Source organism: Solanum verrucosum, unplaced genomic scaffold (assembly GCF_900185275.1).
Source record: "Solanum verrucosum unplaced genomic scaffold, falcon-dt-bn FXZP01000255.1, whole genome shotgun sequence".
Classification (NCBI taxonomy): Eukaryota; Viridiplantae; Streptophyta; class Magnoliopsida; order Solanales; family Solanaceae; genus Solanum; species Solanum verrucosum.
In genome coordinates this window covers 348,403-462,013 of record NW_026020006.1, presented here as the reverse complement: position 1 = coordinate 462,013, position 113,611 = coordinate 348,403, and the positions used below count along the sequence as shown (strand labels likewise).

The window sequence follows — 113,611 nt, the reverse complement described above, 5'->3', positions numbered from 1 at the left end:
ATCATCAAATATTTATGTATTTCAGATTTTTAGTCTTTTAAACAATTTTTTTCGATTTTCTTGTGGTTTTGATTTAGGGCTCGGGTGGTTTCCCTATCGGGTTCCAGATCTCCGCCGCCGCCGCTCTATGGATGATTCCGAAAAGACTCTTCTTGAATCCATGAAACTTGATGAATCAATTGCCGGATAGAAGTTCTTAATTGTCCATTCATTCTCAATTCTAAATAACCAAAATACAGTTTATTTATGTATTCATCCTAATTGCATATGTAAAACAAAGTTTTTATCTTATTTTGCTTATTTTGTATTTACAATATCACTTTGTATACCAAATAGTTTGTATTTAGATTTTATTTTGTATTCGTCCTAATGGTATACCATCAAGTTTTGTATTTATATTTGATTTCGTATTCATTCTCAATTCTAAATAATCAAAATACAGTTTATTTATTTTATATAGGTATTCATCCTTGCATCAATAAAACATATTTTGTATTTTTAATATCACTTTGTATACTAGATAATATTTATTTAGATTTGATTTTGTATTCATTTTCAATTCTAAATAACCAAAATACAGTTTATTTACGTATTCATTATATACGCATTCGTACTATTATTAGTAAATAGATTTGTATTTTATTTGGCTCATTTTGTATTTTCAATATCACTCGCAATTTATATTTCAATTACATTTTAAAATAATCACACACAAAATCATATTTAAAGAAGTCCATCCGAATACATTTCAGATAAAATCATATTTAAAAAAGTTCAAACAAGTAAGGATAAAAAACTAAGGGAAATATTTTTACCTTTTTTGAAATATTTTTTCTCCCATGATTCTCTCCATTATGTTATTAAATATTAAAAAATTGTATTCTTTCAAATTAAATAAATACAGTCATTATTATAACAAACCAAAATATTGACATTTTCAATAAATATGGAAAGTGTTGACATCCTATTAGATGCTAAAATATTGTTGTTTTGAAAAATTTCCCTTTTTTGTATATATTTAGTAGATGTCGAGCCCCCTTCAATTAGTTCGTGGTTTACTTCTTCAGATTTTGAACCCCCTTATTAAAAATCCTAGCTCCGCCACTGAGTATAAGGATCAAATTATCTTATTTTGCTAAATATTGGAATATAGAATTTTTTTAAAAAAGAAATAAATTATAAATGTTAAAAATTACTAAGACACAATTATTAAAAATGCATAATATTAAAAAAAATCTATAAAAAGAATTATCGTCAAAGAAAAAATCGCATCACAAAGATTGAATGAGAAGGAGTATGCCACATTAACAATCTATTTTTATCCTCTAATTTCATTACAAATAAAAATCACATAAATATGAAGTATAATATTTAGTATAGTTTAAAACAGAATTAACTTAGTATTTGATTTATTCTTTTACACAATTCTACATACTTAATGTCAAAAACAAACTATTCAGAACATTATATTATTCAAAGTATTATATTATATTATTATATATGAAATAGAGTGCTCTTTTACTCGACTTCCTCTTTGCTCAAGAGAAAGGACAAGTTGGCAAACAATTAATGGAGTAGAAAATAGAAATATTGAAGAAAAAAAAGTAGAAGGAAAGTAGGAATTATTTGACTTTACGATATATCAATACATTGCATAAGAGTGATGTATTCAAAAATAGGAGAGGAGTAAGAATAATAGATTTTTTAAAATAATTTTTTTAAATGATAAGAAATTTTAATGAATATGATAAAATAAGTTAAGTGTTTTGCTAATTTTTTCTAAATATATCAATAATATGTAAATTTAGAGCATCGATAGAAAAAATGTCCATAAAGTGGACATCATTAGAAATAGATATATTTTATTATAATCACCATATACTACTATATATTTCCCCACCCCTACCCACAACTAGAGATGGACATGGTACGGTTATCATATCAGAATTAGAAATTTTAATACTGTGATTTGAATATTATGATATTTGGTATGTATTTTTAAAAAATTTAATAAAGCGTATGTTGACCTTATTAGTTATTAGTACTTCTTTGGTATAGAAAATTTGCTTTTGAAAAGCCCCCATTGAGGGGAGAAAATTTGTTTTTGAAAAGACCCCGTCGAGGGCAACTATTGTTTCTATATAATCCCTTAAGGGTCGTTTACTAGCTAGATAAGATTCAAGTTATTCATATATTATTTTTTATATGCTTTATACGGTATTTTGTAGGTAAATAGAAAATAAATTATTCATGTATAAAATTAATTAAATATTTTGAACTTGCATAACTAATACATGTATAAGTTATGAGTGAATTTATGTATTATTTTATGGAGGACACTACATCAAAAATGATCTTTAGTGGTAATTAATTAACGACAATAGCTTAATTGCCACTAAATATGTACTTGTAACGGCAATTAACACTCTTTATATATGTCCCTAAAGCCTTTAGCGTAATTGGATCTAATGACAATTAATTAATGTCGATAAAGGCTTTAACGCTCTTTGTTAATGTGTATATTTATTGCTGCTAAAAAGTGTTTTTGTTGTAGATAGAAGGTGAAATAACTAATGTCGGCATAAACTAATACATAGATTCACTCATAACTAATCTTTATATTACTAATACCCGCATAACTCTAACTAGCTACTAAACGACCCCTTATTGTTCTCTCTATATATATGGAGAGAGAAAGAAAGAGAGAGAGAGATTAACAGTCAAATATTTTTTTGCTTAGAATTGATTTTTGGGCAGATATACAAGTAATTACCTGATTATTTTCAATATAAATCATGGTTGAAACATGTTCATTATTTGAACTTAAAGAGTTTTATAATTTCTTTTATACAATGACATATTCAGAATTTTTATTAAGAAAATAAAAAATATATGAACAAGTTAAAATTCAACACCTAAAACATATACCATATAATTTATTGAGAAACTATTCCTCAAAAGGTACTTTTCATAAAAGGAGACACATAAATTTATGTAATTAATTATAAATGATGACTGCATATTTACTAGGTTTTTATTATTAATAAAATTCTATTTTAAGATTCAAAATTGACAATCAATAAAGAGAGGTGAAGTTGGATTGTACTTTGGTGTGACATGTGGGCCAACTAAATGGGCTTTATTGGACCCACAAATAACAGGCTTTAATTGGTCTGTCAGCTTGGAACGCGGGCTGCGGGCCCAATGAATGAGGCCCAGAATTGATTAGTTGGACCTCTAACTTAAGTAGCAACAATAAAGTAAGGGAGTTACACATTTGACCGTTCGATCAAAAATATTTACATCTTATTTGGATGGTTGTCATCCGTTGTATTGTATTATTAGTTTAAATGTAATGTTTGTTTTGACTATTAGTTAAATATTTTGTATCATATCATTTAAATTCATTGTCAAAGGACAATAATTAGACTCATTTTGTGTAACGACCGATTTGATGTGATTGTATCGTTACCTTAATATTTCCTTCTCATTTTGTCTTTCCTTATTATTAATAATTCCATTTTATTACTTACCCTACCTTTTCATTCATCAAATTATGAATGTGTGAAGTTATACAACGACATAAATCAATAAATCTATCCAAACATTGTATTAATTAGAAAACAATACAGTATAATACAATACACTTCGAAAAAGGATAGTCTTGTATGTAAGCACAATAATGAAACAAGGCAAACCCTCAAATGACCTATCTTAGATTAGAGGGATCCTTACTAGTGGTGACCTTTTCACTCTTCCACCGACTGATACATATACCATGTGCTTGTCAACTCACGCCTAATGTACATATATTTATATTATCTATTGTTGTCTATCTTTAAGTGAACGACTATTTATGTTAGTTTCTCAATAAAAAAAACGTGTTAACACAAAAAGTCACATTTTTAGAGTGTCGGGTGTGACATAGGATTTTTATCACTAAATTTGTTATACAATTAAAATTATGTGTTCATATATAATAATTTTGAAGTTATTGCAACTTTTCACATAAAAACATATACTACACATTGAAAGTATTAATAAAAAAATCAAAATTTTCCAATATTCCTATAATGTATTTATATCGTAAACATGTTCAAATGCAAACATGCCCTAGCTTGTGAAAAAAAAGTGTCGGCTCAATAGATATGTGTCCTATCTTTGTGTAAACTCTACCAAACATGAGACATGACATGTTTGTGTAGGAGTAGTATGGGTGTCAGAAATTTTTATTAAAGATAATAAAATATAAAAAAAGTAAATATATAAAGGATTTAAAAAAAAATCAACATCTGTTATATATATATATATATATATCTAAAAAATAATTTAATCATTTATAAACGACAAAATTTTCTATATGAACCTCTTAGCTCTACCTTGCTCTGTCCCTGACTAGAATAGCCAAGTAATTTAGTGACGTGATTATACTTATATGATAATTTTATACATGCAATTTTTTTTTATAGTCAGTTGTAATTTAAAAATTGTTTTGAAGAAAGAATATTTGTTGAATTGTGGTCACAACTTCTATAAAAGCTTAAATTATTAGACAAATATGTCAATATATTATATATGTTTAACGTGCCCTTCACGTAGTTAACACACTTTGGTTTCGGATTCGGAAAAACCCACTAAACAAATTTTAAAGAAATAGATTTTCGAACTCATAAACATCAAATTATATATCCGCTTTTAACCTCATATGCGTGCTTGATTATGTTTTATGAGCCAAATATATATGTGGGGATTCATTTTTATTTGTTTCAATTTTATTCATTAAAAGAAATAAAATTCTACTATAATAATTATTAGTTGAATCATCGAATTAAATTAGATTATATCTTTAGAGAAAAGAGGCTACATAGAAACTCAATTCCTATTTCACTTCTCAAATTTTGTAGTGCTTCGTTCAACATTGGACTATTAATAACAACAAACAAAACTCATATTAATAAGTAGGTCCATTCCCATATTGGACAATGACATTGCAAAGCAACATATATTAAAATAATTTTGAAAAATAATTCAACAGTCAAATTTTGTATATTCCTTTTTATTAGCCTGAGTTGGACTTAAATTTTAATTTCTTTCTTTTGGTTAAAAAAAACCCGCATTTAAATTTCTTTTCAATAGTGTCTCGTTCAACTTGCACATACAACTAATTTATTTGATATTGATTATCTTTCATCAATATACATATACTAAGTAATTTTGATTATCAAAAGACATAAACATATGGAATTAATTCTTTTCTGAATAGATGTGAAGAAATACCTATTTTTATTCTTGTTTCTAGCTTTCTGCTGAAATTTGAACTTCGATTTTCATTTTTTTACCTTCTTCTAACCACTAAAGAATATATTTTTTTTTCCAAAAAGACGAAAGGAAATCACCTACCAACTCGATTAATACTTTAGGCTCCAAAATAAGACTTGAAAAATTAAACAAATACAATTCAATGCCGCCCATGTGTTTTATTCAACATAGAATTCTAAATTCCAAATAGAAAATTGAACATTTTTTTTAAAAAAATTTCAACCTATATATGTGCCAATTCTTTTTTAGCCAATTAACCATAATTACATACAATATCAGCATAAATCATTAGTTTCTAATTTTAGCCACTAATTAAACTTTTAGTTTTAATAGACCAATATTTGATTATTCATAATCATTATGGGTGTTACAACTTTTACTGAAGAAATTACTTCCCCTGTAACACCAATTCGTTTATTTAAGGCTTTAATTGTGGATTCAAAATCCTTAATACCAAAATTATTGCCTCAATTTGTTGAAAATGTTGTTTTATTACAAGGAGATGGTGGAGCTGGAAGTATTGAACAAGTAAACTTCACAAAAGGTCAGTGAATATCATCTTTTATTTTTATTTTTTGGTTTTCCTACGAGTATCGTATCTATATTGAGACTCAATTAATTTGGATTTACGTTGTATAAGGTCTATTGAAGAGAGAGCCGCTTTCTATCATGATTCTTTTTCATATCCTGAATTCAAATCAATATTAATTTTTTTGATATATTTTAATTTCTTCAATAACTTCACTAGGAACTTTGGTTCAAGATTTTTGGGCATATATATGTCAATTTTTTTTGGCAGTCAAACACCTCATGAAAAATATTTTCTTGAAAAATGAATTCCGTTTATAAGTATGGGAAGTTATTTTCTTCCTTAGATGAACATTATTAATTAATGTTTTTCTTGAAAAACAATGTCAGGCAATCAACACCGAAAAATGACTTTCTCATGAGAATTTTTTCTTTAAAAAAATGACTTTTGTCGTACCAAACAGGTAAACAACCCCTCAAATGAACCTCAAGGAAAAGTAATTATACCACACTTTCCCCATAATCTCTTATCAAATGGTTATATATATTAATTTCCATAATGATTTATTTTGGTTTAATTTTCCTAATTTTACAACGATAGAGGTAAAACTGCATACACACTATCCCCTCCAGACATGAAATTTCACAAGTATATTGTTGTTGACCTTTTTTTGGTTTAATTTGCAGGTAATCCTTTTGAGTTTGTGAAACATAGAATAGATGAACTAGATAAAGAAAATATGGTGTGCAAATACACAATGATTGAAGGGGATCCATTGGGACAAAATCTTGATTTTATTTCTCATGAAATAAAAATTGAAGAATCCAAAATTAATATTGGAGGATGCATTTGCAAAATGACAACAAATTATCATGGAATTGGTGATTTTTTTGCCAAAGAAGAAGATATTAAAGATGGAAAAGATAGTGCTATGGGAATTTATAAAACTGTTGAAGCCTACCTAATTCAAAATCCAAATCTTTATGCTTAGTTTATTAATTAACTAATTAAAATTGTTTCATGTTAATTAAAATGAAGCCTATATGGTTTGGTTCTTTTTTTTAATAAATATTTTTGTTGTTGTTGTTGAAGATGTATAGCATTTCAACCATGCTATAAAAAATTGTATTCAATTGATGTAAGTTAAATGTTTATGTTGCACTAATTTAGTTCCATACACTTTTTAATAAAGGACAATATTGTCTGATTTGAGCCAAACTCGCATGATTTTTTCTTAAAGGATTTTCTACACTTGATATGTAGTTTTCTTTTTAATTATTAATATGAGATTTTATTCGAATATTATATTCAATAATCTTTCCGTTCAAACTAAATTCCACAAAGTTCATCGCCAAGATTCATAGGTTAATATAGATATTCGTTATTTATCATCCATATAATGTTCAGGTATTTATGGGCTTCGAAGTCCATATACAAGCTTCTCTGACGTGTGCGTCTCTAAACTTTAGGTAAAAGCAAATATGCAGTAAATTGGGCCTCACACATCATCATCGTCATGCTCATACTCATCTCGTTTGAATCATCCCTTCTAATATTGATTGTTGAGCTAAAATCAACTGAAAATGCATTCTTAACATGTTAAGACTTAAGATAATGTCTCCTTTAAACTAAATGAACAAGATTTTCCTCACACTATTAAAAATATATATATTAATTCCTACAATTCATATGTTGTTTTTTTAATCTAACATTATTTTTCTATTAAAAAAAAGCAAAAATCAAAAGATTCACCATTTTGTATGTTGCTGTGAATTAGATTCCTTCTTAGCTTCATATATGTTAAGTTAATATTCCTTCAATCCGAACTTAATATAAATTAATTCATCATTAGAGAGGAATTAAGCATATGATTAACTAGCTAATTAATTAAGTACGTTCCTCTTAAAAGTATATATGATCTTTCCAATCTCCTTTTTATATACTTTATAAATATAAATATAAATATAAATATAAATTAAAAAAGAAAAGGAAAAAAAGTAATTAATTAGTATCAACCCCTTTGGAATCTAATCATGGAGCTATGTGGATATAATTATTACTAATTGTTTTCTAGGGAATGTTATGTTTTTCGATATCCTAGGATTATTTATCATCATGATTAACATACATTTTGAATACTTAATCAAAATAAAAGAAAGTTTAAACTGATTTTATTTCGACAGGATTACTTATCTAGAAAACTAAAAATCGATATTTTCTTTAACTTATTTCATTTGAAAATCAAGTGATAATTTAGCACGTTATACATATTTTCTTATTATTGTTACTTTAGTTATTTTCAATCCACTTCCCAATATTAGATGACTTATAATAATAATAAGACAAGTAAATATGAATGGGGGAGTATTTTCTAACGCCTTACAAAAAGGCTTATCTTGATTGAAAGTTGAGTTACTTATCTTGAGGAACAAAGACCAATTTTCGCTTAATGTATTATTTTTTCCTTTTATTAATAAAGTCTGGTTATATTTTAAAAATTCTAAATTCACGCAAATATAAACACTGATAGAGTAATCAATGACTAAAAATAAGGGGGAAAAACGAAGAGGGAACATAGTTTAGCATTTAAAATTGAAATATATAACATCACCATACATGTACAAGTTCTAACTTCATCGACCATACATGCCAAAGGTGTTGACAAACTAAAAAACAACAAAAAAACATACTAATTCTGAATTCAGAGACGGATCTAGAGCAGGTTCTGCGGATCGAGTTGAGCCCATTACATATCGATACAATAAAACCACACACATATTTCTGAATTCATTGACTCTGATTCCTAAACTCGCTTATGCTTAGTAATAAGTCATAGCTTTTGGTTTTCTCTTGGAATAATCACAAATAAGAACTCCTCCATGTACCTTCACAGCTTCATAACTATTCATAACTCTTTCTTCACTTGGTTTGAATTGAACAACATTAGATTTTTGTGGTTGATACTGGTTATAATAAAAGTAATTTTGGTTTGTTGTTTTAACAACAACAGAGGAGGGAGGAGGAGGAGGAGGAGCTCGAGACCTATTGTTTCCTTTTGGTGCATAGTGTTGTTGTTCATCAAGAAGACCAAAAGCTTCTTGGCCTATATTTGATATGTTTTTCTTGTTTGGTGCCATTGTATTTGAGATTTGGATGCAAATTTTTGTTGTGTGTAAAGAGTTTGGTATTTTGCTTATTATTAGTAGAAAGGAGAGACTTGTTGGTTGTGTTTATTGTGAGGGCTAATGGATATGACTCCTATTTATAGGCATCAAAATGGAGGGGGGGGGGGGGGTAAAGGAAGTGTTATCTTAAATGGTGTTTGCCTATCATTTTAATTTTAAGATTTTACTCGGGTTTAATATTTGTATTGGGGTCTAATAAATTTGAATTCGAGCCGAAAAGTACTATTTTGAAGCGTAAAGCACTTGCAATTATATTCTCAGAACTCGAATATGAGATGTTTGATTAAAGATATTGAAAGAGTACTTAGTGCTTACTATTCCATGACAAACGTATAGTGGTTGTATGGTATTGCCGTACCAAATTCAAAATCATCTCTCGTAATTTTTTAACAAATTTATATGTTTTTTCTGTTTCAATTTACGTGATATTGTTTGACTAGTGATAGAGTTGATTAAGAAAGAAAATAAAACTTTTGAAACTTGTTATTTAAAATAAGTCTTAAACATTAAAGGTAAAATAAAAATTTTAAAATTAAATTATTTTTAAATATAAAGATGTGACATTCTCATGAGACAGTCGGAATAAAAATGTGCCACTTATATACGTGAATAATATATGCATATTGATTTATGGTTGATTTGTACTATACAATTCAAAAATTAATTTAAAATAATGACATAGTAGGTGATTCTCATTTACAAATGTTTTAAAAATAATCTTTTTATTTCATATAACATAGAGATAAAATCTACGTATATCTATTTATTTAAACTTTAATTGTGAGATGACACTCGTATATTGTTATTGTTGTTTGAATTACGTACTCCATGTATACTTTCGGTGTAAATTAAATATTCCATGAATCTTTGTTTAATTTAATTTGACCAAAGTACAGTAATATTGACTAGCTATATAGCAACTAATTAAACCTATATAATTCCTTTATTCTTGTCACACTTGTTGATGTTAAAATTAAGAATAATCATGTGGAAGTTGCATGGTAACAATTAATATTAAAAATAAGATGTTACCTAACATTATCTTTTCTCAATAAATAAAAAATGAAAAGAGCAAAAGATATGATGTATGTTGGTCTGAATTAGATTCCTTCTAAGCTTCATCTAATTTGTTAGTTAATATTCCTTTAATCCAAACTAATAAAAAAGATATTAATTCATCATTAGAGGAATTAAGCATCTGATTAACTGACTAATTAAGTCCCTCCTGAAAGTATATGTATGATCTTTCCAATCTCTCTTTTATGTACTTTAAATAAAAAGAGAAAAATAATTGAATGCTAATCCATATGGCATCTAATATCATGGAGTCATACGAATGTATTTTCCCCCCCTAATTTATCCTTAGTAGTAATTATTCTTTAAGACTATAAACACTTTAATCATGACACGTGAATAGAGTAAATATTAATGAAAAAAAACTATACCTTAATTAATATTTTTTTAAAAGTGTGTAAATAAACAACAGAAGTGTTATAAGCTTTAAAAGGTTGGTCTTAGAGCTCTCAAAAAGGGTCGGCCCAGCTCCATCCGGTCCAAGCCTCGCGGGCCAAAGAATTTGAAGGGCTAGGGCAGGCCGACCCTTCATTTGGAAGGGCCTAAAAATGCTCAACCCAACCCAACCCTAGAAGAGCCGAGGGCTGGGGCGGGCTAGCCCTTTTTTTCTTTTCAAACTTATAATTCTATAACATAAAGAAAAAGAGAAGATTTCAAATCAAATATGGCAAACAATGATGTTATTTCAATAACACTAGCAAAAAATCTAGTGTAATTAGCATGTATCTCGCATACCAGATACGCAAGCGAGATAAGAGACTGAAAGCAAGATGGGAGGGAGGCGAGGGCGCGAGATTTGTCTATGTATCCTAGATACATGCAAATCTACTTGGATAGAGTGTATCTAGAGCAAATAACCTCATTTTGAGTCCATATATTCCGAGATATATGTATCTAGACATACCAAAATATGGTATAATTTATAATATTACAACATAGCGTGTATTTAAGTACTTAGATTATATACTAGTGAGATTATTGTAAGTTACCCTTAAATAAAAAGTTTTGGCCCATGGGCCGACCCTGACCTGACCCCGATCAAGCCTCAAGGGCCAATGACTTATATGAGCCGGACTTATAAGCCCTAGTTTTAAATGAGCTTGAAAAATCTTATCCCAACCCTTCCCCAATAAGGGGTTGGATTGGGCCGACCCCGTGGGTTAAGCCCGTTTTAACGGCTCTAGACTTGGTCTAATGACAAATCCATCAAATTTTAATTCTAATTGCGGCCTCTCCGATATAATCTAGTACTAACTATATGTTACAAATTAGAGGTAAATAAATGATTGATATATTAGAATATGTCATTAGGTATCTGGATTATTTATTTTGAACACGTGCAAATTGGATTATATAATTGGAGAAGGGAATACTTTGGATACCCTAATATTTTATATGGACTAGGTTTGCCTAGTTTTTTCGAAAAAAGGTTCCTCACTATTAAAGTCATCACTAAACAACACTTTCTGTTTTCTTTTTAGTTATTATGTGAATTTTGTTCGCACACTCAATGATTAATTCACAAATGACTCATCACCTTATAAGGTAATCTGGAGATTAACTGTGTATCATTCACATCATTCAAGTATTTATGATTGACACTAGAAGTAAAAAAGGAGAGCACAATTTGTCATTTAAAAGTAGAATATTATTCATCGACCATATATACAAATGCAAATTAAAGGTGTACGTACATGTTACAAACAAAAACACACACACTTAAGACGCTCATTAACACATGCGGACTAGAGTGGGTTCTACAGATTCAGTTGAGTCCATTACATATGTTTACATATCGGTATAATAAGACCACACACATAATTCTGAACTTACTAATTGACTCTGGTTCCTAACTTGCTTATGCTTAGTAATAAGTCATAGCTTTTGGTTTTCTCTTGGAATAATCACAAATAAGAACTCCTCCATGTACCTTCACAGCTTCATAACTATTCATAACTCTTTCTTCACTTGGTTTGAATTGAACAACATTAGATTTTTGTGGTTGATATTGGTTATAATAAAAGTAATTTTGATTTGTTGTTTTAACTGCAACAACAGAAGAAGAAGAAGAAGGAGGAGGAGGAGGAGCTTGAGACCTATTTTTTCCCTTTGTTGCATAGAGTTGTTGTTCATCAAGAAGACCAAAGGCTTCTTGGCCTATATTTGATATGTTTTTCTTGTTTGGTGCCATTGTATTTGAGATTTGGATGCAAATTTTTGGTTGTGTAAAGAGTTTGATATTTTGCTTACTAGTAGTAAAGGAGAGACTTTGTTGGTTTTGTTTATTGTGAGGGCTACTGGATGGGACTTCTATTTATAGGCATCAATTGGGTGCATGCTTGCCTATACCATTTGTTTTTACTAATATCCGTTATATGTTTTGGAGTCTGACTAACTTGAATTTGAGCTAGAAAGTCCTACTTTAGAGTGTAAAGTGCTCGGGACTCTATTTTCTCAAAATTCAAACCTAAGATATTTGATTAAAGATGAAAGAATACTTAATACTTACTATTCTGCCACAACCTTATACAATGGTCGTATTACCCTACCAAATTCAGAATCACCTCTCATAATTTTTTACAAATTTAAATATTTCTTTTGTTTTAATCTATGCGGCACAATTTGACAAGTGATAGTGTTGATTAAGAAAGAAAATAAGACTTTTGAAATTTATTGTCTGAAACAAGTCTTAAATATTTGTGCGGCCATAAATCATTTCATTATTGATACAATAAGTTTTTTGAAAATTAAACATTTTAAAATATAAAAAAATTGACATTCTTTAATTTGAAATAATCTAAAAAAAATGTGCCACATAAATAGATAAATAATAGATGCATATTGATTTATTGTTTTGTACTATACAATTCAAAAATTGAGTTAAAACAATGACATAGAGGTGATTCTCATTTTCAAACATGTTCTCGAAAATAATTTTTTTATTTCATATAAAATAAAAATAAAATCTACGTATTTCTATTATTTTTTTTAGATTTCACTTTGTATGTTGTTATTGTTGTTTGAATTACGTACTCCATGTATACTTTCGGTGTAAATTAAATATTCCATGAGTCTTTGTTTAATTTAATTTGACCAAAATACAGTAATATTGACTAGCTATATAGCAACCAAACCTATAATTCCTTTATTCTTTGTCACACTTGTTGATGATTAATTAAAATTAAGGATAATCATGTGGAAGATGCATGGTAACAATTAATATTAAAATTAAGATTTTACCTAACATTATTTTTTCTCAATAAATAAAAAATGAAAAGAGCAAAAAAAAAAGAAAAGAAGATACACTGTATATTGGTGGGACTTAGATTCCTTCTAAGCTTCATTAAATTTGTTAGTTAATATTCCTTTAATCCAAATAAATTAATTCATCATTAGAGGAACTAAGCATCTGATTAACTGACTAATTAAGTCCCTCTATATGATCTTTCCAATCTCTTTTTATGTACTTTAAGAAAAATAATTAAATGCTAATCCATATGGCATCTAATCATGGAGTTATATGGATCTTATTAATTTTTTGACAAGGGAATATTATGTTTTTAATATCTTAGGATTAATTATCATAATGACTACATGACTGATAACGGATTATACCAATAATTCCACTACTTAATTACTTTTAATTAATCTGGACAAACACCACAAGTGTATATATATGCTCGATTGATACTATATACATACAGTATAAATACTTGTGAAGTTTAAGATAAAATTTATTTATTTATTCTAATTTACCCTTAGTATAGTAATTGTTCACCGAAATATGACTCCGTATCCAAGGGAACTCGCACCCGAGGTCTAATGGTTAAGAATGAAAAAATATTTATCACTCCACCACAACCCTTGTTGGTAGGTGTATAAATGATTTTATATATATATATTAGGTATTTTGATTATTTAATTTGAACATATGCAAATTGGATTATATTATCGGAAAAGGGAATACTTTGGATACTCCAATATTTGTTATGGGTCAAGTTCGTATGGTTTTTTTTCCTCAAAAGGTATCACGGTATTAAAAATATCACTAAATAGCATCTTTTCTTTTTAGCTATTCACTGTGAATTTTGTTCACACACCCCAACAATACTCCCTCTTGAATTGAGTCTCACATGACTTATCACCTTATGAAGTAAATTGGAGATTAACTATGTGTCACCCGTCGCCCACATTATGAGTATTTATGACCACCAAATTAAAACACATAAGCTTCTTATTGTGTGTATGTATCTTCAAGCTACGACTAAAGATAGTAAACCGACTTATAGACGATTATAAGCTGACGAATATTTATCATTATATTGTGGCATGGGACAACATGTAAGTGCAATAAGTTTACACTTCTTGGTATGCCTAAACCATCCATATTATTGATATATTTGGAATATAAAATTATATATGAGGAGTGAATGAGTGATAAGCAGGTGTGGAGTTAGGGGCGGGAGGAAGTTCATTCGAACCCTCTTTGTCAAAAAATAATAATATTATATATAAGGGTTAAACGTGATTTTTGAATATATTTATTATATTTTGAACCCCCTTCATATATAATTGATAAGGCTAAGATGAAAAGAAAATTAAAAAGAAAAAATTGCTAGAGTGCAGATTAATTAAATCATGATAGAAGTAAAAAAGGAGCATAATATAGCATTTAAAAGTGAAATATATATATATAATAACATCACTAAGATATATAGCTTCATCGACCATACATATAGAAATGCAAAAGGAGTACATGTTGAGAAACTTAAAAAAACAAAAAAAAAAAAAAAACACTTAAAAACACTCATAACGAATCTAGAACAGGTTCTGCAGATTCAGTTGAACCCATTACATATTATGTGTATGTATATCAATACAATAAGATCGATCACACACATACATAATTTTGAACTCACTGATTCTAGATCCTGAATTAGTTTATGCTTAATAACAAGTCATAACTTTTGGTTTTCTCTTGGAATAATCACAAACAAGAACCCCTCCATAGAACTTCACAGCTTCATAACTATTCATAACTCTCTCTTCAGCTGGTTTGAATTGAACAATATGAGATTTTTGGGGTTGATATTGGTTATAATAAAAGTAATTTTTATTGGTTGTTTTCACACTAGGCCTTGTATTTTTTTCATGGAATTCATCAAGAAGAGTAAAGGCTTCTTGGCCTATCTTAGATATATCTTTCTTGTTTGGTGCCATTTACTTTGAGATTTGGTTGCTAATTTTTGTGTGTGTGTAAAGAGTTTGGTATTTAATTTTCTTACTAGTATATTATATAATATTATACTAGTAGAAAGGAGAGAATTATTGGTTGTGTTTATTGTGAGGGCTAATGGATATAGAACTCATATTTATAGGCATAAATTAAACCAATGAAAAAAAGGAAACTTTTAAAAAGAAAATATTATCTCAAATGGTCCTTGCCTACCATTTTTTTTTTGTAAATTTTTTCAACCGGTGTTCTGTATATATTTATTTTGAGTCCGACTAATCATAATTCGGGCCAAAAAAATTCACTTGTCGAGGGGTAAAATATTTGTGAATTCAGTCTACGGGATCGATTTTGAGGTTTTTAATTAAAGATGGAGGAGTAGTTATCATCTCATTATGATTTTGTTGATTGCTGTCCTACTTGCAGCTTCGTGATCATATCTATGAGTTTTTACAAAATTTAAAAACTTCCTTCATTTCAATTTATGTGACTTATATAATTTGACTCGGTATGATTTTTATACATTTATGTTATGAATTAAGAGCTTTAAAGTTAATTTACTTTTTAAGTATATAATGTGGCATTTTTTTGGAGACAAATTAAAGAAGATATAGTCCACTTAAACTAGGACATATGGAGTACCTTTTACGTAAATAACATTTGCATACTATTAATTTATTTTGATGTGCATTATACATCATACAATTATTCTCTTTTGGGAATGGGAAATACGTACTGCATATTTGTATACTTTCGGTGCAAATTAATATAGAAAGATAATTAAGATCAATTATAAATATTCCATGAATCTTGATTTAATAATTTAACCAAAATTTTACACTAAGACTAATTAATTAACTAGCCAGACACAAAATATAACTCTATTATTTATGTGTTAATAACGTTAAGAATAATCATGTGGATGTGGTGACAATAATTAATTACTACTAAGAAGAATAGAGCAAACGATTCATTCATAATAGTTGATTATTAGATATGATTAGAGCATCTCATAGATATGTATTTGAATATAATATATGCAAAATTGGAGTATATAATTGGAAAAGAGGTCACTTTGAATACTTTAATCTGAATATATTTTAAAAAAATTGAGAGAAAGGAATAATATGAATTTTTCAAAGACTTCATTTTATGATGCTTTGATTGGAAAACAATGCAGCAAATAAATATTACTAACATGAATTGAGGGTATATAATATTTCATATATTCATAATGGATGCACTTATGGAATATATTATGTTGTTTTTGTATAATGGATGCTCTTATTTTCATTATGAGATTTTGCTTTGCTTTACTGGAATTATAGCCATATACAAAGGTGTCAAATGAACTGATTGGATTGAATTTAGACGAATCAAAATAGGATGAGTTAATGAATAGACGGACTAAATTATTTAGATTAAAATGAATTAAATACGTATCATAAAAAGCTAATCAGGGATTTTTAAGAATTTTTTTGCGATGATTTGTCTCGCCGTAATATACCAACTATAAGAAATTTCTTTTATGTTTTTCATTTAAATTTAAATAAATTAATCAGATTATATTTTCATGAACTAATTATCGCCACTAGCACTTAAGTATCCTACTTGTATATAATGTAATAATAATCATGCCATGTTTTAGTCACTTTTGAGGAAATTAATTAGCCACGTGAATAGATTGAAAGATTCTGAAATTATTAGGATAAAAAAAGGAAATTAAAGATCAACTTCTTTAATATTAAATTATAAACAAATAAATAAAACAGAATAAATATCATTGTGAATCTTTGCAAAAGGCCAGTAGAATCAAGGCTTATTATTGGAAAACTTTGCATCTTGAGGAACCATGCAAAATTGAATATATCTAAAAGATTAGTATATTAGTAAGATTGTTATTATTTCTCAATTTTAATTAATGATGGACAATTGACATATAATAATCGCGCAATCACTTTCATTTTTAATTTTTTAATTTAATTTTTTTCAGAATATCACTCCTAACACTCTTTCGATCTAGTTGGTCACGACCGACACCCCTTTTGAGTTCGAGTCACAAGTCCCAATAATCTATGAGGTCACTATTTTTGAGTTGCCGTGTCGTCTCAAGTGTTGACTGATCTATTATGATATAAAGTGTTGTAAATCGAATAAGAAATTTCAACTTAAAAAACTGACCTATTAAGCGTGAGAGTTCACGATTCACTGTTTTACTTTTTAATATATTCTCTCTCTATATATATCATTTCATGGGAAGAGAGAAATCTATAACATCCGCTTGGGTGTGGGTTCATGAGAACCCAATAATTTTTGTGCAGGTTCATCATTAATATTGAGAAATCTATTATATATGAGAGAAATGTGTTGAAAATTCAGTAACAAAGTAGGCTCCTTGTTCTAGTAGCAGAAATGGAGCTCACTTAAGCTTTTGTTGCGCTTTTGGACGAAGATTCGATTCCCCTCAAGTATTTTTTTTTAAAAAATAAAACTGAAATCATTGAAAATTTATAAACTTTAAATTTTGAATTTGTTTATGCTCAGTGTGACGGTAGGAGTATTGATGGTAATCACTTGTAATTATTGTTGTTGATAGTTAGTCAAATCCTCTATGACATAAAGTTAATTTGATTTCTATATTTCTTAGTTGAATTATAACTGATATTATTATATTATTTAACTCTTTGAAACTTTTTATATACGTAAATTTAATAAAGTTATTTATTGTAAAAAAAGAATAATCTAAAGATTACTCCTCAAATAGTTACTTTTTCACTTTTCACTTAATTTATTTTGGGAAGAAGTTGAAATTTTATCATAACACGTGTATTTAATTATTTGAAGTTTGAATAATAATTGAGAAAACGTACAAAATATTTCTTTGACAAAAAAAAAAGGTACAATATTTCAGTTTATGCACATTATTCATCAATCATTGATTGATCCTGTTAAGTACACCTATATATGATATGATATGATTTCATCGATGATAAATTATGGTGGAATGATTGAATTTTTTTTTATTGTTAATCGGAAAGTTTTTAATTCAAGTCAGCAAAATTAGAAAAATATTATTAAAAATACCATCTTCAAACATAGATCCTGTAATATATTAAATCAAATGTTGGAAAACTAAAAAAAAATTAAATTGTTTCTATTAACATGTTGTTTGAATGATTGTTATCTGTTGTATTTATATTGTATTATCAATTTAAATATAATATTTATTTTAATTATTATTTAAATTCAATTATATCATATCCTTTAAATAATTTATTAGTATTATTAATGATGAAAAGACTCATTTTATGTAAATATCATTTGATACGACTACGTTATTTTTCCTGTGTGAAGTGTTAACATTATCCGCGCATCGGACGGGCAATGGCACGTACACATCGCCCTCGATTATCCCAAAATTGATATTACAAAGTCACTTTCGCAGAATACGTAAGCTTTTGTATCTTCTCTTTTGAGTTTATCTGTGATTTGAGATGGCCAATCGGACTTCGGATCTTGCCGGACGGGTCGACCCGGCTCAGAGTTTCGACATTGAAGCTCTTCTTCGCTATGCATCTGCTAATGTTCATGGATTCCCTTCAAATATCTCTAATTTCACTCTTTCTCAGGTATGAAATCGAAAATTTTAGTTTTTTTTTATATTTTAAATTTAATTTATTTGAGCTTCTTAACTATAGTTAAATTGAGATTAATATATGTTTATAATAAATTTTTTTGCTAGCAAATTGACTTTTTTGTTGTTGTTGTTGTGTGTTTTTGACTGCTCATATATGATGAAAATTGAAAAAACATGATTTTTTTGTGAGTTTTCTATCTTAACAATTTAGGTGCTTGATAGATTAGAATATGCTGGCTGTTAGGATCAAACGCTTATCATCATGCCAAAAAGCTATAGCTTATACCAAAAGCACAACTTTATTACTTAACTAAGTCCACCAAGCAAGCGTCATGTTCGATCATGACTCCGACCCGGGCCACCCAGCCACTCGTGGGCCTTTCCATAGGCAGGATGTTGACATTACTCAACACTGACCAAGGAAGATAAGTGGCAAATAGAAGACCAATTTATCCTTATGGGTAAGGGGTGTCAAATGGACGGGTTGAGGTATACTTGTGGCAGATCAAAATGGATTGAGTTAAGGCAAAGGTTACTTAGGCTCAAAATAGCTAAACAATGGTTCATAAGACGAGCATCTGGCTCTATTCAAGTTTTTTTTTTTTTTGGTTTCTGATAGTTTGTTTAGTTACCTAATGACTTTTTTTTTTTAAAAAAGTTTATGGCTTTATATAACATGTCAAATAAATAGAAAGTTCTTTTAAAAGTATTTTGACAAGGTTTCTCATGGATCAATTTGGGTTACATATCAGCTGACCTAGCGCAACTTTTAGATGTGTTGAATTGAGCGGTGCAAAATAGGTTGAATTGGTAAATGGGTGGGCTATTTTGCATCCCATTGTTATAGGCAATGTATTGTTGCAGGCCAGCAACAATATTAACATACGAAGAGTGACTGGCATTAACTGAAATATGGTGTCCTCATTTGGTCTAGAGATGCAATTATCTAAACGAGATTTGATTAGTTTTAACTTTTAATGCATTACTAGTGACTATCAATTCAATTTTGTTTGTATAATGTCTGTGTCTGTATCAACTTGCACGCACGTCAAATATTCCAACGGATACATATTACCTCCCACCAACACATGTACTAGGTAAGTGTTTTTGTCTCTGTTGGGATTTATACTCCGATCAACCATGGTTTTCAGGCTCTTCATTGATTAGTAGGCCATACTCTCGGGTGTCTGGTAATAACCGATTCCATTTGCTTATTTCCTGAGAGAATCTCACTATTTAAGTATTTATGTTGCTCATTTAAACCCATCTTAGTCCAATATTTAAACAAAATAAGTTCTCTAGCACTTTAAGTTCACTACATTTCCTACTGGCACCGCATATAAATCTCTAACAAAACCAAAGGACTCTTTGCCAACATGACTAAAATTTAATCCTAACTAATTGGTATCATCTTTTTGAGTCTTCTGTTGTGTCCTATAAAAGAAAACTACAAAAAGATGACAAAAAATTGTGGAACACTATACCAGTGGCTATATAATGGACTATATGGAAGGAAAGAAATCAGAGTTCCGTTGAGGGCTAAACGAGATAGTTGTAACTTAAAGTCTAGACGTTTATCTCTTTTAGCCTTTCAGTGTAAAAATGTAGAGGAAGTAGATAGGATAATTAGTTTCCTTAGTTCTTTTTACATGTAGCTATTGTACTAAGATGCATATTCCAAATGGTTGTACTACTCACCATTGCACTCTTTGGGTATGATTATTTAATAAAATTTTCTCTACAATTTCAAATATACATATGTTCCGGTTATGCACTTCTCCATGTCTAACACAGTTGTAGTTGCAAGGTTCTTCATATTAAAAATGTTGTCTCCCTTGTGAATCAGTTTGGGCATGGCCAATCAAATCCTACTTTTCTCATTGAGGCTCGTTCAGGAACTTCTGCTAAGAAATATGTGTTGAGGAAGAAACCGCATGGAAAGTTGCTGGCATCTGCTCATGCTGTTGAGAGAGAGTATGAGGTTGTAAATTCTGTTTCTCTGATGGATTTATTTATAATTACTTACAGTCAATCAGTCATGTAGTTTTGTTTTCCTTGGAGGTGGGCATGGGTCGGACCTTCACATAGTTCTGAATCTTATGATACTTTTTTGTATTACATCGTGTTGTTGCCAAATTCAGCTCCTCAGAGGACTTGATTTATTTTATTCCGATAGTTAATATTTGGTTGTGTTTATCTTTGACATTTTGATTTTTGATATTTCAGGTTCTACATGCACTAGGTACTCATACTCAGGTTCCAGTCCCCAAAGTATTTTGTTTGTGTACAGATTCAAGTGTGATTGGGACTCCATTTTACATTATGGAGTATTTGGAAGGACGTATATTTATTGACCCAAACCTACCTGTATGAATACTGTATTCAACCTTATACTCCAAGATTACTTAAGTTGTGAATTCGATAAATTATATGTTTTCTGTAGCTTGCTTCTTTTTGGTTCAATGATTAACCAGATAAAAAGTGCTGTCCATCTATTCTAGGATGTATCGCCTAAGAGAAGGAGGGATATATGTCGTGCGGTTTCTCAAGCCTTGGCCTCCGTTCACTCTGCCAATGTTGATGCAATCGGTTTAGGTAACTACGGGAAGCGGAAAGACTACTGTAAGAGACAGGTGCTCAAACTTATAATTCTTGGGAAAAGTAGATTTGGATGTAGTTTTTCGTTGCATTGGTTTTAAATCTTGAGATTTGTCATGCTAGGCAAGTAATACAGTGTGCCTCCCTGTTACTCCAAATCAAGAAACAAAAAATGTTACAGCATTTATACCCTGCATCATTCAATTACCCTTTCTGTGCAATATGATTTAAGCTCCTTTGTCCTTTGAGGATAGTTTTCAGTGTCATGCTTATGAGTTCTTCTGTTGTGTGAATAAATTCTCTGACCTACTTCAGGTAGAGAGGTGGGCCAAACAATATCTTCTATCTACTGGAGAGGGCAAGTCCAGGAGAAACCCTAAAATGTTAGAGCTGGTTGATTGGTTGCGACAACATATTCCCCTTGAAGATTCCTTAGGGGAAACAGCTGGTTTAGTACATGGTGACTTTCGGATTGACAATGTTGTGTTTCATCCCACAGAGGTGCAGTCATTGACAGTGTTTGATAAATCTTTTCGTTCTTTCTTGTAGTCTCTGTAATTAATAGTCCTTTCCAATATGTGTCAACTGTCAAATTCCCCCTTCCTTGACCCCACCCCACCCTGCCCCCCAAAAGAAGGTGCACCTGACTTTGTAGTTGATCTTGTAGGACAGAGTCATAGGAATTCTTGATTGGGAGCTGTCGACTTTGGGTAATCAGATGTCTGATGTTGCTTACAGCTGCTTGGTACTGCCACCCTTTTTCAACTTGTAATTCTTTTCTTATAATATTTTTTATAACTAGATGAACCACTGTTAATCTTAATTATCTTGTCAGGATTTTAAGTTTCACAGGACTATTTATGGAGCTGAGTAAGAAAAGTTCTAAATTTCTTATTTCTTCCTGTTTTTCTATCAGAGCTACTTTGTGAATATTTCATTAGAAGATCTAGACGGGAGTGATGGCTTTGAGCGCAGCAGCTTCCCTGAAGGAATACCTTCTCTTCCAGAATACCTTGCAGATTACTGCTCAGCTGCTGTAAGGCACACTTTTCTTTGTCTTTGTTAAAATGTTATTCATGGGAAGAGGAATTTCTTCTATGGTGTTTTCAACTGACTAGTTCAATTAATTTCATCGGTCAGCACTAAAGAATTTGTTCTCATTGTTCAGTTTCAAAAAAGAATTTGTTCTTGTTGTTTTGCAATGAGAAAAATATTGGATAAGAGAGCATAGATTGTGATATGTTTTGGGAATGCCTACCTGTGGTATCTTTCCCATTATCTGAATAATTGAATGCATGGAGCACAATTGTCATCTTAAATTTCATGGCCTTTTTTGTTAGTCTCTAGAAAAGAATCAGTGAAGAGACTTAACTATTCGTTTCCAATTTCTTGATATTCACTATTACATTATCAGCCTCAGCCCCAACACCCTACTCAAAAGAGAAATTGACCCTAGAAAGGCAATAATACAGGAAAGTTAAGCTGCCGTTACATGTTTTGTGAACTCCATTTACTAATTTAATTGTGTAGAAGGTTAATTTACTGTATGTCAGGATTCCAACTGCATTTCTTTGGCTTTCATATTGGAAATCAGGGAAGACCTTGGCCGGTTGATCAATGGAAGTTCTACATTGCCTTTTCTTTGTTTCGTGCGGCTTCAATATTTGCTGGTATACACAGCAGATGGATCATGGTATTGCCTTTTTGACGTGTAATGTGGATGATATCAATTTTTTTTGGTCCATGAACTTTTGTTAAGAAGGATTAATAATTCACTTTATAGGGTAATGCTTCTGGAGGTGAACGTGCCCGGTTTGCCGGGGAAAAGGCTGACTCCTTCATCAAAACTGCATGGTTATTTATTCAAAGAAAATCTGTTCTCCCCCTTCACCCACCATCTGGTAAATATTGCTTTTTTATGACTATTCTGGATAAGCTTAGAAAATCCTTCCCTCTAATTTTGTTTCTCTTGCTGACCTTTTAGTTATTCCTAAATCTTTTATGTGTGTATATCGAGAAATCCTCAAAGGTGGCGCAAAATCTTGTATTATTCTCAAATCACAACCTTGACTGCTCATTATTCATGACTTGAATGTTATTTTACTTTCATAGATTCCTTTAACTGGAATTTTGCACCCACTATCCTTTGAAACATAATGTAACATTTGCAGGTCGACCCATAGTTATCTTGTGTTAACTTTTCTCTGTTTGGTGAATTTGTAAATGGTTATTGAAAAACCAACACTTGCCTTGCTTGCCTGCGGAACAACCAAGAAAATTTTCCTACATTTTACAGTTTACCTGATTTCTCAGCCCAGAATTTGTTGTGATTTTCTCTTACAGAAACAACTAGAGAGGATAATATCAGGATTTTTGGAAGTGAAAGCCAAATTCAAGTAACCCCTACAAGTGGGAAATTTGTGCCTAGTGAGAAGGTTCAAGATCTGAGAGACAAATTGATAAAGTTCATGGAGGTTCACATATATCCAAAAGAAAGTGACTTTTACAAGCTTGCACAGTCTACCATGCGCTGGACAATTCACCCAGACGAGGAGAAGTTAAAGGATCTGGCAAAAAGAGAAGGCCTTTGGAACCTGTGGATACCGGTGAGTTTGCAAGGCTTTTTTCTGGCAAAACAGATACTCACTCCATAAGATTTATTTTCTAAGATATATATCTAATATTGTTCACACAAACATGCAGTTTGATAGTGCTGCACGGGCAAGAGAAGTGATCTTTGGCAGCAGAAATGATTCCCTAGTTGAAAACAAATTCAATCGTTTATTAGGTGCTGGCCTTTCGAACCTCGAGTATGGATATCTTTGTGAAATTATGGGTCGTTCTATTTGTGCGCCGCAGATTTTCAACTGTGGGGCGCCTGATACAGGAAATATGGAGGTAAAAGAACTGTATTTTTACATTTACAGATAATGAGTGCCAACTATTACTGTGATCTTCATTGAACTAAAAGTTGGAGATTTCCACTGCGACTATTGGACAAACAACTTAAAGGATGATAGACTATTTTCTTCAATAAGTAGATGATGGTTTGTTGTCACTTGCACAATTTCTAGAGGATATTGTCGCCAGTGAAAACTAAACCAGATTCCTAGAGGACATTTGCTTGTTTTCTGCCCTGTTCAGTTCAAGACTTGTTATCTTCTAACTCTCTGGGACGCCTTTGTTCTTTCAGGTATTACTTCGGTATGGGAATGAGGAACAGATAAAGGAATGGCTTGTCCCCTTGCTTGAGGGAAAGACACGGTCTGGCTTTGCAATGACAGAGCCACAAGTTGCTTCCTCAGATGCCACTAATATAGAATGTTCCATCAAAAGGTACAAGCTGCATCTTTGAGGAGTAAAAAAGAAAGAAAATTTACCCCTTTCCGTTTATTACTCTTGGGAAATTTGTTATCTTACTATGGTGGTATACTTGAGCATAAGATGCTTCAGCACCTCCATAAGGACCAGTGGGTATATATTGGGACTGCAAAAGCGTAGACTTAAATTCATGTATTAATCAGTTGCAGTTTCTACATTCCGCAACAACCCCCCCCCTTTCTTGGGGAGGCTTGGAGTCCTGAAGGGGTTGAGATGGGGTGCGAAGTGATAAAAACAAGGGATAATGAGAACTTGTTAATGGTTTTTCTTTATTCTTTTAATCCTTGTCTCATGATCAGTTTCCTCTTATTAAGATGCTCCTCGAATTGTGTTACTCTCTAATATTCCTCGGTTCTAATATTCTTTTCCTCCTTGTCTGGATAGGTAGTACTCAATCAAACTTGTTGTTTACATGGTTCGATTGGGCATCTAAATGAGGAGCTAGTCATGTACGCCTTATTATTTTAATGGTGAAGAAACAATTAAATAATCCATCAAATCAGTATCCTAATATTTTCTACAAGTCACCTCATAATTTTTATTCATATATAGCGAAGCTGGATTTCTCAAAACTTGAATGGGAACACTTATATCATGTGTAGTGTGTTGAAATGTAAAAGAAGTTTGTAATGCATGTTGGGATTCAAGTATCTTGCTATCTTGTAAAGTAAGAACCTTTTTCATGAATCTAGAGGGATTGGATTCAGCCTGATTGTTCTGTGTTTTCACATTCACTCAAGCTTTTATCGATATTTTGATCATATTACACTCAAATGCTGGAGTTGTTGAGTTTAATAAACTTAATTATGCGAAAAAAATGCTTTGTATAGACATGGAGACTCTTATATCATCAATGGGAAGAAGTGGTGGACCAGTGGAGCCATGGATCCGAGGTGCAAACTACTCATTGTGATGGTTAGTTTTGTTTTTCAAATGAGAAATGATTGACTTCTGTTCTGTAATTAATTCTTGAATATATCTAGTTTGAATCAATGACAGGGAAAAACTGACTTAACTGCTCCTAAGCATAAACAACAATCCATGATCTTGGTAGACATTAATACTCCAGGTATTACGATAAAGAGACCTCTGACAGTATTTGGCTTTGACGATGCACCTCATGGGCATGCGGAAATATTCTTTGAGAATGTATCCGTCCCTGCGAACAATATTCTACTTGGTGAGGGGCGTGGCTTTGAGATTGCCCAGGTAAAGGTGTTAGCTTTTTGAGGAATCATACGTTTAGAATTTGAGTCTCTTTCTAGCACTATCATGATAAATAGTACATAAATAAATTTCATTTAAACAAACATGATTTCTTTTTTGCACGTTCGTTTGAGTTGCCCCGACCTGGAACAGTACGTTAATGAGGTTTTGTTGTATCACTGATGAAGAAACCACTTTCTTTTTTCTTGATAAGATAAGGAAAATCAAAGGGTCGGGGAGGAGAGAACAAAGAAATATAGAGAAGCCCGCCTTCTCCTTGACTAGGAGTTAGCTAGGACATCTTTATAAGGAAACATTATTAAAATGACAAAAATTGTTAAAAGCCCTTAGAAATTCCTACCAGCAGATTTCCCTGTACACAAAGCGAATTGTCTAAGTTCCCTCCTTTGTCTCATCATTTATCTCATAATCATTCAATTCCGCCCCTGATAACTGCATGTTTTGGGTTCTTTAAGAGAAAATCTATGCAGCATATGGAATGGTCATCTGAAACTTGTTATTGCTTTGATTTTATTCTTGCAGGGTAGGCTAGGCCCTGGAAGGTTGCATCATTGCATGAGACTAATAGGTGCAGCTGAACGCGGCATGCAGATGATGGTTCAACGGGCTCTTGAAAGACGAGCTTTCGGAAAATTAATTGCCGAACACGGTGCATTCCTTTCGGATGTTGCCAAAGTTAGTTTTCCTCCAACTTCAAGCTTGCACAATATTTGCAGGAAACAAAAGCTCATTTTTCTCTTTCTTTCGTTCAATTCTATAGTAATGGTTACATGAATGGCATTTACCTCTGATGTTTGCAGTGTCGAATTGAACTAGAGAAAACCAGATTACTGGTTCTGGAAGCTGCTGATCAGCTTGACCGCCTCGGAAACAAAAAGGCTCGTGCTACAATCGCGATGGCAAAGGTTAGCTAGACCATCATGACTAATGTTTACACGATAAACATCACCGTTCCAATTTTGAATCCTTTACCACGAGTCATTTGATTTACAGGTTGCTGCACCAAACATGGCATTGATGGTGCTCGATACTGCAATGCAAGTGCACGGTGCTGCTGGTGTATCGGGCGATACTGTTCTTGCTCATCTCTGGGCTACTGCTAGGACATTGAGAATTGCAGATGGTCCTGATGAAGTACACTTGGGGACAATCGCGAAAACTGAGTTAAGGAAATCCAGGCTTTGAAAACCTTATATATTACTCGTATATGTATCGCGAAATACAATATAAAATAAAATCGAAAGGGTGCTGCATGAAAAAATAAAAGGTTGTATACCATAGTCTTGTAAACTATAGAAATCTACATACTGATGGTGAAAATTGATTCAGCAAGTTTACAACTTAAATATTTTTAGAAACTTAATAAAGTCAATAAATATTTCTTGGGTGTTTTTTTTTTTTTTTTAATTTTGTGTGTGTGTGTGTGTGTGTAATAGGCCACAAAATCAATTGATCCCTTTTCTCCACTCCCCTACTAAAAATAAAAATAATAAAACATAAAATTAAATTTGTGGTAGACAAAGAAACCAGTTGAACAAATCAAGAAAATCCCATGTAATAACATTCCTACATTAAACCTTAATTTTAGCATAAACCAAAGAAAACTAGGAAACTCTCTTCCCCTCGTTAGGATAAAAAATTCACATCCTCAAACAAAAAAATACCAATAATGTCATTCATAATTCACTATAAAAGTTGTTTTCATTTTTTTTGCAAAATTTCAAGCCAAGGGGGGAGCAACTTGCCTCTTACATAATTATTAACCCCATATTTTTATTTTTATTTTAATAATTATGGGGGTTAAGAAGGTTGCAATTGGTAGCATTGCTTCACTTCTTCTAGTGGCTTGTGTGGTTGCAGCAACCATCTCAATTACCAGCAAAAGGAATGAAGATAATTCATCCAATAATAATAATGATTCTAAAATTTCAACTTCTACAAAGTCTGTTCATGCTATTTGTCAACAAACTGATTATAAACAAACATGTATAAACAGTCTTGCTAAGGCTAACAACACTCATGATCCAAAAGACCTACTTAAGGTTGCGTTTAGCGCCGCGATTAACGATCTCTCTGACGTGATCAAGAGTTCCGCCTCGTTGATTGACGAGACCTCGAAATATCCCCGGACGAAAGACGCGTTGAAGACGTGCGAGGGCCTCCTCGACGTAGCGATCGACGACGTGAGGAGGTCATTCGACGAAATCAGCGTGGTCGACGCCAATAAGCTCAAGGATTACGCGGACGACCTCAAGACCTGGCTCAGCGCGTCCATCACTTATCAGGAAACGTGTCTGGACGCTTTTGAGAACACGACTGGTGAGACCGGTGAGAAAATGAAGAAACTATTGAAAAATGCAGGGGAGCTTACGAGTAATGGTTTAGCTATGGTCTCCAGCTTCGATCAGGTCCTTACGGACCTGAACTTGAAGGTCTCCGGTGTAAACCGGAGGTTATTAAATGCTCATGAAAGGATGCTCCATGAAGTTAATTCTAATGGGCTAAAGCCCAATGTTATTGTTGCTATTGATGGTAGTGGACAATATAAGTCTATTAATGAAGCCCTTAGAGTTGTGCCCAAAAAAAATACACAAAAATTTGTCATTTTCATCAAGGCTGGTATTTACAAAGAGTATATTGATATCCCAAGAAAAATGAACCATATTGTATTTATTGGTGAAGGCCCAACAAAGACCAAAATTATTGGTAGCAAGAACTTTGCTGATGGCATTGGCACTTTTAAAACTGCCACAGTCGGTAAGTACTTCTTTCGTCTCAATTTATTTGACACTCTTTTCTTTTCATAACGTTCTAAAAGGTCCTGACGTCGTTATGTTTCTACACAACTTTCAAGAATTCAAATTCATTAAACCATTTAAAGTTCGAAAGTAAAGTCTTCTCGACCTTATGACTGATCTTTAACATGTCATGAGATTTTTGTAGCTATAAAAAGTTAAAATTGTAACTTTTCATTAGACTACAAGTCAATGTTAATGTATTAAATTCGTCTCTCCAGTCAAACACCATCACATAAAAATGAAACGTTCATTCTTTAACATCTACCATTTCATAATGAAGCTATCAATGGAGATAATTTCATGGCAAAGGACATTGGAATCGAGAACACAGCAGGAGGAATAAAGCATCAAGCAGTTGCTCTTCGTGTCTCAGGAGACATGGCCATTTTCCACAACTGTCAATTCGATGGTTATCAAGACACCCTATATGTCCACACTTATCGCCAATTCTACCGTGATTGCACCATAACAGGAACCATAGACTTCATCTTCGGAGACGCCTCATCCGTGTTCCAAAACTGCAAGATGATCGTCAGGAAACCGATGGCAAATCAAGCGTGTATGGTAACAGCACAGGGGAGGAAAGATAGGCGCGGAGTTGGTGCTATTGTTATGCAAAACTGCGAAATTAGAGCTGAGAATGAATTTATATCAGCTCAACCAGCAATCAACGCGTACTTGGGACGACCATGGAAGGAGTTTTCGAGAACGATAATAATGCAATCATTGATTGATGGATTTATTGATCCACAAGGATGGTCAGTATGGGCAGGAGATTTTGCACTGAATACTCTGTTTTATGCAGAGTATGAAAACAGGGGAATTGGGGCAAATAGTAATAATCGGGTAAATTGGAGGGGTTATAAGAAAAATATTGGACAAGAAGTTGCTGCTGGATTTGCCCCTGGAGTTTTTATATTGGCAGATGAGTGGGTTAGATTGAGTGGTGTTCCATATGAATCTGGTTTGATGAAGGTTTGAATACTTTGTAATGTTTAGAATGAATCATTCTCCAATAAAACATTTCATTTTATTGGACTTTTGGATTGCTTTTTCATAGGCATAATGTGTCGTTTAACTTGACCTCAATTGATATTTATGACTTTCAATTTTGGATGTGCACAAGTAGAGATCTGAAATGGTATAAAGTTGAACAAGTATACATACGCGTCTCACGTGACAATTCGCGTGAGCTACAATTGAACTTGATTTGTATATCCCGCGAAGGATTCGTGTATCTATATGTTTAACTTTATACAAATTTAAATGTCTATTTGTGCACGACCAAAGTTGGAGAACATAAATACTAGCTGAGGCCAAGTTAAATGACACGTTTATGTATTATGTCTTTTTACATAAGAGTTTAGCTTTTATATTCTGACGAGCTAATTTAAAAAGTATATACTTATAAAAGGCATCATACATACATGTGGTCTTTAACTTGGTTTCATTTCACATTTATTTTCTTCAACTTTGACTGTGCATAAATAGACAATTAAACTTGTATAAAGTTGAACAAATAAACACACGAGTCTTACATAGCATAATACACATAGGACGCCACATATGACTTAAATTGCCACGTAGGATATGTGTCTATTTATTCAATTTTATACAAGTTTAATTATCTACTTGTGCACACATAAAATTGGAGGGTATAAATATAAGCTGAGCTCAAATTAAAGAACATATTTGTGTATTATACCCTTGTAAAATATATCAAGGTAAATAATCTATAAAAAAATATATGGTATCAAATTAATAGTGTCATAATTATTAATTCATATATTATTATCTCATCACTATTAATTCGAAATAATTTGTTCCCCTGCCAAACGTTCCATAATAGACTAACTAGGCAAGATTATTAAATAGGAGTTGCAAATACAAACGGCTAGCCCGCTCCTCATTTAAATTCCCTTTTCCTCTTCCTCTCTTGTCCTCATTCTCATCCTTTATCGCCGCATTTCTCCCCTTTTCCATTTGAAATATTTCTACTTTTGAACCTTAAAAGAGGAAAATTATAAGAAAATAATGTCAAACAAGTCCCCTGTTTTCTCCATTGCAGAATCTCAACATTTCAATGACGACAACTATGGCTTCGACCCTCAAATTGATTATTTCCAGGTAAATCCCCTCTTCTTTTTTTACCTTCCTGTAAGCTCGAAAGTATATTTAATTGTCTCCATATTCTGTCACCTCTATGTAATATAGACGGATCTAGGATTTCTACAACATCGGAGAATTGATCCTTGTTTCTATAGGTAAATAAGTCACTATTCAATTAAGTATCCTTTGCAATTCCTGGAACTTCTCCCTCACCTCCCTCATTTCATAGGAAACCTCAAAGTGCCTCCATTTCATTATATTCCATCGTTTGATATGAAGATCTTGTCTTGGCTCTTATTCATAAAAACAACCCCATTTTCCTAAGATTTTTAGAAGAATGGGAAAATTTTCATGCTTCAACTATTTGTTTATATAGTGTGTGAAGTTTAACTAATGGAAAGAAAAAGGCCAAGTTATTGCAAAACTACGAAATTTCATTCTATAACGTTAGAAGCTCAACCTAGAGTTGATCGACAGGTTAACCTCAAAATGAGTTGATCGACAGATTAACCTATACCATTTCGCCTTTTGGAAGTATAAGTGTCAATTCTACTAAATACGTACATTAAATATCTAGATTATCAGAAAAACCATGAGTTCACATACACCGTAAAATAAGCAACTCCGCCCCTACGAGTTTGATAGAACTAGTAACTTTGTTTCAAACTCTTTATTGTGTTAAGAAGTTCACTTAACATAAATCATCTGTCTCAAATCTACTTGTCCTGACGTAAAATTCACAACTCATAAACTTAAAATTCTGAATCCGTTTGTAATGCTCATCTAACTAATATATGTAGTTTTATACATATCTCTAATGTTCAAATTTTGGTCAATTTGAATCATTTTATTTTTATATTCAATAATTTAGGATTCTAATTACTGTTTAAACGGCAGATTTTGAAAGAAGCAAGGAAGATTAAAAAACACAGCCACCGGCAAAAATGGTGGAAAAATGCTCTATTCTTCATAAAGTGGAAAAACACTAACGCCGGTGATCTCAACTCCGGCAGCTTCCGCCGCCGGCGTTCTGTTTCCGGCGGAACAACTTATGGGCCAGTGTATGTTACTGAGAGTAGAACTGGGTCGAGCTCTCCTTGCTGGAAAACTCGCCGGCGGTCTTCGGGCCGACTCGCCGGAATTATGATTCCGAGCAAGAAAAGTGATTTGAAGATACCATATATTAATCTTAAGGAGTTCAACGTGGATCGGCAGGATCGAATTTCGAGAATTTCACCTGCTCCCATTTACTTGGTCACATGAAGGACTAATTGGGATTCCTATCGAAAAATTTTATTCTCCATTATACTAAAAATAATACTTGCTCAATTTAGAAAATATATTATTTATTATTTTTAAGTCGTGTGCCAAATCAATAATATACAGTTATTGTTGGACAGAAAATATTTTGCAAAATGCCTTTTAATAAAAGTGATTTCATATTTGAAATTCAAATTCCCGTCATTTAATTCAACGATGTCATGTGACTCACACAACTCCAGACTACGTGGTGAATCCAAAGCTCCAATACACACTCAAATAGTGGATAATAATTTGAGGAGTAATGAGGTAATTAGTAGGAGATAACATAAACACTATGTCATTAAGAGATCGTTTGATAGTTTTATAAGAAATAAATTATTTATATATTAATTTTTATATAATTTATATGATCTTTGGTTAGGTAGATAAGAGATAACTTATGTATTCATGTATAAAATTAATGCGACTTTCATGTATTATTTTATGCAGAATATAATATATGTATAACTAAAATATAAATAATAAATCCTACATAACTAATACATGTATAAAATAATACATAAATTCACTCCTAATTAAATCCTACATAATTAATACTTGCATAACTTTAATCAACTACTAAATGACCAATATTATATGAGTTACAAAATATATTGACTACTTTATGCCCACATATAATATAGGCTTAAGTCATCGACGGCTCCTTAAAGTTGTTTACATAATTCATTTGAACATCTTAACTAAGACTAGTATATATTGGACACTTTAACTATTTAAAACTTGTTCAAATTAAACAATTTTTGATAATCAACAAAAATATATATAAAGAATCTGTGATACACATGCGCTGACATACAAATGACTAATTAAAATTTAACACATGACATTGGGCCTCAAATTTATAAAAAAAAAAAAATTTGTTTGAAATTATTTCAAACACATTTTATATCTATATTTTTTTATAGAAAGAAATAAAAAATGTCAACATTTGTCTTTTTTCTTCATACATTTAATTAGTTGATTCATATTTGAAAGACATAAAAAAAAAATTTAAAACGAAAAAAGCTTTGGAAACTAAATTAAGATGAAGAAATGACTGGTGGGGTTAGGGTGCTTTTCTTTTTTGAAAAATGTGTCAATGAAAGAAGAAACAATATTTTAAGTTTATTATAGTACCCAGTGTCAATAAAAGAAGAAAAAACGTGTTTTTTTTTAAATCACTATTTAGAATTTCTTCACGCGTTTTAAAGAAGTGCAAAATACGATTTTTGCCACATAAGCATTTTTAGGTTTAATAGGTATATGTTTTGAAGAATTTAAGTGTTCAATAAATATAAGGCTTAGTTGAGGTGTCAATATGAATTATGTAAATAACTTTAAGGAGTTGTCGATGACTTAAACCTATAATATATATATTTCATATACTTGAATATTAAAACTTCTAACTCCAGCATATTACATGAAACCTTAAACCAAACAACCTTTTAGTGAGATATTTGATATACGCATAAATTGATTCGAACATTATTAATTACAAACCTGATTAATTTTACAACTTATTGAGAGTAAAGACTAATCTATATAGTTAAAGAAGCTGATATATTTTAACTGGTTAGTTTATTCATGTAATAAAAGTTAAGAATACATACAGAAATATTCTCAAAATTTGAGTAAAAAACGTTTAATATGAAAACTTTATCATATATTCAAATGTTCAACCAAAACAATCATTTTATCACATAGTGAAATTGACAAAATCAACCACAAAATGTCTAAATCACAGGCTAGAAATAATTGTCCTGATTTTGAACTGTCTAAGTTAATTAATGACAAAATCAACCACAAAATGTCTAAATCACAGGCTAGAAATAATTGTCCTGATTTTGAACTGTCTAAGTTAATTAATGAAATAAAATATATCACGTCTTTTAATTATACACAATTACACATCACCTTAATAGTAACAAGCCTTTTAGATTTACAATTCTGTTTATTGAGGCCAGTATATATATATATATAGTTAAAAAGGTTGTCATATTTTAAGTAATTAACTTATTTACGTAATAAATATTAAAAATACATATAAAAAATTTTAAAATTTAAATAAACACTTTATCACGTATTCAGATACTCAATCAAAACAATCATTTTATCACATAGTGAAATTGATGATGATTACAACAACTAAATGTTTAATCACATGCCAAAAATTATTGGGCATACAATGACAACAACAACAACTAATTGTCTAATTACAGGCCAAAAATTATTGGGCGTGATCTAAGTGCATAAGTTAATTAATCACACAAAATATGTCACATCCTTTTATTATACACATTGGTCTCAATAATAACAAACCTACGTAGTTTTTACAATTTATTGAGATTAGCTAACATATATTTTAAGTGATTAATTTATTTATATAATAAACGTTAAGAATACACACAAAACTTTTTTTAAAATTTAAATTAGAAATATTTGATATAAACACTTTATCACATATTCAAATGCTCAATCGGAACGAAGTAAAATTCACATTGACACGTATTGCCTACATTTGCCAACCACACCAAGGCTAATAAAAGCACACACATAGAAAACACAAAACACAAGAGTAAGGAAAAAACAAACAAAATGGAGAAGATAGAGCACAAGATGGTAGCCGTAAATGGCCTAAATATGCATATAGCAGAATTAGGCCAAGGCTCAACAATCCTCTTCCTCCATGGCTTCCCTGAGCTCTGGTACTAACATATTTATCATTAGTGAACTTGATATTGTGTTTTGCTGATCTTGTGAGTGCCTTTCTGTGGAACTTTGATTGGTGAATATTGAGCTTGTTGTTGAGGATATGTAATTGTTAGAGTGTTGTTGTTGAGCTGTGTGCTATGTGAATTATGAACTGTTAAGTTGGACTAATTTTAAGCAGGTTGTAGTTGTGGAGATTGTAATTGATGAATATTGAGCTTGTTGTTGAGGATATGTAATTGTTAGAGTGTTGTTGTTGAGCTGTGTGCTATGTGAATTATGAACTGTTAAGTTGGACTAATTTTAAGCAGGTTGTAGTTGTGGAGATTGTAATTGATGAATATTGAGCTTGTTGTTGAAAATATGTGATTGTTAGAATGTTGTTGTTGAGATATGCGCTTGTAAATTGTGAACTGTTAGGTTGAGCTGATTTTATGCAGGTTGTAGTTGAGGAGGTTTGGTTGGGGTGTAAGGAGTACCCGTATTCTATCCCCTTAGCTTGTGTTTAGAGGTTTACTTCTTGTAGGATTATGAACTACTTGAGATTTGTATAGCAAGATTGTAATTGGGGATTATTTGAATTGTACAACATTTCTCATTCATAGTGGTAAACTCTTGCCGCATTTTGTCTCGAGGACGAGGCTTGGTTTGGTTCTATGATATCTTCCTTGTCTTTATTTGCTTTGGCTCTATGATAGTTAACCCCCAATCTTCCGCAACAGGTACTCATGGCGCCACCAAATGGTCTACTTAGCTGAATGTGGGTACCGTGCTGTGGCACCTGACTTACGGGGTTATGGAGATACTACAGGTGCACCCCTTAACGACCCTTCGAAGTTCAGTATCCTTCACCTCGTGGGTGATGTTGTAGCACTGCTTGAAGCCATTGCTCCTAATGAAGAAAAGGTGTTTGTCGTTGCGCATGACTGGGGTGCCTTAATTGCTTGGCATTTATGTCTCTTTAGGCCAGATAAAGTTAAAGCCTTGGTGAATTTGAGTGTCCATTTTCTCCCAAGGAACCCAAAGATGAATACTGTTGAGTGGCTAAAGGCAATATATGGGGAAGATCATTATATCTCGAGATTTCAGGTTCTCTCTGTTTTCATCTCTGTATCCGTTTCAGGGGATTTTTATATGTTTTCTGGGGTATATTTAATAACAACATATGCAGTGTAGTAACATAAATCGAAGGACTAGTAACTACAAGAGTAATATTACGACTAATAGTATTGACGGAACAAGACAACGCTCTCCTTCTCCTTTGTGGCTTGTTTTATATTTTGCACAAAATGTTTCTCACTAACTAGTAACTTCAGCAGCAGAAAGTTCAGTATGATTTTACCTTGTAGGTACCGGGCGAAATTGAAGCTGAATTTGCTCCAATTGGTGCTAAGTCTATTCTTAAGAAAATATTGACATACCGCAATCCTGCACCATTTTATTTTCCTAAAGGCAAAGGTCTTGAAGCTCTTCCTGATGCTCCAGTCGCCCTTTCATCGTGGCTTTCTGAGGAAGAGTTGGATTACTATGCCAACAAGTTTGAGCAGACTGGTTTCACTGGTGGAGTTAACTATTATCGCGCTTTACCCATGTAAGTGTTCCCCACTTTTGTGATATCAAAAATTTGATTCTATTGTTCGACACATCAGTTGAATGCTTATATAGTTCACATTTGTGTTGTCAAGAGATTTTTAGCTTTAGTTTGAGACATGTTTTCTAGGAAGTCAAGAAAATTGTGAAGTTCATGAACACTATCATATTCTATGTTGCTCAGACTCTCCAAAACACACTCAGAAGCATTTCTAAAGAGTCAGAACAACATAGACGCTATTAGTTGCTTTTAGACTCTCATGATCAACTTCTTCGTACATGCATCCTAACGTTCTCGTCCTATGAAATGTAGAAGCTGGGAACTCACAGCACCATGGACAGGAGCTCAAGTTAAAGTTCCGACCAAGTTTATCGTCGGGGAATTCGACTTGGTTTATCATATACCAGGTGCTAAAGATTACATACACAATGGTGGATTTAAGAAAGATGTTCCATTGTTGGAGGAAGTTGTGGTTTTAGAAGGTGCAGCTCACTTTGTCAACCAAGAAAGGCCACATGAGATTAGCAAACACATCTATGACTTCATTCAAAAGTTCTAAACTTTCTCTAGCGTACGCAGTATTTTGTGTAAGCAGTGTTCGTTACTTGTCATATTTGTGATAGTATTTTTATAATAATAGTTAAGTTAATATATGTGATAATAACTAGATTCACAGTTGATGAATATTTTATTACATATACAAAATTTCAATAAAAGCTACTGAATTTCTATATCATAACTCATTGGAATAGTGTTTTTATTTACTTATCAAACATTCAAAAAAAAATTAAAAATATTTTTTTTCTAGTCTACCATCCATTTATTTTTAAAAAAACGTGGACTATTTATTAATGCTCCACCGTATATGCCAAACACCATGTGAAGCTTCAAGACAAAATGGACAGTTTTTGGACTTTTTCTAATCTAGAAGATATGCATCATTTTTAATCCACCGAATAATAAATTTATTTAGACACTCAAATTATAGTATATTTCAAATTTAGCATCTAAACAAGTATAGTGCATGGTCTCAACGTCTAGTTCACCATATAAAATATTTCATATCCTTTTATTATGCACAACAATCTCAATTTATTTTTTTTCTATTTATTTTGATTGTGTGCTAATTAACTCACTGTGCTAGTTAATTCAGGATCTTTCGAAACAGATGCTCATGACGTATAAACTTAAAATTCATAACTTATAAACTTAAAATTTAGAATCCGCTCGTTCTTAATACTCATCTACTAATAATGAGTACAGTTATAATATACATTCCTCTAATGTTCAATTTTGGTCAATTTGAATCAATTTTATTTCAATATTCAATAATTTGGGATTCTAATTACTATTTAATCAGCAGATTTTGAAAGAAGCAAGGAAGATTAAAAAACATAGCCACCGGAAACGCCGGTGATCTCAACTCCGGCAGCTTGCGCAGCCGGAGTTGTGTTTCCGGCGGAACAACTTATGGGCCTGTGTATATTACTGAGAGTAGAGCTGGGTCGAGCTCTCCTTGCCGGAAAACTATTATTTTCGATAAATAAATATTATTTTATTTTAAAAGATTGAATTTCACCGACCTAAAAATAGTATTCTTGATTTGTTTTTTATATTATATAACACTCCAACAACGTCGTGTGACTCAACAATTTTGGATTACCCGATGAATTCAACACCATGTCAGGTGCAATGAGGTAACTAATAGGAGATAACATAAACACTATGTCATTAAATTTTCTGATAGCTGAATAAGAAATAAATTATCCATATATTAATTTTTGGATAACTTATACAATGTTTGATGACTATATATAAGAAGTAAGTTATTATGCATAAAAATTAACATGACATTTGATTGATAGTTTTGAAATCCACATAACTAACACTTATTAATACACGTGTAAGTTATGAAGAAAATTATGTAGTATTTTATGTAAAATAAAAGGTTGAATAATTAATACACGAATAATATTCATGCATAGCTAATAATACCTAGATTTACTTCTAACTAATCACTACATTACTAATACTTGCATAACTCTAACCAACTACCAAAAATATGGTTATATGAGTTACAAAATATACTGACTACTTTCTCTACTTTATGTTCAATAATATAAAGAAAATGATCAAAATGGTCCTTAATGTATATGTGTAGCTAATAATTTTTGTTAGAAAAAATGATGATATATAGTCATGGATCTTTTTTTTATTTCGAGCTTACAAAGAAAATAACAATAGTATATTTTGTTAGCCACACGTGAAATCCACTATTAAATATAACTTTTTATTTGATACATTAAGAACCAAAATAGCAACACATATACATTAAGAACTATTTTGATCATTTTCTCCACTAATATATATATATCATACACTTTAATATTTAAATACTTCTAACTCCAACATATAACGTGGACTGTTAACCTAACAACTCCTTAGTGAACTATTTAATATACACATAAATTGATTCGAACATTATTATTATCCGAGGTATATAGTTGAAATGACATTGCAATAATATTGAGATCCGTTGCGTTACAAGTTGTTGGGAGTAGGCATAACATAAAGTACGACAAAATTTAAATCTTAGTGACTTTCGTACATGCGGGATTTGACTTAATTAGCTCCAAAAATTATTACTATCCAAACGACGAAAAAAAATAAGATAGATAAACTGAAATAAATAGGGTATAATTTTTTTGGAATAATATTTTTATTTAATTATTAAGTATTTTAAAAATAAATAAGTAAATCACTTCTTTTTCATAAAAATAATTCAGAAAAATATTTTTTACCTGTCAAACAGACCCCTAAATATTTTTTCCTAATACATAAGATATGACATCATTTTTGAAAGACTGAATACATGAACAATCCTTAAATTTGTCAATAATTAATTTAAAGCCTGTTTGGCATTTTTGCTAAAAATTACTTATTTTTAGAAGCATTTTTTTTATATGATTTTAAAAAAAAGTGTTTTTGAAAAAAAGTAATATGCATTTGGCTAATTCATTTGAAAGTGTTTTTGTTAAGCAAATAGTGTTAGACTAATCTTTTTTAAAAAGTGTTTTTTAGAGTCAAATTACGAAAAAGGGTAAATATCAATGTACTTTTAATACTAAGATTATTTTATAGAGAGAAACTATTTCAAATATCTATTAGAAATTTTTTAATGAAAATATGCATATTCAAATTTTCAATCAATATTATACATAAATAAATAAATAAAATAAATATTAATATAATATTAACATGATGACTTAACTATAATTCAAAAAATCAAGAAAAATAAATTTAAAAACTATTCCACAAAGCAAACCACTATATACAAAAAATTCACCACAAAAATAAATAAAATCCTTCATATTTTTAATCCTACAAAAATGTCGTTGTTACATTTATTTCTGATTCTGTAAAATAAGACGTAAAATAATATATAAAATATAAAATAATTATATAAATATAAAATAAAAAATTTATTATATATAAAATTAAAATTAAAATTCTTGTACGAAACTTAACCAAATTTACGATATATGTTAATTAATTAATAAAGGATATATTGGTAAATATTTATATGGGAGGAATATTTTAGTCTTCAAGAAAATAATTTTCTGCTTCTGCTTCTGTTTTTTTCAAGAAGCAGAAATTTTCAACTTCACAACAGTTGACTGGGCTATAGCTAAACTTACCCTTTGTCTAAAGATGTGGTGCCACGAGGTATTCAAATAGGGTTCGCGAAGCATCTGGCTTACCGGTAATTTCCCATTCCCGCCGTCGAGAGACTTTAATAACTATAGCATGCCAGTAACAGGGAGTTTCCCAACATCAGAAAAACTGCTTCTGCTTCCATTTAAAAGTAGTTTTGAGAATTTGCCATACACTATTTTTTTTTTCTTCAAAAAAGTGCTTTTATAAAAAAAAACACTTTTGACGTCCCAACAATAATGTCAAACATGCTCTTAAACACTCAATCTACGTTATATTCCAAATTTAGCATTTAAATAAGTATTCATATGAGACACTTCTAACTTAAATTTTGAAAAAAAAATATTGTGCATGATCTCAACCGTTTAAATTTATTAATTACAAAAAATATGTCACGTTTTTTTATTATACACATTGACCTCAATTACAAACCTGATTAATTTTACAACTTATTAAGAATTAAGACTAATATATATAGTTAAAGAAGCTGATATATTTTAAGTGTTTAATTTATCAATGTAAAAAATACTTATAAAAATATTTTCCAAATTTGAATCGAACATATTTAATAAATATGAACACTTTATCATGTATTCATATGGTAAACCAATGCAATCACTTTTACATAGTGAAATTGACAACGACAACCACAAACACAAAATGTCTAAATCACAGGCCAGCAATAATTGTCCTGATCTCCAACCGTCTAAGTTAATTAATGACATAAAATATGTCATATAGTTTTATTATATACACATCACCTCAATAATAACAAGCCTAATAGTTTTACAATTTATTGAGACTAGTATATATATAATTAAAAAAATTGTTATGTTTTAAGTGATTAATTTATTCACATAATAAATATTAAGAATACATACAATTTTTTTTTCTAAAATTTCAATAAAAAAATATTCAATATGAACACTTTATCACATATTTAGATACTCAAAACAATCACGTAAAATTGACAATGGCAACAACAACTAAATGTCTAATCACCGGCCAAAAATTATTGTGCATGATCTCAATTTATGTCACATTATTTCAATAGTAACAAATTTGATTAGTTTTACAACTTATAAAAAGCAGTTGATATATTAAATTTTAAGTGATTAATTTATCCATATAATAAATATTAAGAATATACAAAAAAACATTCAATATTAAATCAAAAAGATTTAATATAAATACTTTATCACGTATTCAAATGTTCAACTGAAACAAATACTTTTATCACATAGTAGTAAAGTTGAAAATGACACATGTCAGATATTTAGGTACAACTACTTGTATTTATAACAGGCCATACAACCACAGCAAGGCTAATAAAAGTACACACATTGAAAGACTCGAGAGTAAGAAAAAAAACAAACAAAAAAATGGAGAAGATAGAGCACAAGATGGTAGCTGTAAATGGCCTAAATATGCATATAGCAGAATTAGGCCAAGGCCCAACAATCCTCTTCATCCATGGCTTCCCTGAACTCTGGTACTGTTTGTTTCAATCTTGAATTTTGTAAATCCTAAATTATATTAGATTTTCTAGTAGCTTTTGGTGATTTGAGGGTCTTTCGGAAACAACATCTTTAATTTTGAGGTAGGGATAAAGTCTGTATACTGTCTACGTTTCCTAGACCCCACTTTGTAAGATTACATTGGATATGTAGTTGTTTTCTAGTAGCTTTTGTTGAGTTGATGGTCTGTCAAAATAACCTCTTTAATTTTTAGGTAGGAATAAAGTCTGTGTACGGTCTACATTCCCTAGACCACACTTTGCAGGATTACATTGGGTATATTTTTGTTTTCTTGTAGCTTTTGTTGAGTTGAGGGCCTGTCGGAAGTAACCTCTGTAATTTTGAGGTAGGAATAAAGTCTGCGTATAGTCTACACTCCGTAGACCCATAGGATTACATTGGGTATGTGCTGTTGTTTTCTAGTAGGTTTGGGGAACCTATTTTCATTGTAAATTTGGGAAATCATTTTGTAAAGAACCAAATTCTAAGCAAAAACTCATAAATGTAACCAATTACATAATAGGGAACTAAAGGATTGTAAGAACTAGAAAGAGATGAGAGGTCAGATACTCAGAAAGGGGATGAGGGAATATAGACTCTTCATAACAATTTTCATAAAACGTTCTTTCTCATATGTCGTCCTTTTAGCTAGATGTTTTTGTGGGCCTAGGTCCCAAATCAACCTTTGCAAAAGCCTTCTAGTTTTGTTGTTTCTTCTTGACCCAATAACTAGTTGTTTGACATCCATGTAGGTATCGTTTTGTAACATTCATTAGGAACTACTTGAGATTTGTATAATACAGATTGTATGCTCATTCATAGTAAAAAATTCTTTCTGCTTTTGCCTAGAGGACTAATCTTGACTGGATCTCGTTAAATGACTGTGTTGTTTTTTCCCCTCAATTTGTTTTGATTGTATGATCGTGTGCTAGTTAACCCATGGTCTTCCACGACACATTTGAAACTACTTGAACTTTGTATGATGTCGAAATTGTAATTGGAATTATTTTGTACTATACAATTCGTCTCACTAGGCTTGCCTGTATCTCGTTAATCCTTATGTTGCAATACATGAACAATCCCTGCCAATAAATTAATTTAGACACTCAAACTAGGACATATTTCTAATTTAGCATCTGAACAAGTGTTTCTATTAGGTACTTTCCACTCAAATTTTGAAAAATATTATTGTGTGATCTCAACTTTCTAAGTTAACTACATAAAATATATGTCACATCAGTCTCGTCTTATATGCCTCAATTTTACGACTAATATGTATATATAATTAAAGGAGCTGACATATTTTAAGTGATTAATTTATCTACGTAATAGACGTAAAAAATACACACATAAATTCTTTCCAAAAATTTGAACTAGTAGTGTTTAATATGAACAAGTTATCATGTGTTTTTTACGTACTCTTTAACAACACTTGGTTCAATGTCAATGTACTCAACCTTTTTAAAACTTTGAAGTGTTAGTATTCTAAATGATAACAATCATAGTGAAATTGACAATGACAACCACAACATAATCATAGGCCAGATATTTGGTACAGCCACACCATAGTGAAATTGTAGTATGTTTTGGTGAACCGAAGGTCTGTCGGAAACAATCTTTCTACCTTTTGAGGTAGGGGCAAGGTTTGTGTATACTCTACCCTCCCCGGACCTCACTTTGTAAAATTACACTGAGTATGTTGTTGTTTTCTAGTAGGTTTGGGAAATCATTTCTTGTAGGATTAGGAACTACTTGAGATATGTATAATAGAGATTGTTTGCTCCTTCATAGTGAAAAACTCTATCTACTTTTGCCTCGAGGACTAATCTTGACTGGACTCGTTAAATTATTGTGTTATTTTTTTCCCTCTATTTGTTTTGATTGTGTGATCGTGTGCTAGTTAACTCACGATCTTCCAAGGCATTTGTGTGATGAAATTTTAATTATTCCGTACTGTACAATTCATCTCACTAAGCTTGCCCCAATCTCGTTAATCCTTATGTTGTTTTTTCTGTTCTCTCTTTGCTTTGACTGTGTGCTAGTTAATTAACGATCTTCCGCAATAGATTTGGGAAATCATTTTTTGTAGGATTATTAAGGGGAGCCTTGGAACAACAGTAAAATTGTTTCCATATGACCTATAAGTCATGGGTTCGAGATGTAGAAACAACATACTAATGCTTGCATGCATTAGGGTAGACTGGCTATATCACACCCCTCAGGTTCAGCCCTTCTATGGACCATGCATAAACGCGAGATGCTTTTAGCATCGAGCATCCTTCTTTACTTCTTGTAGGATTATGAACTACTTGAGATTTGTATAACAAGATTGTAATTGGGGATTATTTGTTTTGTACATTCATTGTGAAAAACTCTTTCTGCTTTTTGTCTCGAGCTACGAGGCTTGGTTTGGTTCTATGATAGTCACCACGATCTTCCTTGTCTCTATATGCTTTGGTTCTATGATAGTTAACTCAATCTTCCGCAACAGGTACTCATGGCGCCACCAAATGGTCTACTTAGCTGAACGTGGGTACCGTGCTGTGGCGCCTGACTTAAGGGGTTATGGAGATACTACTGGTGCACCCCTTAATGACCCTTCAAAGTTCAGTATCCTTCACCTTGTGGGTGATGTTGTAGCACTGCTTGAAGCCATTGCTCCTAATGAAGAAAAGGTGTTTGTCGTTGCGCACGACTGGGGCGCGTTAATTGCTTGGCATTTATGCCTTTTTAGGCCAGATAAAGTTAAAGCCTTGGTGAATTTGAGTGTCCATTTTTCCAAAAGGAACCCAAAGATGAATATGGTTGAGGGGATAAAGGCTATATATGGGGAAGATCATTATATCTCGAGATTTCAGGTTCTCTCTGTTTTTGTCTCTGTATCCGTTTCATTTGTGTTTGATATAGGGATTTTTACATGTTTTCTGGGGTATATTCAATAACAACATATGCTATGTAGTAACAGAAATCGAAGGACAAGAGTAATACTACGACTAATAGTATGGACGGAACAAGTTAAATTTGCATTGGTAACTTCAGCAGCAAAAAGTTCACTGTGATTTTACCTTGTAGGTACCGGGCGAAATTGAAGCTGAATTTGCTCCAATTGGTGCTAAGTCTGTTCTTAAGAAAATATTGACATACCGCGATCCTGCACCATTTTATTTTCCTAAAGGCAAAGGCCTTGAGGCTATCCCTGATGCTCCGGTTGCCCTTTCATCGTGGCTTTCTGAGGAAGAGTTGGATTACTATGCCAACAAGTTTGAGCAGACTGGTTTCACTGGTGCACTTAACTATTACCGAGCTTTACCCATGTAAGCATTCCTCGCCTTCTGTGATATTGTAAATTTGATTGCATTTGTTCGACACGTTAGTTGTATCATGTATGCTTATATAGTTCACATTTGTTTCGGCTATTTTGGATTAAGGTTTTAGTTGTTGCATTTACAATTGAATAAGATTTGATCTTCGTCAAGAGACTATTAGTTTTAGTTTGAGACATGTTTTCTAGGAAGTCAAGAAAATTGTGAAGTTCATGAACACTATCGTATTCTATGTTGCTCAGACTCTCCAAAATTGTTGCACACTTGTGCCGGATCCTCCAAAACACACTTGGAAGCATTTCTAAATAGTTTGAACAACATAGACACTATTAGTTGCTTTTAAACTCTCTTGATCAACTTCTTCATACATGCATCCTAACGTTCTCGTCTTATGAAATGTAGAAACTGGGAACTCACAGCACCATGGACAGGAGCTCAAGTTAAAGTTCCGACCAAGTTTATCGTCGGAGAATTCGACTTGGTTTATCATATACCAGGTGCTAAAGAGTACATACACAATGGTGGATTTAAGAAAGATGTTCCATTGTTGGAGGAAGTTGTGGTTTTGGAAGGTGCAGCTCACTTTGTCAACCAAGAAAGGCCACATGAGATTAGCAAACACATCCATGACTTCATTCAAAAATTCTAAACTTTCTCTAGCGTATGCAGTATTTTATTTTGTGTAAGCTGTGTTCGTTACCTGTCATAATATGACTCATAAAATAGTTCGAATTTGGAACGTTGTGATACTATTTTATAATAATATTTAAGTTAATATATGTGATAATAACTAGATTCACAGTTGATGAATGTTTTATTACATAAACAAAATCTCAATAAAAGCTACTGAATTTTTATGTACTCGTACGTAGTTGTCATAACTCATTGGCTTAGTATTTTTATTTACTTACCAAACATTAAAAAAAAAATATTTTTTTCTAGCCTACCATCCATTTATTTTTAAAACGTGAAGTATTTTTATTAATGCTCCATCGTATACACCAAACACACCATGTGAAGCTTCCAGAAAAAAATGGACAGTTTTTGGACTTTTGCTAATCCAGAAGATATGCATCATTTTTAATAAACTGAATACAATTTGTTAATAAATTCATTTAGACACTCGAACTATAATATATAGTTCAAATATAGCATCTAAATAAGTAAAGTGCATGATTTTAACGTTTAGTTCACCATATAAAATATGTCATATCTTTTTATTATACACAACAGTCTCAATTGTAACATGCCTCAATTTTACGACTAGTTGAGGATCATTAAAGGAGTTGACATTTTATACGTAATTAACTTATCTACGCAATAGATGCTTAAGAATACACACCGAAATTTTTTCAAAATTTGAATTGAAAGTGTTTATCATATGTTCAGGTCATTGCCAAAGAGAGAGAATCAAGAAAACACAGAGTAAACAAACAACAAAAAAATGGAGAAGATAGAGCACAAGATGGTAGCTGTAAATGGCCTAAATATGCATATAGCAGAATTAGGCCAAGGCCCAACAATCCTCTTCATCCATGGCTTCCCTGAGCTCTGGTACTATTTTCTTCAATCTTGAATCTTGTTAGATTTTCTAGTAGCTATTTGTGAGCTTAGGCCTATTGGAAACAACCTCTCTAACTTTGATGTAGTGGTAAAGTCTACATACAGTCTACGTAGTTCAGATCCCATTTCGTGGGATTACACTAGGTATGTTGTTGTTTTCTAGTAGGTTTGGTGCGCCGAGGGTCTGTCAGAAACAACCTCTCTAATTTTAGGTAAGGGTAAAGTCTGTGTACAGTCTACACTTTCTAGACCCTACTTTGTGAGATTACATTGAGTATGCTGTTGTTTTCAGTTGGCTCATTCAAAGTGACAAATTGTCTCTGCTTTTGCCTAGAGGACTAATGTTCGCCAAATCTCGTTAAATTATTCTGTTATTTATTTTTTCTCTATTTGTTTTGATTGTGTGCTAGTTAATCCATAATGTTCTTCCACAACATATTTGGAACTACTTGAGTTTTGTATGAGCTTTGTTTGGCTGAATCTCGTTAAATCTTTATGTCTGGTTTCTCTTTGTTTAGATTGTGTGCTAGTTGACCCACGATCTTTTGCAATAGGTACTCATGGCGCCACCAAATGGTCTACTTAGCTGAACGTGGGTACCGTGCTGTGGCGCCTGACTTAAGGGGTTATGGAGATACTACTGGTGCACCCCTTAATGACCCTTCAAAGTTCAGTATTTTTCACATTGTGGGTGATGTTGTAGCATTGCTTGAAGCCATTGCTCCTAATGAAGACAAGGTGTTTGTTGTTGCGCATGACTGGGGCGCGTTTATTGCTTGGCATTTATGCCTTTTTAGGCCAGATAAAGTTAAAGCCTTGGTGAATTTGAGTGTCCATTACCACCCAAGGAGCTCAAATATGAATCCTGTTGAGGGGCTAAAGGCTTTATATGGGGAAGATTATTATATCTGCAGATTTCAGGTTCTCTCTGTTCTTGTCTCTGAATATGTTTAATTTGTGTTTGATAGCTATTTTACATGTTTTCGGGGGGACTATTCGATAGGACTTGAATATGACTTCATTTAGAATATTAATCAGTCGTGAAATAAAGAGCAGCACGGTGCATTAAACTCTCCTTGTATACGGGAAGGTTGTGGTGAAGGTAGGATTTTCACTAAAGGATTTCATCGTCTACCGTATATATAGGGTGATTTTTGGGCAAAGAAGTTTGTGGCCGTTTGGGGATGGGCTGGACCACTTCGAGTCAATTTGTAGACAATTCTTACTTGCAAACATGCTATAATACTCGTGGCCTCGTTACACAACAACAACCCTTACTGATGTGACAATACTCCCCTCCTCCTCCATGAAGGAAGTTTTCTAAAATTTGATATAAAAAGGACAGCTCAATCCACAAAATATCCCCCGTTAATAGAGTTCCAGGAAGGGCACACCTCAAGTTATCTCCATGTGACCTATAGGTCCGGGGTTCGAGCTATGAAAATAGTTGTTCTATATGTACAAAGTGTTTCCCGGTAGTACTGGATATGATAAGATGAGCTTATACTAAACACCTATGATCTTAACCTGCAGGCACAAGGAGATATTGAAGCTGAATTTGCTCCAATTGGTGCTAAGTCTGTTCTTAAGAAAATGTTGACATACCGCGATCCTGCACCCTTTTATTTTCCTAAAGGCAAAGGCCTTGAAGCTATCGCTGATGCTCCGATTGCCCTTTCAACGTGGCTCTCTGAGGAAGAGTTGGATTACTATGCCAACAAGTTTGAGCAGACTGGTTTCACTGGTGCACTTAACTATTACCGAGCTTTATCCATGTAAGCGTTCCTCTCCTTCTGTCATACCGTAAATTTGATTGCATTTGTTTGACATGTTAGTTGTATGCTCATATGAAATGCAGAAGTTCAGAACTCACAGCACCATGGACAGGGGCTGAAGTTAAAGTTCCAACCAAGTTTATTGTCGGTGAATTCGACTTGGTCTACCATATGCGAGGTGCTAAAGAGTACATACACAATGGTGGATTTAAGAAATATGTTCCATTGTTGGAGGAAGTTGTAGTTTTGGAAGGTGCAGCTCACTTTGTTAATCAAGAAAGGCCACATGAGATTAGTAAGCACATTTATGACTTCATTCAAAAGTTCTAAACTTCTTCTTTTCCTTTGAATTTTCAGAAAATAATGTTAGCTTCGGATTATCTAATCCCATAATTTGGCTTGTAAGTTCCCCATTTGTGGAACTACATTGGATATGTTGTTATTGTTGTTAATCGACTTGTAAGTTAGTTTAAATTTGGAACGTTTTGATGTTAAGGAATATAACGCCATAAGTTCGTGTGTAATTTGCTAATGCAGAGTGCAATGAAACGTTTAACATAGCAACATCAAATGCTTTTAACTTTACATAAACATCTCATGTTCTGTTATTTAAATTTTATTGTATCGTATCGTTTGAATTCATTATCAGGCAACGATGAAAAGATTTATTTTATATAACGACCAAATTTGGTGTGATCACGTTGTTACCTTAATATTTTCTTCTTATTTTATCTTTACTTATTATTTAATAATTATTTTTCATCTTTTACCCTACCTTTTCATAGTAGCTCTACCCCGTAACCTACTATTTTTGTAGGTTTATCATTCAAATTATGAATGTGTGACATTATGTAACGACGGAGAACTATACAATCTATCCAAAAATTGTATTCATTAAAACAATACAATACAATACAATACAATGTGATACATTACAATGCGATACATTATGAAATAATACATAACAACCATCCAAACAAAGTGTTAGTAGGGAACATTGATAGAAATTAAATTTACGATTTACTCATAATTTTAGCTCAACGATAAAAGCATAGCAACAAACAAAAGCATGATATTTAAGTAGAAAAGGATAATAATATATACACCCTATATACACTATATGTTTCAAACCTTGCTTTAGTTGATCCATAAAAATTTCTTGACCATAAAAAAAAGAGCAACTTTCACATATAACAAACACAAAATTCATATTTGTATGCTATAGCAAAGTTTGCATAATTGCGCTCCATAGCAAACATAAATATGTATATTTCGCTATACATATACAAAAGAAAGCAGTTGTATAATATGTTTTGGTATACATATACAAAAAGATCAATTGTATAAAGTGAGAGAGGCGAGTGAACGAGCGAGATCTGGGAGGGTGGCGAGCGAGATCTGGGAGAGTGGAGAGAGGGGAACGAAAATATATGTATATATACAATTTTCTCTCGTTTTATACAAACACAAACACACTTTATACACTTGCGTTTGTATAAAAAACGAGAGAGGCGAGGGAGAGAATGAGAGTGGCGAGCGAGATTCACCAGGAGAGAGGTGAAATAGCAACAGTTTGCTATGAGGTACAATTAAATCAAACTATATTTATAGCATTTAATTTGAATTAATATTTTGCTATTATATACAATTTTCCCTAAAAAAAAGAAGCTAAAATGAAGAAATAAGTGTCACAATAATTATTTATCACCTAATTTTTCCCTTGAGCAGTAAAACGAGGAAAATAAGACTACAAAAAAAAGTAATAACGGAGAAAAATCTAACTACAAGTGAGATCATATTTGGGGGAAAAACGACAAAATAAGAGTAAACATGTAAGAATATGATACATCTAACTACAAGTGAGACTAGATTCGTGATTTAAATTTTATGAGTTTGACTTTGACTAACTTTGACCGCCTCAATTAATTTAATTTACTTTATTCAAAAATATTATTTGAGATTTTAATAAAATCTGATTCAAAACTATTAATTTGGATAAAATCATATTACTAATAACTTTATTTCCTTTCTTGCATACTAAACTACATTGATGTGTGTGTATAAATACTCCCCTCCTTTAGGCATAGAGATATTCAAAAATCATGAGCAAGAAAGGACTAAGTGTACTTGAAGGGGACGAGGGTTCAAAAAGAAGTACGACTTCCATTGTCCCGAACATGACAACTGAAAAGAAACCTATTTGTGGGTTTCTCGAATTTTGTTCATTCTGCAAGAAAAAACTCTCACCTGAACAAAACATCTACATGTATATGTGAGTATTCTTCTGTTATTATTTTTTTCCACTCTTTTTCTTCACCATTTGCTTATTTAATAGTGTAATTTTTGTTATGATAGAATTTAAATCGAAGGTTAAATATACTTTATCAAAATTTATTCATAATTGAGGACTAAAAAAGTTACTAATGATATATATATTTCTTAAATGGATAGGGGTGATCAACCATTTTGTAGCGTGGAATGCAGAAGCAAGCAAATATCTTTGGATGAAGAAGAAGCTACAAACACAAAGAAAAAATTGGCTGATCAAAAAGCTTCTTCATCTTCGAAGAATTCGAAATCATGCTTTAGTCCAATGTTCTTTTAGCGATCTAGTATTATTTTTGCAACATTTTGTTTCGATTATTTTGTCTTGTTCCTTTTTTTATATTAGTATTGTAAGGGGATTCATAATTTGAGATTTTTGAGTTTTGATTTAGAATCCTATTATATCATGTTTAATTTACTTAGTTTTGAAGTCTATATTCAGACTTTTTAGATATATTATAAAGTATCTTTTTTCGATGGAGTAGAATCATATTTTAAATATTTTATAACAAAAAGGTACAATTTGATAATAATAATAATAATAGGAGTAATTATTATTTTCTAGCCTCCAAGGGCAAGTCATCCTCAATCTCTTAAGCGTTAACCATTCTTCTAATAGACCTTGCAAGCTCAGGATCGTATCAAATTTTGATAAGTTCAAACTTACACCTCAATTAAGAAGTATATACGGTCGAAGTCAATTGCAGAACTCAACAAGAGTTGAGGTCGATCCCATAGGGAATTACAACAAAAACAAATCTACTAGTTCTTATGTTAAGTTACGGTTGATATTCCCGAAAATTAAATTGCATAAAGTAAATATTGCATTTGTTTTAACATCCAAGCAACCAAATGTATTTGGAGTTAAATAGTAAGAGTAACATACGACAATTCCTAGGTTTGATTATCAATTAGAATAGACTAGAATTGTGTTCCTCATGACCTTTAGACTACAACTCAGATTTCTCACAAATAACAATCTTTTGATACAATGCATACATTCATAGCAAGTTGTGTGCCCTAAAACGCTTTTCAACCCTATTAGATGAATGTCACCCCTCTCCTCTCGGTCTTAGAGTGTTTCAATTTTAATCCTGCATGTTTGTTTACAGAACTATCCTCTCTCGATCTCAAGTCGTCAAAACAAATGATTAAATCAGTCTTTAGAATTTTCTAATCATGTACTTTTCTGTCGAACAAGTAATGAACAGGCAGGTCTTAACGTGTGCACTTATTAGAAAGTATTCAATATGAAAATAGAAATGAAGCATGCTAATATTAATTAACAGTCATTTGTGGTTGATTTTAGCGTTGTGTCCTAGTCATGGTTCCCACAACCCTAGTTGTGGTGCTTAGCTGCACATGTTCTCAACAAAGCATTAATGGTTAAACATTGATGAAAATTTAGAAAAATAGACTTACAATAATGAAAACCAACACTTCTTGATTTAAGAACACGAAATCATTTGGAACTTGAATTTCATTTTTTAAAATTAAAATGAGAAGTTAAAAAGAAAACTAATGAATAATTATTATATGTAAAAGATAATATAAAGTGGACACCGTTCCCACATATTTAGGTGCTCTTACTTGTAGAGTGATTTGTATATTAGGTGTCGATAAAAAGGCTATGAAGTTGGTTAGATTATAAATGCAGGTGATTTACACCTTGTTGGATGGTTCTTACCTATTGTATTGTAGTGTATTGTAGTTAATTGTATTGTTTGTTTAAACACAACGTTTGTTATTTCAATTTTATTGTATTGTATCGTTTGAATTCATTGTCAGATAACGACGAAAAGACTCATTATTTCATGTAACGATTGATTTGGTGTGATGTTAATATTTTCTTCTTATTTTTATTTTTACTTATTATTTAATAATTATATACCATCTGTTACCCTACCTTTTCATAGTAGCTCTACCCCGTAACCTACTGTTTTTTATAGGTTTATTATTCAAATTATGAATGTGTGCCATTATGTAACGACGGCAAACTATACAATCTATCCAAACGTTGTATTCATTAAAACAATACAATACGATACAATATAATGTGATACATTACAATACAATACATAGCAACGATCCAAACAAAGCGTTAGTAGGGAACATTGATAGAAATTAAATTTTCGATTTACTCATAATTTTAGCTCAACGATAAAAGCATAGCAACAAACGAAAATATGATATTTAAGTAGAAAAGGATGATAAAATATACACCCTATATACACTATATGTTTCAAACATGCTTTAGTTGATCTATAAAAATTTCTCGACCATAAGAAAAAATTAAAATAAAGAAATAAGTGTCACAATAATTATTTATCACCTAACTTTTCCCCTGAGCAGTAAAATGAGGAAAATAAGACTACAAAAAAAAGAGTAAAAAGATAACAGAGGAAAATCTAACTACAAGTGAGATCATATTTTGGGGAAAAACGACAAAATAAGAGTAAACGGATAAGAATAATGATAAATCAAACTACAAGTGAGACCAGATTCGCGATTTAAATTTTATGAATTTAACTTTGATTGACTTTGACCGCCTTAATTCATTTAATTTACTTTATTCAAAAATATTATTAGTGATTTTAATAAAATCTGATTCAAAACTATTAAATTTGGATAAAATCATACTACTAATAACTCTTTTTCCTTTCTTGCATACTAAACTACATTGATGTGTGTATAAATACTCTCCTCCTTTAGGCATAGAGATATTCAAAAATCATGAGCAAGAAAGGACTAAGTGTAGTACTCGAAGGCGATGAGGGTTCAAAAAGAAGTACGACTTTCATTGCCCCGAACATGACAACTGAAAAGAAACCTCTTTGTGGGTTTCTTGAATTTTGTTCATTCTGCAAGAAAAAACTCTCACCTAAACAAAATATCTACATGTATATGTGAGTATTCTTCTGTTATTATTTTTTTTCCACTCTTTTTTCGTCACCATTTACATATTTAATAGTGTAATTTTTGTTATGATAGAATTTAAATCGAAGGTTAAATATACTTGATCAAAATTTATTCATAATTGAGGACTAAAAATGTTATTAATGATATATATATATATATTTCTTAAATGGTATAGGGGTGATCAACCATTTTGTAGCGTGGAATGCAGAAGCAAGCAAATATCTTTGGATGAAGAAGAGCTACAAACACAAAGAAAAAACAGGCTGATCAAAAAGCTTCTTCATCTTCGAAGAATTCGAAATCATGCTTTAGTTCAATGTTCTTTTAGCGATCTAGTATTATTTTTGCAACATTTTGTTTCGACTATTTTGTCTTGTTCCTTTTTTTATATATATATTAGTATCGTAAGGGGATTCATGATTTGAACTTTTTGAGTTTAGATTTAGAATCCTATTATATCATGTTTAATTTACTTAGTTTTGAAGTCTATTATTCAGACTCTTTTAGATATATGAAGTATCTTTTTTCGATGGAGTAGAATCATATTTTAAATATTTTATAACACAGAGGTACAATTTGATAATAATAGGAGTAATTTTTATTTTTATTTTCTAGCCTCCAAGTGATGGGGACAATCTATTTTGATAAGCACACATTTTGTTGTGTCATTGTATTGTATTGAATTTATCTCATAGTTCTAAAGTCATTATTAATCTTTGAGCCTTAACTAAAGTAAGATTCAAATCAATGAGCCAATAAACAAGCTCGTTTTAATAGCTTAAGTGATAGTTTGACTATATGAAATCATGCAAAAATACTACATTTGTGTAAACAACTTGGACTCGTGTCCTGATCACATGACAATAACTCATACTGATGCAACGATACTTGCATCCCTTGTGAAAGAAGCGTTTCTAAAATTTGATATAAAAAACAATCTAATGCATAAAGTATTTAGCATTAGCAGAGTTCGATGAAGGGTCATATACCTCAAGTCATCTCTTTGTGACCTATAAATCACAAGGCCAGGCCATGAAAACAACCACTAGTACTTGTATCATAACAATAACTCATACTGATGCTACGATACTTGCATCGCTTTTGAAGGAAGTTCTTCTCAAATTTGATATACAAATAACAATCCAATGCATAAAGCATTCTGTATTAGCAGGATTCAATGAAGGGCCATATGCCTCGAGTTATCTCTTTGTGACCTATAAATCACGAGTTCAAGCCATGGAAACAACCACTAATACTTGCATTAGGGTACAACAATAACAATGTCCATTCATTAATTCAATTGGTTATATCATGATTTCAGTTACTTATTTTTCACACTTAAAAAATTCCTGTGTGAATAATCAGCAATTTTTTAACTCAATAGTTCTAAATGCAATATCAGAGAGAGAGAGACTAGTTGTGTAACTTCTTAATAACCGCCTAAACTAATGAATTACAAGTTACAATCTACTTGGACAAAGAAATAAACAAAACAAAAAATGTAAGAATAAAGAGTATCCAGAATTTCAAATTCTCTTCTTGTTTGAATAATTTTTCCTGCTGTTGAGTGACTAGTTGTGTGATTTGCTCATAAGGGGGAAGATGGAACATCAAGAGTAATACCAGCTTGGATTTCACCCCAACCGATAAGACGCCAGTGCTTCTCGATTCTCCGGCTAAGAGCAATTTTCTCCCCTTTGCTGGTACACACGGGGGACGTCAGTTGCAGTTTCGCGAAAACATTCTTGATAGCGACAACACGAGCGCCTGTTGACATAGACCCTATATTTAACATGAGGATTTCTCCCTTTGCCAACTTCGAGACTCTACCCTGCCTCTCTGAGTCCTTTGTCCTCACACCCAAAAGACGTCGTAGCAAAAAGAAATTCACCTGTGTTACAAAGGGGTATAGAAATAAAGAAAGGATACATAAGAGCACTCTAAGAGGAACCTCAGTTGGAAGGAAGATAAAAACGAGCCTATTTGATAACACAATCATAAAAAAACAAAAAAATAAAAAGAGCCAGTAGTTTGAAACTTAGACAAGAAAAGGTAATTGATTTAAAAATCAGTTCTTTAAGAAAAGACGTTAAAGTCTAAAAAGCCTTTGATGTGTACAAGGAAGTCATTTTACCTCTAGTTCGACATAAACTTCAGGAAGTGACCCGACCTCCCCAAGAACCTGTCCCACCAATCGATCAGCACGTGTCAATGTTGGATCCATAGTTGTTCCAACTCCAATGAGGCCTCCAGGAACGGCAAATTGTAGTTCATTTTGCTCGGCAAACAATGATACTATTCTTGAATATATTGGAGTACATTTGATGTTGCCACTCTCATCTTTCACAACAATTCCAGGACGAATCTCAATAAGTTGATTAACCTTCAGTACACCCTGCGCAAAGAATATAATCAACATTATCTTGAACATCTTCCAATGAGATCTTCATTTCTTCATGTCTACACTCTAATAGGCCTCAGAACATGTTGAAGGGATAATCAAATAAAGATGGCCCTTCAGGCATTACTTGATTGCTTGGTCAAACTAAAAGCCTAACGCTAAAGAAGCTATGAGTTGCATCATTACATTGATTGCAGAAAGAGAGAAAGATACCTTCAAAATACTGCCACCAGCAACACCCCCTCTGATATCATCAACTTCAAAACCAGGTTTATTTACATCAAATGACCGGATAACAATCATATTTGGTGGTGAGATGAAATTCCTCTCAGGAATGGGAATTTTTTTCACAATATATTCACAGACGACATCGATGTTGTACTTTAATTGTGCAGATATTGGTACAACTGGGGCACCATCTGCAACAGTTCCCTGGAAAAGAATTTGAAATATGGTTTTATAATACATCCTGTGAGAGGCAAATGAATTTATACCAGTATTCCACTTACCTGAATAAATTTCTGAATTGCCTCATGCTGGTTGATAGCAACATTCTCCTGAACCAGATCAACCTTATTTTGAAGAATTATTATATGTTGGAGACGCATAATTTCTACAGCAGCTAAATGTTCAGAAGTTTGAGGTTGGGGACAGCTCTCATTGGCAGCTATTAGAAGTAAGGCGCCATCCATAATTGCGGCTCCATTAAGCATAGTAGCCATGAGAATATCATGACCCTGAAGTAAAAGATGTCATATAAAACATTGATATGTCAGGAAATTAAATGCTCAAGTACAATGATATTGTTGCAAAATGAACCTAAACAGCTGGCATAAGGCTAGATGCAGGAGAAAGTGTCTATGCCTGAATTGTTTATCATTGATGCCATTCTTAACGTCCTAGACTTCTTTTAAATCATAGAGAAAGCTAATAGGGACTGCAAGTTAAATAAGAACAGCAAAGCTTATATGTAATGTTGAATATTCATTACAAAAGAAAAACAGTAATAATTCACAGTAAGATTTCTTCTTTGCTACTTCTCTATTGTAAGGATGTATGTCATATCCATGTTCGGTAAGACAATAAAGGTTTATCTGTATAATAAAAACAGAATGCACAAGTAATATTTTAAGTAATACATACAGTAGAAAGTGGCATGTGTGGAACTTACTGGGCAATCAACAAAAGACACATGCCTCAGCAATTTCATTTTGCAGTTCTCAAAACCAGGGACGTCACACATGGGATTGTCTTCTTTTCCACTCCCATAAGCCCTGGAAAGGACTGCTGTTACAACACAAGCTACCAGATGAAGTACAAGAATGATTCTTTCTCAAATCAAGGACTCACTTGTAGCATGCAGGTCTAGGACAGCGCTCTTCTTCACATTTGTATATCTTAGCATTTGCGTATCCAAGCTTAATTGTAATATTACGCTCTAGCTCATTTTTAAAACGAACAGTCTGCAAAAATAAGGGAGCAAATTATTTGCAGTCTGACTACTTTCACCTGACACAGTAAAATAAGTAAGACTAAACAAAGTCCAGACCAAATAAGGACTTACAAATCAACATCTAAGAAATATCAATTGAGCCACAACAGATAAGACAAATCAATTCTCCAAATACCAGCTCTGTGTCATGTTGCAATAGAGGCTAATGTAACAGTAGCTTTGATTCATAACCACCATATAAAGTAGGAGGGCGTGGAACTACTTTACTTTTTAATCATAACATAAGGAAAAGGACACAAAACTCAGAAATGCTTTCTAGTTGCTGAAGTAAATAGCAAATACCCTTAGATATCAAAAGATCAACAGAAAGAATAGTTGTTCTCACAAATACATATGTAAATACGTATATATATTTACAGTTTACTAAGACCAACATATCATTTGGTTGTAACTCAAGAGCAACAGTTAAATAGAGGACAGTCAAATCTGACAAAAGCTTTATTAACTAGTGGCACAGATTAAACTCCATTGATAAAGGACCAGAATTTTAAACACAGACATACCTGTACACCAGATATAGCTTTTACAACTGTTGACTTCCCATGAGCCACATGGCCAATAGTACCTAGAATATTAAATTACATTTCAGTAATTCAGTGTGAGTAATTAAAGTGTATAAACAGCTACCCTGGAGAGAGAATGGAACAAAAAAAAAAGAGGTATATTCCATGTACGAAATAATGTAAGCAATTGTCGAATGCAAGTAATCAATAATTCTTAATTACTAGTTTACCAATGTTTATTGTTGCCTGACGAGCAATAACTTCAGGCGAAAGCGGATGTAGCTTTGTCACATCCAATTTGCTTAGATCTTGCTCCATCAATCCTTTCCGAGACATTTTGACTGATGTTCGATATTTCAGAAGCAAGTTTCAACTCTGAATTTCGGAACAAAGACAAAGAAATTCATCTTCAAAGCCATCAAGTTGAGAAACACATCAGCCTACTCAAAGCATAGGGCTACAGACAACACAGCTTAATCGCCAAAGTTATTTTGTTAATCAGAGAATGTTCAGAATGACTCTTTATTTACTTTGTTTTATTGTCAATTCCATACCAAGGAGATAGAACATTGCTGATCAAAGACCGATCTCCACCCGCCCACGCTTGATGACAGATGGATTCATCAGATAATTCTAACATCCTAGCATCTAGAATTGACATTTGTTTTTTTAATAAATGCATCACTATCACCAATTGACACTATCAGGCTGATTATATTTTTATTTTACAATAGTAGTATCCAGGTTAGCTTGCATGCACTACTCTAATACTCCACTGAGTACCTGCTACAACTCAACCCACCAGCAGTAACTATACACCAAGAATTAGGTGGATGGAAGAATTCGCTTGGAGTTTCCTAAGCTAAGACTAGAATCATGTTAGTTGAATTTAAAGCCAATAAATCATAATAGTTCAGGTTTCAATAAATATGCTCAATTTGATAGGTTATACATAGCAGTGGCATATAAAGACATTATTTCTTTGTTTATAACCGTAGTGTCCGGGCCAGCTTTCGCACACCTCGATTAAATCCAACAGACCTTCCAACTCCCACCACCACCACCACCAAGTATCAGATAACACTATCCACAAAGGCTATGACAGATGGGAAGAAATCACATAGTGTTTTTGTCTCTACAGAGATTCTAAAAAGAAGTTGCTAAATTTCTTTTTCTTTATTTTGATAACCACCAGCTTACGTGCACCTCAATTAATTCCACCACATACTTGTAAGCTCCTACCACCACCAAAGTTAGAACATATTGAAACAAATCAACTAGTGTTTTGTCTCTAACAGGATTTAAACCCGAGACCTCATAGTGCTCAACCCACTTCATTGACCACTACGCCGAGCAAGTTGCTAAATTTCTACCAAAACACTTCCCACATAAAAAAAAAGAAGAAGGTAGTACACACCTTTAACAACTGTAAACATCAATATGTAACTTTTTTTCAATATTCAATACTATTACTATATTATTCAGCGAATGAGGCTTTATTTTTAAGAAATAGAAGCAAAAACAGCAACATGTTAATCCAATTAACTAAAAAATCAGCATTTTATCACTAAAAATCATTCAAAATAGGATATATGTAGAGAGAGAAAGCATGTGAGAGAAAGTTAGCAAAACATACAAATCAGCCGCCGGAGAAGTAGAACAACGAGGAGTTGGCAGCGGCAGCAGCAGAGAGGGCTTGAGAAGAATTAACGAACAAAGCAGTTAGCATTTGGGCTTTAACAATGGGCCAATAGGCCCACTAAAGTGAGTAGTTGGGCCGGTTCTGGGCCACAACCCATGGGCCAGTGGGTCAACCCAGTCCATCATCACTTAATTGTGATTAATTAATTAGTATGTATTTTCGAATCAATTTACTCCAATCTGTATCAAATTATCTAGTATGAATTTTAAAAATAATTGTCTGAAATTGTTTGTGACTTTTCAAGTTCAAAAGTCAAAACAAAATTAATTATTTTTTCTATTTTATCTTTAGTAGTAATTGTTCTAGAAGATTACAAAAATATTTTAATATTGTGTATTTAATAAAGAGATTATATCTTAATTAAGACATAGATGACGATAAGATAGTAAAACATTTCTCCTAATTAATTTTTTTCTTAAGAAGAATGTAAAAAAGAAATACGATAAATAATTTGAGACGAAGAAAGTACTACTCAACCATGAAAACTTTTATTAATTTGGTGTAAATACTAATGGTTGTGAGCAAGTTTTTTCTCGCATTATCAATGGTATTTTGTGGTTACACTAAAGAAAATTGTTACACTTTGTCTACATTTTTTCTATTTCGGACGAACTTACTCGTACTTCGATTATATACCAACTAACTTTCATCAGCATTGATATCATATAATTTTGTTCACTAAAATTTGACAAGATAAAAAGTATTCATCTAATATTTTATGAAATTTCAAATGTTATTACTCCAAATTAATTCTCGAGGCCAATCGATGCGCGATTCAAAATTCAGTGAATAAAGAATCGTCTCTTTACCCTTTTTCACTTAAAAGCATGGATTTTCAATAGCAACAAATTCCATCGCGATGTGCACATAAACCATACATCACGTCATTCTGGACTAAATTCTTAAGAAGGGGCTCAACTGAAACTCATTTGTTCAAAAATTATACGGTATATCTAGGTAAAATGAAATATAATCCATAGATACAGATTGGTGAATTCTTCTTATACAAGGGGAGCATCCTTTTTTTCCCCTCAAATAATCGTGGTGTTCAGATCAGCTTACACTTACTTTTGATTAAATTTACAAAGTATGTGCTACACCTCCCACCAGCATAGATACCAGACCGAGCTTATCACTTAGAATATATGAGAAGTGTTCAATTACCACCTGAAAGTTCCATGCATCTAGTCAATAGACCTGCAAGATCATGCCTTGATCTTCAATATAATGCTAAAAGGGCCATAAATATCTCTGTTGCTTGAACTCTTCAGAAATGTCATTGGGTGTGTCTCGGATAGTCCAAAAGTAGTTCATTTTTGAAGAATACGATACAGATGAGGTAATATTTTTGAAAAGTCCGAACAACATAGCATAATATGGAGAAAGAAGATTGAATATGTTGCTTCTAACATAGACATAAATCACTAGTTCAATACATATTTTATAACTCAGTAAAATCCAAGTGTAGCAGCAAAGGTTTCTATGCAGATAGAAAGAACTTAGCTAACCTCAAGCTACTTCAAAATCTCGAATTTTGGCACAGTTAGCCGTTAAACATTCTTGTTCCAGGAAAGGGCCTTACACACCGAGACAGTGGTTGATCCCGTCAATAGGATCAATGGAATGTCCTTTTTGCCTATGAGCATTTGCACGAAGAAAGGAGCCTCGTACAAAGGGGTGGAAAGAAGGCTAAGGCTGACAATAGTGGCAAAAAGTCTTCTTCTCTTAGTCAGGCTCCAAAGTAAGGACGATATACAAGTAGAACAATAAACAAAAACATCACCAATTGAAGGAGAAGTACTAATTTACGCACAACAGGACCTAACTCCACTACCCTCAGCTCAGCACCAGCAGTTCGCGTCCTGTAAACATAACTACTTCTCCTAACCACATCATCATCATGACCGAAAAATGACCTGAAAATCTCATCAGGATCAAACTCATCACCAAAACTATACTCGTGCCCCGTTCTTCTTCTCCTCACACCACCAACATTACACTCTTGACTATACACGAATTCGTCAGCATAACTTGTCTCATCATACTCTCTCCTGGAACCAACATCACTCAAACACTTAAACGCCTTTGCTACTTTCTTAAACGTGTCTTCAGAACCTGGAGCCTTGTTTTTATCAGGATGAACTTTCAACGAAATTTTTCGATATGCCTTTCTAATTTCATCAACTGAACAACTCTTCTCCAGACCAAGAATCTCATAATAGTCCTTCTTACTCTTAATTCTTCTAATCAACTCCACATGTTCCTCTCTATAATTCATCACATCCCCTGTCTCATTTTTCACACTAGCAACGTCATTTTTAACCTCGTTAGATGTACCACGAATTGATGAATCAAGATTTTCACAAGCAGATAGAAGATCATCCAATGATAAATTTTTATTAAGACGATGCGCGATTCCAATAAATTTTAGGGCTCTCTGTTTATTACCTGATGAAATTGCCTCTTTAGCAATAGTAATGCATCTTAAAGCCTCATCTTTGTTACTATCCATTGTAACATTCAGCTCATCAACTTCAATTCTATTCAATTACAAGCCCTGAAATCGAAATCAAGCTCGAATTAGTTAGTGACAGAGCCAGGAATTTGAATGAGAGGATGAAAAAATTCATCAAATTCTTGCAACAAATAGATATGTATCCATAACGTTAATAATAATGCGTTCAATGCTAAAAACCTTAAAGGTTGAACTCATAAAGTTTAAATTCTGGATCTGCTTCTATAACCAATTACACACCAATGATATTATGATGATTCAATTTTTACAACCACATTAACATTTTTTTCCCTACATTATGAGGGATAGCCCCTGAATTTCGATTAAAAAAGACGTAGACGGATCCAAAATTTATTGTCACTATAATTTTTTCTTCATATATATATATATATATACATAGTTCGAGCCAAAAAATGTAGATTTGATTGAACTTGATGATAATCAATGATCCAGGGTTTTGTTTGACAATTCAAAACCATATGATAAATATATTATAATAATAAGTCTATAAATTAATCAAGAATGACATTGCACAAATATGTAATTGAAGTTTTATGGAATTGTTATCAAACAAATTTATTCATTGATGTTTTTAAAGGAGAAAAAAAATTAAAAAAGGATTATTAAAATTAATAGAAAATGTTTTTTCACCTTCAATGGAAATTGAAGCCTGATGAGCAATGGACGAGAGAGAAGATGTTGCTTGAAAAAAAAAAATTGATTTTTGAGAATGGAAATCTTTTACTTGTAATAGGGCACGAGTCCCAACTAAATTCGAATTTGTGGTGAAAGATGGGTTAAACACTTAAAAGTGCTACATAATAAAGACGATTCCATATTAAGGGCCCGAATCATTATTGTGCTAGTATAAATATGTTTTTTTGACTCAATTTATATAATTTTCTTTTACTTAATTTTTTATTTGATGTTGGACCTTTGTATAGGTGAAACAACCAAAAATAACTATAAAATATTCAGTGGAATTTCATAGATGAAATTTAGAGAGGGTATAATATAAGTAGACCTTATATTTATCTCGTAAAGGTATATAGATTTTTTTCGAACACCCTTAATGAGTAAGTGAAAGTGAAATAAAAGAAAGAGCAATGCTATTGGAAAATATTTAACAACAATTTTTTTACCGAATAAAAAAAAATATGTTTCTTGATGTAATTGAAGAAAAAGACTCATCTATAAATGAATGCATGTGCATAATGAAACTTTATTGTCGAGAGCGGCTCAATAAATTTGATGACCTAATTTTCAATTTACTTCATAGAATCCATGCAATAATGAAATACAAAAGAACATATTTTCTCATCTATATATGGATAAATATTTCAAACATGACAAAGTTAATTTATAGCTAGCTATTCAAAAAAATTGAGTTGAAATTAGAAAGTAAAATTGCTAGAAGCATAAACTAAGAAAATTAGAAATGAAGAAAGAAGAAAATACGCTAACCAATCGAGTCTCAACTATCAACATTGCCAATTATCAAAAATAATTCTACATGTTTGGTTCATGATAAAAAAAAATCAGACTTGCATATGAAAGATTATGTTTAAGACATAAATAAATAATAAACATGTGTTCTCCTCAAATTGAACACATAAACCAATAATAAAATATGTGTGATTTTTCAAATGCATAGTCCACCAATTTTGTGTTGAAGCTCTAGTAATTATAATACACACTTCAATTTGAGTAGTATATAAGTTTTTTAAAAATAAGAATTGATCAAGCATTGCAAGATTTTTTTATGAAAACAGAATAACAAGAACGAATAAGTAAATTAAGGATTCTATAAATCTCAAAGGCTAAAAAGCATAGTTTAAATTCAATAATTCAAAAAAAAAAACAAAACAGATAGAACAACCTTCCACAAATGTTACGTTTGATGGATATTTTACACCAGTATTTTTCATCAATGCATCTTGCTTGAAGATGCACGACAACTAATACATTGACAAGGTGGTGATGGACGTTCACCACTAATTGAAGTGCTTCTGGTTGCCAAAGTGAGCTCCAAACATGGTAACACATTGTTACGAGTTTGCTCATATAAAGTGGGTGATTCATGACTTATAGGATCCGGAACAACGTTTAGACCTGAGACAAAGATCCTCCGATCAATCATCTCAAAAGCAATTGGAGGAGGAGGCACATGCAATTGTTGTCTCCATCTATTTTCAATAACAAAGTACTCAAAATAATATATGGTTCATGAAATAAATTAAATATACTTCTAAAAGTATATGCTAAAGGATTTAATGAGAGAATAAACTTACTCATTTTGTTGGATAATAGCATTTCCATCCACAAAAGTATAAGAAAAAATGTTGCGACCATCTCGTTGAACATTATTAATGGTCATCTCATGCCACGTAAAACTATATTTTATACCACAAAAAATATATTATAAACACACTTAAATTATTCATGCACAAACATTAATTTGAAATCTTAGTTTAATCAATCAATTGTATTTGATTAAGAAAAATAGTTGAGTAATCTAGAGTTCATATGGATAGTTATAAGATATCAATATCATTGCCTAATTAATTTCTTCCTTGTACATGTGTTACTATAATTTGAGCTAAGTTTAAGAGGTACCTAAATCTTTATGCTATTACCAATATGTGTTATTAGTTCAATTTTATTTCAAATACATCCTGTTTTAACATCTAATAAAGTCTAAAAGAAAAAAAAAGCATACATAAATTATTAGGAAAAAAAAGAGAGTAAGATTAATTACCTCATATGGCTAGCACCTCCATTATGTGCATCGTTTGTTGTATGAAGAAGGTTTCTATCTCCATCTTCAGGCTAAATTTCAAATAGAATTTTGTTTTTTTAGAATTTATAAACAATGAAAAAATTAAACGATGTATAATTTTATTGTACACAAAAAATTAAAAGATCAAAATCAATAAATATAAAATCTTTGCTTAGAAAATCCCTAAAAGTCCGTCTTCTTCGACAACTTCGCAATTAGGGCATTTCATTAGCCCAATAACATTGAACTCAACCGCAATACAATCTGTATAATAGGAAAAAATTGAAGACTAATCAATGAAACATAAAAGTTCAGAATTAACTTATTAAAAAGAAAAATAATGCTTATACAATTAGATTATTAGGTCTTAATGTGTGCCAAACAAATGGAATCAATCATATAACGTTCAAACTTTTAAATTAGACGATATGAAAAAAATATAAGATTTAATGCTTTATTTTTTGTTGTTTCTATCCAAGTTTTTTTAAAAAAAATATATTTTTTATTGTACTTGTTTTTACCAATTTACACCAAGGTTTTATCTAAAAGACCAAAGAAAATAATCTAGCTAACTACATGAGTTATCATTCACTTCAAATGAGTTAAAAAAGAAGAAGTAAAAATCCAAATAAAAATTCAAGAAAAAAAGCCATATAAATCAAATACACAATTTTTAATGTTGAGTAGTGAAAGATCTAGTTAGCTACTAATCGATTTATCAAATGTTTACATAGAAAAAAATTCTAATAAAAATATATGAATGAATGAATACCAACATGAAAATAATGTCCACATATAAGTTTGGTGATGGATCGTTTAGCATCATCAACAACCTTGTGAAAGCAAATAGTGCAAAGAGGGGCACTGTTTAAATCATTTGGGAAAATATTATTTGCCATAACTATTGAAAAAATTAAGACAAAACACTTGGTGAAAATCAATTAATAAAAAAGAGAAGTGAAGAGGGAAGTGAGAAAATAGGCTGATTTCAACATCATTTATAGGGACAGTTTTACACATTAATTAATTGTCTTACTAAGTTTGAAACTTTTTATCAGATTTTCTTACTATGAATTATGTTGGTGGTCAAATGGTAAAATAAAATGTAAATGAAAATTGATTTGTCTTATTTATTATTAGTTTTTTTTTCTATAATAGTGTTAAACTTTAAATTATGTGAAAATATTTGTTGTGGTCCTCCATTTATAGGAGAGGAGTTAAAATCATGTCTAAAAAATGATTTAATGGTAAAAATACATTTAAGGTAACTCGACTTTTTAAGTTTCATATATGAATTATTATTAATTACTTATTAAAATACACATTAACTATCAGTTATTCCTTTTTTTCTACGGTAGACACGGGACTATTGACCCTTCCTGAATTTCAATCAAATTTTTAGCTTTAAATATTGATTTAAATCTAATCTTTTTTCTAATTTTTATTTCATTTTTAGTAGATTTTTACTTGAGAAATTAACAAAAAAAAAATAAATCATATTTTAAAAAAATAATACTTCTATTTTTGGTTTGCGAGGAAAAAGAAAAAATTCTTTGAATTTTCATATTCTTACAAAAATATATTTTTGGTAATATTTTAATGTTGGTTATTTTTAGAAGAAAAGTAAAAAAGATCAAACTATATAGCATGTAGCCACGTGGTAAACTCCATCTCAATCTTTGTCGAAAGCATATTCCATTAGAAAGGAGAATATTTCATTCTTCCTCCCCTGAACTTTTTAATTTTTTCCAAAATTCATAATAGACATTTTAGGAAGATTAATTAGACATAAAAAAAATCACACTTCATCCTAAATCTAATATTATATATTAAAGAAAAAAAAGAGAGAGGAGGATTTAATAGAGGAAACTCTAATCAACCAAAGCTAAGCAACAAAAAGAAGCACCTCAGCTCATTGCTTTGAACATGAAAAATCATCAAACTCCCAATATCCAAATCTATTCAAATTTTTTTTATTTTTTTTTATGAATATCACACTATTTATGTATTGTTATGTCGTTTTCATTGATTTTTTCTTGTTTACTTGAATTTGATGCACTTAAGCCGAGATTTTTTTTTGAAAACAACCTCTCTACCTGTCACGCCCCGAGCCTACACCCTGGGCGTAGGCTGGTCCCAAAGCGAACCCTTGGACTGGCTGACTACTTAGCGGAAGACTTACTCAAGCGATACCAAGCTTAGAAATACAATTAAGGACATTCAAAATAAAGAAGATACTTAACTCAAACTGTCTGAAAATACTTAATTGCAATAATAATAATACTTTGCAAAACAGTCTTAAAACATCTCAAATAAAAGGAAAATACTGAGACACTCCTCAACTCTAAGTATCTATGAAACCTCTATAGTTCAACATGGATATTGGGACAAGACCCACAACACCAAAAAGGACTAAGCTGAAAGGAAAAGGGGAAATTCTCCAGAATGCAAGAAGGCTCACCAAAGCTAACTGGAGTGTCAAATGATCTCAACGAAGCGTCTGTTGATGATCCTGAACACCTGTATCTACCTGATGATAAAATGCAGGTCAAATGACACCAGTACATTGAATGTACGAGTATGTAAAGAAGACTGAATGCATAGATAACTGAACTACTAAGATTGGAAGAATACTCACCTCAACCCAACTCAATAAAAAAGCAATAAAAAATGATATAAATGTTTAAAGCTTCATAAATAAAAGTACTAACTCAAGGATGTATATAAAAATACAATAAGTTACTCTTTACTCTTATTTGGGGATTCTCTAACTGACAACCATCATTATGAGCTAGGTGATGATACAACATCTCGCCCACGCTGCCAAAATTGTCCTATACCTTGTCGGGGTACAAAACACCTCAACTAAGGGATCCACTAAGCTATGCTCGAAAGCAATAAAGATCCATCTAAAAAGTATGATCATTTCCCCATGTTGGCTATATGGTTTATGAGGAATGTGAGTTGTCTGAACTCGTCCCCATACCGGTACTCAATACTACTCATAATTAATAAATATATACTCATGCTCAAGTAGAAATACTTTTTCTCTGTTTTGAGGTAATTACTCAAAATAACACTTTTTAAAGAGGTAATGAAATATCCTGAACTCATAAACTCTTTTAAAAAATCAAAGTTTCTCTTTTATCACTGTAAAAATGTTACATTTGGGAATACTTAGTTTAAGATCGTAGTTGGTTAAACAAAAACTCTCAATAATAACTCCATAAAACTCTTGAACTTCTTTTTTACACTCAATTTAGTTTTGAATGTGCATCAAGACATGTGATTAAGATATGCAGGGATTTTCAAGGGTAAATGGAGCGTATAGGAGTTGATACAAAGAAGGGAAACGTGGCACCAACTTAAAGGAACACCTGCCGGAGGTAACAAGGAAAGATTGGCCCAAAAATCCTTGGCGCAAGGCGCCAGTCCCTGACCTTCAGAAGTCAGGCCTTGGCGCACTTCTGGTGCATCACCCCGCCCCTAACTTCAAAATTCAGGCCTTGGCGCTATCATGGCGTGCGGCTCCAGGCACTTCCCCAGCACCCCGACGAATTTTCAAGCTTAAATTAGGACCCCAACGTAGTTTAAAATTGAAAATTTTCTCCTAAACTCTTCTTGATTCTCAAACCCAACATGAATACATGATAACTTTGATACAATTCCTTTGGAAATATAACTTTATCAAATGAATAGGGTTCATGTGATACTAAGAATGAACAACACAATAATATTCACAAAACAAAAGGAATAAAAAAGCCTCAATTGTTAAAGAATCGAACTCAATATCAAGAACTACTAATGGATCCTTTAGATATAACAATTTTTTTGACTAAATTGAGATGTAGGGCGTGAGGATGAACAAGTCCAACACTGTGATAGCCTTACATACCTGGAAAGAACAAAAGTTCTTAGCGAAAATCAATGTGAATCTTGAAGAACACTTGAAGAACGTGAAAAGAGGGTTTTACGTTGATTAGACCCTTATTTGGGTGAAGAAAAATGAGGCTAGGCTTAGAAGGAATGGGAAAAGCCAAAATACCACTCCAAAAATGATTTGGGGTGCCTTAAAAGAGAGGACCAAAATGGCATAACTTTTTACTCCAAGCTCGAAATTAAGCAAACTTGGCGGCGTTAGAAAGAGGACAGAAAAACCTTTAATTCCATAGGTCATGGAATACTTAATCTTCTATGTGCTAAGAGATATGTTTGTTTGAAGTTTACCCAAAACTTAAAACCAATGGGTGACTTACACGAACCCCTCTTTAGCCCTTCTCAAAGTCCGAGATGTTACACTACCTCCATGATGAAGTGGTAAGGTCTGCTTACGCATTACCCTCCCTCCCCAAACCGCACATAGTGAGATTTTACTGGATATGTTATTATTCAAATTATGTCTTGTTATTCATGGTTCAAGTTGTTATGTTGTAGACTTTTTCATTGGATTTGGGTAATAATTTAAAATTTTGGACACACTAATTTAAAGGTGTTGTGGGTTTGTGAAATAAAAAAAAGAGAGAAGGAATTGTTAAGAACATATTTTCTCATCTATGGATCAATCAAACATGACAAAGTTAATAACTAGCTAATTCAGAAAAGTTGAATTGAAATTAGAAAGTAAAATTGCTAGAAGCATAAACGAAGAAAATTAGAACTGTAGAAAGAGGAAAAAATACTAACCAATCGAATCTCAACAACGCCAATTATCAAAATTAATTCGACATGTTTGGTTCATGACAAAAAAAATCCGACTTGCACATGAAAGATTATGTTTAAGACATAAATAAATAATAAACATGTGTTCTCCTCAAATTGAACACATAAACCAATAATAAAATTGTTTGATTTTTCAAATGCATCGTCCACCAATTTTGTGTTGAAGCTCTAGTAATTATACTACACACTTCAATTTGAGTAGTATATAAAGTTATTTAAAAAAAAATAGAATTGATCAAGCATTGCAAGAAGAATTTTTTACGAAAACATAATAACATAAATGAATAAGTAAATTAAGGATTCTACAAATCTCAAAGGCTAAAAAGCATAGTTTAAATTCAATAACTCAAAAAAAAAAAAAAAAGCAGACAGAACAACCAGCCAAATGTCACATTTGATGGGTATTTTACACAACATTTCTCATCAATGAATATTGCTTGAAGATGCACGATAACTAATACATTGACAAGGTGGCGGTGGACGCCCATCACTAACTGAAGAACTTGTGGTTGCCAAAGTGAGCTCCAAGCATGGCAACACATTGTTACGAGTTTGCTCGTATAAAGTGGGTGCTTCATGACTTACATGATCTGAACCAATGTTTAGACCTGAGACAAAGGTCCTCTGATGAATCATCTCGAGGGCAGTTGGAGGAGGAGGGACATGCAATTGTTGTCTCCATCTATTTCCAATAACAAAGTACTCAAAGTAATATATGGTTCATGAAATAAATAAATATATACTTCTAAAAGTATATGCTAAAGGATTTAATGAGAGAATAAACTAAAAGTATAAATGTTCATCTCATGCCACGTAAAACTATATTTTATACAACAACAGTTATATTATAAACACACTAAAATTATTCATGCACAAACATTAATTTAAAATCTTAGTTTAATCAATTAGAAGAAAAAAAGAGGGTAAGATTAATTACCTCATATGACTAGCACCTCCATTTTGTGCATCGTTCGTTGTATGAAGAGGGTTCATATCCTAAATTTCAAATAGAATTTTGTTTTTTAGAATTTATAAACCAATGAAAAAGCTAAATGACGTATAATTTTACTATACAATATACAAAATAAAAGATCAAAATCAATAAATATATTTTTTTTGCTAAGAAAAACCCTAAAATTGAAGGTTGACACTCATTGACCTGCATGCGATATTCAAACTAAAAATTATATTAGTATGATAATAATCTCTCTTTATCTAATTTTTATATTAAATTAATATACTTTACTATGATTAGATAATAAATAAGGTAAATATACAATAATTACATGTTGTTCATTGTATTGGTCCTCATCGTTGCTCTCTTCATCTTTGTCCTCATCACTACTCTCTCCATCTTCAGAGTTTGCAACTTTCATCCAAATCCCGTCTTCTTCGATAACTTCGCAATTAGGGCATTTCATTAGCCCCATAAAATTGAACTCAACCGCAATACAATCTGTATAGTAGGAAAAAAATTGAAGACTAATCAATGACAGTATAAAAATTCAGAATTAACTTATTTTTAGTTTAAAAAGAAAAATAAGATTTATACAATTAGATTATTAGATCTTAATGTGTGTCAAACAAATGGAATCAATCATATCACGCGTTCAAACTCTTTTATGTTTTATCTTTTGTTGTTTCTATCCGAGTTTTGATTAAAAAAATATTTTTTATTGTACTTCTTTTTACCAACTTACACCAAGGTTTTATCTAAAAGATCAAAAAATATATATATAGCTAACTACATGAGTTATCATTCTCTTCAAATGAGTAAAAAAGAAGAAGTAAAATTCCAACTTAATCAATTAAAAGATCCAAATAAAAATTCAAAAAAAAAAAGCCATATAAATCAAATAAACAATTTTTAATGTTGAGTAACGAAAGATCTAGTGAGCTACTAATTGATTTATCAGATGTTTACATAGAAAAAATTTCTAATAAAATATATACCAACTTACACCAAAGTTTTATCTAAAAGATCAAAGAAAATAATCTAGCTAACTACATGAGTTATCATTCACTTCGAATGAGTTTAAGAAAAAAAAAAGTAAAAATCCAACTTAATCAGTTAAAAGATCCAAATAAAAATTCAAAAAAATAGCCATATAAATCAAATAAATAATTTTAAGGATTGAGTAACGAAAGATCTACTAATCAATTTATCAGATGTTTACATAGAAAAATAATTCTTATAAAAATATATGAATGAATGAATACCAGCATGAAAATGGTGTCCACATATAAGTTTGGTGATGGATCGTGTAGCATCATCAACAACCTTATGAAGGCAAACAGTGCAAAGAGGGGCACTATTTAAATCATTGGGGAAAATAATATTTGCCATAACTACTGAAAAAATTAAGACAAAAATCAATTAATAAAAAAGAGAAGTGAAGAGTGAAGTGAAAAAATAGGCTGATTTCAACATCATTTATAGGGACATTTTTACACATTAATTAATTGACTTACTAAGTTTGGAACTTTTTATTAGATTTTCTTACTATGAATTATGTTGGTGGTCAAATGGTAACATAAAATGTAAATGAAAAATGATTTGTATTATTTAATATTACTTTTTTCCTATAATAGTGTTAAACTTTAAATTATTTGGAAATGTGGTCCTCCATATATAGGAAAGAAGTTAAAATCATGTTTAAAAAATGATTTAATTGTAAAGATACATTTAAAGTAACTGTATTTTTCAAGTTTCATATATAAACTATTACCAATTATTTATTAAAAGGCACATCAACTATTATTTTTTCCTTTTTTTACTATAAACACGTGACTTTTGACCCTTCCTGAATTTCAATCAAATTTTTTTTAGCTTTAAATATTTATTTAAATCTAATCTTTTCTCTAATTTTTAATTCTTTTTAGTAGATTTTACTTGAAAAAATTAAAAATCATATTCTTTTAAATTGTACATCCATTTTTTATATGTGAGGAAAAAGAAAAATTATAAAAATATGTTGTTTGAATTTTCTTATATTTTCTTACAAAAATATATTTTAGGTAATATTTTTATATTTGTTATTTTTAGAAGAAAAATTAAATAGATCAAACTATATAGTATGTAGCCACGTGGTAAATTCCATCTCAATCTTTATCAAAAGCATATTTAATTAGAAAGGAGAATAGTCCACTCTTCCTCCCAAACTTTTTAATCTTATTCAAAATTTATAATATACATTTTAGGAAAATTAATTAGACCTAAAAAAATAAACCACACCTTATTCTAAATCTAATATTATGTATATTAAAGAAAAAAAGAAAGGAGGATTTGATAGAGGAAACTCTAATCAACCAAAGCTAAGCGACAAAAAGAAGCACCTCAGCTCATTGCTTTGAACATGAAAAATCATCAACTCCCAATATCCAAATCTATTCAACTTCAAAAGTCAGACCTTGGCGCTATCATGGCATGCCTCTCCAGGCACTTCCCCAGCATTCCTACGAATTTTCAAGCTTAAATTAGGACCCCAACTTAGTTTAGAATTGAGAAATTTCTCCTAAACTCTTCTTGATTCTCAAACCCAACATAAATTGGAGCAGTAAGGATCTCAAGTTCCTCAGCGAGGACCTCATCAGAAATTACGGGTGTCGGCATAAGCAAAGAATCCTCGACCTCATATGACAAAAGCAACAATTGAGGGCCAGTCTTACAACGGTGGCCGGCAGAAAACTTCTCATCGCAATTGAAACAAAGCCCTTTCTCCCGACGACTCTGCATCTCAGCGTGAGATAGGCGCTTAAAGGGAAGACGACCATTAGAAGGCGTCGTCGGTGCAATTGGAGCTGATTGGGATGTTGGCGTAGGCAATAAGGGTTGGGTCCGAGCAAAAGCGGGTCGGGGTGGCCCTTTTTCAGCTATAATACGTTGCTCCTGAATATGGGCTAGGTTAATGACTTGGTCCAACCGTGTGGGCTCATGAGCATTAACAACAGTTAGAATATCGGGTCGAAGGCCCGAAAGAAAGCATTCCACCAAAAACTCCTCAGGCAACGTCATCGTTTCATTCATAACAGCTTCAAAACGACATCGAAAGTCTGTAACAGTAGAAGTTTGCATCATCTTAGACAGACAACCTTCCGGCGAAAGGACATGACGGGGACGAAAGCGGCTAAGCAGTTTCTCTGTGAATCGAGGCCAATCACTCAATTGTTTATTACGATAGAGCCAACGATACCACCCCAAGGCTTCACCGTCAAGATAAAACGAAGCCAAGGTCAATTTATGTTCAGCGATAATACCGTAGAAATCAAAATAACGATCAGCCTGAAAGATCCAAGCGTCTGGCTGTGCACCATTAAAACGACCAAATTCAACCGGTGCCGATTTATGGCGAACAGGCATATGACCACCAGATGAACTACCAGCCATGCTAGAAGGTGGAGCAACCATCAGCGACGGCAAACGAGAGCTGAGATTTGCTACTTGAGCAGCAAGATCTTGAATCACTAACTGTTGACTTGCCAGGTGGGAACGAAGGTCAGCATCAGAAAGGCCAGAAGAGTCGGTACCGTTGGGAGTTATGAGTTTCGAATCCGGTGACATGATAGTCGGCAAGATGAAAGCACCAATGGAGCAGTAAGGATCTCAAGTAGTATATTATAAACAAACACTTCCAAGTTGCTTACAATAGATCTAAAACTTGAAGAAAACAGAAACAATACAAAAGCATTAATAAGGATAAAGAAGGTGATGAGGATGAGAAGATCACAGAGATGAGAATAAGAAATAGCTATAACTTGTTGCCTACCCTACTCATCCTCATCTTAGCTACTTATACTAACTCTCAGTACTTGTGTTGCCCTTCACGTGATTTGCCCCAGCCACAACATAATCAATTAATTTCTTAGGCGCAGTCCTCATACGCATGCCTCTCCTTGGTGCCCCACTCAAGTTATCCAGCTCGGCAGAATGTGGGTCCACAACATAAATACATGAGAACTTTCATACAATTTCTTGGGAAACATAACTTTATCAAATCAATAGGGTTCATGTGATACTAAGCATGAACAACACAACAATATTCATAAAACAAAAGAATAAAAAAGCCTCAATTGTTAAAGAATCGAACACAATATCAAGAAACTAGTAATGGATCCTTCAGATGTAAGTTTTTTTTTTACTAAATTGAGATGTAGGGTGTGAGTACGAACAAGTCCAGCGCTGCTGTGAGAAGCCTTACATACCTGGAAAGAACAAAGGTTCTTGGCGAAAATCAGTGGAAATCTTGAAGAACGCTTGAAACCTAGTTTTTTCTCCTCTTAGAACTTCACAATAATTCTTCTAAGTGTTAAAGAACGTGAAAAGATGGTTTAATGCTGATTAGACACTTATTTGGGTGAAGAAAAATGAGGCTATGCTTAGAAGGAATGGGAAAAGACCAAACTACCCCACCAAAAACAATTTGAGGTGCCTTAAAAGAGAGGCTTCACCGAAATGGGCATAACTTTTTACTCCAAACTCGAAATTAAGCAAACTTGGCGGCGTTAGAAAGAGGACTCAAAGACCTTTAATTTGATAGATCATGGAATACCTAATTTTTTATGTGGTAAGAGATATGATTGTTTGAAGTTGACCCAAAACTTAAAACTGGTGGGTGACTTACACGAAACCCTCTTTAACCCTTTTCAAAGTTCGAGATGTTACACTACCTCCACAATGAAGTGGTAAAATTTGCTTACACATTACACTCCCCAAACCCCACTTAGTGAGATTTCACTGAACATGTTGTTATTCAAATTATGTCTTGTTATTCATGGTTCAAGATGTTCTGTTGTAGACTTTTTCATTGGATTTGGGTAATAATTTAAAATTTTGGACACACTAATTTAAAGGTGTTGTGGGTTTGTGAATTAAAAAAAAGAAGAGAAGGAATTATTAAGAACATATTTTCTCATCTATGGATCAATCAAACATGACAAAGTTAATATCTAGCTAATTCAGAAAAGTTGAATTGAAATTAGAAAGTAAAATTGCTAGAAGCATAAACGAAGAAAATTAGAACTGTAGAAAGAGGAAAAAATACTAACCAATCGAATCTCAACAACACCAATTATCAAAATTAATTCGACATGTTTGGTTCATGACAAAAAGAATCCGACTTGCACATGAAAGATTATGTTTAACACATAAATAAATAATAAACATGTGTTCTCCTCAAATTGAACACATAAACCAATAATAAAATATGTTTGATTTTTCAAATGCATCGTCCACCAATTTTGTGTTGAAGCTCTAGTAATTATACTACACACTTCAATTTGAGTAGTATATAAAGTTTTTTTTAAAAAATAGAATTGATCAAGCATTGCAAGAAGAATTTTTTACGAAAACATAATAACATAAATGAATAAGTAAATTAAGGATTCTACAAATCTCAAAGGCTAAAAAGCATAGTTTAAATTCAATAACTCAAAAAAAAAAAAAAAACAGACAGAACAACCATCCAAATGTCACGTTTGATGGGTGTTTTACACAACATTTCTCATCAATGAATATTGCTTGAAGATGCACGACAACTAATACATTGACAAGGTGGTGGTGGACGCCCATCATTAACTGAAGAACTTGTGGTTGCCAAAGTGAGCTCCAAACATGGCAACACATTGTTACGAGTTTGCTCGTATAAAGTGGGTGCTTCATGACTTACAGGATCCGAACCAATGTTTAGACTTGAGACAAAGGTCCTCTGATGAATCATCTCGAGAGCAGTTGGAGGAGGAGGGACATGCAATTGTTGTCTCCATCTATTTTCAATAACAAAGTACTCAAATTAATATATGGTTCATGAAATAAATTAAATATACTTCTAAAAGTATATGCTAAAGGATGTAATGAGAGAACAAACTAAAAGTATAAATGTTCATCTCATGCCACGTAAAACTATATTTTATACAACAAAAGTTATATTATAAACACATTCAAATTATTCATGCACAAACATTAATTTAAAATCTTAGATTAATCAATTAGAAAAAAAGGGGTAAGATTAATTACCTCATATGGCTAGCACCTCCATTTTGTGCATCGTTCGTTGTATGAAGAGGGTTCATATCCTAAATTTCAAATAGAATTTTGTTTTTTAGAATTTATAAACAATGAAAAAGCTATACGATGTATAATTTTACTGTACATACAAAATTCAAATATCAAAATCAATAAATATAAAATTTTTGCTAAGAAAAACCCTAAACTTGAAGGTTGACACTCAGTGACCTGCACGCGATATTCAAACTAAAAATTATATTAGTATGATTATAATCTCTCTTTATCTAATTTTTATATTAAATTATTATACTTTACTATGATTAGATAATAAATAAGGTAAATATACGATAATTACATGTTGTTCATTGTATTGGTCCTCATCGTTGCTCTCTTCATCTTCGTCCTCATCACTACTCTCTCCATCTTCAGAGTTTGCAACTTTCATCCAAAGTCCGTCTTCTTCGACAACTTCGCAATTAGGGCATTTCATTAACCCCATAAAATTGAACTCAACTGCAATACAATCTGTATAATAGGAAAAAAATTGAAGACTAACCAATGACAGTGAAAAAATTTAGAATTAACTTATTTCTATTTTAAAATGAAAAATAAGGTTTATACAATTAGATTATTAGATCTTAATGTGTGTCAAAACAAATGGAATAAATCATATGACGTTCAAACTTTTAGATTAGACGGTATATAAAAATTACAAAATTTTATGTTTTATCTTTTGTTGTTTCTATCCGAGTATTTTTTTTTAAAAAATAATCTTTTTTATTGTACATGTTTTTACCAACTTACACCAAGGTTTTATCTAAAAGATCAAATAAAATAATCTAGCTAACTACATGAGTTATCATTCACTTCAAATGAGTAAAAAAGGAAGAAGTAAAAATCCAACTTAATCAATTAAAAAGATCCAAATAAAAATTCAAGAAAAAAGCCATATAAATCAAATAAACAATTTTTAATGTTGAGTAACGAAAGATTTAGTTAGCTACTAATCAATTTATCAGATGTTTACATAGAGAAAAATTCTAATAAAATATATATCAATTTACACCAAGATTTTATCTAAAAGATCAAAGAAAAGATTCTAGCTAACTACATGAGTTATCATTCACTTCAAATGAGTTTAAGAAAAAAAAAAAGTAAAAATCCAACTTAGTCAATTAAAAGATCCAAATAAAAATTCAAAAAAATAGCTATATAAATCAAATAAACAATTTTAAGGGTTGAGTAACGAAAGATCTACTAATCGATTTATCAGATGTTTACATAGAAAAATAATTCTTATAAAATATATGAATGAATGAATACCAGCATGAAAATGATGTCCACATATAAGTTTGGTGATGGATCGTGTAGCATCATCAACAACCTTATGAAGGTAAACAGTGCAAAGAGGGGCACTGTTTAAATCATTGGGGAAAATAATATTTGCCATAACTATTGAAAAAATTAAGACACAAATCAATTAATAAAAAAGAGAAGTGAAAAAATAGGTGATTTCAACATCATTTATAGGGACTTTTTTACACATTAATTAATTGACTTACTAAGTTTGGAACTTTTTATTAGATTTTCTTACTATGAATTATGTTAGTGGTCAAATGAAAATTGATTTGTATTATTTATTATTACTTTTTTCCTATAATAGTGTTAAACTTTAAATTATTTGAAAATGTGGTCCTCCATATATAGGAAAGAAGTTAAAATCATTTTTAAAAATGATTTAATGGTAAAGATAAATTTAAGGCCAACTGTATTTTTCAAGTTTCATATATAAATTAATACTAATTATTTATTAAAAGGCACATCAACTATTGGTTTTTTCGTTTTTCTACTATAGACACGTCAATTGTTAAAGAATCGAACACAATATCAAGAAACTACTAATGGATCATTTAGTTATAAGGTTCTTTTGACTAAATTGAAATGTAGGGCGTGAGTACGAACAAGTCCAGCACTGTGAGAAGCCTTACATATCTGGAAAGAACAAAGGTTCTTGGCGAAAATCAGTGGGAATCTTGAAGAACGCTTGAAACCTAGCTTTTTCTCCTCTTAGAACTTCACACTAGTTCTTCTAAGTGTTAAAGAACGTGAAAAGATGGTTTAACGCTGATTAGACACTTATTTGGGTGAAGAAAAATGAGGCTATGCTTAGAAGGAATGGGAAAAAGACCAAACTACCCCTCCAAAAACAATTTGAGGTGCCTTAAAAGAGAGGCTTCACCGAAATGGGCATAGCTTTTTACTCCAAACTCGAAATTAAGCAAACTTGGCGGCGTAAGAAAGAGGACTCAAAGACCTTTAATTTAATTTGATTGGTCATGGAATACCTAATTTTTTATGTGCTAAGAGATATGATTGTTTGAAGTTGACCCAAAACTTAAAACTAATGGATGACTTACACAAAACCCTCTTTAGCCCTTTTCAAAGTTTGAGATGTTACACTACCTCCACGATGAAGTGGTAAGATCTGCTTACACATTTCCCTCCCCAAACCCCACTTCGTGAGATTTCACTGAACATGTTGTTATTCAAATTATGTCTTGTTATTCATGGTTCAAGATGTTCTGTTGTAGACTTTTTCATTGGATTTGGGTAATAATTTAAAATTTTGGACACACTAATTTAAATGTGCTGTGGGTTTGTGAATTAAAAAAAAAATAAGAGAAGGAATTGTTAAGAACAACTTTTCTCATCTATGGATCAATCAAACATGACAAAGTTAATTAATATCTATCTAATTCAGAAAAGTTGAATTGAAATTAGAAAGTAAAATTGCTAGAAGCATAAACTAAGAAAATTAGAACCGTAGAAAGAGGAAAAAATACTAACCAATCGAATCTCAACATAGCCAATTATCAAAACTAATTCGACATGTTTGGTTCATGACAAAAAGAATCCGACTTGCACATGAAAAATTATGTTTAAGACATAAATAAATAATAAACATGTGTTCTCCTGAAAGTGAACACAAAAACCAATAACAAAATAAGTTTGATTTTTCAAATGCATCGTCCACCAATTTTGTGTTGAAGTACTAGTAATTATTATACACACTTCAATTTGAGTAGTATATAAAGTTTTTTTTAAAATGTAGAATTGATCATGCATTGCAAGAATTTTTTACGAAAACATAATAACATAAACGAATAAGTAAATTAAGGATTCTACAAATCTCAAAGGCTGAAAAGCATAGTTTAAATTCAATAACTCAAAAAAAAAAAAAAACAGATAGAACAACGATCCAAATGTAATGTTTCTCATCAATGAATATTGCTTGAAGATGCACGACAACTAATACATTGACAAGGTGGCGGTGGACGCCCATCACTAACTGAAGAACTTGTGGTTGCCAAAGTGAGCTCCAAACATGGCAACACATTGTTACGAGTTTGCTCATATATAATGGGAGCTTCATGACTTACAGGATTCGAACCAATGTTTAGACCTGAGACAAAGATCCTCTGATCAATCATCTCGAGAGCAGTTGGAGGAGGAGGGACATGCAATTGTTGTCTCCATCTATTTTCAATAACAAAGTACTCAAATTAATATACTGATCATGAAATAAATTAAATATACTTCTAAAAGTATATGCTAAAGTATTTAATGAGAGAATAAACTAAAAGTATAAATGGTCATCTCATGCCACGTAAAACTATATTTTATACAACAAAAGTTATATTATAAACACACTAAAATTATTCATGCACAAACAATAATTTAAAATCTTAGATTATTCAATTAGAAAAAAAAAAGGGTAAGATTAATTACCTCATATGGCTAGCACCTCCATTTTGTGCATCGTTCGTTGTATGAAGAGGGTTCATATCCTAAATTTCAAATAGAATTTTGTTTTTTAGAATTTATAAACAATGAAAAAGCTAAACGATGTATAATTTTACTGTACATACAAAATTAAAATATCAAAATCAATAAATATAAAATTTTGCTAAGAAAAACCCTAAACTTGAAGGTTGATACTCATTGACCTGCACGCGATATTCAAACTAAAAATTATATTAGTATGATAATAATCTCTCTTTATCTAATTTTTATATTAAATTAATATACTTTACTATGATTAGATAATAAATAAGGTAAATATGCGATAATTACATGTTGTTCATTGTATTGGTCCTCATCGTTGATCTCTTCATCTTCGTCCTCATCACTACTCTCTCCATCTTCAGAGTTTGCAACTTTCATCCAAAGTCCGTCTTCTTCGATAACTTCGCAATTGGGGCATTTCATTAGCCCCATAAAATTGAACTCAACCGCAATACAATCTGTATAATTGGGAAAAAAAATTGAAGACTAATCAATAATAGTAAAGAAATTCAGAATTAACTTATTTCTAGTTTAAAATGAAAAATAATTAAGGTTTATACAATTAGATTATTAGATCTTAATGTGTGTCAAAACAAGTGGAATAAATCATATGACGTTCAAACTTTTAGATTAGACGGTATATAAAAATTACAAGATTTTATGTTTTATCTTTTGTTGTTTCTATCCGAGTATTTGTTTTTTTTAAAATAATCTTTTTTATTGTACTTGTTTTTACCAACATACACCAAGGTTTTATCTAAAAGATCAAAGAAAATAATCTAGCTAACTACATGAGTTATCATTCACTTCAAATGAGTTTAAGAAAAAAAAAAGTAAAAATCCAACTTAATCAATTAAAAGATCCAAATAAAAATTCAAAAAAATAGCCATATAAATCAAATAAACAATTTTAAGGGTTGAGTAACGAAATATCTACTAATCGATTTATCAGATGTTTACATAGAAAAATAATTCTTATAAAAATATATGAATGAATGAATACCAGCATGAAAATGGTGTCCACATATAAGTTTGGTGATGGATCGTGTAGCATCATCAACAACCTTATGAAGGCAAACAGTGCAAAGAGGGGCACTGTTTAAATCATTGGGGAAAATAATATTTGCCATAACTATTGAAAAAATTAAGACACAAATCAATTAATAAAAAAGAGAAGTGAAAAAATAGGTGATTTCAACATCATTTATAGGGACTTTTTTACACATTAATTAATTGACTTACTAAGTTTGGAACTTTTTATTAGATTTTCTTACTATGAATTATGTTAGTGGTCAAATGAAAATTGATTTGTATTATTTATTATTACTTTTTTCCTATAATAGTGTTAAACTTTAAATTATTTGAAAATGTGGTCCTCCATATATAGGAAAGAAGTTAAAATCTTGTTGAAAAAATGATTTAATGGTAAAGATACATTTAAGGTAACTGTATATTTTTCAAGTTTCATATATAAACTATTACTAATTATTTATTAAAAGACACATCAACTATCAGTTTTTTCCTTTTTCTACTATAGACACGTGACTTTTGACTCTTCTTGAATTTCAATCAATTTTTTTTAGCTTTAAATGTTTATTTAAATCTAATCTTTTCTCTAATTTTTATTTCATTTTTAGTAGATTTTACTTGAAAAAATTAAAAATCACAAAAAATCATATTTTTTAAAAAAAATTGTACATCCATTTTTTATTTTTGAGGAAAAAGAAAAATTATAAAAATATGTTATTTGAATTTTCTTATATTTTCTTACAAAAATATATTTTAGGTAATATTTTAATGTTGGTTATTTTTAGAAGAAATATTAAAAAGATCAAACTATATAGCATGTTGCCACGTGGTAAATTCCATCTCAATCTTTATCAAAAACATATTTTTTCATTAGAAAGGAGAATAGTCCATCTTCCTCCCAAACTTTTTAATCTTATTCAAAATTTATAATAGACATTTTAGGAAAATTAATTAGACCTAAAAAAATAAACCACACTTCATCGTAAATCTAATATTATATATATTAAAGATAGAAAGAGAGGAGGATTTAATAGAGGAAACTCTAATCAACCAAGCTAAGCAACAAGAAGAAGCACCTCAGCTCATTGCTTTGAACATGAAAAATCATCAACTCCCAATATCCAAATCTATTCAACTTCAGAAGTCAGGCCTTGGTGCTATCGTGGCGTGTCGCTGTCACGACCCAGACCATCATGATTGACACCCACACTAATCCTCCGGTGGGAGAATCATTAATACTAATTAGCTAACCAAAGAACTACACAAATTAATCAAAACTAGGGCATTTAAAGTTACGGAAGCAGATTTAAATTCTAAAGGAAAAATAGAATTCCCATAAACTCCAAAAGTCTAATCAAACAAATGTGGAATAATACCTAGAACCTGAAAGTCAATGTACCAAAACATCTAATGTTCAACAAGTCTAAGAAAATGGGTACAACCCAATTAAACATAAGAAATCCTAATGTACTAGTTTAAGTTCGAAATGGGAACATAAACGAAAAGAGAACTCATGGCAGCCCGGAAGAACTGGCTCACCCTTGAATTCGATGACGATCACTGATCTTCTAAACGAGGTCTGTCAATAGCCTCTTGAAGATTCCCGGTACTCAATAAAGAAAGAGCAAGTACCGTATCAGTACACAACCACAGTGTACTGGTAGGATCACGCGGCTATCCTACTAAGTGCAATATACATAAGCCATTACAACATAATAATAACATGCACACACCGAACATATACAATATCAACATCATTTATGAACAATGTACAATTTCACAATTCTCAAGATATATAGTTATGCCAAGTCAATAGTCTTCTCATGGAACCCACATCCAAACAGTTAGTGTACCAGTAAGTGGTACCCGTTCTAAGTTAGTGTGTTGGATCGTGACCCGCGTTCCAATGTTTATGCTGTTACGTGGTAACCGATCCCAATTAGCGTGTTGGAACGCAACACCCGATCCATTCACCAAGCCACAATCAGATTCACAAGTATATTCTCATAATCATACAATCAAGTCATGATTCATTACATTCAATTATCCGTCTATCCTCATTTACTATTAATGTGATCAATAATGTACTATTCGCATACATCTATGTAGCATAATGAAGCAAGAACAAACATATATTACACAACATGAAATCACAACCATCACCTACCTCGAACAAAGCTTGAAATCCCCTAAGAAACTTGATTCTTCCCTTTTCAGATTCTTTTCGTTTGTTCTTGGTCTACAAACAATCAATATAATGCTAGGATCAATAATCAAGACTTAATTACCCGGATAATAATCAATAATATCAACCCTAGGTGAAACCCTTGATCCCAATATCCAAATTAGGGTTTTTCCCACCATCCAAACAGTTCCAAAATCGTTCCCCGACAATTATTACCCACGAAATTAAGTTCTACGGATTGAAAATGGATTCGGGGAGTGAAAACCTTACCTTTAGCCTCAAGAATGGTGGAAAATTGTCAAGAAAGCACTTGGGGTCGTCTCATAGCTCTCAAAGTCGAAACTTGCAGAATAAAATGATTTTGGGTTTATTTCTAACTTAATTCACGACTGGGCCTCCACAACAGTCCTCACCCCGCTACAGCGGTCCCACCCTGGCAGAAATAATCCTGCCACAATGGCTTGCACGGAACCAGTGAATCAATTTAAGAGTTTCAAACCCCCATTTCACAACACAGCTCTAACCCATGACTCTCAGAAACTACCCATTCACGCTAAGATTAATTTCAGGAGTTCTACTCACCCGAATTCAATTCTGTAAAGTTGCACGGGTTCCTTAACGTCTTAGTTATCTACTCATGTGATCAAAATCATAGTTAGATCACCCAATTGTTACCAGATTTTCCTAGACCTTACTAACTCCGATTTCATCCAAATCTGGACTAGGTTGGGAAATTTCAAGTTACTACCAAAAAGTTTTTCGGCTCAAAAATTTTCCCCGTTGGCTTTCCTATAACGATGAGAACAAGTCATTACAATAGATACCAATTTACCCATCACTCGTCCCCGAGTGACAAACTTAGGAAAATAGGCTAAAGAAAGAATGGAGTAGTACTTGAATCAACGAACAACTAGGGATACTTGTCTCGCATGTCTTTCTCGGTTTCCCAAGTAACTTCCTCAACTGGACGATGCTTTCATTGTACCTTCACGAATTTAATCTCTTAGTCCTTAGCTTACGCACATCACGATCAAAAATTGCAATTGGTTCTTCCTCATACTGAAGGTCTTTGTCTAACACAACTGAGTCCCATTTTATGATGTAATCCCCGTCACAATGATATCTCTTCAACATGGACACATGAAATACCAGATAAACTCCCGATAGGTTGGGAGGTAAGGCCAATCAATAAGCCACAGGCCCTACACAATCAAGAACCTCAAAGGGACCAATGTAACGAGAACTAAGTTTGCCCTTCTTGCCAAATCTCATCACCCCTTTCATCGGTGATACTTTAAGAAGAACTTTCTCACCAGTCTGAAATGTCATATCTCTCACATTATGGTCTGCATACTTTTTCTGTCTACTCTGGGCCGCTAAAAGCTTAGCTTGGATGCTCCTCACTTTATCTTGAGCATCCTTTACTAAATCAACCCTCAAAGGTTTCACATCTCCAACCTCAAACCATCATATGAGTGATCTACATCCCTCCCATAAAGTGCCTCAAACAGTGCCATATATATGTTGGAGTGATAACTATTATTATAGGAGAACTCACACAAAAGTAAGAACTTATCCCAATGTCCTCCAAAATCAATCACACATGCTCTCAACATGTCTTCTAACACTTGAATAGTCCTCTCTGACTGCCCGTCTGTGGATGGAAAGTTGTACTGAAAGTGAGTTGTGTGCACAATTCATCATGTAACTTCCTCCAAAGTCTTGGGAAGACCAGCCACAAAATACGTAGCTATTATTTCCCACTTCCATTATAGAATTGGCATTCTCTGAAGCAACCATGCAGGCCTTTGATGTTCATACTTTACTTGTTGGCAATTTTGACACTTAGTCACAAACTCCGCTATATCCTTCTTCATGCTAGGCCACCAATAAAGACGCTTCAAGTCTCGGTACATCTTGGTCACACCCGGATGGATAGAATATTGCGAACTATGAGATTCTGCCAATAATTTCTGAATCAAGTCCCCCACTTTAGGAACATAAATCATTCCTTTAAAACTGAGCACACCTTCCACATCAAGAGTGGTATCTTGTGTCTTACCAATCACAGTCTTCTTTCTAAACCCATTCAAATTTTCATCCTCAAACTATTTGGCCTTGATCTCCTCAATGAACGTGACCCTTACTTCAATGCTAGCTAACACCCCACCTTTCTCTGTGATGCCCAACTTCATGAACTTATATTCCAAGGTTTGAATTTCCTTAGCCAAAGATCGCTTGAATACACTCACGCAAGCTAAACTACCCATACTCACCGCCTTTCGACTTAGTGTGTCTGCCACTACATTATCTTTACCCGGATGATATTGGATGGTCACATTATAATCCTTGAGTAATTCCATCCACCTTCAATGTCTCAAATTCAGATTCTTTTGAGTGAACACATGTTGCAGACTACGATGATCGGTAAACATCTCGCACTTAACACCATAAAGATAATGCCGCCAGATCTTAAGTACGAACACTACCGTTGCCAACTCAAAATCATGTGTTGGATAATTCCTCTCATGTACCTTCAACTGTCACTGTAACACCCCTAAATACCAACCAAGAGTCGCATGTCGATACACCATTATTTAATTACTACAATATGTTTTATTCTCATTTTGGAAACTTAAAATTTTGTGATATTTGCAAACTTGCTTAACATAATTGTGATCGTAATTTAAGGGATTGTGTTGTGATATTTACGTAATATTCTAATTAGCATTTTGGGCAGCAAAACCTTTTTACTTTTGGTCAGCCAACTTTGCTTTCAGTTATATCTATAAGTGATAAATATCACTTTTATAACATATATTCTCACACTTCCTCTATAAGATTTTGTGTTCCTTAATTCTAAGAAACCTGGATAACTTTCTATAGCCATATTACTCACAAAATCACAAGAAAAACTTGGTCCTTTTGCTGGAAGTCGAGACACATCCTAGCTTTTGGTGAGTGATTGAAATCTATTTTTGAGCTGAGTAGTGTTCAGTACTTTTAGAATATCTCGTTCTCTAGAACTCCTTTTTCGGTGAATAAATATGATTTGGAAAGCTGATTCTTATAACTACGTACAACTCTTATGTTTTTGTAAAACTCTAATTTAGCTGTTATGGATTCAAAATATGGGACGCAACATAAGACAAGTTATGTCCAGATTTCTGATTTAGAAATCTTGTATGTCCAACTGTTAGTGTTTTGACTATATATTTTTGTACAAAACGTATTTTTATTATTATTCTTGATTATTCACAATAAGAGATATAACTACATCTTTCATGAAGGATATAAAGTCCTATTTTTCCGTTTTCCTCTTCAAAATAATGTTGCGACTTGAGGTACCAGGCTGGACAGATTCACTGTTTTGGGAGCATAGTTGTATTTGTATATGCTAGGCTTACTTGTGATGATAATTCTGTTTTACGTTAACATTATTGAGCTAATAGAAGTTAAATAAATTATTTTATTGTATTTTTAAGGTTATATATACTCGTGTACAAGTTGAGGACCTTGATACGTTGGTCGGTCTACGGTTTGAACTCTTGAAGTTTTGTTGGACTGTTTCTATTCTAAAGCCTGAGGTTTGTGTATAAACTTTTACTTTTACTCTTGTTATCTGCTTGTATATTTAAAGGGTTATCTCGATACCTTGGTTACTTCTTGTCACGTTGTATTGTCGTATTGGTATTCTCTCAAACTTTCAAGACACTTGTGTAACTCGCCCACTTGTACGAATTGCTTGATAACCTGGCACTCCTGTTGGGACTTTGTCTTTCTTGTGGATTTGATTTTGTCACTATTGGCATGCCTATTGATTCGGATTATTTGCCATCTTGACTTTGGATTTTTGGTTCGTCTTAAGTATAGAAGTTGTCCATTTAAAGTATGAACTAGGAAGCCATGTTTAATATGGTTCTTGATTCTCTTGATTATTGGGCTTTGACCCTTCTTGATAGAGGGATTCGGTCCTTCTTAATACTTGATTATGCTAGGTGTGACAATATGATGTATATATTGGGCGAGCCTTGGTATTGGATCTCTTGGGAAATGATGCTATGAACGTTCTTGACACTTGGATCTTTAAATATAGAACTTGATGCCCTTAATATATTGTTCACTTTATTTATTTATTATGTTTCGATTGTGCTGCCCATGACTTTTTAAAGGTAACTTGGTGAATCTAGCGGCTCCACGCATATAGTTTTTACACCACTGAGCGTTATGCTTAGCGATAGTTATTTCTATCATAGGGAACGTTCGAGGGGATACTTGAAGCTGGCCATTGGAGACGAAATTTATGAGAACTTTATGAGAAGATCACATTTGCATATATGCATTTACAGTTTGCATAAATATTGGGACTTGTACATGATCTATATGTTGTACATTTACATGAATTTTGAAGGCTAATTTGATCATGTCACCATGGGTTGTAAAATAAGTATGACTACATGTTTTACTATTTGGGGTGTGTAAACCCAAGTCTTGTCATGTATTAAATTTACATTTTATTTTGAAGGTTTGTATGAAGCATGAACCAATCAAGCTTCGGTACCCCGAAGTTGGTAATGATTTATAACGTGTCTTGTAGTAGTATAGATAATACATGAAAATCTCTTAATGTATTTTTAAAAGTATTTTGAAAGATTCTTCCACCATTAAGTGAGACTCTTGTCTTGTTTAAATATGAGATCAACTAAATTTCTAAATGACAAGCCTCTATACCTTTCACTTGTTATTTTGGGCTAAATTCCTCTATTGAATTATAATTTATATATCTTAGATTAATCCCTTTTAAATGTGCAAGAATTATATTAGCTTTCTTGTTAAGTAGTACCATCTTTATGAGAGGGTTGTTACAGCCGCGATGCATAAGCTATGACATTCTTATCCTGCATCAACACTGCACCCAAACCAGAATGTGAAGCAACTCAATAAACAATAAAATCTTTACCTTTCACTAGTAGTGCTAGAATAAGTGTTGTGGTCAAGAGAGTCTTGATATTTTGAAAGCTCTCCTCACATTTTTCAGACCATTCAAATGGTATCTCTTTTTTGGTCAAATTTGTCAAGTGCGTGGCTATAGAAGTAAAGTTTTTCACAAATCGACGATAGTAACTAGCGAGCCCCACAAAACTCCTAACTTCAGTTACAGAGCTAGGCCGAACCCAATTCTTAACTGCTTCAATCTTTTGGAGATATACCATTATCCCTTCTTTTGAAACCACATACCCCAAAAAGGCAACTGAAGTCAACCAAAATTCACACTTAGAAAATTTCGCATACAACTTTTGTTTCCCAAGAACACCCATAACAATAAGAAAATGGTCGGCATGCTCTTCCTCACTTTCCGAATAAATCAAAATATCATCAATAAAAACTATAACAAACGAATCAAGAAATGGTTTGAACACACTATTCATCAAACTCATAAAAGCTGCAGGCGCATTTGTCAACCCAAAAGACATGACTAGAAACTCATAGTGCCATAGTGGGTTCTAAACGCCGTCTTGGGCACATATTCAGGCCTAATCTTTAACTAATAGTACATACCTTAGATCAATCTTAGAGAAAACTGATGTACCTTGTAATTGGTCAAAAAGATCATCTATTCGAGGCAATGTATACTTGTTTTGAATGGTGACCCTATTCAATTACTGATAATCTATACACATCCTCATACTACTATTTTTTTCTTAACAAACAATACAAGAGCACCCCACGGGGAAGCACTAGGACGAATGAATCATTTATCAAGAAATTCTTAGATTTGAGCCTTAAGCCCTCTTAATTCTACCAAAGCCATGCGATATGGAGAGATAAAAATGGGGTGGGTACTAGGTTCTAAATCAATGCAGAAATCTATATCTCTGTCCGGAGGCATACCAGAAAATTCAGTAGGAAACACTTCTCTAAATTCTGACACCACAAGAATAGACTCAATAGAGGGGAATTCAACCTCAACATCCCGAATATGAGCCAAATAAGCCAAACAACCCTGCCCTACCAGTTTTCCAGCCCGAATGAAGGATATGATCTTAGCTTGCTTAGGCTTGTACACCCATTCCCACTCTAACTTTTCCCTTCCCGGAATTTCTAGAGTCACAGACTTAGTATTATAATTAAGCATAATATAATAGGAGGACAACTAAGTCATGCCTAAGATTATATCAAAGTCAGTCATATCCAAAATCACCAAGTCAGCCCAAGTCTAAAAACCATAAACAAATAGGACAAGCACAATAGACATGGGTGACTATGACAGACTCTCCAACTGGGTAGAAACATGGATAGGGGCATCAAGTAATCACAAATCATAGCAAATTATGAGGCAAATCGCACGAACACATAAAAATAAGTAGAACTCGGATCAAATAACACATTAGCCATCCGGTCACAAACAAAAATAGTACTTGTGATCACTACGTCAGACACCTTCGCCTCGGTCTTTCCTGGAAAGGCATAACACTGAGCCATGTCATCATGATGGGCGACTTTCCTGCTTGGTTGCACTGTACCCCTATATGTGTTACCATTTCCTTACCTCTGTGGCCTCGCTGATTTCTTTCTCACCCACCTTGTAGATGCCCTCGACCATTATTACCATTTCTCGCGGGTACCATTGCTCTAATTTGCTGGTGCGCGGAATCTATCATGCGTGGGTGGGGGCAATCTCTCATCATATACCTAGGTTCTCCACAACTATAGCAAGTACAATCAAAAGATGGTATGCTGCCCGCCGAAAGTGCGACATCCTGGTTATCCTAAATCAAATTCTGAGGTGGAGTTCTGGAGTAATTACCTATAGAAGCGGGCATAGCAGACTGAATTGGTTGGACTGCAAGAGTCGCCCTTCATGAACCTCTGGAGTAAGAACCCTGCAAATTTCTTGAATTCTTGACTTTCTTTGCCAATGCCTTAGCCTGACTGTCTCGCCTCACACTCTCCACTTTCTTCACAAAATTTGTTACCTTATTGAAGGTTTTTCTTGCAGAGGTCATATGAACATACAATACTTGCAATTCAGAATTTAGTCCCTTAACAAATAGGCAGATCCTCTCTTCCTTAGTAGTCACCAATTGCGTAGCATATCTAGACAAAGCATGGAACTTGGCCTCATAAGCAGCCACAGTCATACCACCTTGCTCCAAAGCCATGAACTCATCCTTTTTACGATCTCTCAAGGTCCGGGGCACATACTTTTCCAAGAACAGAGCATGAAACTGGGTCCAAGTAAATGGGGGTAAAACTAAAGATCTGCATTCCGCATAAGCTCTTCACCACTGCTTAGCCTCGCCCTGAAGTTGAAAGGTTACGAACTCCACGCCATGTTGATGGACAACTCTTAACTTATGAAGCCTCTCATAACAATCTAGGATGAACTCATATGCGTCCTCGCTCTCAGAACCATGGAACACATGCGGTTTCAATTTCAAGAACTTAGTCAACATCTCATGCTCATTACCAGTCATAACAGGACCCAAAAAAGGATGAAAGAAAGCATCATTACCTACAGTTCCACCCACCTTGGGGACAATGATAGCAATAGGGGGATTGGCAGGAGCTTGAGTTGCTTGAACAAAGAGAAGCATTCCAGGACCAACCAATCATTTCAAGAACAACATAATTTATTGGGCTAACACTAGATCTAGGGGAGGAATACTTATAGTCTCAGCCTGCACTTCTTCCTCTAGTCCAACATTCTTTTCATCCTCAACCTCAACATTCTCTTATATCTCTTCATGATGCACAGGGGGATTCTCATTCCTAGGAGCATTCTCAACCAGAGCTCCATCCGTAGTAGGTGCTACCCTTCCTCGGCATCTGCCCCTTGCTCTTCCTATACCCCTGCCTCGACCTCGACCTCGACCTCTCGCTGTGGATTCCTTAGCTGACGCATTGACAGTAGCTACGGGCCTGACGCTGTTGAACTTAGTATACACCATCTGCAGATAGAAGAGTAAAGGAAATTAGATATTAATTCGAATCACCAAATACCAATTGGAATCAAGTTATAGCACGAAATGAGACAAGAGAAAACAGAGAGATTTCCTAAAGTCCTATAGTCTCTCGAAGAAAAGTAGAGACTTCTCTGTACCATTCCAGAAGACTCTACTAGACTCGTTTTGGTACATTGAGATCAATGAACCTAGGCTATGATACCAACTTTGTCACGACCCAAACCATCGTGATTGACACCCACACTAACCTTTCGGTGGAAGAACCATTAATACAAATTAGCAAACCAAAGAACTACATAACTTAATCAAAACTAAGACATTTAAAGTTATAGAAGCAGGTTTAAATGCTAAATGAAAAATAGAGTTCTCATAAACTCCAAAAGTCTAATAAAACAAATGCGGAATAATACCTAGAACCTGAAAGTTAATGTACCAAAACATCTAAAGTTCAACAAGTCTAAGAAAATGGGTACAACCCAAATAAACATAAGAAATCTTAATGTACTAGTTTAAGTCCGGAATGGGGACATAAATGAAAATAGAACTCATGGCAACCCGGAAGAATTGGATCACCCTTGACAATCACTGATCTTCTAAACGAGGTTTGTCAATAACCACTTGAAGATGCACTGTACTCAACAAAGAAAGAACAAGTGCAGTATCAGTACACAAACACAGTGTACTGGTAGGATCACGCGGTTATCCCACTAAGTGCAACATACATAAGCAATTACAACATAATAATAGCATACATACACCGAACATATACAATATCAACATTATTTACGAATAACGTACAATTTCGCAATTCTCAAGATATACAGTTATGTCAAGTCAATGGTCCTCTCATGGAATTCACACCCAAACAGTTAATGTACCGGTACGTGGTACCCGTTCCAAGTTAGTGTGTCGGATCGTGACACCCGTTCCAATGTTTATGCCGATACGTGACAACCGATCCCAATTAGCGTGTCGAAATGCAACACCTGATCCATTCAACAAGTCACAATCATATTCACAAGTATATTCTCATAATCATACAATCAAGTCATGATTCATGACATTCAATTATCCGTTTATCCTCATTTACGATTAGTGTGATCAATAATGTACCATTCACATACATCCATGTATCATAATGAAGCAAGAACAAACATATATCACACAACATGAAATCACAATCATCACCTACCTCAAACAAAGCTTGAAATCCCCTAAGAAACTTGATTCTTCCCTTTTCGGATTCTTTCCGTTTGTTCTTGATTTACAAGCAATCAATATAATGCTAGGATCAATAATCAAGACTTAATTACCCGGATAATAATCAATAATATCAACCTTAGGTGAAACCCTTGATCCCAATATCCAAATTAGATCTTTTTCTACAATCCAAACAGTTCCAAAACCCTTCCCCGACAATAATTACCCACGAAACTAAGTTCTACGGATTGAAAAATGGATTTGGGAAGTGAAAACCTTACCTTTAGCCTCAAGAATGGTGGAAACTGTCAAGAAAGCACTTGGGGTCGTCTCATAGCTCTCAAAGTCGAAACTTGCAGAATAAAACGATTTTGGAATTTATTACCGACTTAATTCGCGACTGGCCCGCCACAACGGTCCCTACCCCGCTACAGTGACCTCGCCTTGGCAGAAATAATGCCTCTATAGCGGCTTGCACAAAACCAGTGAGTCAATTTAAGAGTTTCAATGTAACACCCCAGAAATATTTTTGAACTAAGACTCGAACCATTCATCGTAGTGAGTGAGATTTTACCGAGGAATTTAAAATTTCTTAAGTGTTAAGGTCACTAGATGTAGCACCTTGAGTTTTAAAAAGAATTAAATTGGAAATAGCAAAATCTGAAATTTTGCAAGCTATGCTTAAGTATGAGTTTTGGGTCGACTTCAAACAATCATAATTCCTAGCTCAGGATGAATTAGGTGTGCTACCAGATACCGTAGCGAAGATCTTTAAATTATCTTTCCAACGCCGCTGAGTTTACTAAGTTTCGAGGTCGGATGAGTGAGCTATGACCTTTTGAAGTTAGGCTGTCCAGTTAAGGAAAGTCAAAACCGGGTTTAGAAGGGTAGTTTGGTCTTTTCCTTACCCAACCAGATTTAATTCGATTTTAGTAATATTTTAAGGGTCTAATCCTATTAGGTTCAGTTTTATAATCCTAAAATTAGCCTAGGGTTTTAGTTGAGAGTTCAAGAAGAGAAAAGAAGAAGAGAAAAGAGGAGAAAAGAGAAAGGATCGAAGCGTTCGTCAAGATTCTTGCATCTTGTTGCGGATTTTCGCCATGGGTTTAATCCCTAAGAGGTATGTAAGCTTCCATAGTGTTGGGTTCTTTCACCCACACACCAATCATGATTTATTTAGCGTAATTTAGTTCTTGAAATTTATGGATTTAAGTTCTTGATAAGTGTTCTTGAAGTTTATTAAGTTTTGAAGTAAGATTCTGCTTAGGTCAACTTTAAACGACCATATCTCTTAGAATATTAATAGTTACGTGTGCCATAACCTATCCAATTAAAGGTAATTGAATCTACTTTCCAATCCCACCAGTTTCACGTCAATACAATATCTGAGTAAAAAGTTATGACTATTTTAGTAACCTATACAGTGCTGTTACGAATTAGCCGACGGGAAAATATTGAAAATAATCGTTTTTGTCTTTTTACCTCCAAGAAAACCATCAACGAATTTCTTGACTAATTAAAAAGCTCAAAACAATTAGATTTTCATCTTCACTCATGAAAATCATAATTTTTGGCTATAGAGATTTTAAGAAACTAACTCGAGAATCTCAAGAAAGGTCTTCTTGATTGTTTACCTTCAAGCTAGGGTTTCAAGGCTTTTAATCAAGTTCTTCTTCAAGATTCTTCAAGATTCTTAAAGATTCTTCAAGATTCTTCAAGAATCTTGTTCTTCTAGGTATGTAAGGCTATCATAGTGTTGGACTAGTTCGTCCTCACACCCTACATATACTTTCAAATCAGTAAAAGAGTAATCTAGGATACTTTCCCTAGATTTGAGTATTCTTGAGATAAGTTGATTTTGAGTTCTTGAATTCATGTTTCTTTTAAAAGTTATATTCCTAATTATCGAATAGCTATATTGTTATTGAGATCCTTCATATCATGAATCATAACTCTTGAATTCATAATTCAAATTCAAGAGAGAGTTAAGAGTAGAGTTCAAGAAAGCCTTTGAGTTCAATTGTGAATCCTTTGAGATCAACTATCGATTTGAACTAAGTTTTGAGGAAGTAAGTCAGAGAATGAGAAGAGTCAAATACATGAGTTTCATAATGTTATGTAGACCTACGAGTCAAGTCGTTCATGCCCATAAATTCCGCATGAACTCCAGAAGTTGAGTATCTTTGAGAGGAGTAGTATCTTCAAGTTCTAAGTCTTGAGTATTGAGTTCCTAATACCCTTTGAGATTATATTTCTAAGCATGGGACTATTACATGTTACCCATAAAGTCTTTGAGTTGAATTGTTCATGCCCATAATTCCGCATGAATCCTATAAGTCGAACAGTCTTGAGAAGAGAAGTATCTTTGAGTCCTTAAGTTGAGTCGTTCATGGTTATAATTCCGCATGAACCCTCTGAGTTGAGCATTCTTGAAATGAGTAGTATTATTGAAGTTCTTGAGTTCCAAGTATTTGAGTTCTATCTGTGGTTATTGAAAACCTTGCATTGAGTCGTTCATGTCCATCATTCGACACGAACCACATTTTAAGAAGTCTTTTACAAATGTTTTACCTTTGTTTTAAGACTTAAGTTTTGAGTTCAGTAAAGAGTAAAGAGTAAAGTTTGAAGTCCTTTTCTTCAAAAGTATATGGGGACTAAGTATTCCCAAAGAGTTTATAAATGTTTTCACATTTAAATAAGAACGGAAACTGAGATTTCCAAAGGGCTTTCAGGCTAGTTTTCAGAAAAGAGTAATAGCTTTCTAAATGAAGCAAGCAGGGAAACTGAGATTTCCAAGATAGCCTTTGAGCTAAGTTTTTGAGCAATTATCTCAAATCAGCAGAAAAAAAGTATGTTTTTAAAACATAAGAGCTAGTATATTTTGGGAGTAGTATTGAGCACCGATATGGGGGAGAGTTCAGACAACTCACAGCCCCCATAAACCATGTAGCCATCATGGGTAGAAAAGGTCATACTTTTTAGATGAACCTTTTTCACATAGACTAGTGGATCCATTAGTAGTTCAGGTCCTATACCTTTGGCCGGGTATAGGATGCGCTGGCAGCGTGAGGTAGATCGCTGTATCATCACTATAGCTCTTTTGTGATGGTTGTCGGTTAGAGAAACTCCCACATAAGTTATTGTATTTTTATATACATCAGTTTATTGTATTTTTATATACATTTCAGAGTTATGTTGTATCCTTGCATACACACAGATTTGACAACATGTTTTTAAACAGTTTGTTTCTTTATATTGCACTTGTTTTAAATTGCTTTATATTGAAATGAGTTCAGTCATATTTAGTTGAGTATTCAGAGTTGAGTATCTAGAGTCGAATATCATATCTTTGAGTCGAATATCATATCCTTGAGTTGAGTATCTAATCTCTGAGTTGAGTATCTAATCCTTGAGTACTTCTGAGTTGAGTAAGTTTGAGTAGTTTGGAGTATTCCTTGAGTTGAGTAAGATTGAAAACAGGCAAGTATGTTTCCTTTTTATCAAGTTTCAAGCTTGTGTTTATGTTTTAGAATTCCCCTTACATGCTCGTACATTCCACGTACTGAGCCATTTGGCCTGCATTTTTTCATGATGCAGACACAGGTATTCAGGATCATCAACAGGAGCTTCGTTGATACATCCGAGAGTTCGAGTTAGCTATGGTGAGCCTCCTTGGTTTCGGAGGATTTCATTTACCTTTCAGTTATATCAATTGTTAGGATGTCGTGGGTCTTGTCCCGACTTCCATCTTTATCAGTTAGAGGCTTCATAGATAGTCAGTACAGTTGAGAAGTCTGTATCATTTATTTTATTAAATGTTTTAAAGACTAAAGTTGCCTTTTTATGGCGAGTTGTATATATTTTATTATACAGAGTTTTCTTTGGACTTAAAGTTTATATTTAAGTTTTATGAACTTTTCTTTCAGTTTTTAAGCTTTGTATGCTTGAATCAGTTTTCCGCTTGTAGTCAGCCAGGATGAGGGGTCGCTTGGGGACCAGCAATGGTCTTCGAGTGCCGGCCACGTCCAGGGTGTAGGCTCTGGTCGTGACATTCAAACCCCCATTTCACAACACACTTCCAACCCATGACACTCAGAAACTACCCGTTCATGCTAAGATCAGTTTCGGGAGTTCTACTTGCCCGAGTTCAATTCCGTAAAGTCGCACGTGTTCCTTAACATCTTAACAATCTACTCATGTGATCAAAATCATAGTTAGATCACCCAGTTGTTACCAGATTTCCCTAGATCTTACTGACTCCAATTTTGTCCAAATCTGGTCTAGGTTGGGAAATTCCAAGTTACTACGAAAAAGTTTTCTGGCCCAAAAAATTTTCCCGATGGCTTTTCTATAATGACGGGAACTGGTCATTACAGCCGCTCCAGGCACTTCCCCAGCATCCCGATGATTTTTCAAGCTTAAATTAGGACCCCAACTTAGTTTAGAATTGAGAAATTTCTCCTAAACTATTCTTGATTCTCAAATCCAACATAAATACATGAGAACTTTCATACAATTCCTTTGGAAACATACCTTTATCAAATCAATAGGGTTCATGTGATACTAAGCATGAACAACACAATAATATTCACAAAACATAAGAATAAAAAAAACTCAATTGTTAAAGAATTGAACTCAATATCAAGAACTACTAATGGATCCTTTAGATGTAACGATTTTTTACTAAATTCAGATGTAGGGCGTGAGGAAGAACAAGTGCAGAACTGTGAGAAGCCTTACATACCTGGAAAAAACAAAGGTTCTTGACGAAAATCAATGGAAATTTTGAAGAATGCTTGAAACCTAGCTTTTTCTCCTCTTGGAACTTTGCACTAATTCTTCTAAGTGTTAAAGAACATGAAAAGATGGTTTAACGCTGATTAAACACTTACTTGGGTGAAGAAAAATAAGGCTAGGCTTAGAAGGAATGGGAAAAAGACCAAACTACCCCTCCTAAAATGATTTGAGGTGCCTTAAAAGAGAGAGGCTTCACCAAAATGGACATAACTTTTTACTCCAAACTCGAAATTAAGCAAACTTGGCGGCGATAGAAAGAGGACTCAAAGACCTTTAATTTGATAGGTCATGGAATACCTAAATTTTTATGTGCTAAGAGAGATGATTGTTTGAAGTTGACCCAAAACTTAAAACTGATGGGTGACTTACACGAACCCCTCTTTAGCCCTTTTCAAAGTTTGAGATGTTACACTACCTCCACGATGAAGTGGTAAGATCGGCTTACACATTACCATCCCCAAACCCCACTTAGTGAGATTTTACTGAATATGTTGTTATTCAAATTATGTCTTCTTATTCATATTGTTGGTTCAAGTTGCTATGTTGTAGACTTTTTCAATGGATTTGGGTAATAATTTAAAATTTTGGACACACTAATTTAAATGTGTTGTGGGTTTGTGAATTCAAAAAAAAGAGAGAAGGAATTGTTAAGAACATATTTTCTCATGAATATGTTGTTATTCAAATTATGTCTTCTTATTCATATTGTTGGTTCAAGTTGCTATGTTGTAGACTTTTTCAATGGATTTGGGTAATAATTTAAAATTTTGGACACACTAATTTAAAGGTGTTGTGGGTTTGTGAAATAAAAAAAAGAGAGAAGGAATTGTTAAGAACATATTTTCTCATCTATGGATCATTCAAACATGACAAAGTTAATATCTAGCTAATTCAGAAAAGTTGAATTGAAATTAGAAAGTAAAATTGCTAGAAGCATAAACGAAGAAAATTAGAAATGTAGAAAGAGGAGAAAATACTAACCAATCGAATCTCAACAACGCCAATTATCAAAATTAATTCGACATGTTTGGTTCATGACAAAATGAATCCGACTTGCACATGAAAGATTATGTTTAAGACATAAATAAATAATAAACATGTGTTCTCCTCAAATTGAACACATAAACAAATAATAAAATATGTTTGATTTTTCAAATGCATCGTCCACCAATTTTGTGTTGAAGCTCTAGTAATTATACTACACACTTCAATTTGAGTAGTATATAAAGTTTTTAAAAAAAAATAGAATTGATCAAGCATTGCAAGAAGAATTTTTTACGAAAACATAATAACACAAATGAATAAGTAAATTAAGGATTCTACAAATCTCAAAGGCTAAAAAGCATAGATTAAATTCAATAACTCAAAAAAAAAAAAAAAAAAAAAAAAAAACAGATAGAACAACGATCCAAATGTAACGTTTGATGGGTATTTTACACCAACATTTCTCATCAATGAATATTGCTTGAAGATGCACGACAACTAATACATTGACAAGGTGGTGGTGGACGCCCATCATTAACTGAAGAACTTGTGGTTGCCAAAGTGAGCTCCAAACATGGCAACACATTGTTACGAGTTTGCTCGTATAAAGTGGGTGCTTCATGACTTACAGGATCCGAACCAATGTTTAGACCTGAGACAAAGGTCCTCTGATGAATCATCTCGAGAGCAGTTGGAGGAGGAGGGACATGCAATTGTTGTCTCCATCTATTTTCAATAACAAAGTACTCAAATTAATATATGGTTCATGAAATAAATTAAATATAATTCTAAAAGTATATGCTAAAGGATTTAATGAGAGAATAAACTAAAAGTATAAATGTTCATCTCATGCCACGTAAAACTATATTTTATACAACAAAAGTTATATTATAAACACACTCAAATTATTCAGGCACAAACATTCACTTAAAATCTTAGATTAATCAATTAGAAAAAAAGGGGTAAGATTAATTACCTCATATGGCTAGCACCTCCATTTTGTGCATCGTTCGTTGTATGAAGAGGGTTCATATCCTAAATTTCAAATAGAATTTTCTTTTTTAGAATTTATAAACAATGAAAAAGCTAAACAATGTATAATTTTATTGTACATACAAAATTAAAATATCAAAATCAATAAATATAAAAAAAATTCTAAAAAAAACCCTAAAATTGAAGGTTGACACTCATTGACCTGCACGCAATATTCAAACTAAAAATTATATTAGTATGATAATAATCTCTCTTTATCTAATTTTTATATTAAATTAATATACTTTACTATGATTAGATAATAAATAAGGTAAATATATGGTAATTACATGTTGTTCATTGTATTGGTCCTCATCGTTGCTCTCTTCATCTTCGTCCTCATCACTACTCTCTCCATCTTCAGAGTTTGCAACTTTCATCCAAATCCCGTCTTCTTCGATAACTTCGCAATTGGGGCATTTCATTAACCCCATAAAATTGAACTCAACTGCAATACAATCTGTATAATAGGAAAAAATGAAAAATAAGGTTTATACAATTAGATTATTAGATGTTAATGTGTGTCAAAACAAATGGAATCAATCATATGACGTTCAAACTTTTAGATTAGAAGGTATATAAAAATTACAAGGTTTTATGTTTTATGTTTTGTCGTTTTAATCCCATTATTTGTTAAAAAAAAAAAAATTTTTTTATTGTATTTGTTTTTACCAACTTACACCAAGGTTTTATCTAAAAGATCAAAGAAAATAATCTAGCTAACTACATGAGTTATTGTTCACTTCAAATGAGTAAAAAAAGAAGTAAAAATCCAACTTAATCAATTAAAAGATCCAAATAAAAATTCAAGAAAAAAGCCATATAAATCAAATAAACAATTTTTAAAGTTGAGTAACGAAAGATCTAGTTAGCTACTAATCGATTTATCAGATGTTTACATAGAAAAAAATTCTAATAAAATATATACCAACTTACAGCAAGGTTTTATCGAAAAGATCAAAGAAAATAATCTAGCTAACTACATGAGCTATCATTCACTTCAAATGAGTTTAAGAAAAAAAAAAGAGTAAAAATCCAACTTAATCAATTAAAAGATCCAAATAAAAATTCAAAAAAAAAGCCATATAAATCAAATAAACAATTTTAAGGGTTGAGTAACGACAGATCTACTAATCGATTTATCAGATGTTTACATAAAAAAATAATTCTTATAAAAATATATGAATGAATGAATACCAGCATGAAAATGGTGTCCACATATAAGTTTGGTGATGGATCGTGTAGCATCATCAACAACCTTATGAAGGCAAACAGTGCAAAGAGGGGCACTGTTTAAATCATTGGGGAAAATAATATTTGCCATAACTATTGAAAAATTTAAGACACAAATATTAATAAAAAAGAGAAGTGAAGAGTGAAGTGAAAAACTAGGTTGATTTCAACATCATTTATAGGGACATTTTTACACATTAATTAATTGACTTACTAAGTTTGAAACTTTTTATTAGATTTTCATACTATGAATTATGTTGGTGGTCAAATGGTAACATAAAATGTAAAAGAAAATTGATTTATATTATTTATTATTACTTATTTCCTATAATAGTGTTAAACTTCAAATTATTTGAAAATGTGGTCCTCCATATATAGGAAAGAAGTTAAAATCATGTTTAAAAAATGATTTAATGGTAAAGATACATTTAAGGTAATTGTATTTTTCAAGATTCATATATAAACTATTACTAATTATTTATTAAAGGCACATCAACTATTAGTTTTTTCCTTTTTTTACTATAGACACGTGACTTTTGGCACTTTCTGAATTTCAATCAATTTTTTTTTAGCTTTAAATGTTTATTTAAATCTAATCTTTTCTCTAATTTTTATTTCATTTTTAGTAGATTTTACTTGAAAAAATTAAAAATCACAAAAAATCATATTTTTTTTAAAAAATTGTACATCCATTTTTTATTTTTGAGGAAAAAGAAAAATTATAAAAATATGTTATTTGAATTTTCTTATATTTTCTTACAAAAAGATATTTTAGGTAATATTTTTATGTTGGTTATTTTTAGAAGAAAAAAAAAAAAAGATCAAACTATATAGCATGTAGCCACGTGGTAAATTCCATCTCAATCTTTATCTAAAGCATGTTTCATTAGAAAGGAGAATATTCCACGCTTCCTCCCGAACTTTTTAATCTAATTCAAAATTTATAATAGACATTTTAGGAAAATTAATTAGACCTAAAAAAAAAAACCACACTTCATCCTAAATCTAATATTATATATATTAAAGAAAAAAAGAGAGGAGGATTTAATAGAGGAAACTCTAATCAACCAAAGCTAAGCAACAAAAAGAAGCACCCCAGCTCATTGCTTTGATTTGAGCATGAAAAATCATCAACTCCCAATATCCAAATCTATTCAAATTATGTATTTTTACTGATTATCATACTATTCATGTATTGTTATGCCTTTTTCATTGATTTTTTCTTGTTTACTTGTGTTTGATGTACTTTAAGCCGACAGTTTTGGGAAACAACCTCTCTTTCTCCACGATGAAGTGGTAAGATCTGCTTTCACATTACTCTCCCCAAACCCCACTTAGTAGATTTCACTAGATATGTTATTATTATTCAAATTATGTCTTGTTATTCATATTGTTGGTTCAACTTGTTATGTTGTAGACTTTTCCATTGGATTTGGGTAATTAATTAAAATTATGGACACACTAATTTAAATGTGTCGTGGGATTGTGAAAAAAAGAAGGAATTGTTGTACATATATGGATTCATCATGAATGATAATCCTAATTAATGACTATCTCATGGCTAATTATTTAGCTGTGGTAATGAGGGAATTATGAGGTAATTGTTGAAAATATAATAGAGGTTTATCATGAGTTATCTTGATGAGCTTTGATTTGAGCTAATTTAAGGTCTTTGAAAAGAAGACATTTTTGAGACTTTGGTTGATTAACGTAAAGATTAGATTAAAAGTTTTTTTTTTTTTGCCTAACGTGTTTTTTTTTTTTTTTGCGTATCGTGTTGGATTTATATATTTATACACAACTTGTATAGTTTATGTTTGTACTTTATAATTTATGAGCAACCCTTAATTGCAATTTGGAATAAATGATCAGAGCTTATGCTCTCCTGAATTTTATAATTTTTTATGATCTAAAGGTCACACCATTATACGGGAATAAATAAATTTTAATGAAAATATTCCATCAAGCATTGCAACGATTCAATACAAAAACAGAATAACACGAACAACCAAGCAAATTAAGGGTTCAACAAGTTTCAAAAGCTAAAAGGCATAGTTTTAATTCTAAAAACAAATAAAATAACCATCCACAAATGTCACATTTGATGGCTATATATGTCACCCCAACATTTGTCTTAAACGCGTCCTGCTTAATATACAGGGCAACAGATACATTGACAAGGTGGTAGCGGATGCTCATCACCAAGTGAAGTACCAACAATGGCCAAGGTGAGCTCCAAACATGGTAACAGATTGTTACGAGCCTGCTTATGATACAAAGTGGATATTTTATGTGCTACTGGATCTGAGCCAACATTTGGATCTGAGGAAGAGATATGTCTCTGATCAACCATCTCAACATCAATTGGAGGAGGAGGAGGGAGCCTATTTTCAATTGCAAAGTACTCAAATTAATATATGACTCATGAAATAAATTATATATACTTCAAAAGATATAAATTAAATGGTTTAATGTGAGAATAAACTTACTCATTTTGTCGGAGAATAGGACTTTGATCACTCACAAAAGTATGAGAGAAAATGTTGAGTCCATTGTTGGTTTGGAAAGTAGTATGAAGAATGTTTGGAGGTGCACCATTCCATAAAACGTCATTGTTCATATCATCCTTGTAAAATACAATTAATACCACAAAATTTATATCATAAACACATTAATTAATTATTCATGTACAAACATTAGTTGAAATATTAGTTTAATTAATTGTACTTATATATAATAAGAGAAATAGTTGAGTGATCTAGACTTCATAATGGATAGTTATACGATACCAATATTGTTACCTAATTAATTTCTTATGTTTTCATGTAAAAGATTTATTTTTTTAAAGGACTCGAGTCTTAACTTAAATTTTTTTGAAATGTTACAATATTTTCTCCTTGGGATCATTCGTCCTCGAATCACTGTTGGACTGAGAATGGGAATGGGTTACTCTTACTATATTCGAGCCTAACTCAAAATCACAAAGTACTTAACATAGGGTGATTATTCTGATCTAAATCACAAGATTCGAGTTCTATACCTCTGTAGAAAATCTCATCCCAAGAACGCAGCTCCTTAACGCTACATTCAGCTAACCTTGAGCTCATATCACGAAACAACTAATGTATCACGCATTGTCCACATGTTAATAACACCACATTCAAGCCTAGCACTATAATCATTCCATGGACTCCTACTAACCACTCCTTATAAGAATTCCTCATTCTCTCGTCACTTCTACCAACATAATTTCATGCATACCAGTTCCTAATTACTCATCATAAAACTTTATCTCATTTTTCTCCACATATATAACCTTATATGAAATAAATACATCAGCACTATCACAATAAGAAAATAGCAATCCGCTTCTCTATCATCACACCATTACTATCAACAACACCACTTTGAAACTAAAAAGGATTACTAAAAGAAATTTAGGGTAAAATATCATAAGCACGATTCATTCGAGATATCTGGTATAAGAATATGCATGACATAACATTATGTTGCTAGACATTGAGAGTAAATCATGAATTTGCGAGACTGAGCATATGATCAGTCGAGAGTGCTTATATGAATAGGTTCATATCTTGAGGTTGATATTCATAACTTTATGGATAAGAATGAGATCTATGGGATAAAGTTTTTGCCCCTCATTCTGGAAATGAGCTTAGATGCGAATCTCTCTGAAGTGTATATATGAGCATAGGTCATAGACATTTGATATTAGGAATATCAACAAGATGTTGTAATAACTGGACTTGAGGAATACAAAAGATTATTAATGGATGAGTATATCTCTAAAACTCTTTCTGAGCACCTCTCTATCTAATTCTTAACGCTTGACTTCTCATTTTATTATCTCCCCCTTAGGTCTAAAGCTAACACTTGAAAGCTTCTATTCATCATCTCTAAACTGGTCTACATTTTCTTTACTCTAATACTCAGGAAAAGCTTATCTCATGCCTACTGAACTCTCCATAAGCAGGTACTAAAACTCCTTCTAAGACCTCTTCCTTAGATGCTTCTCCTAACCTCATTTCATTGGCTTATAAGGTTGTTTCATCTAAATCTTAAGAAAGGAAAAAAAATATAATGGTTACATTAGCCTATTCCACATTAACAGCTCAAATATACTATCTAGACACACATGAAAATCATTAACTTAATTGGAACCTCGCTTGATAACATACAATATCGGGTAGACCTCTTAATGCTCTTGTTACTCTAATGACTTAGTCACACTTCACTACTCTATCTAAAAGTTAGAAACCCATACTTGTACCACTCACATTCATTGTAACTAACCTCGTAATTCCTCACCTACTATATATCAAACCTACCAGATCAGATCTCAACTAGCATCATCATTCTCATGTTTCCATCCTTTTGGTTACAACACTCATCTCAAATTCAAGCTTAATGTTTATTACTACACCCGGATATCAATATAACTACTTACATACTATACTAATTGATAACTACTAGATAAAATTGAGAAAAACACTCGCTAACTAAGACCTCATCACAAGTAGTCACTCTTTATCTCTCAGTCTTCATACTTACAATTTACCGTCACACTTCCTTTCACAATTGAAGTACTATTTACCAACTCACTACACCATTAGCTAACTAGTTCTATATAGCCTTGTGAATATCATGGGATCTCCCAAAAATCACAAGTCTAGCTTAGATCTATCACCTCATGAATAATCTGCTCTTCTATTCAACACCTACACTTGGTCGTTACTAGCACAATGACACATCATCATAAACTCCTTTCTAGTTAAAGTATACTCTAACTCATCCTAACTAGTAACTTTTACATTACCTCATATCATGAAATCTTCACAAACTCATCACTTCTTAGTCTACCCATAAGGGAAAACACCATCATATATAGATAAATAAATTTTAAAGAAAATATTTCACCAAACAGCGCAACGATTCAATATGGAAACAGAATAACACGAACAAACAAGCAAATTAAGGGTTCAACAAGTTTCAAAAGCTAAAATACATAGTTTTAATTCTAAAAACAGATAAATTAACAATCCACAACTGTCACATTTGATAGCTATCACACCAACATTTATCTTTAACGTGTCCTGCTTAAGATGCACGGCAACAAATACATTGACAAGGTGGCAGCGGACGCCCATCACCAAGTGAAGTACCAGCAGTGGCCAAGGTGAGCTCCAAGCATGGTAACAGATTGTTACGAGCCTGCTCGTACAAAGTGGATGTTTCATGTGTTACTGGATCTGAACCAACGTTTGCATCTGAAGAAGAGATTTGTCTCTGATCAACCATCTCAACATCAATTGGAGGAGGAGGGAGCCTATTTTGAATTGAAAAGTACTCCAATTAACATATGACTCATGAAAAAAATTAAATATACTTCAAAAAATACAAATTAAATGGTTTAATGAGAGAATAAACTTACTCATTTTGTTGGAGGATAGGGCTTTGATCAACCACAAAAGTACGAGAGAAAATGTTGAGTCCATTGTTGGTTTGGAAAGTAGTATGACGAATGTTTGGAGGTGCACCATTCCGTGAAACATCATTGTTCATCTCATCCCTTGTAAAATACAATTAATACCACAAAATTTATATCATAAACACATTAATTAATTACAAACATTTATATATACTAGAAAAAAATGAGTAAAATTAATTACCTCATATGGCTAGTACTTCCAGTATATGCATTAACAATTGCACGAAAAAGCTGCCTATTTTCATCTTCAGGCTAAAAATCAAATAGAATTTTATTTCTTAGAATTAATAAATAATGAAAAAAAAAATAATGTATAATTTCATGTACAACAAAAATAGAAGATATCTCTTATAACAAAAATTCTTAAAAATTGAATGTAGACAATCACTACCCGTATTCAATATTCAGATTAAAGATTACGATAATAATTCATTTTTATCTTATTTTTATATCAGATTAATGTACTTTACTATGATTAAATAATAAATAAGGTAAAAAAAAATTGTATAATACTTGTTCTTCATTATGTTCGTCCTCAACGACGTTTTCTTCATTTTCGTCTTCAAAGTCAAAATCAGAGTCAAAGTCAGAGTCAGAATTTGTAAATCTCATCCAGATTCCATCTTCTTCGACAACTCGGCAGTTAGGGCATTTCATTACCCCCTAAGATTGAACTCACTTCCAATACAATCTGCATAACAAGAAAAAAAAAATAGTTTTACCAACTTATACCAAGGTTTATGTCTAAAAGACAAGAAAATAATTTTATTTATGATGTTACAAGTTTTCTATTTCACTTGCAACGAATTAAAAGAAATTTAAAAATCCAACTTAATAAATTAAAAGATCCAAATAAAAAAACATATGATAAATTGAATAAACAATTTCTTATGTTGAGTAAAGGAAAATCTAACTAACCACTACTCGATTTATAACATACAAAAATAATTATAATAAAAACACATAAATGAATAATTTATTTATTTTAAAGATTTGTAAATATTGTTATATAAACCTGAGTGAAAGAAATGTTGACACACAAGCTTAGTAATTGCCCTTGTAGAATCATCTACAACATTCTCTAAACAAAGGGTGCAAAGTTGAGGGTTTGCACCATTTGGGAAAATGTTATTAGCCATAGCTAATAAAGAAGAGAAATGAAGAGTGAAGTGAGGAAATAGGGAGATTTCAACATTATTTATAGGGAAATTTTGAAACATGAATTAATTGACTTACTACTTTGTAATCTTGTAATAGATTCCTTAATTATGAATTATTTAGGTGTTCACATGGTATAGATGGAAAGTAACTGAAAATTTATGTGTAATATTTATGATTAGTGTTTTTTTCTAATGTGAAAAGACATAAGTATCCCCTATATTTCTTTGTACGTTATGTGCTGACGTGGAGTTACAATCTGACTTAATTAGTTGTGATAGCATACACACATTATCAAGTGATGTTTTATTAAAAGAAAAAATGGTCAAAATTGTCCCTGAAATATGAAATAAACCATTTATACCCTATGTTATATTTTAGGATAAAAAATATGTCTCGTTATTTTCCCAAGAGACCACAAATATCTTCAAGAGTTAACAACCCAATTTTTTAGTGACATGGCGTGCAAGCCACGTGTGGGAATAATCTCTTCACCTAAGCATTGTCAATTAGGATAAAGATATAGCGAGCTACTACATAGATTCTTGTCGAAAAATTTCATCATAGGGGTAAGATGGTTATTATTAAAGGTAATTTCATATTTATAGTTCAAACTCGAAATCTTTGATTAAAAATAAAAAAAGTATTTATCACTCCATCAAGCACAACATTCGATAATGCTGGGAACAACTTTAGAAGAAACTCTTATCAACCAAAGCTAAGCAACAAAAAAGAATGCATCAGCTCGTTAATTTGCACATGAAAAATCATCAACTCCCAATATCCAAATCTATTCAAATTATGTCTTTTTACTGATTGTCACACTATTCGTGTATTGTTATGCTTTTTTCATTGTTTTTTTTATTTGAGTTTGACGCACTTGAGCCAAAAGTCTTTTAATCTGAAAATGGTCTCTCTATCTCAACGAAGTAGTGGTAAGATCTGTTTACACGCTACCTTTCTCAAATCCCACTAAAATTTCATTGGATATGTTGTTATTCAAATTATGTCTTGTTAGTTGTTATGTTGTAGACTTTTTTCATTGGATTTGGGTAATTAATTAAAATTTTGGACTCACTAATTTAAACGTGTCGTGGGTTTGTGAATTAAAAAAAAAGGAATTGTTGTACATATCTGGATTCCTCATGGATGATAATTCTAATTAATGACTATCTCATGGCTAATTATTTAGCTGTGGTAATGAGGGAATTATGAGGTAATTGCTAAAAATGGAATAGAGGTTTGTCATGAGTTATCTTGATGAGCTGTGATTTGAGCTAATTTAAGGTCTTTGATTGGATATAACCCAATCAAACATGAAAAAATTGGAAAATATTTTTAGATTAAAAGTTTTTTTTTTTTTGCCTAAAATATTGAATTTATATATTTATACAAAACTTGTATAGTTTCTATTTGTACTTTATATTTTATGAGCAGCCCTTAATTGCAATCTAGAATAAATGATCAGAGCTTATGCTCTCCTGAACTATATAATTTTTGATGATCACACCATTATATGGGGATAAATAAATTTTAAAGAAAATATTCCACCAAACATTGCAACGATTCAATATAAAATAGAATAACACGAACAAACAAGCACATTAAGGGTTCAACAAGTTTCAAAACCTAAAAAACATAGTTTTAATTCTAAAAACACATAAAATAACCATCCACAGATGTCACATTTGATGGCTATATATGTCACTGTCACGCCCCGAGCCTACACCCTGGGCGGGACCGGCACCCGGAGACCATTTCTAGCCCCAAGCGAACCCTTGGCCTGGCTTTCTTAACTCAGCGGAAACCTCAACAGAATAACTCAATGCAATGCAATATTACAAAACAACTTAACTTATAAAATATGGCCATAAAGGCAACTCGAATCTCAAAATAGAATATTTACATATATATATAGATGAGAGACTCAAAACTAACTGACTGACTGTCTGTCTATGAAGCCTCTAAAATACTGAGATGGATGTTGGGACAGACCCCGCAACATCCTAATAAAACAAAAACTAAGAACACAAAATAATTGAGTCCTCCGGAATGCAAGGAGGCTCACCACTGACTCTGGAGTGCTCAGCTGGATCAACGACGTGCAGGATGCTGATCCGGGGTACCTGAATCTGCATCATCAAACGATGCAGGCCAACTGGCATCAGTACATGGAATGTACGAGTATGCAAGCTGGAAAACTAAGCAACAAAGGCTAGAAGGAAAACTGGAAGAAACTGAATAGCTTACCTGGCTCAACTTAACTCAACCTGACTGACTTCTTTCAATATAAGGCAATTTAAAACAAGTGCGATATAAAGAAAGATTGCTTAAAACATGCTATGAACTCTGTGTGTATACAAGGATACAATAAGCCTGAAATGTGTATAAAAATACAATGAACTGATGTATATAAAAAATACAATAATCTCTGTGTATGAAAAATACAATAACTGCTGTGGGAGTTTCTCTAACCGACAACCATCACATAAGAGCTATAGTGATGATACAGCGATCGACCTCACGCTGCCAGAGCATCTTATACCCGGCCAAAGGTATAAGACCTGAACTGCCTAATGGATCCACTAGTCTAATCTGAAAAGGATTCATCTAAAAAGTATGATCCTTTTCTACCCATGGTGGCTAACATGGTTCTATGGGGGCTGTGGGTTCTTTGAACGCTCCCCCAATTTGGTGCTCGATACTACTCCCAAAAATGTACTGGCTCTTATGTTTTTAAAACATATTTCTTCCTGCTGATATGAGATAATTACTCAAAAACTAGCCCGAAGGCTTTTTGGAAATCTCAGTTTCCAACCTTGTTTAAATGTAAAAACATTTCTTTAAAACTTCTTTGGGAATACATAGTTCCCTAATAACTTTGAGAAAAGAACTCAACTTTAAACTCTTTACTTTACTTGAACTCTTGGCTTGATGTGAAACTCTTAACTTAACATGAAACTCTTAACTTTTGACTTGACTTGAAACTCAATACTTAACTTGGAACTTGAGCCTTAGAATGAAGTTAAAACGCTCAATGAAGACTCTTGGAAAACCTTAAAGACTTGCTTTGACTTACTTACTTCTAAGCTTGACTTCACTTGACTTGGAAACTAACTTCACTTGAATTGGAAACTAACTTCACTTGACTTGGAAACTAACTTCACTTGACTTGTAGTTTTACTTGACTTTTGGAAGTACCTTGGAGTGTTGGAAACAACTAGGAAACATAGGTATAATACCTAGGAACATGTATAAAAAAAGAAATGGTGAATGAAAGGGAAGGATTGGTGTCCTTGGCACTAGGAGAGGTGCAACAGCCCAGCCCCTTTTTCCCCAAAAATCCGACTTTTTCCCCTTGTTTCTTTCCAATTCTAAACCCTCTCAACCTCAAGGTTTCAGCAGCAACACTTAGAATCATAAAGACCCTTATTATACAATAGATTCAACTCAAAAATCACAGCCAGAAATCTGTACTAAATCAGTAAGAACTTCAACACAACACCACTACAACTTCAACAACCAATAAATCTTCTCTTGGAATTAAAAACGAGTTGGTGTGTGGGGGTATGAACCAACCAACACTAAGGATCATAAAATCCCTCAATATACAATAGGTCACAACTCAAATACACAGCCCAATCCTGTCCCACAACCAACAATAACTTCAACAACACAACTAACAACATCAACAACAACTAACAACTTCAACAACAAATCCAATCTCTTCTCAAATCATAAAAACGAGCTTGGTATGTGGGGGGAAAGGATAAACCCACACTAAAGACTCACATACCTTGATAGGGATCACCCCCGACGAAAATCCACAATGATCTTGACAAATCTTGTTGATCTCCTCTTTCTTCTCTTCTTCTTCTCCTTCTTCTCTTCTTCTTCTCTTGAACCCTAACTCTTTCTCTTTCAAAATGGGACAAAATGATCCAAATATCAGCCTAATACAACAATATAAGCTCAAAAGAAATTATTTGTGAAAAGACCAAAATGCCCTTAAATTTCCGGAACGGAATCCCTGCCAACTGCCCAACTTTCAAAGATCATAACTCGCTCATACGAACTCGGAATCGAGAAAACTCAGTGGCGTTGGAAAGATCGTTCCACAAGCTTCGAAACCATAACTGGAACTACTCCTAAATCATCCTGATCTAGGAGTTATGACTGCTCAAAGTTGGCCAAAAACTCACTGATTTCCACACTTAGCCAAATTTCCAGATTTTAAATTTTTCCAAAAATGACTATTTCCAAATTTCAAGCTTCTTCATATTCATTTTTAAATTGTCGGATGTTACAGTCACACCAACATTTGTTTTAAACGCGTCCGGCTTAAGATGCACGGCAACAGATACATTAACAAGGTGGTAGCGGACGCTCATCACAAAGTGAAGTACCAACAGTGGCCAAGGTGAGCTCCAAACATGGTAACCGATTGTTACGAGTCTGCTCATACAAAGTGAATGTTTTATGTGTTACTGGATCCGAACCAACGTTTGGATATTAGGAAGAGATCTGTCTCTGATAACCATCTCAACATCAATTGGAGGAGGAGGGAGCCTATTTTCAATTACAAAGTACTCAAATTAACATATGACTCATGAAATAAATTAAATATACTTCAAAAGATATCAATTAAATGGTTTAATGAGAGAATAAACTTACTTATTTTGTTGGATAATAGGGCTTTGATCACCCACAAAAGTATGAGAGAAAATGTTGAGTCCATTGTTGGTTTAGAAAGTAGTATGAAGAATGTTTGGAGGTGCACCATTCCATGAAACATCATTGTTCATCTCATCCCTTGTAAAATACAATTAATACCACAAAATTTATATTATAAACACATTAATTAATTATTCATGTACAAACATTAGTTTGAAATATTAGTTTAATTAATTGTACTTATATAAAATAAGAGAAATAGTTGAGTGATCTAGACTTCATAATGGATAGTTAAACGATACCAATATTGTTACCTAATTAATTTCTTTTGTTTTCATGTATTAGATTTTATTTTATTTAAATGATTCGAGTCTTGACTTAAAAAATTTCGAAATATTACAATATTTTTCCCTTGGGATCATTCGTCCTCGAATGACTGCTGGACTGAGAATGGGAAGGGGTTACTCTTACTATATTCAAGCCTAACTCAAAATCACAAAGTACTTAACGTAGGTTGATTATTCTGATCTAAATCACAAGATTCGGGTTCTATATCTCTATAGGAAATCTCATCCCAAGAACGTAGCTCCTTAACGCTACATTCAGCTAACCTTGAGCTCATATCACGAAACAACTAATGTATCACGCATTGTCCACATGTCAATAACACCACATTCAAGCCTAGTACTATAACCATTCCATGGACTCCTACTAACCACTCCTTATAAGAATTCTTCATTCTCTCGTCACTTCTACCAACATAATTTCATGCAGTATTACCAGGAACTGACTTATTACTCATCATAAAACCTTATCTTTTTTCCTCCATATTTATAACCTTAGAAGGAATAAACACACCAACACTATCACAATAAGAAAATAGAAATCCGCTTCTCTATCATCACACCACTACTATCGACAACACCACTTTGAAACTAAAAAGGATTACTGAAAGAACTTTAGGGTAAATTATCATAAGCACGATTCATTCGAGATATCTAGTATAAGAATATGCATGACATACCATTATGTTGCTA

General features: G+C 32.3%; 10 protein-coding genes across 10 annotated transcripts; 7 read left to right on the top strand and 3 right to left on the bottom strand.

Annotated features, from left to right (window-relative positions):
- The first annotated feature begins 5,574 nt into the window (after positions 1 to 5,574).
- LOC125819567 (pathogenesis-related protein STH-2-like) lies at positions 5,575 to 7,063 on the top strand. The gene is made up of 2 exons (XM_049499013.1): positions 5,575 to 5,863; positions 6,535 to 7,063. The coding sequence occupies exons 1-2, from the start codon at positions 5,680 to 5,682 to the stop codon at positions 6,837 to 6,839; spliced, it is 489 nt and encodes a 162-aa protein (XP_049354970.1). The 5' UTR covers positions 5,575 to 5,679; the 3' UTR covers positions 6,840 to 7,063.
- Positions 7,064 to 15,054: 7,991 nt separating this feature from the next.
- LOC125819689 (uncharacterized) lies at positions 15,055 to 15,327 on the bottom strand. The gene has a single exon (XM_049499162.1). The coding sequence runs from the start codon at positions 15,325 to 15,327 to the stop codon at positions 15,055 to 15,057; it is 273 nt and encodes a 90-aa protein (XP_049355119.1).
- Positions 15,328 to 18,744: 3,417 nt separating this feature from the next.
- Positions 18,745 to 27,561, top strand: LOC125819690 (probable acyl-CoA dehydrogenase IBR3). Its single transcript, XM_049499163.1, has 17 exons — positions 18,745 to 18,969; positions 20,824 to 20,958; positions 21,204 to 21,344; positions 21,479 to 21,610; positions 21,891 to 22,076; positions 22,243 to 22,320; positions 22,492 to 22,611; positions 23,170 to 23,268; positions 23,359 to 23,476; positions 23,919 to 24,181; positions 24,279 to 24,473; positions 24,769 to 24,911; positions 25,787 to 25,871; positions 25,956 to 26,165; positions 26,706 to 26,858; positions 26,984 to 27,088; positions 27,177 to 27,561. Exons 1-17 carry the CDS (start codon positions 18,835 to 18,837, stop codon positions 27,366 to 27,368), a joined length of 2,490 nt encoding a protein of 829 aa, XP_049355120.1. The 5' UTR covers positions 18,745 to 18,834; the 3' UTR covers positions 27,369 to 27,561.
- Positions 27,562 to 27,976: 415 nt separating this feature from the next.
- On the top strand, positions 27,977 to 29,962 carry LOC125819693 (pectinesterase-like). Its single transcript, XM_049499165.1, has 2 exons — positions 27,977 to 28,940; positions 29,262 to 29,962. Exons 1-2 carry the CDS (start codon positions 27,977 to 27,979, stop codon positions 29,960 to 29,962), a joined length of 1,665 nt encoding a protein of 554 aa, XP_049355122.1.
- Positions 29,963 to 30,969: 1,007 nt separating this feature from the next.
- On the top strand, positions 30,970 to 32,353 carry LOC125819702 (uncharacterized). Its single transcript, XM_049499174.1, has 2 exons — positions 30,970 to 31,108; positions 31,988 to 32,353. The coding sequence occupies exons 1-2, from the start codon at positions 31,016 to 31,018 to the stop codon at positions 32,351 to 32,353; spliced, it is 459 nt and encodes a 152-aa protein (XP_049355131.1). The 5' UTR covers positions 30,970 to 31,015.
- Positions 32,354 to 34,962: 2,609 nt separating this feature from the next.
- On the top strand, positions 34,963 to 37,260 carry LOC125819699 (uncharacterized). The gene is made up of 4 exons (XM_049499170.1): positions 34,963 to 35,097; positions 35,824 to 36,190; positions 36,451 to 36,692; positions 37,005 to 37,260. The coding sequence occupies exons 1-4, from the start codon at positions 34,988 to 34,990 to the stop codon at positions 37,249 to 37,251; spliced, it is 966 nt and encodes a 321-aa protein (XP_049355127.1). The 5' UTR covers positions 34,963 to 34,987; the 3' UTR covers positions 37,252 to 37,260.
- A 4,469-nt stretch (positions 37,261 to 41,729) lies between these two features.
- LOC125819698 (uncharacterized) lies at positions 41,730 to 49,108 on the top strand. The gene is made up of 5 exons (XM_049499169.1): positions 41,730 to 41,787; positions 46,692 to 46,800; positions 47,364 to 47,730; positions 48,343 to 48,584; positions 48,668 to 49,108. Coding segments are annotated over exons 1-5 (966 nt in total). The 5' UTR covers positions 41,730 to 41,786; the 3' UTR covers positions 48,915 to 49,108.
- On the top strand, positions 41,741 to 46,088 carry LOC125819697 (uncharacterized). Its single transcript, XM_049499168.1, has 4 exons — positions 41,741 to 41,898; positions 44,415 to 44,781; positions 44,996 to 45,237; positions 45,649 to 46,088. Exons 1-4 carry the CDS (start codon positions 41,789 to 41,791, stop codon positions 45,893 to 45,895), a joined length of 966 nt encoding a protein of 321 aa, XP_049355125.1. The 5' UTR covers positions 41,741 to 41,788; the 3' UTR covers positions 45,896 to 46,088.
- Positions 49,109 to 55,379: 6,271 nt separating the features above from the next.
- On the bottom strand, positions 55,380 to 59,934 carry LOC125819694 (eukaryotic translation initiation factor 2 subunit gamma-like). The gene is made up of 9 exons (XM_049499166.1): positions 59,882 to 59,934; positions 58,476 to 58,620; positions 58,246 to 58,307; positions 57,580 to 57,692; positions 57,401 to 57,503; positions 56,739 to 56,966; positions 56,443 to 56,661; positions 55,963 to 56,223; positions 55,380 to 55,719 (listed from the first exon to the last, which is right to left on the bottom strand). Exons 2-9 carry the CDS (start codon positions 58,579 to 58,581, stop codon positions 55,417 to 55,419), a joined length of 1,395 nt encoding a protein of 464 aa, XP_049355123.1. The 5' UTR covers positions 58,582 to 58,620; positions 59,882 to 59,934; the 3' UTR covers positions 55,380 to 55,416.
- A 1,736-nt stretch (positions 59,935 to 61,670) lies between these two features.
- LOC125819700 (chaperone protein dnaJ 49-like) lies at positions 61,671 to 63,156 on the bottom strand. The gene is made up of 2 exons (XM_049499172.1): positions 63,114 to 63,156; positions 61,671 to 62,504 (listed from the first exon to the last, which is right to left on the bottom strand). The coding sequence occupies exon 2, from the start codon at positions 62,457 to 62,459 to the stop codon at positions 61,677 to 61,679; it is 783 nt and encodes a 260-aa protein (XP_049355129.1). The 5' UTR covers positions 62,460 to 62,504; positions 63,114 to 63,156; the 3' UTR covers positions 61,671 to 61,676.
- Positions 63,157 to 113,611: the final 50,455 nt, after the last annotated feature.

Excerpts from the sequence above, each read along its gene's own strand:
- LOC125819567 (XM_049499013.1), top strand. The coding sequence starts at position 5,680 with ATGGGTGTTACAACTTTTACTGAAGAAATTACTTCCCCTGTAACACCA. Across the intron at positions 5,864-6,534 it reads ACAAGTAAACTTCACAAAAG|GTAATCCTTTTGAGTTTGTG; the intron begins GTCAGTGAATAT and ends TTTAATTTGCAG.
- LOC125819689 (XM_049499162.1), bottom strand. The coding sequence starts at position 15,327 with ATGGCACCAAACAAGAAAGATATATCTAAGATAGGCCAAGAAGCCTTT.
- LOC125819690 (XM_049499163.1), top strand. The coding sequence starts at position 18,835 with ATGGCCAATCGGACTTCGGATCTTGCCGGACGGGTCGACCCGGCTCAG. Across the intron at positions 20,959-21,203 it reads CTGTTGAGAGAGAGTATGAG|GTTCTACATGCACTAGGTAC; the intron begins GTTGTAAATTCT and ends TTGATATTTCAG. Across the intron at positions 24,182-24,278 it reads TTTGGAACCTGTGGATACCG|TTTGATAGTGCTGCACGGGC; the intron begins GTGAGTTTGCAA and ends ACAAACATGCAG.
- LOC125819693 (XM_049499165.1), top strand. The coding sequence starts at position 27,977 with ATGGGGGTTAAGAAGGTTGCAATTGGTAGCATTGCTTCACTTCTTCTA. Across the intron at positions 28,941-29,261 it reads TTTTAAAACTGCCACAGTCG|CTATCAATGGAGATAATTTC; the intron begins GTAAGTACTTCT and ends TTCATAATGAAG.
- LOC125819702 (XM_049499174.1), top strand. The coding sequence starts at position 31,016 with ATGTCAAACAAGTCCCCTGTTTTCTCCATTGCAGAATCTCAACATTTC. Across the intron at positions 31,109-31,987 it reads CTCAAATTGATTATTTCCAG|ATTTTGAAAGAAGCAAGGAA; the intron begins GTAAATCCCCTC and ends TTTAAACGGCAG.
- LOC125819699 (XM_049499170.1), top strand. The coding sequence starts at position 34,988 with ATGGAGAAGATAGAGCACAAGATGGTAGCCGTAAATGGCCTAAATATG. Across the intron at positions 36,191-36,450 it reads ATTATATCTCGAGATTTCAG|GTACCGGGCGAAATTGAAGC; the intron begins GTTCTCTCTGTT and ends TTTACCTTGTAG. Across the intron at positions 36,693-37,004 it reads TATTATCGCGCTTTACCCAT|AAGCTGGGAACTCACAGCAC; the intron begins GTAAGTGTTCCC and ends TATGAAATGTAG.
- LOC125819698 (XM_049499169.1), top strand. Across the intron at positions 47,731-48,342 it reads ATTATATCTGCAGATTTCAG|GCACAAGGAGATATTGAAGC; the intron begins GTTCTCTCTGTT and ends CTTAACCTGCAG. Across the intron at positions 48,585-48,667 it reads TATTACCGAGCTTTATCCAT|AAGTTCAGAACTCACAGCAC; the intron begins GTAAGCGTTCCT and ends TATGAAATGCAG.
- LOC125819697 (XM_049499168.1), top strand. The coding sequence starts at position 41,789 with ATGGAGAAGATAGAGCACAAGATGGTAGCTGTAAATGGCCTAAATATG. Across the intron at positions 41,899-44,414 it reads CATGGCTTCCCTGAACTCTG|GTACTCATGGCGCCACCAAA; the intron begins GTACTGTTTGTT and ends CTTCCGCAACAG. Across the intron at positions 45,238-45,648 it reads TATTACCGAGCTTTACCCAT|AAACTGGGAACTCACAGCAC; the intron begins GTAAGCATTCCT and ends TATGAAATGTAG.
- LOC125819694 (XM_049499166.1), bottom strand. The coding sequence starts at position 58,581 with ATGTCTCGGAAAGGATTGATGGAGCAAGATCTAAGCAAATTGGATGTG. Across the intron at positions 58,308-58,475 it reads TCAGGCAACAATAAACATTG|GTACTATTGGCCATGTGGCT; the intron begins GTAAACTAGTAA and ends TTAATATTCTAG. Across the intron at positions 56,224-56,442 it reads CTGGTGGCAGTATTTTGAAG|GGTGTACTGAAGGTTAATCA; the intron begins GTATCTTTCTCT and ends TTCTTTGCGCAG.
- LOC125819700 (XM_049499172.1), bottom strand. The coding sequence starts at position 62,459 with ATGGATAGTAACAAAGATGAGGCTTTAAGATGCATTACTATTGCTAAA.